Source organism: Solea solea, chromosome 12 (assembly GCF_958295425.1).
Source record: "Solea solea chromosome 12, fSolSol10.1, whole genome shotgun sequence".
NCBI classification, from domain to species: Eukaryota; Metazoa; Chordata; class Actinopteri; order Pleuronectiformes; family Soleidae; genus Solea; species Solea solea.
In genome coordinates this window covers 6,757,764-6,865,444 of record NC_081145.1, presented here as the reverse complement: position 1 = coordinate 6,865,444, position 107,681 = coordinate 6,757,764, and the positions used below count along the sequence as shown (strand labels likewise).

Below are 107,681 nucleotides of genomic sequence, written 5' to 3'. Positions count from 1 at the left end.
TCGCCTTCTCTGCTCAGCCTTTTCACACTGGCTTTTCGTGTTTTACTTAACTGTTGATGTGATGTTTAATTTGTGGATATATAAACATGAAAAATTGATTTTTGCCAGCAGGTGGAAAAACAATCTAAATTTCAAATGTAGATCATTAAATATACCATTTTTTAAAAGGTAACCATTGAGAGAAAGTGCATGGTGTTTGTCTGAACACCCAGAGTCTGTTTTATCAATGACTGCTGTAGAGAGACAGCTCAGTGCTCCACAAACTGAGTTTGGGCCCAGAATTTTTTAATTCTTGCTCTTATTTGGCATGCATTGCTGCCAAACAAGCTTTTATAATATAATGATGTCAGTTTACACTTTTCTATAAATAATTCTTTATAAGATATAACCTTCTCCTGGCTTCTCCTTTTGTACACAGTATGGAAATGAGATGTCTGTCTGTTGTTTCAGCTGCATGAATATCTTTAATAATGTTTTTGATGAGGATGAATGTTGACGTTGCTGCTAAGCATTTGTCACTGAAACACACTGAGAGTCATTCATAAACGATTAAAGAGATGAACTCAAACAGAAGCGAGGGAATCAAACTCTCACACATGACTCTTCACTTGGCAGTTTTCTGGGTTCACACAAATTGTTTATTAAGCAGCTGTTTGAAAGGAATTCAGTGGTTTGTGTAATATTGATCATTTCATTTTAAAAGCAAATTTAAGACCCACATTTTGAGCCTGGCTTTTTTTTATTCATTTATTTGTGCATTATTTTACTCCATTTTACTCCTCAGCACATCTTTTTTATTCTACTACATTTAATCCACTTAAACAGCATGTTATTTATTTTTGAAATAAGTCATGATTATTTTCTCTACTCTTTTACACGTTTTTTTCTTATTTTACAGTTTGTTCTCTAAACTGAACATTTATTGAATTTGTATATTTATTCTTACTGTATATTAATGTTTTTGCCATCATTTTTTGTTTTTTCATGCATTTCTGCTGTTTTCCGTTGCTCATGGCATTTTCTCAATTCTGTTTCTTGTGTTTGATTTTGTTTGTTTAATGTGTTGTTAGTGGAGGGTAGTGTTCTTTCTTTGTAGTAACATTTGTTTGCATTAGTCTCCAAATCTGAATGTCAAATTTAATTTACCACCATCTGTAAAACTCTATGAATAGTATTTGGCTTTTTTAAAAATTGCTAAATAAATCTTATGTTGGACTGAATTTCATTGATGTGAATATGAATTTTGGTGTTCTAAATAAGACATGTCTGCCATCTAGTGTTTGGAATGAGGAGGTGACACATGTGATCGTTCAGAAACACATTCACTCCTGAAACTGTTATTCTGATATTTGTCCTGTGCAGATTTTACTTTTGGATTTAAGAAATTATAGTGGTATTTTTGCTGTAGATCTATGTATGTGTATAACACCAACTATAGATGAGACCATTGAACATAGGTTTCCTCATCCTGTGGCCAAGTGGAAGGGAATAGGGAGAGTAATTGGAGCATTGCTGGTTTGAATCCTGGGTCAAGGACTGGGCTGCCACTGAGCAAGGTAGACCAACACTGATTCCTAGGGGCACATGTGTGCTGGAAAACAAACTATCTCAGTGAAGATATATCTTTGGATTTTGAATTGTGTAACAAAACTTAACTTATTGGGTCAATTAATAGATGGATAAAGGTTTGTTGGAATTAAACAAACAAACAAACAAATGTACAAAAATAATCTAATATGGTTTACTGTATATTTAACTGAGCTCAGACATGGTGGTATTAATAGCAATTGAGAGAGTGTTCTTTGCATTTGAGACAGTTGAATAATGTGCAGGAAATGTTCACAGTAAAGATAAGTTATGGCGCTGAAACAGAAAATATGGTGTGTAGACTTTCAATCTGTGAAGGCGGACAGTCATCCGGGTCATAGTCATCTTCAGTAGTTCAGTAATTCTCTCCCCAGGTTTTCAGGATGGCTGATCTGCAAAAGTGGGCCGTAGTTCGAAAAAAATGGTGTGTCTACATGGGTCTGGGTTCTATTAATAGTAAGAATTGGTGGTAGTAAAATGCTATTTTCCTGATTCACACCCCAGTCCAGTAGATGGCAGTAATGTACATTTAAGTAATTGTAAACAACAAATGTAGAAGAATGAATATTTCCCAACAGCCGTGAAGGCATAGCGGGTGAAGCGGCAGCAGCAGAGGTAGCGGTGACTCCGGTGAGACGGCAGGAGGAGACTGCGCTCTGCCTTCCGTGTTGTCAAAGTTTCACCTTTCACCGCATATTGTTTTCCCCCGAGCCAGAGTTTCCCTCCGTTTTCTCTTTATCTGCGAACAAATAAACAACATTATTTTTGCTTGCATGTCGTCTCACTGAGAACCGGCCCTGTCAACACAGAAACAACTCGGAGTATAGTCAACCGCCTCATCCATGCAGTGGAGTGCTGGGCCAAGGCTCACCGGCCCCGGCTCCAGCCATGTCGGTCAGGAATACATCGGCTGGTGGCGGTGACAGAGTGGGAGGCGGTGAACCGACAGGTAAAAAAAACAAAACAAACAACACACACACGCTTTTCCCCACTGTTCTAATTGGGAGAGCAAGTGTAAAGGCGCCGTGTATATTCACCTTAAAATAGATACGTGCGGTGGTGTTTTTTTCCACTGGTTGTTTTTCACCGGCTTACTGTAACTTTGCGCTATTTCAAAACTAGGTCAGTAGAGCAGTAGAACAAACTCGCCATCTACGGGGTTTATATAACACCGCATGACATCTGTATGTCATACCGTAACTGTATTGTGCAGAATATGTCTTAATCTAAGGTTGTCACGAGTGACATCGTTATTTAACGTGAATTGTGTGTGGGTTGTGTACAGTGTCGTTTGGCTAGTGTTAGCCAATGCGGCTAACCCTGGCGAATGCTAATATAGCAAAAGTAGCACGGCCTGTTTACTGAGGCAAATGTCCCCTCAAAGCGGCAAATGATGTCCCCGTTTACTCAACATCTTATTACGGTTTCGTCATATAGTTTTTAGTGCCAATGAAGCACCCTGGTTCGTGAAATCACCGCTGTCACACTGGGCAAAACAAGCGCCAACGTTTGCTGCAATTTAGGCCTTTAAGTAAATATTCAGTCACTGCTTAACCGTTTATCTGATGTAAAGCTAGGTCAAATCAGAAGTACTGAGTTACCTGTATGTTTGGGAAATGTGTCATCCACCCAAGACCCTCAAACTTTTGTGTGTACCTGTTAATATTTTTCTTTCATTGGTTTCTTATCTATAAGCTTTCCGAAAATGGGACAATAACAATTATTTGGTGTATTGAGAATGGGAGACCTTATCACGATAAAGTTTTCCGGTCATTCATTATTGATTATTGTTGCAATAAAATGTCAGACATTTTCAGGTTATATTTTGTTTGTGAGTGAAAGTTGAGGTAAATCAGTTTATGGTTTATAAATTCTTTATGGACATAAAACCAAACACTCGACGAGCACTCTCCTTGATCAATGTAAGAATAATGTAGTAATACAAAATCAGTAATATATGATTGAATGATGATTTAAAATCCTACTCCTTTCAGACACAGAAACAGATGTATGTTGTCTGACACATTGTGAATGAGTTAAATAGTTTTGTTATTTGTTATTATGTAGTTTCAATGACATGTATATTTCAGATTTGTAATCATAAGGTTAAGACTATGAGATTGGCATAGTTACTTAAGAAAATGTCGTCTCTGTTAGGACTAAATGCCAACACCGCCTGTTTGCTGTTACTTCATTTAAAATGCCCACTGTTCAATATTACTTGGACTCTATAAAGCATCTGTCCAGCACCCGCCCTGAACACACTTTTACAGACGTGTATCGTCAGGAAACTGATGTACAATGTAAATCAGATTACATCTTTTCAATGGTTAGATAAAAACAAGCTTTTACTAGAGGAGATCAGACTTTTCTGTGATGTAAAGGAGTTATTTTCATTTCAAATAGAGTTTAAAAGTTTAGTCAATTATGTCAATAGTCATGCGTCAGAAAATTATGAAAAATGGAGCTAGATCATCGTCAAATCATGCATGAACAATGTGACGATGTGTGTAACATGCACTTGGCATGGAGTCTGTCAAGTGTAGCAGATGCTCATTGAAAGACTGAATGAATGAGCTAGTTAATGAACGCATGAGCTGGACAGAGGGATTGCGGGAGTTGGCAAAGGGTTGTCTGTTTGGCGTGATGTCCAGTAATCTAGTTGTCCTCTTTTTAACCCTGTAATCCAACAGATTTTTATAGTCGGAGTGGGATTATAAATCAGGTTGTTATTAATCTTTTTAGGGCTGCAACTAACAGTTATTTGTTTGGTCCGTAAAGTGTCAGAAAATGAGAAATATTTATAAATGTGGAAACCTGGAAATGATGATGGTCTCAAATGTCTTGTATTGTCGACAAACCAAAATTATTCAGTTTTAGTGATTTTTTTTTTGTTATATGGAGCAAAGAAACCACAAAATATTCACATTTAAGAAGCTGCAAAATCTGAAAGTTCGTTTTAATCATTGAAGAAAAAAAACACCTAACATTTGACGATTAATTTAGTAATCATTTAATAATCAATTAATTGAATAGTCATTGCAGCCCTAGATCTTTTTAATGGCTATGAATGTATTTTGTGAAGCAAAGATACAGAGAGGTGTCACGAATACCATCATTTACCAAGTAAATTTAGTTTGCATTTACACTTGGTATTGGCTGATACCCAGGAGTAAAAAAACTGGGCGTAAAGACATCAGGTCATGACTTGTCATAAGTTTAACAGCAGACAGCAGTCAGATGAACTTAGTGCTAGCTTTAGAGAAACTTGAAAGCAGCCACACTAGAACAACCAGTTATGAGTCTGATCATTGGCTGCAGGTGGGAATTGACAGACAATAGAAGACATCTGGTTGAAAACTTGACTGCTGCATAGTCACAATGTTTTGCAGATCTGAGCTTTTGTGCTTTTAGCTCCTGATTCTCTAACCTTAAAGGTGACAAGACTTTTTGAACGATCTAATATGTAGATTTGCATGGGGCCATTTGAAGAGTGATGTGACAAACACTCAGTCTGAGTTAATGGCTAATCGAGGACACTTTTGTTTTGGCAAACATTCAGTATAGACTGTAGTCCACTGGTTCTTAAAATAATGGTGAAAGAAGCTGATTAGTGAAAGTTTGGCACATTTTATAGCTGATTTCAAGCTGAAACTCTGAACGTAACCTGGACTGGACCAGGTTGTATCTGGTATGCAGCGTAAGTTGCCATGGTTATCTTGTCAGGTTAAATGTGAGCCTGCTTTGTCACAGAAAACATCAGCAAGCCAAACAAATTCACTTATCCAACTCAGTGGTACTCCCCTCTGGTTATGATCAGTCGCAGTTCATCGTTTATGTTGTTGTGCTTGTTTTTCAGAGGATTTGCTGGTTGAGGAAAACCAAAGCAGCTGCATGTCTCTGTCCAGCCTGATGACCGCGTCCTCAGTTGCTGGCTCGTCCATGAGCACAGAGATGCCCCGGAAGCGTAAGGGCAGCATGGACAACCAGTGAGTATGCAGATGATTTGTTTAAAAGCCATGGACTTACATTGATGCTAATTGTTATTGATATTGATTTCTCTTCACAGGGATTCAAGATCTGCTTCCATCCCTGATGTAGATATGGAAGATGACCAAAACGGGTACTGTGCATAGAGCTGTATTGGATTGGTTGATTGAAGTAAATATTTTGTAAAGGGATTAATTGCTTTTGTTGTGTTTATCTTCTTTACAGGTCAGATGGGGATGACCAACATGTTAAAATGAAATGCATCAGGTATCTTTATTATTTTAACATTTTAAGTACTTGTTGATGTTTTATTGTATAATAATACACTACAATTCACAGACAAACAGTAAAATCAAAGCAGGAAACCTTTTTCTGTTAAATGATTTCTGATTTCGTGCCTCTGCAGGGAACCACACAGCCAAATTGAGAAGAGGAGACGGGACAAAATGAACCACCTCATTGACAAACTGTCAGCCATGATCCCGACTTGTAACCCCTTATCCCGAAAGCTGGACAAACTCACTGTTCTCAGAATGGCTGTGCAGCACCTCAAATCTCTCAAAGGTACACAGTGTTTTTCAACTTTAGAAAGATAGTTTACAGTACTGTAATGAATGCAGCAATAGCTGAAATTTGAATAAACAACCCAACAGTTAGCCAATAGTCTGGAGTCCTTTACTTGGGAGTAAAACTATGAAAGCTCATGCTCATGTCCTTTCACTTGCTTACTATGTAAATTGTTCCTTTAATGTATTGATCTGACACTGGAGTCACAATCACTTTATTTTCAGGTTCATCAAGCTCGTTTTCTGAAGCTCACTACAAGCCTTCGTTCATTCCAAATGAGGAGCTCAAACATCTTGTCATTAAGGTAAACATCCCACTGACATTGGTAGTTGACTATTTTACCTTTTAAAAAGAGAGAAGTAATCTGATGAGAAGTTAATGATGACAATTAAAGCCCTAACTTTGACCAGTTGCAAACCTCATAGGCAACCGGCAATTGGCAATGCTTCTGCTTTACTGTGAGTTCTGCTCAGCAGAAACAACACACAAAAAGCTCACCACATTTTTTAAAAGCTTTTTTGTATTCTTGATCCTAACGTTATAAAAATGAAATTCTATGTACATTTTTAAGTTTTTAAAAATTACTTTTTTAAACTTACTGTCAAGTAATGTAATGCACTCATTTCAGTACTGATTTTGAACTGCTTCTGTTTGTTTTTTTGAAATAAAAAAATAAATATAGTAAAAATATATTAATTAATTCACTCAGTGTCCTCTTTGTCTTTGGCTCTTCCTAATCTTGCCCATGTCTTTGTGTTGTACAGGCAGCAGATGGGTTCCTGTTTGTAGTGGGATGTGATCGTGGAAAAATTGTTTTTGTCTCAGAGTCCGTCATGAAGATATTAAATTATAGTCGGGTAACACTTTTACATTTGTTACTGTATCTGCAGAGTCTTTATTTTGGAGGGAAACCCTGGACACACCAGATGGTTTACATTGTCTTGTCTTGGCAGTAATGTTGATTAACTCGAACACGTTTGACATCATGTGCACACTGAAGTACTGATATTTGCATTGTCATTTAAGAGAGTGCATCAGTGTGTCTATGTAAATTACTGTCAAGATGAAATTAAGATAAACCTTTGAACTGTTTTTTTTTTTTTAATTTGAATTAAAGGAACAAGGCGGACAATTGAAACCACCTCATAAGTCATGTAACAAAGTCGGTTTCCTTGAAATTGATTTGCAAATATGGCTGGTATAGTTATTACAAAACTGCTGTCACTGTCATATGGACCCGCAGTGTCAAAGTCAATAACAACTTCAACTGTTTTAAGCGTGTTTTCTCACTTTGAGACCTGTGACTTTTCCTCTCTCTCTCTCTCTCTCACTCTGTCCCTGCGATGGAGCTTTATGGTCCACGGCCAGAACAGCCGATCGTATAAGGAGGAGAATTATCTTATTTAACATCATATGGGCAGAGTTTATGTGTACAACTGTTTGTATTGCAGTCATTTACACCGCACATGTCTGTAATTAGAAAGAATTGTGCAGTGACTCAGCAACAGAGCACCAGGGAAACTAAGGGCTGCTTAATATCACAGATATAAGAAAACAAAATCAACACTGTGACAGCCTTGTATGCTAATGCTGATGGAACACCTTTGTTCCCAATAGTGAGGATATTTAGAAATGGACGTAAAAATTGTCATTCATATATATTCCTCAAGAAAATGGTGAGAAATAACCCATTGCCTCTGTGCTTCATTCCTACTTAATCTGTTCTTCTACTCTATACAGTATCTGGTGTGCTCCGGGGTCAACAGTTCATAGTTGGTGTACTTGTCAGCAGGAAGTACTTTAGATGCAGAATAGAGTTAATATTTCTGTTTTTATCAACATGGGAACGCTATTGCTGTCAGTTTAATGGGCTGTTTCATATTTTACAGGCGGAGCTGATTGGACAGAGTCTGTTTGATTACATTCACCCAAAGGACATGGGAAAAGTGAAGGAGCAGCTGTCAGCCTCTGAATTATACCCTCGTGAACGACTAATAGATGCTAAAAGTAAGTGTGTGTCTCTCTCTCTGTTGGTTTGTTTTTAGGCGACTTAAATCAGCTTAATTTGAAAAGTTTGAAAGTAAGTAGATTGTACCACTTGTAGGTTTGGCCTTTGGTAAAGAAAATGCAGGTCACTACTGGTAAACACTTAGTTGTTTTCCATTAAAATGCTTTGCAAATATTCACATTTGTTCATGTGTTTCCATCTACTGCTGTATTTTCGTCTCCACTCAGTGTTTTTATGTGCACATTAAAAATGAGCACAAAAACAGGCTCACCTAATGACTCTTGGTGTATGCATGTCTTTGTATGTGAGTGAGGGAGAGCCCACTAACACTTGTTTCATGTCCTCAGCCGGTCTGCAGGTCCAGGCTGACCTCCCAGTCGGTGGAGCACGGTTGTGTTCAGGTGCGCGGCGCTCTTTTTTCTGCCGCATGAAGTACAACAAAATTTCTGTAAAAGTGGAGGAGAAAGAGTTCCAGGCCAGCTCCTCCAAAAAGAAAGGTGAGGACATGACACAGCCTATCACTTTTTTGAAAACATATGGTTTGTATAATTTAATGTGTGTAATCTGTGTGTGTCTACAGAGTCACAGAAGTACTGCACAGTTCACTGTACAGGCTACATGCGCAGCTGGCCAACCAGTCAGTTGGGAGCAGAGGGTGAGGGCGAGGCAGAAAAACAGGACAGCTCCCACTTCAGCTGCCTGGTGGCAGTGGGACGTGTTCACTCTCATTCCTCTCCCCAGGTGAACGGAGAGGTCAAAGTTAAATCCACAGAGTTCACCACGCGCTACACCATGGATGGCAAATTCACCTTTGTAGATCAAAGGTAAAACTGAATATGCAGGAGGGAGAGTTTGGTATGTGGTTGAAATGTGTACATGCAGGATCCATTTTTGTGGTCTTCAGCACATAACTTATCATCTGCAGAGCTACAACCATTCTTGGTTACCTTCCCCAAGAGCTGCTAGGGACATCATGCTACGAGTACTTCCATCAAGACGACTTACCACATTTAGCTGATAGACATCGAAAAGGTAAAACATGTTCTTCATCTCGTATTCTCCTAGTGTTCATGTTTTCACATACTATCTTGAATCATTTGTTAGCATTTTTCAGTGTCGGCTAAAGTCTTCTTGAGCTATTTTGTTTTTAATGGCTGATGCATGCAGCATCTACAAACACGTGTAGTGTGAATTTAACCAAGATGCTTAGGCCTAGTTCACACTGGATGCATGGTGTGTGCATTGCTGCTGTGTGGCGCCACTGCGCCATCTTGTTCATGTGTTTCCCCACACCACCAATATGTCTATGTCTTTAGTTTCTGATTTATCCCTGACAGAAACCATCACATGGTTTTTGTTTACTTAGACAGACAGACACCGAGAGGGAATCTGCATATTAGAATTATAATATTCATGTTTTTAATGTAATAAGATTCAGTCTAAACTACTGTGAAAGGTGTCAGTTTTATGTTATCAATATTATCATCACGCTGAAACTTAAAAACTGACAGGTGCAGTATGAACACTCTAATATGTTAACATTAGAAGCGCCATACTTTAAAAACGTGAGCAGTTACACACACACACACCATGTGTCCAGTGTGAACCAGGGGTTAGGGGTTGCTCTCCTTTTACATCTCTTGTTGCTAAGCAACCAAAGCCTTGAAGCTGCTGAGACTGACTAAAGTTGCTGCAGCCTCGTGGAAATACAATCACGTATGAAGAAAAATCAAAACAAAAATGATTTTATCAGCATTTTCCTGATGGGTGGGTGTGGAATTCAAAATAAAAAATAACTTTGCTGTGTCTGGGCAGATCCACTTCTTCAAACCAGATGAAAACACAGAATGTCATTTACTGGGTGCAAGTCTGCAAGTATCTAACATTTTTTTTTTTAATGTTGGTGTGACACAGACACCCCCAGGAAAAATCCATGAACAATAATGTATTTTGCTCCTTCATGGTCATACTGGTGTCCCGTTTTCCTCCATTTACCTCTTAACTTTGTCCTTTTTTTTTTCTTCACAGTGCTGCGGAGTAAAGAGAAAATTGAGACCAACTGTTATAAGTTCAAAACAAAATATGGCTCTTTTGTCACTCTGCAAAGTCAGTGGTTTGGTTTTGTAAATCCCTGGACCAAAGAAGTAGAATACATAGTGTCAACGAATACAGTCATAGCGTGAGTACATGCTTTCATCTGATTGTGCCTAATCGGAATATCTTTATAGCCTTCAAAGAATCCCATTCATCAGTGCTGTTTTTCGTTTTCCTGCATGGTCACAGTCAAGCCAGTCGATCAGGAAACAAGTCTGAACAGTCGAGCAATTCCAAGACTTCTGAGGGTGGGTTCAAGTATAAGAAAAAAATGGATGTAGTGGTGACAGTACAGTTTTCTGTCCTGTTGTGTTTAACTTCATGTTTCTGTTAGAAGATGGTAAGAAGTCCCTTCCAATCATACCAGGCATCTCCACCACACCTGGATCTATGATTTATGCTGGAAGCATTGGGACTCAAATCGCCAATGAGCTGCTGGATTTCAACAGGTCTGTGTCCTCACTTCTTCTTTTTTTTTTTTTTTTTTTAAATCACTACTATTTGTGATTAATCTGCGTCTGTGCTGCTTTTAGGATGAACTCATCACCTTCCAGTGGCAACGTCAGCCCTTTCAGTTTACCACTGGATAAATCTCCACAAATTTACAATCAAACCAGCAACAATGTAAGTTTATGTACATGCATATTTGTACTGGTGTGGTCTGTCCCAGTTTATTGCTTTCCCATTCATAGTCTAAAATATTTTTGAGCACATTAATGTTCCAGCCTCATACCACCATCATAATTGAAGTTAAAACATTGTCCAACTTTCTAACTGAAGATACAAACAGACAGGAGCCATTTTAGCTGGGAACACCACAAGTGAAAGACTGTAGGTTATGAACCAAGAAATAAATTATTAAGTTTTGGTGTTGTGGTGTTCAGAATTTAAGATTTATTTAAGTCAATTGTGAGAAAGAGGAGAAGTCACCATTTTTGTTAATAACAGTTTTAGTGTATGGACAGTGGGAATTTGAGTTGTCCTTTCGCTCACTTACACTTTTAATTTAGGAAATGACAATTCAGTTTTCAAGATTACTGCAAAAATATTACCTGAAAGTGGTGAGATATGTTTGCAAGTAATGCCAAACATTTAACAGAAAATCTCCTCTGATGTGCAGTACCTGATAATTATTTACTACTTGTGTGGTTATTATCTGCAATGATGTTTTAACTAACCCTGCAGACCATGTTGTATTGTTTTTTTTTATTAATAAGAAACACACCTGAAACTGTAATTTTTCAGACGTAAAGTTGAACATTTACAGTTTGGAAATGACTGAAGTTCCTCCAGCGTTTTAAAGGCAAAATTGAACCATGACAGTTTTAGTTCTCTCCTTTTTTCCCCCTGGTGACTCAACTCCTTCCATGCTGCTGCTGCTGCTGCTGCTGGGACTATAATTTTCTCCTCCTTTGGTCTGTAGGTGCCAAATGGAGAGGCAACAGATGTGGAGATGCCAGGAAAGTCCAGCTCAGAGGACGAGCCCCAAGGTGCTGCGTTCTCAGGAGGAGAAACACTGATGGGTATTCTTTCTCATGTTAAATAATGTTCACTGATTCTCAACGGTTTGGACAACGGCAATGTGCACAATTATAAAAAAAAAAAAAAAAAGAAAGGGGAATGATTTAAACAGCAACAAAAAACATTGGTGGTAACATGTAGTTACAATCAGCTGAGATTGGCTGACAAGCTGCTGAAAAAGGTGATTAAGACAATATCCATTGCTATAGTGTTTGTTTGTCATTTTCACCCCTGCGTAAATGTTGACATCACAGACGTGCCAGAAACAAAATGAGTCGCAGAAAAAAGAGCAACTCTGTAGCCCTCGGTGATGTTACAGTGGGAATCATTTAGACCATCCAGTCGATGATATTGAGTAGGAAAAACCTGATCGCAACAAAAGTGTGGAGACTCCCTCAATACTTCCCAACGCCCAATAAACCACCAGCAACACACTAAACAAACCATTTAAGAGGTTTCTTAAAAACAAGCACAAAATGTTGTGATGTGTAGTTCTGTCCTCTTTACACCTCCATCAAGTAGTCTTGTTTTTCCCCTGTCTTCCAGCTCATCTCTCCTCAGGTGAGAATTCCCAGCTGGATTTGGACAGTGTGGTTGGACCAGGCCTAAGTAGTCTGAGCAACGATGAAGCAGCCATGGCAGTGATCATGAGCCTCCTGGAGACAGACACAAACTTGAGCGATGCTGTGGACTTTGAAGAGATGCACTGGTCTTTATAGAATCTGTTCTTGCAGTGTGACATTGTAGCACACTGTAAAATATACTTTTTTTTTTCTTTGGTAAGATGAACTGCTCGAACTCTTACACCACATTTGATTTTTAAGGACTTTATTTATTTGCTACCTATTTCCCCATATAAGCTGTGTAGTCTTCGGACGGCTGCTCTTACACGTTCAAGGTCAGTGACAATTAAGGAAAAAACATATTTCCCTCTTCAGAAGGAGGATTTGCCTCTAAAGCCTTACAGCGGTCCTCCTGCCCTGAAAACACTGTTCCTGACTTCTTTCCTCACATCTACTGTTCATCCTCTGTTTAAATGAAAAGGTTTAAGGTTTTAAAAAACCCAGACAAAGCTCAGATCATGACGATTCGAGGGTTCTGCTCGTTTTTCCCTCACATTGAATCAAAGGTTGGGAGTGACAAAGCATAAAAATGCACTGAAAAGATACATTTTTTTTAATGTCATAGTTTGATTAGGTACTGTATGTTTAATTAAAAATGCAAGAAAGACAACTTGACAACCTGGTCCCCCACAGGATCCAAAACTGTTCTCAGGCAGTGAACCATGTAAAACCACACCTCCATAACCTCTGACTCTGAGAGTCACTCAGTGATGTGCTGCTCAGAGATTTTCCACTTATCTGTATCTGAACATTTACTGCGAAACAATCCAGTAACCTCACTTAAACAAACTGTATATGTGCGCAGCGCTGCAACTGACTATTCTTTTCATGATTGATTAATCCGAACAATAGTTTTGCCATTAATTGATTAGTATTTCCTCTAGAATCTTTTTCAGCTGCTCTGCCACTGCATCAATTAAAAAGGGCCTAATAATTTTTAATTTGCAGCTTTGGGGGCTCACTGGTGTAAGTCACTTGTGACAGTGAGTAAAATTTGAGCAGCTACTAAATGAGTGTAGAGGAGACGGGATCAAATCCTGTGTTCACCAAACCTCAAAATGATGATGTTGTCCACAATCCAAAGATAATAAGTTTTTTCTGTTTAATTTGCTAATTATCCATATTAACGAAATGGGAACTTAAAAGAAACACACTTGTGACTGATTACTTGATCATAAGAAAATGGTTGCTGTTGCTGCCATGTTTAGTAATCTTAATAACAATTTTTTTTTGTGTGCATTTGTTATGTAGCCAACACCATGTCAGGCCATATCTACTTTTGTTTGTATAGGAATAATAATTTCCATATTTACTAAACCCTTAAAAACTGCCCTTGTTTTTAGATCTTAGCATTTAACCCTTTTGGACAGAAAACATCCACCTTCATAAACAAATAAGTGAGAGACATGAACTCTTGGATTTACAGTAGGTCTGAAAGGACACTGAGGCGAAAGGTTTGAGCTGGACAGCCGAGTCATTTCAGGTCGAGTCTGGTGATAGAAGTGAAAACTCAGGGAGCGACGGAAGCTTAAAGCTGCCTCACAGAAACACAGTGAGTGTTGCAGTGTTTCATCCTTCACTCTATGCTTTTGCTTTTCTTTTCGTGTGTCTCCTTGTATACTTACTCTCTGCTTTATATTCTGGAAGGAAAGCCATAAGTGTACCCTTCATGTCATTTTATGCACTGACAGTCTTTGAAAAGACATGTCCATGGTTCATGTGCTTCTCAGAAAGACGGCGTGGTCATGCACCTGCATTCATTTAAAGGGATTATGCTATGCAGAGCTATCATTACATCATTAACAGACTTTAAGGTATGTCTCTTTCTTTCATGTAATTAACACTTATTTCATACCTTTCTTGCAGAAGGCCCACAGTGTACTGCTGACTTGTGAACCGTGCATCCATTCCCGTACTCACAGTTGCACAGTAGCCTCTATGTTAGTGATCATGTGGCAGTAGCGTAGCCTTTATACTTAATGTCAAATTAGTTAAGTTAAATATGTGAAAAGGCACTTAAAAAATTAAAACTGCTGCCATAATTCTGGCCAAATGATAACCAAAAATATGTATGTCTTTAGATATAACTAATATTAAGTTTAAGTCTAATGATTGTAAATCAATTAAGGCTGAGCTGAATTTGATTCAAAACAGTGCAATTAGCAAATTGTGAAGGCTGCATTTTAATTGTTCTATGCCAATTTTTAAAAAATACATAGATTTTAGATTAGAAACAATTCACCTCTTAAGTTCTCATTCTTTTATATAGTATAGGTGTGGTATAGTAGTTCATATTTTGATGGGATTTCATGTACTAAAGTGTTCTAAATGTATTATGGTGATTATTGATCTGAGGACTGAGGACTGACTCGTAATAAGTCATATGGAATAAGACATTACAATAATACAAATTGTAATGTGTCAGAATTAAACAGTTCTTCTCCATCTTTTCTGGGGCATTAAAGTTTGAACATGTGTGTCACCTGCTCGGGTGTGGTGAAATTCACCTCATGCACTTGTGAACCATTTATGATGCATAATAATCACGTTTATTTAGACTGTGCGTCAGCAGCTTCACTCTCAGTCAGCAGTACACGAACCAGTCATGTGACAATATAGCAGTTGTATCACTGTCCACGTGAACAATAATATATGAAACTGAGTAGTTTATAAGCTATGCCATTGTTGAGATTGTCATCAAGGGCCATGTTTTATAGTGATTTCCTTTCTGTGTGTCGATGATTTTTCCCATATAGAATCTCTAGTTTTTAGGATCGTAGACTGTTGGTTTTGGGGTCTTTTCTCTCTGATGCTTGAATTAAGAGGAGTCTGTGGATGAAGGAGCCAAACTCTCCTTCCTGTGTCCGAAGTGCCTTTGGACATTTGTGCTTGGTCACACGATGAACCTGTTGTTGCTTTTAGGGTTTGCGCTGCCCGATAGTGGGACCAGAAATGTGTCGTAGGACTCCCCTGACAAGCTTGTGGAAGCCTGTTTGTGATTGGATTCAGCAGTCGACACCTAACTAAACAACTGGAGCTGTGGTGTTGTGCCATAGACACAGACTGGACCTTTTTAAAAAAAAAAAGAAGCAAAAATGTCAATTTTATACTGTTATTTACGCCCTTGTAGCTGTTATTCCCCCCACATTGTTCTCATTTCAGCTTCAAAATGTCATGTTTTGCTTCTGCCACCATTAAAAACCAAACACTAGACTTTGTAAACTAAAAACCCAACATGTTTTCATTCCATGCCCTGTGTCGAGTCGTGTTGTGTGTAGTTGCATGCTGTTCTTGTATCATTTATTGCTGTTAGTTTAAAAAAAAAAAAAAAAATGTGTTGGCTAAACACGATAAGGACCTGCACAGGAGGAAGGACTTCAACCTTTGAGGCCGATGCATTTAAGAGCATATTACTGCCTCCATTGTATCGCTTCCTGCCATTTTCATGAGTTCATTCTTGTTTTATTTGTGGGTTCTGATGGGGAGAAACACTTACTGTATTTGTTAATTGCATTATTGCTGCTACTTTTAACATGCCTGGCATGTCGACCCAGGTTGTCATGTTGTTAATAAATAGTTTACTAAACCCTCACAAGAACCTTTGGCCATATTTTCAAACTTTTTTCAACACAAAGTTGTCCTTCGTGAGTCTAAATAAGAAGCACCAGACTTCTGTTTATTTTTTCTGATTGTTCAAACCTCTGGGAAGGTTTGAGTAAGTTGTCAATTGTGGTGAAGTGGTTTGTGTAATTAAGACAGAGTGGTACAGTGTAAGCAGGGATTTGTTGTGTATATAAAGTCAGTGGTAAAAGCAGAGCTGTTGCTCTGTTGGGACAGAATGGGCCAAGCTGCTAACCTGCCTTGTAGGAGAGGAGAGACTTATGTTACAGAGCTGTATGAGTGGTTCAGGTAAGGTTTTCATTTGGTTTTCGAGGTTTGTACCTCTGCAGTTAATGATTATTTTCATAATAGCTTAATCTGTCAATTATTTTCTTGATTCATTGAGTACTTGTTTGGTCCAAAACCTGGAAATGATGATGTTCTCAAATGTCTTGTTTTTGTCCACAAACCAAAAATGATTCATTATTAATGATTTCTCTGTTATATGAAGCAAATAAACCAGAACATATTCACATTTAAGAAGCTGAAAAGTCCAAGAAATGTGTTTTAATTATTGTAAAAACACTCAAACCAATAAATCGATTATCAAAATAATCTATAGGTGAATGGTAGAAGCTTTCTCTTACATAGACATAGATATATAAACCTGCAAATCATCTACTTGACCTTTCTTTTGTTTGTTTTTTATTTAGACATTTCCCCTGATTTATCTCTTGACACTTTATATATTATAGAATAATCTTGGTTTTTTAAAAGTGTCCTAATCCATAGTTTATTTACATAACTCCACACTCCTGATCCTTCAGCTTCATGTTGACATGCTGTAGTAAACTGGTTCAAAATCGTTTGGTCTAATTATCCTAACACTCTCATCCCAACATGTGCACAGATAATCCACAGCAGGCCTTGGTTGACCTTAATCTCGCTTTAGAGGGCACATTTCTCCGACCACAAATCTGGCTCATCATCTAAACTGCCTCCATATGTGTTTTTTTGTGTGTGTGATTGATAAATACATTTTTCTTTTGTTTCTAATAAATGTCTTTATTTTGAATCATAGGAAGTTTATTCATGAATGTCCCAGTGGGCTGATCACTCTTCATGAGTTCCAAAGGCATTTCTGTGATGGAACAGTGGGCAGAGAGTCGGCTGAGTATGCAGAACAGATATTCCGCACACTGGACAGTAATGGGGTGAGAAACTGAATGATGACACGTGATCTATGGTGGATGAGTGTGGAGGCAATGCTTCTCACAACCATGCTCATGCGATGTTTTGAAATGGGGTCGCAGGAGCTGATTTAAGTGCCCAAGGTCGCAATTACCTGAAGGACATTTGTAATTAGGATGCTGCACTTTTTAAAGCTCTATTCATGTAGTGTTGTAATTCACATGTCTGTGCTTTACTTTGTTATTTATATTTCTAGCATTTATATTTCTTTCTTTTACTCCACTACATTTCCTGAATAAATTGTTTAATTTTGCTCAAATACATTTCCTTTAAATCTGCGTTACTCCTAACTCCTAACTAAGCGGCCGAAATGCTGTGTTGTATGGGTTAAAACCAATTTGGTCAATATACTGTCTCAGCAGACATACATTGAAAGTTAAAAGTGTGTCTGCTTTAGAGCAACAATAGCAGACAGTGAACAAACATACTATAGGTTAAATATCCACTGATATTTGATACATCTCCTCTTCACTTTCAGCGTCTTTCTTTTAACGCATCTCCACTGCAGACACTCGTTTTTCTTCTCCTCTGGTTGAACATTGTTTGAGAGGAGGTTTTAACATGTTTTCCTTTATCTCTGATGACAAAACGTGGTCAATTGATGTCTTAATATAAAACATATGTCTTACATGTAGCTCCTTTTACAACAAGACACTCCTAAAGATGCACTGAATGTCATGATTTTAATCAGTCATATCAACATGATGGTGCTTTCCCTTTAGGACGGGCTGGTTGATTTCAGGGAGTATGTCATGGCCATCAGTATGCTTATTGAAGGTTCAGCTGTGGAGAAACTGCGGTGGTCATTCAAGCTTTTTGACAAAGACAGAGATGGAGCCATTACCAAGGAGGAAATGCTGGACATCATGCAGGTGTGTGTGTGTGTGTGTCATACATAAACACAAAATCAAGCTCATTATCCTACAGATGCCGCGTCTTTCACGTTAACCCTTGTGGTTCCTTTTGTTCACAGGCTGTTTATAAGATGAGTGTGGCTGCAGCTTTGACCAAACCCAACACACTCACTGCTGAAGAATGTACCAACAGGATATTTGTGAGATTAGATAAAGACAATAACGGTGAAGACATGATTTCCTTTTTTCTGCCCCTGAAATCTTAGTGCAGTGTTTTTACAGCAATGGAACAGAGGATGTCGCACTCCTCTGTTGTTGTTTTCCTCTTCATTATACTGATATAATGCCACAATGTTAAAGACTATTTCTCAGGTGAGCGTAGCAAAAATACTCAATAAGGATAATTGTTTTCTCATATTCCTTTTCTTATATTCAGGAGTGAGAAAAATAATAGAATCAGATTGTAACATTAAGGAAAGGCTACATAAATTAGGGATTTATTTTTTGTGTGGCTGGCAGCAATGAAGAAGGTCTCAGGAAACAAAAATCCATGCTCAAAAAAGCCAAGGTCACAATAAAATATGCTTATAGACAGAAAAATATAACATACAGAACATAGCACATCTAAATTATCATAAGGCAAAGGCAAAAGCAAAACCTCTATGAGTAAATAAATGAATACAATTAAGTATACACAAACTCATATACATCTGTGCACAGTGAGGTATTAAGTTTGTAACTTCAGGTATCTCATTATTATCATCCCATGTCTTATCAAATACATCTCCTCTATCTTTGTCATACAGCCTCAGTCTCTCAAGGTGTAGTGTGTTTTTTCTCCCAGCCACAGTCCATTTTCCACACAAGTAATATCAGTTTTCCCAAATTGTATAGCCTTCTTCTCATATTAGGAAATAAGGTTGTTTTATTGTCAATGTGCTTCCACAACAAAATTTAGTTGGTACACTCAGTGGCAAGGAAAAAACTGAAATTCCAAAAATATTATTATTAACACATCCACTCAACAAGCTGTCATAGTCTCTTCCCCCACCAAAATGGCCAGGTGGCTTCTTATACCCCTCCTAGCTCCACCCTAATTGGACTGGACCATTGTGAAGGTTAAAGTAGGTAAACTCAAACAGACATAACAAATCAATAACCTTAATCCTTTAACAAAAACACATAAAACATCCTTAAGCAAATGTTAAATGACTCTAGGAAAATAAACATGAACTGTTAAGGGAAACCATGATTTGAATGTGTGTGTGTACACACACACCTCTTTTCACCTCACTCTGAGGTCGGTTAACCATCCACAGGTGGCTTTACTTTACTGAGCTTAATTACTCTAGGGAGTGTGGGCAGGTGAAAAGGTAGGAAGGAACCTTTTTTTGTTGTTTTAATTTGAAAAGTTACGATCCTTTGTCACATTATGAAATCTAAAAGTGTTAATTCTACCAGCTAGGAAAGGTCTTAAAGATCATTATTGAGTGAAATATATGAAGTGAGGTAATAAACCACGGCATGTGTAATCTTCTGGAAGGGATTAAAACTCCAGTCTATGACATTTATTTGCAGTAATAGGCAGAAATCGAATATGGTTTGCAAAGGTGTATGATTGCTTTAAAATAAAGATGGTTTGGTTTTCATAGCCTTAGAATTAGCCTATTGCCTCCATGTTTCTACAGCAGCTCAAATGAAGCAACCAGCCTGAGCGTGCATTCTGAGTTGTGAAGCAGAAGAAGTGTCCATAAAAACTTTCAGAAGTGAAAGTTGTTTGAAGGGATACACTTCTTGTCCCCACCTGCCCCTGTGGTGCCACTGTATACACACAAATGCTCTTTTAGTCAGGTCTGATAGTTTTGCTTTACAGAACCCATTTTCAGATCAAGGATGCAGCATATGAATAGTGTGACATCGTTTCAAACAGAGGCTGCAGCTTTAATAATGTCTACTGGCCAAATAAGAGAGTTCTTTCATGTGTACATCTCACAAATTGTAACGCACTGGACCTTTAAAATATTGGTGTGTGTAGAATAAAGACAGAAGTGTAGAATGAAGACAAACTCTTTCTTTCCTTCTTTCACTTCTAATCATTTCTTTCTGAAACTCAATCATTAAAGCACATTCAAATGTTTTTCAATTATGTGAATACTTGCAGGAATTCATATAGGAAGGAAAACATCATGTACAAGACACACAATTACGTTTCTCTCAGCCCCCTACAGTGTAGTTCAGTAAGCAAATACACTATAAAAAAAGTGAAAAGGAGAATAACATTAAAGTAGAAAAATGTTCAGGAATAAATGTGAGGATGTACAATAACAATAAAACAATCTAAACATCTGTGTGAAAAAATCTATGGACATAACCTGTATGCACATGACTTTAGTAGAGTCTGTCCTCTGCTTTTTGTTGTGTCCACAGCCATCATCAGTCTGGAGGAGTTCATAGAAGGAGCTCTGGATGACGACTGGATCAGAGAGATGCTGGAATGTGACCCCAACACTGTGAAGGTGGAGAGGCCCGTGAGGAGGGACAACACTCTGGGGACCCATGGTTGACATGTAGTCCACCATTTTATTCATCGAGAGCAGAGATTTAAAAACCAGCTGATGTCCTCTCTGACATTTCTCCAGGAATAGTTTTAGAAACACAGCTGCACATGCAGTCATTTAGATGTCAACTAAGGTTGCAACAACATTGAAAGCATTAATTCCCAAAGGTTGTTTGTATGTCTACAACATAATTTAGGAAATAAAAATTAATTTTGAAACTAGATTTTAGTGGTGATTATTTTTGTGCTGCAGTTTGGTTCCTTTGTTGGTGTTTTCTTTGCTGCTCTTTACTGCATATATCTTGATAAAATAAACAACACAAAAACTTTGTATAATTGGATAATTTCAGTTGGTCTTGATGCCCAGGTTCTGAATACCTTTGTTATTTAATGCCTGGTACTGTGACACATACAGTTGTTTTGAATGTTTGCCTCAAATTTGTGAAATGTTTCGAATAGTGCACCTGATGTTCCTAATATCAGCTGATTCTATCATCATTTTTATCAAATTGCCAAATTGTTGAATCCTAATTAGAGATTGACCAATTAACCAGGCCACCATTTGTTTGCACTAAAACTTATTTTTTTCATACAAACATTTCACTGACAGTTTTCTGATAACCTGTTACATGTATTTATTAGGTTTGTATATTATATTTTTAATAAAAATGTTAAAGTGCACTGTAGTGTAGCACAAAATGCTGATAATGTAATGCAGTATTTGTTAGATGGCAGGAAAACAGAAAACACATTGGCCAGAAAAGGTGGGCATCGTAAATCAGCTCTGATTTCTCATAGGCCATAGGAAACCCTCGTATCGGTCGACCTCAAGAATATCTTCCACCACTAGGTGTCGCCTTTGCTCGTTTTGAAACTGACACGCTGGCAACTCCCAGACTTTCAAGAAAATGCTGCTTTCCATGTTTCCGTGAAAACACAAAGAGTTGCCTGTGCTTCTGACTAAAACAGGAATGATGTCGGCAAAAGCTGTGTCTGTAGGAGAAGTGGTTACAGTGGACAGCTTTAACTCTGAAAAAACCCAGAAAAGTTAGCCTCTGTTTTTCAGGCGCCTTTTACATTGTTCAGAATTAGTTAGGACAGTGTTGTCCATCAGAAAACTGGTATCTCCTACCATTTCAACGGTACAGTAAACGCATCAGAGCTCCCACTCTAGTGTTCCAGCGGGGCGGGATTTTTCCTGCCGTGACGTCCCAACTTTTTCAGCAACTCTGTCACTTCGACATCATGGCGTAGATGTGGACGTACGGGGGGTTACACTGGTGGGCACCGATAAGTTTACAAACCAAGTACCGTGAAGTTGTTTTAAACTGTGAACGAAACGAACTAACGGGAATATTTTCAGTTATTTGAGCAGTTTGGGTAAGTGACTTCGTCTGTATGGTTTCGCTGTGATTTATTATTTCCACTAATTCGGGTTTTTGTTGGAGTTGCCTGGAAACAAACGGCTGTTGTGGCTCGTGTGGGCGAATGTACACGTAGTTGTGTTTAAGGTTACTTTTACAATGTTCTTTAAACGATGCTGACGGATTAACGGACACCAAAATGCCGTTTCCCTAACGTGATGCATTCAGGGGGGTTAGAGCATCAACACCAAGTCACTGGTAGTTCCATTTCACATTTTCTCACGTTTGTGGACCCTTGCACGATAAGAAAGGGTTTTGTGCAAACGTCGTTGATGTATAGCCACTCTAGACAGTAGTCTTAGTTGTAATGTAATGTTGAAATTTTACAAAAAATACTTTTCCTCATGTCGAGGTTAGAACAGTCGGTCATATTTAAGCGTCTTAAAAAGTTCCTGACGTGAGAAAGTCAGTCTAACATTAGTTTATGACTCTGCTACACACACACACACACACACACGGAGCGAAGTAACTCCCAGTGCCCGAGGACACCACTTTTCTCACTGACTCATTTGCATTCACTCGCGACACTTCAGCTGCTCCAGTGTTGCCTTCAGGTGTCACAGATAGGAACATACGATAATATCGCGAGAAATTGGACAATTGTTCGATTTTATTGCACATCACGTTAGAAAGCTCTCACAATATGTTGATAGTGGAGAATTTCCATTTTTCAGGGTAATTGTGAATGAGGAAAATTGTCAGTATTCCATGTGAATCACTTGAACCCTTTTGCCAGCATGCAGTCCTAGTGTTTTATTTTGGAATGCCACTCCAGTTTGTCCTTATGTTTTAAGATAATGTGCACATGGGATTTGTGCCCATTTTGTTCAAATTTACGGAAATAAACTCAGTGAAGGTAAATTACATATGACAGAAGGCTATGCCAGTTTTGTGATTGGCTATTATTTTGGTACACAAACTCGTCCAATGTCAATAGTATCCACTGTTGACTAGTGAAGTCAATGTTAGAGTGTTTCTGTAATCTGTGAAATTTGATCAGCTGTTGCCCTCCAGTTGACCTGAAAGTAAAGTATTTACTTTCCCTTTTTTCAAATGCTCTCCATAACAACAGTATTGTCTGCAAACCAGACACCACAGCGATTCACCATGTCCACATCCTAGTTTTGGTTTCAGTGCATTCCTCCCTATGTTTTGGAGACGACATGGCAACTCTAGGTGTGGCATTTTAAATGTCTCTTTCTGTGTGATTTAACTCTGGGGGTTTCCTTCACCATGTTAATCATTACTCAGATTTTAGGGAAATCTCTGAGCTGCAGATTGCAGATACTTCAGTCTTTACTGCTGCAAGAAAATGCATGTAATTTACATCAGAAGAATGCAAGTCCAAGTTGGGCTGCAGTCTCTCAAAAAGCAACCGGTTTAATTTTTAACACAACAAATGTAAATTTCCAAATTTAAAACTACAAGGAGTGCAGTAGTGAGCAATATGAAAAGTATTTGTCCTGCTGTCCCCACATAAATTGATTTCACGTTTCTTTGTTATCATACTGACAGAAAAATGTAAATAATATTTTATTCAATTTTATCCCGTGGAAGAAGGGGCTAGTTATTGATTGAAATCTGGACCTCTATACTAATTGTTGGTCAGCACTTTTTTGATACCAATTTCATTGTATCTGCTTGTAATAAAACATAACACATTGCAGTAAAATAGTTTAGTTTTCTTCTCTCATATTTGTGCACTGTAGTTCTGTAGCTCCATCATCCACTTGAGAAATGAGCTCCGTTGTAACTCCCTGATAGCCCACCATGAGCACTTTTAAATCTCAGTCAAACAGCATGCTGCATGCTTATTGGCTCACTGACGCTAATGAGATTATCTCCTCACGAACCAAAATATGATATAGAAAAATGACACCTTATTGACATAAGGTGATACAGAGGAAGTTTGATACCCACAGTCGATACCACAAATCTTTTGAAGTTTCATACCCAGCCCAGTGTAGAAGGAAGCACTTGATTTAAAAACTTTATTTGCTCTTCTCATTATGTGTGTTTACATGGCATCACCCATTGAACTGTGGCCTCATGAGTCTTTACCAAACATAGTGAAAAGGCGGCTTTACAGTCGTATTTTGTTATAATATACACCTCAGTGTTTGGTATTTATAAAATGAGTGTCAGGGTATACTGCCTGCTTTCCCAGGTTTGAAATAGCCACAGGTTATTCCAGAGTGGTGCCACTGCCATGCAGGCAGCTGATGAATGCCTTCACTGTGTCTGCTGCACCAGGGAATCAGTGTACACGCTCAGCCACATTGCTACATTTCATGCACCCTCAAATTTAGAGACTGTTACATTGGCCCAGTCACGGGATTGCATTTTAGCAGACAATTTGCTCATAGTACAATAATAGGCATCTTGTGTTTGACACACCAGTACAACTAGAGTTCATGATGCCTTAAGCAAAGCTTTGTTACCCTTAACCAATCTGTTTCTAGTGCTGCTGAGTAGAGCACCCAGTCTGTGAGGTGAAACAGGATGAGGTATGTGAGCTGGAACTAACCTTTTTTCATGGAAACATTGTGTGTAGGTAAAGACTAGGTCAGGGCATGTATGACTCACAACATGGAAAGTGTCATTATGTGGTGAGACATGGAGCTTGCTCTCCTCATATCCCCTTAAACTGTCACAGATTTAGCTTTATAACCTGGATATAAAAAAGCAACAGTTAAGTGCTGTATGATGTAGTGAAAATTCCTTTCCCCCTAAGCTTTTTTTTTTTTTAACTGGTCTCAGAGAGAGTGAAAGCCAGATCCTTGTAAACATTTTTTCCCTCAGAGACAAGTGGCTCTGAGGCTTCTATTTTGTTTTCTATTTCCTGTGTGTGCAAGAGTGCTCAAGCGTGTCCCTCCAGTGAGGATGGGTTACATCAGTTCTTCCCGCCTGAAGGGACCAAAGCTGATGGATGTGAAAGGCCATTATAGTGGTCTTTCTCTGCGTGTCACCATGGATTTCATGACTGTTTTCACCAAAGGGCAAGATTGCTTTTACAATTTCACTTCTTGTTTTATGTTTGGCAGTAGACTGGCAGGTGTTGCTGCATTTGTTATGCATACTGTAGCTTTGCATTGTTCTCTAGTGACTTTCAGTCAAAATACCCTGATACTATGAACAATACCCTTCTCTGTGTGTCTTACACTCCCTGTAAGTGGTGCTTATAGAAGGAAAGACAGTAAGAGACTTTGTTTTTGAGAATGATGCTTACTTGTAGGGATTTTTGAGATATCTCCTTTTGATGGTTGGAAAAGATTTCCCACTCCTTAATTCTCCTTTAATTCATCAAAAAAATTAAAACAAAATGGCGCTGAAAAGACTACTAAGGAAGTCCAGTGATGGAGAATTGGTTTATTAATAATTTTAAGCATGTCTTGTGTTAGTTCAGGTATAAACATTTTTTTGTACTTTGTTGTGGGTTTTCTTTGTTAATAATCATTAGTTGCAGATCTAAAAATGCACACTATCTAAAATCTTTGTTTAGTAAAGCAGATGATCTGGTGGCCAGAAAACACACTTTTGTTTACATATGACTGGCATACCATGGAGGCATTAGAGGACAACGCACGTCTCTGTAATTAAGTGTTCTTTGTGCTGGGCTGTGTGACCACTGGATCCAGGATGAAGCTACAGAGGAGCTCAGAGTCAGACACACAGTCTGTTTTAGTGACACATGTGCAGCAGGTTTCTGAGCAGCATGTCTGGTCTTGGCCCAACGTGTTTGAAGTATGTTTTGTAAAAGGTGTTTCTGATGCGACACAAAATCTGACTCAGGTGTTTGAGGCCCTGCAGGCTTTCATTCCTTTTTGAGTGATCACAGCACAGACTGTCTGTGTAGATGCCTCCTGTTCAAGAATTCCACTCTTGCATGTGTTATCTGAGTGTTGTGAGTTTTCTGTAGTTGGTCCTCTGCCTGTTTATTCCCTGTGGATCCACTATAGCATGGATAAATAAATCTGGTCACAACAGAGAAGCTTTGTCCTTTATCATCTCCTGAATTAAAAATGCCAGTCTGTTGGGGCAAAGTAAAACCATCTTAAGGGTTCAGCACATTCTCCTCATCACCATTTTTAACTGAAACTTGTTAATAACTAAATCAGTTAGTTGTTTGAACAAATAAGCAGCTGACATTTTTTTTATAATAAATGATTTGTGCTGGCGAACTGTCCAGGGCCTATCGCCCTATGTCAGCCGAGATTGGCACAGCACCCCCCGCGACCCTCTGGTGGAGGATAAAGCGGTAGATGAAGGATGGATGGATAAATGATTTGTCATTATCAAACAAAATCCAAATGATTCCTTAATTTCACGTTTCTTCTAAACCATGGCAATGTAATGCACATCTTTGTCTTTTGTGGGCGTAATCTGATTTAGAGCCGGAAAAATTCATCGGCAGAATTGTAATCTGCAGCTATGTTTCAAATGTATCAATCAATTTAGACATTTTCCAACCAAAGGTGACACTTAATGCATCCAGCTTGTGAACAAATGTGAAGATTTAATCTGGGTTGTTTTATAATTTGCAGACTTAATGTGTTTTGGGTTCATTAATAACAGATCAATGAGTATAATCTTTAGTATTTGCCTCAATCTGAATATCTTTTTATGTAAATAAAGAAAATAATTGAAGGGTTAATTAGTCCTAAAAATAAAATATGGTTCAAATCTTTATTATTTTAGTGAAGAAATATAACACAGACTATAGATTTTCTGATGTCTGATGAGATACCACTGTTGTGCTACTGCTGATACTAAGAATTGCACAGTTCAGTTTTCTGTGGGTGTTACATTTCCTCCTGCTTTTAACACCATCCTGCCTTGTGCAAATAACTGTTAGAATCTGTGCTGTTGTGCCTTTTTTCCCTGAATGTCTTGTCTGCTATTCCCATTTATACAAGTGGGACCCACACTTACTCCAGGGCAGGCAGCCTGAGGGAAGTATTTTTACCCTCATTGAGAAACCACTGAGTAACTTTGGAGTGACTGGTGGCATGCTGGTTCCTCTCATCTCCACACAGCCTACTGTGCACTGTGATGATTCTTACGTTTTAGTGTGCGCTCATTTTACACATAATGGAAAATGTGACCACAGGAATGCTGAAATAACAGTCTGTTATATGGCCTGTGGGTGGTTTCTATAAAGTTTGAAAACGATCTGATGTCCCACTTGTTGGACACTCCCAGGATGGGAGGCAGTGACTAATTAAAGGAAAAGGTGTGTGTGTGTGCCTGTGTACATGTATTTGTTACCTCTTTAGGACCTTTACTGGCATAACCACTGACCTTGTCAGGCCCAGTAGTCCTCACGGACTAAAACCTGGTCCCAGTGATGCAGAACCTTATTTCTGAGTAACTGAATATCTTTCCTTGAATGGTAAATTATTATTAATACAATCATTAAATTTTAAGACCCAGACATGTTTTAATCTTTAGTACATCATTGGTTTCTGAAACACATTTTATTCCAATTGTTGAAATCCTCTCCACACCCAGATGTCATTAATAAATAAAGTTGTCTGGGACAAAAAAAAGAGAAAAAAAATTCTTGAAGAGGGACAGGAAAGATAGCTACAGACACTTTTTTGTTGCAGACCAGTACAACAAATAAGACAAATGTTTTAGAATCCAGTTATGCATTATTGCTTTATAGGGAATATGTCAAAGATCCAAAATATTTGTCAGTAGCGACACATGTGGCTGTAACTGAATTGTGGCCTTATCAATATGCTTACTCTTGTGGGGTCTGCACCAGTGGTGAGCAAGCTGTCTTTTGCTTTTTATGCCTTTGTACCTTGAGTGTTGTGCTGGGAGCCAGTCATTTGTTGGTATTAGTGGACTCCATTCCTATGCAAACTACAACTCTAATGCTACTGTCACATCCTTTTAGATTTTCACTGAAAATCCTTCTCGACTCCAATTCATGCAAGTCAGTCTACAAGCCATTGCAGGCATAAGAGGCAGCTGTGGAAGGTCTCAGTTTTTGATGTTTGTTCATTCTTTGGCATTTATTTTTGAATGCATGAATAATCATATCAACAACCCCTTTTAAGATAGATCAAAGTAAGTGGAGGATCCATGGTCAGGTCAATGTTCAGCATTTACAGGCAACAAAAGAAGTCACATAGCCATTTTGAAATCTCTGTTGAATGGACAACTGGAATGAGAGCACAGATGAAGCTGCTTGTCACACATCATGCTTATGAGTGTGGAACGTCGGTAAGAATGCTGTGCAAAATTGGAAAAGCTGTAGGCAGCAGTACGCTAGCTTTTCAGAGTACACAAGCAAAAGGGAAGAGCAATATATGGCAATATAGGTGAAACCTCGGTGTGTTTCAAACAGGACCAGAGAGACAACTGCATGTGTGATTTTTCGATTTAACACCCATAGAGAAAAGAACTGCTGTGCTGTTTGGGCAGATGTCCAGGACTGGTACAACAAAATGCATCTTCACAGAGTCTCTAACAGGCTTACTAGTGTCCCACTGACAGGATGTTCTCTGTGCCAACATTTTAACATAAATGGCCTGATTGATATTCTGAAATGCATCATACATCAGTCTTACTCTGACAAACACAAGACCTCTGAAGTGATTTCTGTTTTAGTTTCATTGTCTAAACTGCCACATACCCTAAGTGTTTGGATGGAAATCTTTTCCTGCGTACTGCTGAGCTGATGTGTTTTTATACTAGAAACCCATCTTTTTTTATGCATAGAGGGTTATGGAGGATGTACTGCAGTTTGAGTCTAATTCTTGGGTGGAAACCTTCTGTAACAACGTGTTTACCGCTGACCTTACTTAGCCTAAAAAGCTAAACACAACAGGAACTGGTTTGCTGGATTTGTCCTCAGTGCACTACTGAGAGTAACATCTCAAGCGCACACTGACTTGTGTAATTACATAGACTAAACTAGTGCGTCATGCTTTTGGGTTTGTAGTCATAATAAAGATGAGTTAAATTTTTATTCCTCCATTCTGGTTTGTTAACTGTAAATGCACTGCTTCACTCGATTTTAAATATGGTATCCATTTTAAAGGATATTTTTACGAGTAAACAAACAATTTCAGGAATGACTCAAACATATTTTACTTCTCTCCCTTTAGGTTCATCAGTGACTGAAGATGATGTCCGATGCCAGCGACATGTTGGCAGCAGCCCTGGAGCAGATGGATGGCATTATAGCAGGTAAGCCTCTCCTAAAACATTAAGCACCAACATAACATTTGTCGTTTAGTCATGGTGTGATTCTGTTGTTTTCTTAGCTGGGTTAAAGCCTAAACCAAGAAAGTATGTGTTATATATTCTGAAGCAACGATAGCCACGGCCACTGACTGGCTGAGGTTGACTCAACACTGATAACAGATTATCTCGTGTCGTTTTATGGTTCATTTCATAGCTGACATTTTAGATAGTCATCGTGGGATTTCTGGAGGTCTCTTTGTGGCATTTAGCGTTTAATCTGACCTCATGTAGGCCATGTTTCTTTAAGCCACATTCAGTGTCATTAAATTTGTTTAAATACTGATTTGTTTAAATGTATTGTGTATAATTATGTCATTTAGTAACCATAGTCTTGTTATTCATTTACAATAAAAGTGGATAATAATCAGGTTCCTTTTTATGGTGCAAGGAATTTTTACTGTGAGATTTGATCAGTATGTGGACCTCAACCACAAAATGGACTATTTTCTACGTGCTATTAATATCAGGAGTTAAGTGTGTAAAACTTCTTATATAATTAAAAATAATTACTTGGTGAGGTTTGTGTCATTCTTTGCATTTTAGTGCTTTAGTTTTCTTTATTTCTCTCCTGTGTTTTACCTCAGGATCGAAGGCTCTGGACTACTCCAATGGGTTGTTTGACTGCCAGTCGCCCACTTCCCCATTCATGGGCAACCTGCGGGCACTTCACCTTCTGGAAGACCTGAGAAGTGTCCTGGAGATGATGGACACTGAGGAAAGGGAGAATCTGCGCTGCCAGATCCCCGACTCCACAGCTGACAGTCTGGTCGAGTGGCTCAATGGTCACCTGGTGAGAACCTTACGTGTAGAAAATATTTGATAAAAGGAACTAGCAAAGATAAGAAGATTTCTGATTTGTAACACACATTTTCATGTCATATTGAGTTTCATTTCTGTCTTCATTAGAACAGTGTTGTCTCAGGACAGTTCATTGTGGCTGGGAATTGAATATAATATAAGTGTATTGAGACAGAAAATGTACAGAATATGACTCGCATGACTCACAGCCTAAAGGTGAACCCATAAAGGATTGTTTATACAGCTTTAAAAAGTAGTTCTCCTCAGTTCACATTTGACATTGAAAACATTTTTTTTTTTCAACAAGAGGTTTTGTCTGCAATGGTTGCACAGAATGTGCTCCAAACAAGCTTTAGCACATCTGGTTTGCTGCTGATTAGGCTCATTCTGAGTGTTGTATTAAAACTCCATGATTGCACACAACAGGGGCAAACAATCCCGTCTCCCGAGTAGACAAAAACATGTTTGCTAAATAAAAACATGGCTCTCTGGTGTTGTCAATGCCACAGTCGGTGTGCTGTAAGAAACACTTCGTACTCTTGGGAACCAGAGTTGTGTTTGGGAGAGTGATGGGCTGCAGGCCAGATAAATGCCAGAGTTTATGTGTAATGCTGTAACTCAGTCTGTGTGCAGCAGACTCGGTGTACAGCTGACTGCATTCTTAATCTCAGCCATGTAAGGGTTTGTTTGAAGGATTAATATGGGGCATCCAGTCAGTCACACTGAGATCTTTGCCAGACACTGAAACCTTTTATTTAATGAGTGAACTTTAGCACCATTTACCCATGTCTGCACCTATAATAACCTTTTATGACTCTTTGTTCCTGCAGTCCAATGGGCACATCTCTCTGAGTGGTGGTGACCACTATCAAGAAAGACTTACCAGACTAGAATGTGATAAGGAATCCCTGGTGCTTCAGGTATCCATCCAGCATAATCCAAAAATCCAATCTAATTTTTATACCCATGGACCTATTACGTAATGCCTTTGTTTCATGAAGGTGAGTGTGCTGACAGACCAGGTGGAAGCTCAGGGAGAGAAGATTCGTGACCTGGATTTGTGTTTGGACGAGCACAGGGAGAAACTCAACGCCACTGAGGAGATGCTGCAGCAGGTGTGTGTTTGTTTTCTAGGAACAAATTGTTTGCACTAAAGTTCAGGGGGTCGCACTGTAGTGAAAGTTTCGTACATGTACGACAAGGAGCTGGGAAGCTTGAGGTCATCTCATATTAATTTTATTAATTTCTGAGAAAAGAAAACAAAATGTGAGGGTTATATTAAAAAGTTAATTCATTTCAAAGAATACTGTTTAAACATGTTATGAGTTTTTTATTGTGAGGATAAGCACATGTTTAGATATGAGCACCAGTATTACCACAAAGCACTGAGTAGGCCTTAATCTTTATGGAAAATCAGCCCCATCGTCGCCATGCTGCTATAAGACAAACAGCAAGAATACATACAGTCCTTGCCAGTGACCTTTGGAGATGTTATTGTTACCCTCACTTATGTTACTATTGTAAATATCTACCAAATATCTGTTATGTCTGCTCCCTAAAAGGTTGTTTTATAACAGTTGCCATTCTTCATTGTAGGAACTTATGTGCAGAACTGCACTGGAATCCCAGAAGCTTGAACTGATATCTGAACTGTCGAACCTGAAGCTGAAGTTTAATACTATCGACAAGGAGAGAGTGGACTTTGATGACAGATTTAGAGACAGTGAGGTATGTGAGCATAATTCTTAAGGACAGGCATCCTCGTTGTCTCTGTCCAGTTCCATCTTCTCTCATGATACACACACACACATGTTCATTTGCACAGCTATTCTTCTTAGGACTTCTACTCATTTGGACAACTGAAAAAAATCCTAAACCGTTCACCTAACCACAATTCAAATGTTAGCCTTAAACTAAACCAGTTCCGCAGAAATGAGTTCCTGGTCTCCATGAGGACTACTGGACCTGACAGGGTCAGTGTTGGTGACAGAAAAGGTCCTTAAGAGTTTATACATACACACAGACATCAAACACTCAATCTTGTTGTCTGACACCTGTGTGTGAGAGGGACATCTTATTTTACTGTCAGTCTCAAAGCAGCTGTGTTTTCAGTAAAAACAGAGAGAGAAGTATGCCTGCTGTGTTTATTGTTATTTATTATAGATGCTATTTGCGTGATTTAAGTCTACTGCTCTTTGGTCAAAAGCTTTACATCATAAAATTGTCACTCATTACCCTATATAGAATTGTTTTCCAGAGAGTTCTTCTCTTACATGATAATTGAAAACGTTCAAATACATCATCTTATTGTTGGAGCAGTGAAGTGTCTTCTTTTCCCTCTGGCACAACAACTTAATGTCTATGTTTTACTTAACGCAACATAAATCAGTTCTTCACAAGCGGTTTCCTGGAATTGTGTCACTGTTGCTGCTTTGAAGACTTTGCTTTCCTAGAAATGCAGTCCCTTCAAAGATAGATTTGTAGATTAGTTTAAATTTAACTACATATTCTGCTGAAGAAGAAATATTTGTACAAATCTAATGCTTCATGACAAAAGATTTGTTCAGTTTGTTTAATATAACTCCTAACAGTTCAGTACGACTCAAAGGGGTTGCCAAATATTTTATTACCTTTCTCTGACATGGATTTTCTTCTTTTTTTTTTCCAGGATCTGATTCTTGATATTAATGAACTGCGGTACAGATTGACAGATATGGAAAGTGAAAAACTACTGTATGAAAAGAAAGTTAAATCCACAAAGGTGAGTTGTCACAGTGACTCTATGAAAAGCCTTTCAAGAGTATCTTATTCTTTTTTTGGTTGTTTGTCTTCTCCAGCTAAACAAACCACTGAAATGAATTTTATGTGGTTTACCAATTTGTTATTTAATCTCCTCACTAAGATATGGCTTTTCTTTCATATCATGTAAATCCAAATCCTGTTCATGAGAAAAATAAGTCATGCCATCATGTTATCCTTCCTTGATTATTGTAGCTCTTGTGCACATCTGCTGTTCATCAGTATTGGGTCAAAAAGGACATTACATCATCTCATTGTTTCCTGCTGATAACAGCTACCTTCATGGCTCTTAACAAAATAATTAATGAACTGTTTTTGTTCAGAAAGTTTATTGGCTCCTAGTTCGTTTTTATTGATTGTTATGACCTCATTTGATCTGTAAGGATGTTGCTGGTTTTATCTTGAGTCAAACGGACTGTCTGTGTTTTTGAGTTTACACTTTATAGTTCTTTCCTGCATTCCTATTTTCTCTTTCTTCCTTGGGTTGTCTCTCTACTGTAGTCGCTAATGGCCAAGCTTTCTAGCCTGAAAATCAAAATGGGCCAGATGCAGTATGAGAAACAGAGGAAGGAGCACAAACTTCAGGCAATGAAGGTTTGCTTTTCTCAGGGTGACTGTCGTGCTTGCCATATGATTATGGTTTTGACCTCTCCCTTTGGCTCCTGTTCTGTTTTTATGTTTAGAGGAAACCTCCTACTTGGTACAGATCAGCTTTCTTTACCCGTTGAGGCAAATGGTGTCATATGTCACCCTACAGTAAAATGCAGTGTTAAATGTGGTCATATGAAGATATATATCACTTCTTCAGCAATGCACCAGTGCAGTGGTTCACTGTTGTGCTTTACTTCCTTTAACTTTTCCTTTTATCCCTCTTTACTCTCGTGCCTCTAACTATTCTTATCCTCATCTCCGTAATTAATTATCATTTGTTGCCATGCACGATTCCTGCATCAGTGTCTATTGTCATTACCTTTGCTCTCATCTGCCCCAACACAGAGCACAACAGGTGTGGCCTGTGTCTTTGTAGGTCATGTCATCATCTGTGAACCTTGTGTTGTGGTTTGTTGTTTGTAGTGTGGGGGTATGCTGCGGGGGGAGGTGATGTCTGTGAAGGAAATCGCCTCACTGTTGTCTTCTGTTGGACAGGAGGAACTAGCCGTGCTGAGGAGGCAGCTGGAGGGCAAAGATGGAGAGATGAGGAGACTACAGGATGAGACAGGCTTCAAAGCCATGGCCTTGAGCAATGCAGATCCCTCAGACAGAGGTGGGCCAGCCGGTTGAATCGCAAGCCAATCGAAACATAAACATGCATGGCGTTGACTATCATATTCAGCTTTATGTTAAAGCTGCTGTCAATAAAATACTCAAGTCAAAATCAGTGATAAATAGTTCTCTTATTCCGACAGCTGTCACTGATCTAGACTGTACAGATCTGGTATGAACCTCTGTTTTGAATGATCCCGTCCTGTGATCACAAAAACCACATTCTGAGATGGTTTAAGGATGTTTGTGGCCTCATTGTTGAGCTGCGTCTGTCATCAAGATGCAATAGAGACCGCATCCTCAGCAGATGTCCTGACACATAACAGTTTTACAGTATTTTATGCTAATTGGCACCCAGATGTTGATTTATATGTAGTCAGCCCCAAACAGTATTAACACTGATCATCACCATTTATATTTCTAATGGTTATTTCATGTTACAGCAGCGTGAGTAGTGTCACTTTCCCTGTAACTCATGCAGACAAACAAGAAGAGTCACTCATGGAATGACGTGTGCATTTGCATAAAGAACGGGTGAAAGTTGAACAGGGACGTATTCAGAACACTTGTTAATGCCAAGTGTGACCTGTCGTACTTAGCAGTGTCTACATCCAATCAAGTCTTTTAAGCCTGATGTTTATACCAGGTCTGAACGGGGCCCATTCTTCACTCAGTGACATGGGTCTCTCAGTTTCAGGGAGTTAGCCAAATGAGGGTATTGCTGACAGCAGCTTTAATATGATTAAGTGGTAATATCTGTGTATTAGCATTAGGCTAATTCAGAATTTGCAACCAACCAGTTTCTGTTTCATAATTCTTTGTCCCGTTTAGTCTCTCATCCAGATGAAACTCTTAGAAAGAGGCTGAAAGAAAAACGTAAGGGGGGTTTTTATGTTTGTGTTTATCATTGCACTTAATTACTGCACCCATCTCAACTCCCGTTTGCATGAACGAGCATGAGCCATCTGAACTCTGCTTGTCCATTATAACCCACTGGAGTGCCGATAACTGACCACAGAGCACCCACCCTCTGTTAAACTGTTGTTTTTCTGATTTTGCAGAACAAATCCCAAGGTCGTCCAGAGCCCTTATTAGTTTGTTATTTGTGTCCAATCTGGAACAGCAACAGGGAATGTCTGCTTTTCTGTTTTCACTAGGAATGAGGAATGAATTGTGTTTGTCATAACTGTTGAGGCTGCTTACTCATCCTCCTACCTTATGTCCTATAATAATCATCTCTTCCCCTTAATATCTGTCCCTAAACTCCTCTGTACCTTCCACTGCTCACACCAACAACCGATGTGTACCCTGCTAACCTGTAATGTCAGTGTCATGGTCAGTGTTGTGTGACAGTCACTTTGTAAGCAAGTTGTCAACCTTTTTGTGCCTTCATCCATCAGTGACCTTTCACATAAGTGGAACAGTTTCATTTTTCACTGAGTGCACACTCTGTGTCCTCCTTCACTTAACATGTGTTGTGATTTGTTCACACGTGGGCAGTTTCAGTCCACACTCAGCATTAAAAGGCATATTGTGGTGAGCCACTACAGATTAATGAATGGGTAACATCTGTCATTACTGTGCACTAACAAAATAGTAATAGTATGGTAATCAGTAATTAGTTCCTATTACAAATTACCTTACTATTAGTATATATTGTTATATTAAGTATAAGTATATTAAGTGTTACTAATAAATGTATAGGAAATAGAAATGGAAGGAACTTCAGAAAGTTGGTGGAGCCCTGTTGGTTTGTTTTGAATGCAGAGTTTCTGGATACAGACGAGTCCATGACTTTTAGAAGAAAAACATAGAACTTTTTGAAATATTATAAGACTTTTAATGTTGATGGTCGACTGTACACAGAGCCATGCAGCAGAGTGTGTGTTCTGAAAAATGAAAATGCTTTACTAAAGGTGAAATAAATCCTGTCCCTGCTCAGACAAGATTATGGTAAATTATTTTTTGAAAGATTTTTCTAAACAAAGAATGTGATTGTGGTTTTGCTGGAATTTGATGCCAGTAGTATTGCACCCAGTATCATCTGAATGTTTTATATCTTCTGCATATTCAGGCTTATTGTCCATCTCCACATGCGAAAGCTTCATTAGTGCAACAGTATCTAATACGTTTTCTTTCCTGACTAGATGTGGAAGTGCAGAGAATGAAAAAGGCAGTTGAATCTTTGATGGCAGCCAATGAAGAGAAGGTACGTTTGACAAGTTGTGATGAACTCTGTGTGACACCAGGCGACCGACCTTCACACACTGTGCTTTTCATGTCATTTGCAGGATCGTAAGATTGAGGAATTAAAGCAGTCGTTGGTACGGTACAAGAAAGTTCAAGACATGGTGATGTCGGTGCAAGGGAAAAAAGGTGAAACTTCTCCAGATACATGCACCATAGTATGTTACATAACTAAAGGGCTCCCTAAAGCAAGGCCTTTGACTATAGCTTTAGAATAAGCATTTTATATTAAGTTCAGGCAAACAGTTTTAATTTTAATGCAATTATACACTTTTAGACATTTTGTTGTGTGCTATATTCACTATCTGCCACCAAACTGTATTAAATATGACACCCTTAAAAGGATACTCTCATATTTGAAACTGAAGTCGACTGACAAACAACAACCCTTTGTTTGTCAGCTTGTTTTCCTTTGGGTGTATTTGTTTTTCTCCGAGCTGAATGTTTGCTGTTGCAGTGGTTTATGTAACTCTGTTTGTGGGGATGGGTATTGAAATCTATTACTGAACCAATCCCATGTTGTAATTATGAACGACTGTAGGATTGAAGAGCTGCAATGTAAATGTTGAAACATTTTTAATTTAGTATTCTAAACAAGATTGATTAAGAATATTTTACCTCACCAACTTTGTTTCTGGTTCTTCTATTTTGCACTTTTGTAAAAGTCAGTGGTTTCAGTCACACCGTTATTCTCTACTCTCTCTAAAAAAAAACAAAGATAACGAGTACATTGAGAGTCATGGTGATGCGTCTCTCGCATTTTTGTCGACCATCCTTCCACCCACGGAGCCAGAAAAAAACGAAGAAACAGATGTTCATCAGTTGAAAAGGAAAAGCCCAGATGAGGTTTGTATGGCATCATGTGATGTGTCAAAATCATGATCACAAACATCAAAATTGTAGAATATGAAATAGAAGTTATTTACAAAAGTTAGTTATTTTTAGTGGTCTTATTTTCCTACTGTATGATTAATTATCTGTTGCACTTTTTTTGCCCTCAAGCAGCTTCAACGGTCATTAAACTCTAAAGTGGGCTGTGAAATGATATTCAGTTTCTAAAATCTCACACTTTTGAGAGTGTTGAAGGGCTTGATGTGCAATTAGATAACGTCTCATGAAGCATGTCATTCTAGTCCGCTGTGCTCTTACGACACCAGGGAAATTTACTTAAGGTTTAATTTTGGTAATGCACACTTTAAAGTAATTTGCCCTTTGTTTTTTTTTATCATTCTAGCTGGAAATTCTCAATGGAATGAGTTTAAATTCTTCACCTTCACCAAGCTCATCAGACCCAGAACAAGTGTCTGAGTCCACACCAACAGATGTGGAAAGGTAAATGTAGACTGCAGAGCCACATCTAAGCTGATGCTGGACTGTTTTTACTTTACCACTACTTATATTGTATTTTCAAATGAATAATGCAAAGTTATTGTTGTTACTTCAGCAACCACGATACCACAAAGATGAGCAGCCAGGAACATCTGGACAGGAGCAATAATGAAAAGGTAAAATAGTAAAAGTCCTTTATTAAACCAAGTACATCCAGTTAATGGATGTATGTATAAGTTATGCACAAGTGTGGAGTTGTTGCTTAATTCAATTCTCTGTCTCATTAGATTTACCTCAAAGTCCAGCACATAATATATAAACACTGCTGCTGTAGATGAGTATTTGTTTTGTTTTTTAGAATACAAGTGAGGAAGTCAGTAAGCTGAGTGAAAAGCCACCTTTGAACCCATCTGCCACTTTACCTGCCGCCACCACCACCACCACAGATGACGAAGCCTTTGGCTCTAGAAAGGCTCGTTCATCTTTCGGAAAGGGTTTTTTCAAGATCCGTGGGGGCAAGAAAACCGGCAGCTCTCCTAACCTTGGTAAGAGCAGAGCACATAATCCAGCAGCTGAATAAAAAGTCATCTCTGCATGTCAGTGTGCAACTGACTGGCTTGTTAATAGAGTGACATTTTCTTGAAAGTTTTTTCTTCCACCATGGACAGCATTTGATTTTCCACAGCCACACCCATGGAGTGTACTATATGGAGCGTAATTTGCAGCCCACACAACCTGTGGTCCCCAGTTAATTATGGAAGTCTTTTTTTGTGTTGTTGAATGCCCTCCGTCCTGTGTGCGTGTGAACCAATGACATGTATGTGTTTGTTTTCCTTCCACCTTCCCAGTCCTGTTGTTATTACAATCACAATTTCTGTCCTCTTGTCTTATTCTGTTTCTGTTGGACCCTGTCGTGTGTGCTTTGTAACACACATGAAGACCGCAGCCGGAGTGCAAGTGCGCCTATGCTAGGTACAGTATTGACCACAGGTCATTGTAGGGCTGCCGTAGCTTTCAGTGCAAATGGAACTGCTGGTTTTCCCCACATATTTGTTCATCTGTTCCTTTTTTCTTTTAAACTCAATCAGCTGACATCCTCTCACATTTCAGTAGCTGCAGTACTTTAACAACCACACCCTCGTCACTATCCACTGTTGCACAACTGTTGGCTGTCCCAACATCCAGCCAGTGTGTTGTCTATGTTGATTTGCCTGTCTGTCTGCATGTATTTGTTTACACTCTCCCTTCCCCAAACTCAAACCTGTGTTCAACTTGAGATCCACATTATCAACTGAAATGGTTGATTTGGATCTTAAATCCCACACTAAAATACTGAAATAGAACTAATTAGATTTCTTTACTTCTAATGAAATAAAAGGTTATTACATTCTGAAGGCCTTTGCACATCAACGGCATGAAATTGCGAATAATTTGGAGGTGATTTTCGACGAACCCTCACTATTGACATCAAACATGACAGTTAAGCGAATAAAATTTAATAAAAGGGAGGTAAATACATCTTGGATGCTGTCATTTCACTGAATAAAAAGGAGAAAAGAAATCAATGGCTTCGACGAAGAATGAAGAAGAGAGGAGAGCTTACTGTAGGATGTTAGACAGTTTGAGGTGGGTCCAGTTTGTTTGGAAACAGTCCCAGTTGGAAGCGAAACTTAAAAAAAAAAGGCGGGCAAAAAAAAGTTGTGTAGCTCACATTTACTGGATACAGGTCTGAAAAACATGAATGAAACACACGTAAAAAACTTGTCTGAGGTGCAAAGGCCTTGAGTCTGACATTGGTCACGTCTCATGCATGTGCTCGAAGTGATGACGCTCGCTGCTATGACCTCTCCATCTGTCTAGCTCTAGGATTATTGTGTTTTCTGGTCTAATGCAGCAGCTCTGTCTCCACTGCTCTGTGTGTTGTCTGCGTGTGATGCTGATGATGTTCTGTGGGAATGTGTTTGTGTAGCTGAGACAGAACAACAGGGTACCGACCATCTCGATTTGGCCGGGCTGCCGCAGAGGTCAGCAAACAGCGACAGCACCCACACACTTCCTACAACCCCAGAGGGCAGGAAAAAATCCAAGGGAATTATGAAACTCTTTGGGAAGTAAGTAGGAAAAGGAAATGAGAATATTGGCCTCTTGACTTTGAGAAGAATTTATGAATTAACCAATAAAAAAAAAAACATGGTTAACAATTAGAATTCCTCAGGAGTTAAAGGATAGAAGTAAATTATTTCAGCTAGAAATAATTCAAATGATTAATTTACTGTGAATTTTTACATGAGTTGTTTAAGAATGTCATAATATTGAGACTTTAATGGTATTATCTTTAAGGTTGAAAAGAAGTCAGTCTACCACATTCACCCTCGACGATAACCTACCAGAGGGTGAGTTCAAGCGGGGTGGAGTGCGAGCCACAGCAGGACCCAGACTGGGTTGGTCACGTGACCTCCAACAAGTCAGCAAGTAAGTCTGTGCATTCAGCCTGAATAATGACTCAGAATGTGGTTTCTTTGTTTTGAATCTGGTGTGCAATGTAGGTACAGTGCAGAGATTCTCTGACAAGATAACAAACATGGGTTCATTTTTTTTAGTCGTCTTTGTTTCTTTTTTATCCTTTCAAGGATGTGTCTGTGTATCTTTTTTTTTGTTTTTAAAAAGTGTTCTCTTTCCATTGTGTTTGTCTTAGTGATGTTGATGCTCCGTTTGCACGCTGGTCAAAGGATCAGGTGTGTGACTGGCTCCAGGATCAGGGTCTCGGTCTTTATGTGAACATGTCTCGTGTGTGGATCTCCTCTGGACAGACGCTGCTACAGGCCTCACAACAGGACCTGGAGAGGGTGAGATGAAGCACAAGAAATTCATACTTATTCTAAGAAGGCAAAATGTTCAACAAGTAGTCCTTACTTGTTGTCTGTGTGGGTGATTTAGGAGCTTGGCATCAAACACCCGCTGCACAGGAAGAAGCTGCAGCTGGCTATCCAGGCCCTCGGCTCAGAGGAGGAGGAGAATAAGGGAAAGCTGGACTACAACTGGGTGACAAGTGAGTACTCCCTGTCGGTTGATAATGAAGTGATGGATTAAGAGATAATTCAGGTTTTTTAAAGTGTGGTTATATGAAATATTTATATATTACTTGCCCTTATCGCACCATAGTGTCCGTGAACCACCTGAGATCCTGACACACAGTCTCACTGATATCATGGCTGCATGCTGGGAAAGAAGGAAAATTAGATTTCAGCCACCTTACAAAAGGCTCAACTAATAAAACTTAAATTTCAACATTAAGAATATGTTTGCCACTCTTTATTTTGGCTTTTCTGACCAGAAACTGAAACTTCTGAAACTCTCCATACCAACTTCCATCGATAAAATCAGCAATTTTATATGTCCCTGCATACAGGAGTTGCAAATCTGCTGCTACCTCCATCAGTTAGTTCAAATTTGTCATCTTGTGACTTTGAGGTTTTAAATCCTGTGGATAAGTAGGCAGCAGAACACCAGCATCTTTTGTGTTCCCGTGTGTTTTGAAAGGCTGATTTTCTCAATGGACTTTGGTATGGGAGATGAACCGGGTTTTAAACTAACACACATGTATTGTAGATGTGGGCGGGTGTACATTTTATCATGTTACCAGTGGTATTAGATGTCATTCTCCCAGACGGATCCATGGACGACTTTTTTATTGTTTTAATCAGTTTGTCCTAAAATTGTCAACTCCCTTCTCTTCCTTCCAGGGTGGCTTGATGACATTGGTCTTCCTCAGTATAAGACCCAGTTTGATGAGGGCAGAGTGGATGGCCGCATGCTGCATTACATGACAGTGGTGAGTGTTGATAAGATGCTGTGGGTGCGACAACTCTAGTGCCATCTGACATTAGGATTATTACAGAGCTGTAGCTCCAGTGGAGACAGTCTGTTCTCACTCTGTATATTTCTGACAAAGATGAAGCCTCTGGCTCTTTGTCCCTGTGCCGCAGAAACAATGTGACATTTATGTTAATGTTATGTAATGATATACTGAGACACAATTTGATCCTTGCTTGTATTGTTAAGATTTTTACAATGATGTCTTCCTTTGTCCATTAGGATGACCTGCTTTCTCTGAAGGTGGGAAGTGTCCTGCATCACCTCAGTATCAAGAGAGCAATACAAGTGCTTCGACTCAACAACTACGAGCCCAACTGCTTACGTCGTAGGCCATCAGACGAGGTTTTGTAGCACCATATTCTCCTGATATTGCTTGTGATATTCATGATACATGAAGGTGTATGCAAGCATACTCTTACTTATTTCCTTTCCTGTGCTCTCTGTCTGTAGAACAACATTTCTCCAGCAGAAATCTCCCAGTGGACCAACCACAGGGTGATGGAGTGGCTGCGATCGGTGGACCTTGCTGAATATGCCCCCAACCTGAGAGGCAGTGGTGTGCATGGAGGCCTGATGGTGAGGAAGCCATGTGTTTTTGTCTTTTTTGGAAAATACTGTCTCTCCCAAATGCATCCACTCATAATAAATCTCCCCACACCTCAGGTTCTGGAGCCACGGTTCAACGTGGAGACCATGGCGTTGCTGCTGAACATCCCCCCGAACAAGACTCTGTTGCGTCGCCACCTCGGTACACATTTCAACCTGCTCATCGGCTCAGAGGCTCAGCATCTTAAACAGGAGTGTCTTGAAAACCCAGACTACACACTGCTCACTGCCACCACCAAAGTCAAGGTAACACAAGAGGCCTGAGAGAAGGTGTTATTCTTCTAAATCAGGTGAAATTCTATAAAATGTAACTGGAAATGATAAAAACTAAAGTCATGTTTCCATTGAGTGGAACGGTTCGGTACAATATGGGGCTTTTTTGCATTTCCATTAGGAAAAGTACCAAAATAACCAACCCCTACTGTTCCATTCTTTGGAACTCTTTCCCAACTCCACCCATGACAGGGAGTTAATTTGGCGACAAAAAAAATATTACTCCTTTGTGATCAGTGTAAATATCTCATGGAAGTGGAGATAATTCAACACCCACTCTATTCTCATACAAAGCTTGACGTCTTGTTGGGTCTCTGTGTTCTCTCCATGTTCACACCAGCCAAAGAAACTGCCGTTTGGCAGCTTCGGCAGTCTGAGGAAGAAGAGGCAAGACGAGAATGAGGAGTATGTGTGTCCAATGGATGTGGAGATGCCAAAGGGCAGAAGCTTCCAGAAAGGCTTTGAGCTCCAAATCTACGAGGACGAACTTGACAGACTCCAACAGGTGAGTGAAACATAAGTTTGGCCTTTCTGACTTTGAGCCGCATAATTCAAATCATTAAGAATGGATTTTGATTACATTTTCTGTGAATATGGGTTATGAGTTAAGAAAAAATAATATATACACAACTATGTTACTGTGTAGTTTGGTCCTATGTTTGGGAATGGTTCAGGGTGTATTGACTCTTTGGGAAACTGTATCCTTTGTGGAGAATTGATCGGTGTGTGCTCCCTGTAGGTTTTATTACACACCGTTTGCTTTTTCACATTCAGTAAAAGCATAGATAGATAGATCGTTTCTGTTATCAACTGTGTGATAAGACGCTTCTCTTCTCACAGATGGAGGACTCTGAGGGAACTGTGAGACAGATTGGAGCTTTCTCTGAGGGCATTCAAAACCTGACGGTGAGAATCTTCTCACTCATTCATATCACATATTATAATTGGACATGAAGCTCATATTTCTCTCCCCCCCCCCGTTTACCAGAGCATGCTGAAAGATGACGAGTTCTTCAAAGAGATTTCAAATTCACCCAACCCCAGTGTAACAGATGAGGATTCCAACGCATGAGACTATCGGGCACCTTGAGACCTGGTCCTGCTGTGAATGAAACTCTGTGCCAACCCTGACCACCAGACACGTTTCAACTCCACCCCCCCGAGAACACTCCACATTTCTTTTTAGTGTTACATTCAAAGATATGAGCCAAAAGTATTAGTGTCTTTCTAGTTTCTGTTTTGAACCATGGTGTCGTGACAGCCTACAGTCCAGTAGCCACTATTCCTCCTGAACTTTGTCTCATTACCGTCGTCGGATGACAGAGGAAACACTTGGGGCAACACCACTGTTTGCCTGCCAGCTGGTTTCTGGAGATCATTTTGAACTGGGTTATGAACTGGCATCTTTTTTATGACAGAACTGAAGTGTCAGCCAGCAGAAAGATGACATCTAGAATATGCCGACATAGATTTAATATATATCTTCGAAATTGATTTCTGACTGTAGAAATATTGGGAAAATGAGATGAACTTGATAGAAAGCAATATGCTGAGTGGACGTCCCTGTTTTTAGTGTAAAGTAATAAGTGAGACAGCTGCTATGTTTTCTACAGAACTAAAGCCTGCTAATTCATTGATGTGTCTTATATCGTATCCTATTCTGGAGACTTACCAGGTTTTCACTACTCATCAGTAATACTCTGCATGCATTTGCACCAATACATATCATACAGTACAAAACCTAAAGAATATCATTGCATGGTATTGAAATCCAACACAATTATACAGTATATGAGTGTCTTATTTTGTTAGAACCATGGATTGATTTTAATGGAAACCTGATAACTTGCAGGTATTTTTGGAAATAGATTTGTTGCATTTTCACATTTGTGATTCAAGATAATGATGTAATGATCTTGTGGCCATACCTAAGATGATAAAGTGTGTTCTCCTTTTTTTTTATTATTATTTTTTATGTTTAGGACCAATAAAGTAATTTAAATCACTTGGGCGTTTTTTTTTATGGAAAAGTTGCTAAATTCCCCTCAATTCTGAATGAAAGAGCAAACATTTGTCATTAAAAACATGGCCATTAAAGACATTAAAGCAACATGTCTGTGAACAAGTGTGAATTCTTTGCTATACACAGGAATAAAACCAATTAATGACAGTTGGTATCATAGCTGAGCATAACATAAAACAACTGTTTGTTTGAAAGGGTTTTGGATGATGTAAGTAATATTTGAGTCTACACTCTTTTTTTTTCCTCTTAAAAAACGCATCAAAGCCAAAGAGGAACATTCAAAGTACCACACGAGAATAATGTTCTTCCTTTCTATGTCTGTGTAAAGATGTGTGTAAATGTCTATAATCCATCTGTGTTGTCAGGTCTTCAGTGTAGGTGTTTCAGAGATTAAATTAAAGCTCCAGAGTTAAACATCTGTTGTCAAAACACTGCTTAGGACCAACTCCACGCCTTTTCTGAACGGACGACTGTAGCTCCATATTCCAACGCTCATCTTTCTGTATCTCACTACATGACTCATGTTTCAGAGCGCCATGGTTAATTCCTTAACCTTAAGTTCCCTCCATCACTTGTGACATACGATGCAACAGTTTGTGTCACCACAGACATGAAAACAAACCACCACTGTATTGACAAATGGAGTCCATGATGGTTTGACATTTTTAATTATTGAAAAGTTACACACTTTAATGATGAACTGAATGGTAAGTGTATAAAACGTTGGAAAATGGTCAAATAGAGCTGAAACGATTAATCGATTACTAAATTAATCGACAACTATTTTGATAATCGATTAATTAGTTTAAAGCTTTTTTCATGATTAAAACAAGATTTCCAATTGTTTAAGCTTCTTAAATTTTAATATTTTCTTGATTTCTTTGCTCTGTATAACAACGAAATCATTAAAAGTGTATCATTTTGGTTTGTGGACAAAACAAGGCATTTAAGTTTATCATTTCACCGAACATCATCATTTCACTGATCAACATTCAAGGTTTTCTTATATTTTATGGACCAAACGATTAATCGAGAAAATAATCGACAGATCCTAAGATTAATCGATTATGAAAATAATTATTAGTTGCAGCTCTATGGTCAAATTAAGTTATTTTTGGCTTTAAGGAATAATGTTTTACTAAGAAAAATACAAACATCCAATATTTTCTTATTTTTTTAGGATGCAGTTGCAATCTCATATCTTCTACTGAAGATGCACATTCAATACAATTAAAAAGTTTAAAATCATACAGTCTTGTGTGATACTACAGTATCACCAAGTTGTGATACTTCTACAGCTGTGTCGTGGAGAGCAGTCTGACCAACTGCATCAGCGCGTGGTACGGCAGCACTACGGCCATGGACCGCAAACGCCTGCAGAGAGTGGTAAAGACAGCTGAGAGGATCACCAGGTCCCCACTGCCCTCTCTGCACAGCATCTATCACCGCAGAGTCCACAGGAGAGCTGCCACCATCATAAAGGACAGCACCCACCCACAACATGGACTGTTTACACTCCTGCCCTCAGGACGGAGGTACAGGAGTGCCAAATGCAGGACCACACGTCTAAGGAACTCTTTTTACCCCACTGCCATCAGAATCCTTAACAGCTGAACAGGACTACAATAATCTTGTCACCTGGTTACACTGTCACTTAATCTGTTACCGTCACTTTAAACCTGACACATGTCACTTTAAATCTGTTAAATCTGTTTGCACAGCATCAAATTGCACAACCAGTGTTCACTTTATGTACAGTTCTTCTTCTTGTATATATGCATACGTTTACACTTATTTCATGCATATATATATTTAGTTTTTTTTGGTAATATTTATATTTATATTTTCCTTATGTATATTTATACTATTTTACAAAAGCATTTCTTTTCTACTTTATGCTGGTGTTTTTGAGTGGACAGCAAAGTAAGAATTTCATTGTACAGGGAAACGTGTTTCTTTACTGTGCATATGACAATAAACACTTTGAATCTTTGAATCTTGAATCTTGTGTAAAAAAGTTAAAAAGCAGCCGTCACATAAAAAAGCAGTGATCACTGTGTCTCTGCAGAAATGCATCGAATTAAGTGGATACAAAGCGCCCCCTGGTGGCTTTACAACTGAAATGAAAGATTTGGCCCATGCGCAGTTAAGGGTCATTGTCCAAGAGTCTGGTGGAGACAAACACCCACAGTTCTGTGCTGGAGTCTGAGGGAGTGGGAGCTCACAACTATCATGGCTGTGACGTATGTATTTCAATTTTTGACTCTTAACATTAGTCTGAAATGTAAATTAACTCCCTGAGAAAGTTTAACTACTACACTGTTTGTAAAACTAAAAATTAAAAATGTTTAATGTGTCTGATGAACAGGTTTTGTGGAGTCCTTGTTCTTCTTGCAGTGTCCCTCTGTGGACTGAATGCATCAAGGTAATGAAGCCTTTAAAGATGAACTCACGTCTTTATAAGTGACTGACAGTTACTGAGACGATTGTGTTTATTTGACTCCATAACAGACCAGCTGTAAATCAGGAACTCTCCACTCTTTTCAATGAGCTGTGGCAGTTGGACGTGAACCGGATGAGACCTGGCATCGATTACAACATATCTGTTCAGGTACAGGGGAGCAGGAGTCCACTCTTATTCACACAAACGCGTGACGTGTGTTTGTTTATTGTTGTTACACAGATGTGCTTCTGTGTTTGAACATACAGGGCAGAGCCAACTTTGTCAGCCCGGGCAACCATGTTGTCCAGGATCACGCCTCACTGCCTCTGTTCTCCAGCGTCGATGAGAACAAATTAAAGAACTTGACCACCGCCACCTGTAAGTGTCTCACACTCACTGAGCGTTTCATGAAGCAGGTCCCGTGTCTCGGCTTCACTGCAGTAAATGTCATGTTGTGTCTGCAGCTTTCATGAAACTCCTGGACAACTATGAGTTCTCCACAGGCGTGGCAGAGCGAGTCACAGCAGAGGAGCAGACTGAGACTAATCTCTTCCTGGACGCTGTCTTACAGACAGAGGTCATGAAGGTGAATACTGACATGTTACAACTGCACCTCGTGCCTTACACCTGATTGTTGCCTTTGTGCTCCTCAGATCAGACAAATGATCGATTCTAAAGTTGTTTTGTTCACCACCAGCTGTTGCCGCTTGTCATATTCCTCCATTTTGAGGCTACGACTGATCTACAGTGTGGGAGTTTTGTATGAATGCATGTTAAAGGAGTGAGAGAAACATCTGCCTGCAGCTGTGGAATGTTGTGTTGGCCTCTGCAGTCTCCCTATGGAGGATCCCTGGAAAAATGTGGACATGCAGTTTATGTCCTTGTAAGAATTAGAAGCGTTGGATTAGACGACAGTTGGACACTCAAGCAAGAGCCTTATTGTGAGCCAACTATCCCACTAATAATTCACCTCAACATGCTGATATTTAGTACAATAGAAAGTGGATATTTGCCACCAAGTATCCAGAGGTTGTTTTAAAATGACCTCTCTAGATGTCTCTGCAGCAGATCACCTGCTCAGTGATCCACATATTTGATATGGTAGAGCTTTTTTTAACATGGCAAGCCCTTTCTGACACAACCCTCCCATTTATCCAGGCTTGGGACTGGCACTAGGAATACACAGAACGTGTTCCTCCTGTAGCTGGGCTCAATTTAGAGTGTCCAATTAACCAAAACAATGGGGGAGGAATTGGGATTGAGTACCTTGCTCAGAGGTTCCCCAGCCCCTGACCTTTAGGAATCCATCAAGTTTCCAGTTACTAGACCATGTCGTCCATTTGAAAACCAAACATATGATCATCATCTGCAAGTCCAAGGAAGTCAAACTGTGCAAAAATGTTTAAAAAAAAAAAAAAAGTTCAGTACACTGAACAGGAAAAAAAAAACTGTACTTTTTTTTCCTACTTCTAATAAACTATTTCAATTTTAAAACCCAGGCATTTTAAATTTAAAAGCTAGAGCTGATACGAGATTCATTTATCCAAATATCAGTCACTTCCTCGAGTAATCTTAGTATTAGTTTTCACATTTTAATATGTTGCTCCATCTGTTAGTAAACCTTATTACAAGGCATCTCATAATATAATACACATTATATGAAGGAAAGTATATTTTTATTATGGATTTTTTTGACAGACAATCTTGAGCTGGACATCTTGACGAATCAATTTGATTACAATTATGTTGCGACTTGATTTGATGCAGTTTTCTAATGCACATGCCTACTTTATCAGTCGATAAGCAGTCAGACACATTTTCTTCAAATGAAATTTAAATGTTCCATCCACAAAAAACGTTTCAACAACTCAACACAATCACTAGAAAAAGTTGACTTAAATGTCTTTGTAAAAAAATAAAAAAATAGTAAAGATGAACAGTGAAGACGTCCGACTGTGTTGTGAGACTGTCCTGCACCACTGCTCAGTTGCTGTGAATGTGATTTCTCCACAGCGCACTCACAGGTACCTGGTGAGCAAAGGCAAGTCCAGCTCAAACTTGAGGCTGTTTAAGAATCAACTCCACTTGATCTGGTTCCACCTCTACCACCGACAGAGGAACACAGGGTGAGATACTGAAACAGCCATCGTAATGCCGTTTTCGTCAGGCATCAGACCAAGCACTGCAGAAGCTTGGGAGAATGTGTTTCTGCTGAATCTCCGAACAATTCTGCCCGCAGAAGAGCAGGCCTATACTTCTAAAGGTTATCTGACATCAACATCATCCTATACGTCACATTTGCCCATTTTAGGTATTCCATCTTAGTATAGAAGCCACCTAGAGATATGAATGAATGGTCCCCCTGTCTCCTATTGTCTAGGTGCCACGTCTCAGTATATACAAGGACAGCTGCTCAAAGAATATCGTACATGTGAACCCAGACTCCATCCCATCCTGAGGAGCCTTCTGCTCCTCAATGCCATGAAGTGTACATCTTAAAACATATTTGAGACAGATTGTAGCTGTGTTAATGTGTTCATTTAAGTCAGATACTTCAGTAACATTACCCATGTTTTAGGTTCACGTTGACGTGTGTGAGCAGAAAGCAAACCGGGTTATTTTTTGGAATTATTTTATTGAAACAATTACTGTTATTCATCAATTACTGTATGTCATCCATAATTAATCGTCAACTATTGATTGTTTTCAGCTTTAAATAAATCATTAAAGCTGAATAAGTTTGGTTTATGGACAAAAGACATTTGAGAACATGATGAGGTTTGAAAAACAAACAGTTTCTGACATTTTATGGCACAAACGATTACTCGATTAATCAAGAAAATTATAGATTGTTATGAAATCACTCGTTAGTTGCAGCCCTAATATGCATGTGTTTCAAACACTCACCAGCCCAGACTCCTGTGGATTTGAGCACGTCTTTGTTGGAGAAACAAAATCTGGGACAGAAATCATCGGTTTTCACAACTGGATCCAGTTCTACCTGCAAGAAAAGAACAGCCACTTGGACTACAAGGGATTCAAAGCCAGGATGAATGACTTGGTAAGTTTTGAAATTCATTATAATTATCTCATGTACCAGGGCTACCCTGAAATTAAAAAAATGTTTATGTTGGTGAGCTTAAGGCAAATTTCCACCTTGGTGGGCAATACATTTCTGTTTTGTTCTATTATTAGGAAGAAAATGTCTTAAACTCAATCTGTTGGTTTAAAATCCCCTTGTTTGTCTACAGCCAGATCAGGACGACCATGTTCTGAGCCTCCAGTTCAGCTGGCACGGTTTGGTGAAGCCTGTTGGAAGCGCCTTCATTGGGACAAGCCCTGAGTTTGAGATGGCGCTCTTCACCGTCGTCTTCCTCATGAACACAGAGAGGAGCACCACAGTGCTGGTCAACATCGACCAGTGTCAGATGGAGCTGGTGGTCATCAGACACGGCCGCGCCCTAGGCACAGCGTATCCCAAACTGCTCAGCAGCAACAGCAGACATGTTAGACAGCACTCGCACTGAAGTGACACATGTTTCCTGTTTGACTGGTTTGGTTAATCCAGTGTTAACCAAACCAGTGTTAACCAATGTGTTTCTGCTCGTACATTTACTGCCATAAAGTGAAAATATCAATAAAACGACAAATGTTAACATTTTGTCTTTACTATCGTCAGCAAATAAAATATCTTAGGCATCTGGTAATGTTCATGAAAGTGATTCTCAAGAAATGCTGTTTGATTTGTCCCTTCAATGCTACTGTAGAACAACAGTGCAACATGCTGATAATTTAGGTATTACGGTTGATTGTGAGGTTATTTTAAGGTAGTTTTACAGGAAGACTAAGACAAAAAGGAGTCTAGGCTAATGAGGCTCAGTATCTTTCTGCAATTGTTCACATCTTTTCACATATGAGCACTTTTCCCATTCCTGTTCATGTTTCTTCTCATAGATATTACAAACTTCACATTCGCTCACAGCACCACCGTAATCTGTCCTCCCTCATCTATCCCACCCGCTCCACACACCCAACACCTCATCACAGCCTGTGGAACTACCAATCAGCTACCCGCAAGACTGAGTTCATCTCTGGCTTTGCTACCGATCAATGTCCGGACTGGCAGTGGATCTGATGGACACGTCTGCTCATCAACCCCAACTGGGCTTTCACTCTTTACCCACTGCCACATTTTTCTTCACGGTCGAGCTAAGCCTTGACCTAATTTTCAACAGAAACCGCTCCACCTCCAACCTCACTGTAACTCCACTTCATGTCTCTGATCACTTCTTCCTCTATACTGTCCTCTCTTGACTCTGTCCTCTTACTTCACAGTGGGTTTGTAAGTCCTCCCCAGCCCCATGGTTGTCTGACTTGTGCCAAGAGCCACAAACCCCCAAAAAACTTCAATCTTCCAACCTCTTTTCCCCAGTCCAAAACACAGGTAGCAGAACGGATCTCTGCTTGTCTGACATGTCTGACCATCCCTTCAAACTCAATCTTGACCAGACAGAGTTTCTTTAATTCAATTCAATTTTATTTGTATAGCGCCAAATCATAACATACATTATCTCAAGGCACTGTACATAAACATCAAGGAGAGCAGAGAAACCCAACAGTTTACACAATGAGCAAGCACTAGGCATCAGTGGAGAGAAAAAACTCCCTCTTAACAGGAAGAAATCTCTGACAGAACCAGGCTCAGAGATGTGCGGTCATCTGCCTCGACCGGTTTGGGTGGAAGGAAAATGGGGACAGCGGAGAGGTGGGGGACAGAAAGGGGGGAGAGAAAGGACAAGAGGGAGATGAGGTAGAGACAGAAGAGAGAGAGACCAGGAGCAGATACACAACAACTGTATCAAGTTACAAGTTTATACAGTCAATGATTACATGTTTATAGCAATACAATGTAATTTATAAAGCAGCAGCAAAGTGTGCATTTGGACTATCTGGGTATCTCATAGGACTACTGGAATTAAGCTAAGTATCACTTCTGTAGGTCTTTCTTATTTGGTTGCTATTTCATCAATTGCTATTGTATCTAGCTGGGTTTCTTGACTTTTGACTTGTCTGTTTAGTTAAGGTGAAAGTTTGTTGTTCATATTTTGTCTGCTAGGTCAAAGAAAAAGTTGTTATTGTTGTTGTTTTGACAGTTTCTATTGAGCCATTACCATCACCAGGTGTGAAGTTTCACTGGCTACAGGGGAGTGGCCAACACAGCTGTAACCAATCTGCACCTAATCAGTTGTCTTTTAAAAAGCAGCACTGACTTTGAAGCGGCAGCTTCAGCGGCAGACTCTTCAGACGAAGACTCAGGAAGACAAAGACGTCTAAACCGGAGTCTCAGGAAGACAAAAACAAAGGAGTCTAAACCGGAGTCTCAGGAAGACAAAGACAAAGGAGTCTAAACCGGAGTCTAACAAGGAGGCTAACAAGGCTAAGTACCTGTCTGCAAGTGTTTTCTACCTTTCACATATGTGCCTTTTTTCCATTCCTGTTCATGTCTCTTCTCATAGATACTACAAACCTCACAATCACTCACATCATCACCGTAACCTGTCCTCACTTATCTATCCCACCCGCTCCACACACATCCAACACCTTGTTTCAGGGGGCCTGTGGAACTGCCAGTCAGCTACACGCAAGACTGAGTTCATCTCTGGCTTTGCTACTGAGCAATGCCTGGACTTCCTTGCTCTCACTGAGACTTGGATAACACCCTCCAACACAGCCACCCCTGCAGCTCTCTCCTCCGCCCACTCCTTCTCCCACACACCCAGATCCACTGGAAGAGGTGGTGGGACAGGTCTGCTCATCAACCCCAACTGGACTTTCACTCTTTACCCACTGCCACACTTCTCTTCACAGTCGTTTGAATTTCATGCTGTAACTGTAACTCACCCAGTAAAACTCATCATTGTTGTCATCTACCTTCCACCAGGCCCATTGGGACACTTCTTGGAGGAACTAGATGTCCTCTCAAATATCCCAGAAAATGGCCCACCACTTGTTCTTCTTGGTGACTTCAACATCCAGTCAGAGAAGTCATCCGATCTACTTCTTCTACTTTCGTCTCTTTCTCTCTCTCACTTGCTCCTTCTCCACCAACTCACAAAGCTGGCAACCACCTTGACCTCATCTTCACCAGAAACTGCTCCACCTCCAACCTCAAGGTAACTCCACTTCATGTCTCTGATCATTTCTTCATTTCCTACTCTCTCCCACTCTCCCAATCTGATAGTCTCATCTCATCAGATACTGCATTTGTCCGTCGTAATATTCGCTCTCTCTCCTCTCTCCTCAACTGTTCTATCAGCACTTCCTTCAGCTGACTCCTTCTCCCTCATGCATCCCAACTCTGCCACTGACACCTTCCCCTCTACTGTCCTCCTCTCTTGACTCTCTCTGTCCTCTTACTTCACGGCGGGTTCATAAGTCCTCCCCAGCCCCGTGGTTGTCTGACTCAGTGCGTGCTGAGAGAGCCACGATACGGGCAGCAGAAAGGAAATGGAGGAAATCAAAACACCCTGATGACCTGCTTTCCTATCATTCTCTTCTTTCCACCTTCACTGCCTCTATCTCTTCAGCCAAACAATCTTTCTATCAGACTAAAATTCAATCCTCTTTCTCCAATCCCAAAAAACTTTTCTCGATCTTCTTTAACCTCCTTGAACCCCCCACTCCCCCTCCTCCTTCCTCCCTTATACCAATTCACTTTGTCAACTACTTCACAAAAAAGTAGATGACATTCGCTCTTCTTTCTCAACCCCACCTCCTGATCTCACCACTCTACCAACAACAAATTCAACTCCTCCTCTATCCTCTTTCACCCCTCCATCTCATGATCAAGTTCTTTCCCTAATAACCTCTGCCCGCCCCACCTCCTGCCCCCTTGACCCTATCCCCTCTCACCTTCAGTCAATTGCTTCTGATCTTCTTCCTTTCCTCACCCACCTCATTAACACATCTCTATCATCTGGTTGCTTTCCAGACTCTCTTAAAGAGGCCAGAGTGACCCCCCTCCTTAAAAAACCCACCCTTGACCCGTCTGAAGTAAATAACTACAGACCTGTCTCTCTTCTTCCTTTTCTCTCCAAAACTCTGGAGCGTGCTATCTTTAATCGACTCTCCTCCTACCTTCACCGGAACAACCTTCTTGATCCTCTTCAGTCTGGTTTTAAAGCAGGTCACTCGACCGAAACTGCACTTCTTGCTGTCACTGAGCAACTCCACACTGCCAGGGCTGCCTCTCTCTCCTCTGTACTCATCCTCTTGGACCTTTCTGCAGCGTTTGACACAGTTAACCACCAGATCCTTACTTCCTCCCTTCAAAAACTAGATGTCTCAGGCTCTGCACTTACCCTACTCTCGTCCTATCTTCAAAACCGAACATACAGAGTATCCTGGAGAGGATCCGTGTCGGAACCCTGTCCTCTAGCTACTGGGGTCCCTCAGGGTTCTGTCTTGGGCCCTCTCCTCTTCTCTCTATACACCAACTCTCTTGGTTCTGTTATTCTCTCTCATGGTTTTTCCTATCACAGCTACGCCGATGACACCCAACTCATTCTCTCTTTTCCAAGCTCCGACACATGTAGTAGAACGGATCTCCGCCTGTCTGACCGACATCTCTCAGTGGATGTCTGACCATCACCTGAAACTCAATCTCGACAAGACTGAGTTTCTTTTTCTCCCAGGAAAGGGCTCTCCCACCACTGACCTGACCATCACCCTCGACAACTCTTTGGTAAGTCCTTCTCATACCGCAAGGAACCTGGGTGTGACACTTGATGACCATCTCTCCCTCACTGCCAACATTGCTGCAACAGCTCGATCTTGCAGATACATGTTGTACAACATCAGAAGGATACGGCCTCTCCTAACCCAGAAGGCGGCACAGGTTCTGGTCCAGGCTCTTGTCATCTCACGCTTGGATTACTGCAACTCCCTCCTGGCTGGTCTCCCTGCATGTGCCATACGACCTCTGCAACTGATCCAGAATGCAGCAGCTCGACTGGTCTTCAACTTACCAAAATTCTCCCACACTACACCGCTCCTCCGCTCCCTTCACTGGCTTCCTGTAGCTGCACGCATCCGCTTCAAGACTCTAGTGCTTGCGTTCCATGCTACAAACGGATCCGGTCCAGCCTACATCCAGGACATGATCAAAACCTACACCCCAGCCCGCCCACTCCGCATCGGCAAACCGGCTTGCTCCCCCCTCACTGAGAGGATCGCAGAGGCATCCGCAGAACTCAAGACTGTTCACTGTCCTAGCTCCCAAATGGTGGAACGAGCTCCCCATCAACATCAGGACAGCGGAAAGCCTCCACATCTTCCGCCACCGACTAAAAACACATTTCTTCCGGCTCTACCTTGACTAAGACGACGAAAAATATATATATATATATATATATATATATATAGCACTTATGACTAGCACTTCATAGTTTGGCTTACTTGAAGCTCTTACTTCTATTAGATCTTATTTGTACCCAAATGTTTAAATGCACTTATTGTAAGTCACTTTGGATAAAAGCGTCTGCTAAATGACATGTAATGTAATGTAATGTTGATAAAAATTATACTAAGATCGACTCTTAATTATAGCACAATAATGATATGTATGATATGGATAGCCTCGAAAACTGGATCTTGATCCTGCAACCTGCAAGATGAGAATACAGAGAGAAAGAGAGAGGGAAGGAAGGAAAGACAAACTAGGGAGAGAAAGAGACAAGGTTAATGACATATAAAAAGTCATATTCGTACCCTGAGTGTGAGAGAGTGAATGTGCGTGCACCACAGGAAAATCCCTCAGCAGTATAGGTCTATAGCAGCATAACTAAGAGATGGTCCAGGTTTCCCTGAACCAGCTCTAACTATAAGCTTTATCAAAAAGGTAAGTTTTAAGTCTAACTTTAAATACAGAGAGAGGCTCCGCCTCCCGAACTGTCATTGGAAGCTGGTTCCACAGGAGAGGAGCCTGGTAACTGAAGGCTCTGCCTCCCATTCTGCTCTTACAGACTCTGGGAACCACAAGTAAACCTGTATTTTGTGACCCAAGTGGTCTGTTAGGGTGATAAGGTAAGGTCTTTCAGGTATGAAGGGGCCTGACCATTAAGTGCTTTGTACGTGAGGAGGAGGATTTTAAATTTAATTCTAAACTGTACAGGGAGCCAGTGCAGAGAAGCTAACACTCTAGTTCCTGTCAGAACTCGTGCTGCAGCATTTTGAATTAACTGAAGGGTTCCAACAGACTTGTTGGAGCATCCTGATAATAAGGAGTTACAGTAATCTAATCTAGATGTAACAAAAGCATGAACTAGTTTTTCAGCGTCCTGTAAGGACAGAATGTTTTTAATTTTCATAATGTTCCGCAGGCGGAAGAAGGCTGTTCTGGAAATTAGTTTTATGTGTGAATCAAATGACATTTCCTGGTCAAAAGTAACTCCAGGGTTCTTCACAGTGGAACTGGAAGCCATGGTGATGTCATCTAAAGTGACAATGTGATCAGAAAGTTTTTCTCTGAGGTGTTTAGGGCCGAGTATAATGACCTCAGTTTTTTCTGAGTTTAAAAGTAGAAAGTTACAGGTCATCCAGGACTTAATGTCTCTGAGACATTCCTGGAGTTGAACAACCTGATTTATTTCATCCGGCCTCATTGATATATATAGCTGTGTCATTTGCATAACAATGAAAGTGTATGTTGTGCTTTCTAATATTCCCTAAAGGAAGCATATATATAAGGTAAAAAGTATAGGCCAAAGCACTGAGCCTTGTGGAACTCCACAATCAACTTTGTTTGTAGTGAGGCTTTATCATTAACATGAACAAACTGGAATCTATCAGATAAGTATGATTTAAACCAGCAGAGGGCAGCACCTGTGATACCAAGAGTCTGCTCCAATCTCTGCAGTAGAATATTATGATCAATGGTGTCAAATGCAGCACTAACATCTAACAGGACAAGTAAAGAGACTAGACCATTATCTGAAGCCAAGAGAAGGTCGTTACTAACTTTAACTAGTGCTGTTTCTGTGCTATGGTTTAATCTAAAACCTGACTGAAAATCTTCAAACAGGCCATTAATGCGCAAATATTCACATAATTGATTAGCAACTGCCTTTTCTAAGATTTTAGAAACAAAGGGAAGATTAGATATAGGTCGGTAATTAGCTAAAATATCTGGGTCAAGGGTCTCTTTTTTGAGAAGGGGTTTAATATCTGCTATTTTAAACGTTTGGGGCACATATCTAGTTAATAAGGATAGATTAATTTGAGTTATTATAGCGCTGTTAATTAAAGGAAACACATCCAACAGTTTGGTGGGGATAGGATCTAACTGACAGGTTGATGGTTTGGATGATGAAACTAATGTTAACTCAGGGAGATCTATAGGGGAGAAACTGTCTAACTGTGCACCTGGTGCTTCTAAACCTCTTGTGCTAGAAGATGAGTCAGTCCCAATATGAGGGAGGAGATAATCAATTTTTTCTCTAATTGATATTTTATTCACAAAAAAGTTCATAAAGTCATCACTGCTCAGTGTTAAAGGAATAGATGGTTCAGTGGAGCTGTGGCTCTGCGTCAGCCTGGCTACAGTGCTGAAAAGAAATCTATGATTATTCTTATTTTCTTCAATTAAAGAAGAATAATAATAGGCAGCTCTAGCTTTGTGTAGGGCTTTTTGTAAGCTACAAAACCATCCTTCCATGCTATATAAAATTCCTCTAGGTTACTGGAACACCATTTTCTTTCTAATCTACGTAACGTCTCTTTAAGAGCGCGAGTATTGGAGTTAAACCATGGTGCTCGTCTCTGATTCACCACTTTCTTTTTCAGAGGGGCAACGCCTTCTAAGGAGTACGCAGTGAGGCCGCTGTACTATCAACAAGGTTATCTATGAGGGCAGGAGTAAATCACAAAAGGTACCTTCAGATGTACTGACATGGCACCGAGTTAAAGGTTGCACTGTCTCTTTGAATGTATTATTATTATCAGACAGGCACCGGCTGTAGCTGTATTTTTTATTTATGTTATTATAATTCTTGTACAATTAAATGTGAGTAAATAATGATCAGTAAGGAGAGGGTGTTGAGGAAATATGTTTAAGTTATCAATACCATAAGTTAAAAGATCGAGGGTGTGACTAAGGCAATGTGTTGGTTTATTAACGTGTTGAATAGAGCTGCAACTAATGATTATTGTCATAATGGATTATTTTCTTGATTAATAGATTGGTCCATAAAATATCAGAAAACCTTAAAAAATGTTGATCTGTGCTCGTCAAACCAGGAAATGATGATGTTCTCAAATGCCTTGTTTTGTCCACAAACCAAAATGATACACTTTCAATGATTTCTTTGTTATCCAGAGCAAAGAAATTAAGAAAATATTCACATTTAAGAAGCTTTAACAATTGGAAATCTTGTTTTAATCATGAAAAAAGTTTCAAACAGATTAATCGATTATCAAAATAGTTGTCGATTAATTTAGTAAACGATTAATCGTTTCAGCTCTAGTGTTGAATAAAACCAATTGATTCCAACAGAGAGTTAAATGCGCAGCTAAGACTATCACAGTCAACATCTACATGGATGTTGAAATCCCCTACATTTATGATTTTATTTGTCTTAAGCACCAACTCAGATAAGAAGTCAGAGAACTCCGATAGGAACTCTGAATAAGGTGCAGGTGGACGATAAACTGTGACTATCATAATTGGTTTCTGTGATTTCCAAATAGGATGAGATAGATTAAGAATAAGGCTTTCAAATGAAGAATATCCTGGTTTGGGTTTGGGATTGATTAATAATCTAGTATTAAAAATGGCTGCTCCACCTCCTCGGCCTGAGCTTCTAGGAATATGGGTATTAGCATGAGTGGGTGGAGTTGACTCATTTAGACTAACGTAATCTTCTTCATGTAACCAAGTTTCAGTTACACAGAATAAAATCAATACAATTGTCAGAAATGAGATTATTTATTAAAACAGATTTTGAGGAGAGTGACCTTATATTTAATAGTCCACATTTAAAAGTGGTATTATAATAAAATGAAAATAAATTTAAATTTAAAACCCAGCTTTGCTAAATAAGTAGCTATATTATATTATTTACATAAGTTATAAGTACACAACATATTGAAACATATTGCACATGTACATAGCAGCAGTATGAATTTAAATATGTGTGTGTGGAGGGTGTGTGTGAATGGGTTGAGTGTGTGTGCGTGTGTGTGTTTGTGTGTGTGTGGGGGGGGGGGGGGGGTATGAATGGGCCTGAGGTAAGAAGCTCGTCCTCAGCCTCTCTGTTTTGGCCATGCAGGAGTGGAGACGTTTGCTAGACGGCAGCCACTGGAACAGTCTGTTAAATGGGTGGTGAGTGTCCTTTATGATCCTCCTGGCTCTGCTGGTGCAGCGCCTCGTGTAGATCTCCTGCAGAGTGGGCAGTGCTGTCCTGGTGGAGCGTTCAGCACAGCGGATCACTCTGTGGAGAGCTGTCCTGTCCCTGGCAATGCAACTGCCGTACCATGCAGTGATGCTGCCAGTGAGCACAGTGTAAAAGGTTCTCTGCAGCACTGAGGAGATCTTGAATTTCCTCAGCCATCTGAGGTGGCACAGGCGCTGCCTTGCTCTCTTTACCGGGGTGGAGATGTGTGTGGTCCAGGTTAGGTCCTCGGAGATGTGGACACCGAGGTACCTGTAGCTGCTAACTCTCTCCACCAGGGTCCCATAGATCCTGAGGGGGGTGTGATGGCTCCTTTGCTTCTCCCTCCTGAAATCCACAACTATCTCCTTGGTCTTAGAGACGTTCAGGTCCAGGTTGTTTTTCTGGCACCATGTCGACAGAGCATCCACCTCCTCCAGATGGGCCATCTCCCTGTTGTTCGAGATCAGGCCAACCACCACCGTGTCGTCCACAAATTTCATGATGATGTTGGAGGGGTGAGTGGCTCTGCAGTCATGGGTGTAGAGAGAGTAGAGCAGAGGGCTCAGGACGCAGCCTTGGGGGGCTCCGATGCTGAGAGTGCGTGGGATGGAGGTGTGGTTCCCTATCCTCACCACCTGTGGTCTGTCCGTCAGGAATCTCTGGACCCAGAAGCAGAGTGAGGAGTTCAGCCCCAGGTCCTTGAGCTTTGACACCAGTCTGTGGGGAACTATGGTGTTGAATGCGGAGCTGTAGTCGATGAACAGCAGCCGCACATAGTTCCCCTTTCCGCTGTCCAGGTGGGTGAGGATGGAGTGGTGGACGTGGGTGATGGCATCATCAGTGCTCCTATTAGGGCGATAGGCGAACTGAAGAGGGTCAAGTGAGCTGGGCAGTGAAGCGCAGATGAAGTCCTTGATCAGTCTTTCAAAGCACTTCATCACCACGGAGGTGAGTGCTACTGGGCGGTAAATCATTGTTGCAGGCAGGACTGGGCTTCTTTGGAACAGGGATCATGGTGGACCTCTTGAAGCAGGCAGAGACAACGGAGTGAGCCAGGGACAGGTTGAAAATAGGTGAAGACAGGGGCTAGCTGCCCAGCACCCGGCCGGGATGCCGTCAGGGCCGGCAGCCTTCCTGCTGTTCACGCGCCTCAGAGCTCCCCTCAGGTCATGCTCTGAGACGGACAGTGCGTGGTAATCACCAGTGTTTAAGCTGGGCTCCTCCGCGTTATTGCTAGCTGCGACGCTAGAGGTCTCGAAGAGTGCGAAAAAGGAGTTCAATTCCTCTGCTAGCGAAGGATCCACAGCAGCCGATAATTCTTTACGTCCTCTATAGTCCGTGATATTCCGAAGTCCCTGCCACATACGCCTGGTGTACTGATCACCCAGCGAGCAGGAACATGAAAGGACTGAGATATTCCTCGGATCACACCAGTTATTTGTCATGAAGCACACGCCTCCCCCCCTTGCTTTTACCAGATTCCTTGGTCCTGTCCATGGCGAAACACGGAGAAAGTATCTGCAGGAACAATGGCGTGGTCTGGCACAGCCATGACTCCGTGAAACAAAGAACATTGTAGTCCCTTATGTCCCTTTGGTAGCGTACACGGGCCCTGATCTCGTCCAGCTTGTTGTCCAGGGACTGGACATTAGCCAGCAGGATACTGGGCAGCGGTGGACGGTGTGCACTAGCACTCTGTTGCGTATTCCAGCCCTTTTCCCCCGATGTTTTTTCCTGCATTTCCGCGGAGGTGAGGGTCCATTGTTTGGGGCCGCGTCCCATAGGATCTCCTTTGGCGAGGTAAATTTACAGTTATCTGTAGCCAGCAGATAAGATAAAACTCTATGTCGCCTGCTCTGGCCACGGGAAAACACCTGACTGTGGTCGCTGGCGTCGCTATTTTCACGTTCCTCAGGATGGAGTCACCAATTACCAGAGTTGGTTTCTCAGTCTGTGTGGTGCTGAAAGGGGAAAACTTGTTTGAGGTGCAAACAGGTTGGTGGTGGACAGGACTCTTAGGCTTAACACTATGCCTCTTATTGTGAACAGTCACCCAGCTTCCCTGTTTGTCTCCCGGCTTCACGGGAACTGCTGAGGGAGCTAATGCTATGTGGTCCGCACCGACTACAGGGGACTGGCTAACTGATTTAGCTTCTATGGTGCGGAGCCGAGTTTCTACCTCACTAAGCCTTGCCTCCACCGTAGTACTTTTATCGCTAAAGGAGGCAGAGGAGTAGCTTAACATATGGCACATAACACAGGAGAGAGCAGGAGAGGGAGAGAGAGAAGCCATCGCTGCTAAGCTAACTCGTTACGCTATCAAAGAAAGAAACACCGTACATGAATGATAGTTTGAGCAAAAGTAGTGGGTGAAAGTATTAGTCAATTCAATAAAACGAGTGTTTGTTCAGTTAATTGATCGTTACAGTAGGTAGAAAACCACAGAGAAAGCAGGAGACACAGCGTAACACCAGTGGAAGCACAGGAAGTGACACAATACACAATAAGGATCTCACACCACTGCCAATCTCAGTGGCCCATTCTTCAGTAATGTCCGTTTACCCATTGTTCCTGCGTTTCAAACCAATTGTAAATGTCTAACTAAATATTTATACATAGACACACTCTGTTCAGCCGTTACAGATACAGAAGCTTTGTGAGCTGGTGTTGGGGTTTTCTGGGACGAAGACTTTGTGTGCCACTGCCCAGCTGTGTGGTGCTACGGATACGGATCGAGTTCCCTGACACTGAAGGTATTTGTGGGGTTCAGACCGGCCCTCGACTGAACCTCCTTTTGGTCCGGCTTTTCAAACTGTGCAGAGAGATCTTCAGTGATGGACATTTTCAGAACCGCATCTGTGTATGGACCAGGCTTAGGCTTTTGAACTGTTAACTCTTTGGACCATGAACTGTGCCCATTCAACTCTAGGGACCAATGGACTTTGGTCTTTTCACTGACCCCTGGCATATGGACTGTGCCATTCAGAACCCGAACTGTTGACAGCCGTGAACACTGGCAGACCACACTGGCATCTAGGCCCTTCGGTTGCTCTGAATCCTGCAACTGGCATCCCAGCCTTTCTGACCAAAAAGGGGGACTGTTGGGGACCGAGATGTCTACCTGTAATCCATTGTTCTTCATGGGTAAGGCCTATATGCAATTCAGAAACCTGATTTGAGTTTTAAACAAAGTCTCAATCCACCATGTGGGACACTCTTGGTTTTACGACTGAGGGGGGGTGACTGATGATCAACTCAGCCCAACTGATGAATCAGAAATAAGCACATGTGATGAGGAATCTGAGTTTGATTCCAAAAAATAAATGTTTCTCATGTTTCAGGCAACAAATCAAAACAGAAACAGCAGTTAGACTTGACACAAATCCTCAACGTTAAACCATTTAAAATAAATAACTTGCGCTTTCATTTTGCCTTTGTTAAAATGCTAGTTGCATTTTCATCTGCTCAAATTGTTCAGCTTCATTTTGAGTCGTTTAACCCTGCTTCAGCAGCAGAACCAGAGAACCCTGTTCACACACTTTAGACACACTTTCTGATTTAGCCTCATATTTATCCAGAAGAACCTACATGCTTCATACAATCCAGTAACCACAGTTTGTATGATAGCATATTTTGTTGCCTGTTGTTACTATTAACACCAAACTGACAAGCAATTTGCTCTAAATCTGCTTTGCCCGAAAGAGTTGATTCCCCTGTTGCACCCATCCAACACAAATGAGATGAATTTGATGGTCAATGTATCAAGTGCTGCAGTTACAGCTAAAAGTACCAGGACAGCAGAGTCTCCAGAGTCAGAAAAAGCACTGATCTTTTAACCGTGCTATGACAAAATTAAAAAAAACAAACTGACCAGATTTTAATTACTAAAGAGTCATTAAAATCCAAGTAAGATTGTAGTTGCCCATATACAATTTTCTCTAAAACCTTGTACACAAAGGAAGCTTAGAAACCAAGCCAAGTTAAACAGTGGAGACATTGTTTCAACAGGTAAAAAGGGCTGAGAGCTTTAATGTTTTAAGTATGTCAAATTCCAATGAAAATACCCCAATGTTTTTTTTTTTTGTTTTTTTTTTTAAAAGTGGCAGGGGATTATTGTATTGTCACCCAATAAATCTACTAAGAGTAGACAAATGAAAAATAAAATAAAAAGTGAGCGTCACAAAAGAGTGTGGCCGACAACGAAAACATTTTTCAAGACATCAAAAAAACATTTCTTGTAGTGACACGTGCCACGTATCGAGGCTTCGAAGCGTGTGCCGAGTAGGTAGGGGAGGGGGCGTTTCCGCAATGCGTGTATCGAGGCTTGCTTCATTTAGGGGAGGGGCCAAAAATGATGACGTCCGAAGCCTCGCTGCCCGGCTGTACCACGTGATTGCTTCGGAAATGGAAGACCAGCTCATCAGGCAACTCCCAGCTCGGGAGAAACTTCATATTTTGCAGTCGATGAGCATCATGTCCCTTGCTACACTCCTGGACCCCCGATTTAAAGTGATTGTATTTTTCAGTCAAACAAAAGCCACTGAAGCTATTAAGCGACTGACCTCAGAGTGTGCTATCATTCTAAGGGCACAACAAAGCAGAGAGGAAATCCCCCAGGCTTCTACCTCTCATGATGTCACTGGAGGTAATCTATTATTTTACATTTTGACATCAGTTATTCCTATGACAACACTTACTAACATGATCTGTGGTTTCCTCTTAGGTAGCAAACTGTGGCATCGTTTAGACACCAGCGTCATGGAGGCAAGGAAGTCTCAAAATGTCACTGCAGATGCCACTGTGGAGGTCCAGCGGTACCTTTCAGAGCCAAATATAGGAAGACTGGTAAACCCTCTGGAGTACTGGGAGAGGCAAAAACTGCTCTACCCAAACTTATACAAACTTGCACTTGCCTTTTTGTGCACGCCGGCATCTTCTGTGACTTGTGAAAGGGTCTTCTCCAAGGCCGGAGAGATTGTGTCAAAGAAAAGAAATTGTTTAAAACCAACAACTGTTGAGAAATGATTGTTTCTGAATAAAAATGAATGACATTTCCCCTGTCCTGTACATCATTGTCCAAGTTACACAAGCATAATCTGTGCCCTTTTCCTAGTTCCACAAGCACTTTCACTGTCCTCTGCCCGATTACGCCCATGCCATTTTCAGAAAAACATTGCGCAACCTGCCAAATTATGATATTACCATTTTGGGAAGATTTACACACACACACAGAATACATTCAAAACATTTATTAAACACATATGTACAGAAATTATTTGGTCATACATTTTTTGTAATTCATAGTCATTTCTAACAAACACAAAAATCAATGCATCACACATTATGTGGTTCAGATTCAGCTGCCTGTGATTATACACTTGGCCAGTAGGTGGTTTTGTGTGCACATGAAGCTTCGAGAAATTAACCCTTTCTCGAACCAATTGGCTCAAGTGGTTCAATGCCTCATGAGGCTTCATCTCACCATCACTAACTTTTTGTTCCCTTTTCCCACATAAACGAGAAGGACAACTGATGGTGTTGACCCTCCTGTTGCACCCACCTAACTGAGCTCATGACCACAAACCTCCTCCCTATATAGCAGCTGATTATCATTAGCTCACAGCTGAGTGAACACCTCACAGGTGCCTCCAATGACTCCTGATGAGCAGGGTGAATGGTGGCCTAGTTTTAGTCTCTGTAACAGTGAGGCGCAGCTTTTAAAATAATTTTGTTAACTAAAATGTTTAACAACTTCATGAACCAGCTAAAGCTATCAATGTATTTTAGTGACAAACAGTATCCTCCTCTGTTTTTAATTTTTTTTCCACACACAAAATGCCTTAATGCATATCTAAAAAATACAACAAAATGGTAAGAGAAGCCTGAAATAAATATATATCCCCTATAACTTCTACATGGAGTGATGGAATTTCAAACACATAGTGATTGTGCATCACTTGAACATAATAGAAGCTTATATTTTCTGGCAAATAGCCTGAAATAATGTGCTTTTCCTTATAACATGTTTTTCAAGGTCTTGTCTGTTAAAATGTAACAGACAAAACATCCATCCATCCATTACCGCTTTATCCTCCACCAGAGGGTCACGGGGGGTGCTGTGCCAATCTCAGCTACATAGGGCAATAGGCGGGGTACACCCTGGACAGTTCGCCAGTCCATCGCAGGGAACACACACATAGAGACAATTTTGGACTGTGGGAGGAAGCCAGAGAACCCAGAGAAAACCCACACACACACAGGGAGAACATGCAAACTCCATGCAGAAAGGCCCTTGTTCTAACCGGTGCTCGAACCCGGGTCTTCTTGCTGCGAAAGCAAGAGCGCTAAGCATCAAAAATGCATCCAAAGATGATGATGATGTATTTTATTTAGATAGCACTTTTAACAAATGCTCAAAGACACTTTGCATCAAAAATTTCATTTACATGAGTAACTAAATACAAGTTAAATTCTTCCGTAACTTCGTAACTGCACAAACGTACAGTATCTAGCTGTTGTACTAAAACATTGAATTCTTATAGACAAGCTTCATTTTGGGAAGCAAGGGAAAGAAAGATACAGAAACAAATATTTGACTTCAGTCAAGAATATTGCTGGACACAATGTGCAATTGATGTTGATGAACATTATATGGTTTTGGATTTGTGGTCTTTTAAGGAAAAAGGTGTAATGGATAGACTGAAACTAGGCCACGGTTCACCCTGTTCATCAGGAGCCATTGGAGACACCTGTGAGGTGTTTGCTCAGCTGTAAGCTGATGATAGTCAGCTGGGTTATATAGGGAGGACGTTTGTGTTGGTGAGCTCAGTGGGTTGGTTGCAACAGGAGGGTCAACACCATCACTTTCTAATTTATGTGGGGATAAGGAACAAGAGTGTTTTTCTGTCTTTCCAGACCATGATTCTTCTTTGTATTTCAAGTTTTAATTTTCATTTGTTTATTTTTTTGGAAGGCAGTAAGGATGAATAATCCATGCCACCTTTTAGACCAAAGCCTGTTTTATTTTCATTGGGAGTTGACCTATTGTACATATTGTACATTATACCTCTCCCAGACCCCTTTACCTTTGAAATGCTTGTAAAGGGCCATTGCAAACGCTAACATGCAGCCAAAAGGTGATTTGGGCTTCCACCTCCCCATCGCAATTGGCTATCTTTACGTTAGGCTTGTTTCTAAGCTTTGTATGTACAATGTTAGAGAAAATTGAGTATGGGCAACTTCAATTGTACTTGAATTTAAATGACTAGTGGTGGGCAAGTTAAGCCTTATGAAGCACTGAGGCTTTCCTAACAATTGTATCAAAAGATTCAAAGCTTCAACCCTTCAGTGATGGTGACATCTGGTGGACAACTAAAGCCATAATAACCTCCCAAGAGCCTGACTTATTCACAGAAGTAGACAGGTTATTTGTATTCATAGGTGTTTAATTATTTAGAAGTATAGTATTTTTTCCACTGTGGCAGGCTACAAATAATTGTATATTCGAGACCCATTTAAAATGAAAAATCAAATTCACTAATGGAAACAGAATGTAGGCCATAAACTGCATTATACCTTATTTGGTTGTATAAGCTCAAAATGATCCCAAACTTTTGAATGCTGCTTATTGCTTGTACTCCCCATAACAATCACTCTCCAAATCTCTTCTCACTCTTCCCAAATCTCCTCACAACCTCATTTTGAGGAGTAATGTTGCATGTTTATAGCTTGTAAAGCGCCAAACCACTCAAGCTGTCATTGGCTCACAGTGCATTGAAACACACTGACAGACTATGAGCCAATGAAACGCTTCGAAACATTTTGAAGCACTAAGTGCTTCGGTCACATGACGCTGATGTTTTGATACAAGCTCCGACACAGCGTTTCGAATGACAGTTTAGAAAAGTTTGTTTGATTTTTAAATTGCATCATGACACAGAAACGGCATCATTTTAAGAGATTTAACTTAACTGACTCTGGAAACTCTGCTGTCCTGGTACTTTTGGCTTTAACTGCAGCATTTACCTCTGTGGGTTTGAAAACACTGAAATGTAATTATACTTGGGACATTTTCTGTCCATCTTGTCCAGTACTCTTCAGCAACAGCCCCTCAAGGCTGTGGGGGCACAAGGCTCTGTTTTAGGCTTCTCTTTTCCCCTTTACATGCTGCCTTTGGGATCACTCTAAATGTTTTGCTGATTCAGATCCACATTCTCCTAACTAGCAATGACTCAATTAAATCCTCAAAGAATTGTCACCAAGATATTTAATAATGATGCACCGTATTCTGATGTCTCTAATATGAATTTCACCAGCAGAGGAAGATTGTAATTCATTATCCCTTGCCGGCACCATATTCTGATTGCTGTCTATAGGTGTGATACAAGCAACAGCATATTCAACACTAGAGGGTACAGCAGTGCCATTTTCAGACGCAACATTGCAAGCCAAAACCCCTATGGATCTGTATGAGGATGTTCCACATGCACAACATTATTATATCCATTATCGACACTAAGATCAGCATGTCGACGGCTATGTCCATGTTATGCTGCTGCAGGTGAGAGCGATATCAATGCTTACATTGGCCGTAAAAGGCATCCATGATTTCTGAGTAATACTCAGACTCAAGGTAATGGAGGACTAGGTCATCAATCTGCATGGTGGCCACTGTCTGTTTCAGCAGTTTTACCTTAATGGTTGTGGTATGGCAACACAACCATTAATGAGGGCTTCAGCAACCACCAGTTCCCCGCTCGCTCTACCTGTGTTCTTAATGGACATGGTACCGTGGCAGGTTTGTTCAGGTACAGAGGCCCAAAGCCTGCACATAATTAGTAACATCCCTCAAAGGGGTTGCTGGGGCACACCCAGTGAATGTCTTTGGTTTGAGCACATGTTTAGGATTCGGAATCAGGTACAGCAAGAGGTCTTCATCATGGAAGGCAAGGACTGCTGGTGTTTTGGAGGAGGAAGAAGGCTGTTCTGGAAATTAGTTTTGTGTTAATCAAATGACATTTCCTGGTCAAAAGTAACTCCAAGGTTCCTCACAGTGGAACTGGAAGCCATGGTGATGTCATCTAAAGTGACAATGTGATCAGAAAGTTTTTCTCTGAGGTGATTAGGGCCGAGTATAATCAGTTTTTTTCTGAGTTCAAAAGTAGAAAGTTACAGGTCATCCAGGACTTAATGTCTCTGAGACATTCCTGGAGTTGAACAACCTGATTTATTTATAAAAAGACACTTAGGTACCATCACTGTGACATACTACACAGGCACAATCTTCTATCTTTTGAAAATGTTTTGATTTTTGTCAAACGTATGCACAGTCTACAAAATCCTAAGAGGCTTGGCTCCCACCTGTCTGCAAAGGTTTGTTACTGTGGCTCTGTAAGGTCCACTAGAAGAGCATCTGTACACAGCTGCACTGTACCCTTTCGCTACTCAGCATTTGGACAGGCATCCTTTTCTGTTAAAGCTGTCACACAATGGAACACCATTCCAGATAATCTAAAAAAACTGTGACCTGCTTGGTGGGTTTAAAGCTAAAATAAACACCTAAAACTGTCACAACAATGCACCTGTGAGGGGCACTTCCTACATTGCTGTATGTTCTTACTTGTTGCGTAATGTTATCTGTGCTGTATTTATTTGTCCTTCTACATGACATTACCTGCTGAGTGATATTTGATTTATCTGTGTTGTATTTATCTTTAGGTAGGGACTGCAGATGTAAATTAGCCCAAGGCTAACTCTGGTGTAATGCATCAAATGGTGACATTTATGTTTTTAATTGCAAATGGTCCCTTGAAATAAAATCCAATCAATTTCATCCGGCCTCATTCATAAATGTAGCTGTGTTTTCTGCATAACAATGAAAGTGTATGTTGTGCTTTCTAATGTTCCCTAGAGGAAGCATATATAAGGTAAAAAGTATAGGCCCAAGCACTGAGCCTTGTGGAACTCCACAATCAACTTTTTTTTGTAGTGAGGCTTTATCATGAACAAACTGGAATCTATCAGATAAGTATGATTTAAACTAGCAGAAGGCAGCACCAAGAGTCTGCTCCAATCTCTGCAGTAAAATATTATGATCAATGGTGTCAAATGTGGCACTAAGATCTAACAGGACAAGTAAATTAACTAGACCATTATTTACTAACTTTAACTAGTGCTGTTTCTGTGCTATGGTTTAATCTAAAACCTGACTGAAAATCATCAAACAGGCCATTAATGCGCAAATATTCACATAATTGACTAGCAACTGCCTTTTCTAAGATTTTAGAAACAAAGGGAAGATTAGATATAGGTCGGTAATTAGCTAAAATATCTGGGTCAAAGGTCGCTTTTTTGAGAAGGTTTAATATCTGCTATTAAACGTATGGGGCACATATCCAGTTAATAAGGATAGATTAATTTGAGTCAATAGAGCTGTTAAAGGAAATGCATCTTTAAACAGTTTGATGGCTTGGATGATGAAACTAATGTTAACTCGGGGAGATCTATAGGGGAGAAACTGTCTAACTGCTTCTAAAGCTCTTGTGCTAAAAGATGAGTCAGTCCCAATATGAGGGAGGAGATACTTTTTTTTTCTCTAATATTTTATTCACAAAAAAGTTCATGAAGTCATCACTGTTCAGTGGAGCTGTGGCTCTGTGTCAGCCTGGCTAGAGTGCTGAAAAGAATAGATTCTTATTTTCTTCAATTAAAGAAGAATAATAGGCAGCTCTAGCTTTGTGTAGTGCTTTTTTGTAAGCTACAAAACCATCTTTCCAGGCTATATAAAATTCCTCTAGGTTACTGGAACACCATTTTCTTTCTAATCTACGTAACGCCTGTTTAAGAGCACGAGTATTGGCGTTAAACCATGGTGCTCGTCTCATCTGATTCATCACTTTCTTTTTTTAGAGGGGCAACACAATCTAATGTAGTATGCAGTAAGGCCTCTGTACTATCAACAAGGTTTTGTATGAGGGTGGGAGTAAAATCACAAAAGGTACTGACATATGGCACTGAGTTAAATAAAGGTTGCACTGTCTCTTTGAATGTATTATTAGACAGGCACCGGCTGTAGCTGTATTTCTTTATGTTATTGTACAATTAAATATGAGTAAATAATGATCAGTAAGGAGAGGGTTTTGAGGAACTACGTTTAAGTTATCAATACCATAAATTAAAACAAGATCGAGGGTGTGACTAAGGCAATGTGTTGGTTTATTAACGTGTTGAATAAAACCAATTGATTCCAACAGCGAGTTAAATGCGCAGCTAAGACTATCACGGTCAACATCTACATGGATGTTGAAATCCCCTACAATTATGATTTTATCTGTCTTAAGCACTAACTCAGATAAGAACTCAGATAGGAACTCTCAATAAGGTGCAGGTTGACGACAAAGGGGGCAGCCTGTGGCCAAGTGGAAAGGGAACTTAGCTTGTAACCGGAAGGTCGCCGGTTCAAGTCCCCACCAGGTCGAAAGGGCTGGGGTACCCCTGAGCAAGGTACCCAACCCCCATTGCTCCCCGGGCGCTACTCAGTGTGGCAGCCCACTGCTCCTAATTGTAGGATGGGTCAAATGCAGAGAATAATTTCCCCTAAGGGGGATTAATAAAGATAAATTAAACTGACTATCATAATTGGTTTCGGTGATTTCCAACTAGGATGAGATGGAATAAGGCTTTCAAATGACAAATATCCTGGTTTGGGATTGATTAATAATCATGTAACCAAGTTTCAGTTACACAGAATAAATCAATACAATTGTCAGAAATTAGATAATTTATTAAAACAGATTTTGAGAGTATATTTAATAGTCCACATTTAAAAGTGGTGTTATTTGACTCTTTTATTGTTGGTATTAATCTTTATTAAGTTAGAATGTCTAACACCTTCTGTTTTATTTACTTTAGTAAGGGATAGACAGTCTCTATGGGGTTTTTAATTGGTGACTACTCAAAGAAGCATGAAAGACTGCAACTCTGTGTCCTGGTCTCAACTCTGGATTGTCATGGGTTTCTAATAAAATGTCCTAAGCTGCTAGATAAGACGCCGTCTCTCCTCATGAGACCAGGTTTCCCCCCAGAAGGTTTGCCAGTTTTCTGGACACCACCTTGGCAGCCAGCAATTAAATGACGACATGCGGCTATACATGTCGTCACTGGTTACATTGGGCAAAGGACCAGAGAAGATTATGTTGTCTGACATAGATTGTGCGTACCTACACACAGACACAACATTAACTTTTGTGACCTCCGATTGGTGTAATCGGGTGTCATTACTGCTGACGTGAATAATAACTTTACTGAATTTACGATTATCTGTAGCTAGCAGTTTCAGATAAGACTCTGGCCCTGGGGAAAACACCTGACTGTGGTCGCTGGCGTCGCTATTTTCACGTTCCTCAGGATGGAGTCACCAATTACCAGAGTTGGTTTCTCAGTCTGTGTGGTGCTGAGAGGGGAAAACTTGTTTGAGCACCAACAGGTTGGTGGTGGACAGGACTCTTAGGCTTAACACTACGCCTCTTATTGTGGACAGTCACCCAGCTGCCCTGTTTGTCTCCGGCTGCTGATGGAGCTAATGCTATGTGGTCCGCACCGACTACAGGGGACTGGCTAAATGATTTAGCTTCTACGGTGCAGAGCCGAGTTTCTACCTCACTAAGCCTTGCCTCCACCCTAGCCAGTAAGCTACAAACTAAAGTACTACTCAAGTGTGATGTACTCCTATCGCCCATTTCTCACCCAAACATGAAATTCTACCAAACTTATTTTTCTCCTACTACCAGGCATGGTGTAAGGTTGAATCTCATCAGGCGCTCGTCTTTTCTGTATAGCAAAAACCATATGGGAGTTTCAGTGTTGCCATATAACAGCAGCCTGTCCACCCATGCGGCAAGAATAAACCAATACCACCAAATGAACCTTGAAATTACCGATCGTTACATTTCCAGGCAGAGTCTGACTTCGTACAGAGTTCTAAGCTGTTTTATGATTTGAAGCTTGAAAAGTCGCTGTATACGTGTCATAAACAGTTCTGTAATTGCGTTTACCAAAATGCATCAGTCATTCTGATATTCCCATAAACTTCCCAGGGCCCCTGTAAGTATTATTTAAACAAAAACAAGTGTGGGCTCTAACAGGTTTCACCTCTATTGCATCAGGAACCACTGTTATGTCTTCCCATTGATCACAAAAATTTATATATGGTAAATCCTTCAACCAGGAACACTCATATCTAGGCTTGTTTATCAATAAATATGTATATAATAAAGTCATGTTATCATTACTGATTGCTGCTGGTACAACAGCCATGATAATGTGTAAGATTGGCATTTAGGAGACTATGGCTCCGGGGCTGATTTTCTTAATTGATCTTACAGAATGGGTCAACTGCTGGAACCAACCCGAGTTGCCGTTCTAGAACTGTTAATTAGAAGTGGTGCACTTGTACTCTCTTTAAACCTGAAGAGGTGGGTTCTAGTTTTGCCTGTCCAGTTTTAAACTGAGGAGTTGATGTCAGGATTGTCACTTGCCCTGTTCAAGGATCTTTGGCTTTACAGTAATGCGTTCATCTATTACCAGAGTCACAACTTTAGTTCCATAGAGTGACTCCACCCGCACACCTTGGTCTCTCTGAATCTCAAGTTGGGGAGCATAGTAAACAATAGTCCCCTTGATCTTGCTGGACCGTTAGTATAAGAAGGCTACAGTCTACTTCAATCTCCTGCCTCCTACGATCACTAAGCAGCACATGCTACTTTTTTGAGGATGTTTTTGATAAGTCAATGAGCTGACCATGAGGGTCTTCCCACAAGGTGTCCCCAGCTAACATTCCACACTGACATGGAAGCTGAACTGGTTTTCCCACTGTCACTTCAACTCTAGTCTTCATAACGCTTTGGTCTGGTCTTTGTCAAACTGGTATTGGGCTCCTTGATCTGACTAGATGTTCAGGTTCTTCTGAGACATACTGTACATGTCACCCAATCCTCTTTCTTGCCGTCTGAGTGGTCGTCACTGTCACCCTCAGGAGCATGCACACAATCATCATGATTGTCCATGCCATGGTCAGCCTCTCCTTCGGACTCTTGATCCTGTTCATGACACCAAATTGGCGTTTGTCAGGCTATGGCGATGAGTTGATGGTATAGAAAGAAACTCTGACACAGGACTTGCACCAAACAAAGGGATTTTATTTGGTTACAAGTCAGGCATCAAACCAAGCTCTGCAGCAGCTCGGGAAAATGTGTTCCTGCCGAATCTCCAAAAAATTCTGCCCCAGAAGAGCAAAACTAACCCTATATAGATTATCTAGCATAATCATTATAAGCATCACATGTTCCATGTGAAAGAAATTCTAGAGCCATCAGTGTTGAGTAAATCATGTCTTTACTGCATGCATAAAGGAGAGACACTGTCACCAAGACGGTCTAAAATGTTCTCTGCCTTTCCTCCAGAAAGCTTCACCATTTATACAGTAACATCACAGTTACAACAAACACAATACCCAATGTTTATGACCAACAGATGTCACTGTTAAAATAATTTAGATCGGAGTCAGCTCAAGGGTCCAAACAAGGGTTTAATCTTGTACAAGAGGAGCATTCACAAAGCAACTCACAGGCCTGTTACAAAGTGAAGACTCACTGTCTTGGAGGAAACACATGGTATTTATCTGTCTCTGTAGGTATGTTATCACCCTGCCATAAGGTGAAGTCTCACCTTGTAGGAAGTGATAACATTGCCTAAAACAGTTCAAATCAAACAGTTACATTGAACATTTCTCTTCACGTAGTACATGAGGTACATAATTTCCATCACATATCCCTCCTGTCTATGCTGATTTCCAGCATAATTATAACAAATGTTGTGGAGTGTGAGAGCGAAAACCGGGCAGTTCAAAACATTCTAATTATCCATTTTCCTTCTAGTGTGAAAGAAATTCTGGAGTCATCAGTGTTCAGTGAATCATATCTTTACTTAATGCATAAAGGAGAGACCCTGTCACCAAGAAGGTCTAAATGTTCTCTCCCGTTTCTCAAGAAAGCTCTACCATTTATACAGAAACAACAAAGTAAAACAAGAACAGACACCAGAAATAACGTTTATGACCCCATTAGATTTTACCTAATGTTTACGACGACTAACAGATACCATTATGTGGAACCCCTACGTTGACCCTTCCTTATCATACACTTTCCCCAGCCTCCATTCACAGCTTGACTGTTAGTAGATAGTTATCTTAACCACTACAGGAAACAGAGGAAAGACTGGTCATTTGACACAAAGTGTCAACATGGTCTGGACTCGTTAACTAACTTTTTCTACGACTACACACTGCAAACATATGTATGAGTTAACTATTCACTCTCAGAATATCTCGAGGAGAAATAAAACACACAAAAAAGCAAACCAAAACAATTCTATTCACATTATCTCTCCATCTGAATCACTCTCACTATACGGGTTACCTGGGGCCCATTCTGAAATGTGACACACATTTGATTAACAATCCATACTTTGTTCACAAGGTATTTTCACATACAATGGTGTTCTGTCACCTCAAAGTACTCCCCCTATCCACCTATACACAAACGCTCGCATACAAGTGAGTGCACAAGTACAACAACAAAAAGTTTTACCAAACACAATTAGCACAGGGATACACACATGAACAATCATTGCACCCCAGGGACCAAATTGTTCATTTAACCATCTATTGAAACTAAAACCTGCTGATTCAGAGGGACCAAATGAGTCACTGATCTTCTCCAGTGCTGTAATCACACTAGTGATGTTATCTGAGTTATCAGGGATTACTGTAACACATGAGTCACCTGTTAAATATAAAGTCAGACAAAGACCTCCAGTTTTTGCCAAAATATAATCAAGAACCATTTCGTGTTTTAACAGAGTTAACCTTTGTCATTTGCCGCTAAATATCGGAAGCCTTTTATAGTTTCATTAGCAAAACCAGACATTGAATATGTAATGTTGTCAATATGGTCAGCCAGAAATGTAACCCCATACCAAGGCAATAATCCAATACCCCATTTTTCTCCTAACGAAATACGCCAATGATATGATGAGAGGGTGGAAAACTGTGCCATCTCTCCTTTATGAACGTGCATAGAGTTTGAATTTTGATTCAGAGTTATTGGGAATATTGCTAAATTAGCAATAGTTCAGTTAACAAAATAACACCCAGACCATTTTGGTGGTAAAAACAAGAATGCCTCATTACCACAAAGCCAATAAAAATTTCCAATAGGAGGTATACCTTTATGTGCAGGAGCATGAAGACATTTATTGACTAGCACAGTTTCTTTATTTCTAAATGTTATTTTAATGGGACGAACTTAACTCGATTAGTGGTTAAACTAATAACAGGGTTTGAACAATTTGAGATTCCCATGAACTGACCTGTGCCGTTTGAACATAAACAAACAGAATGTGAGAGGTTAGGAATCTCAGTTGGTTCAGCATAAGTGGAATTTGAAGGGAAAGATTGTGGAACCATGTTCTCACAAAACCAATCTACACAAGATAAATACATATTTGCCTGATATATCGTATGACTACAGACTTTCTTTCTCGCCGTATACCATGCATGGTGAGAAGCCTTACACGATTTCCGACTTGTAGTATCCATATGGGGACAATCAGCGTAATATTGCACTAAACTAATGACAGGATCTAAACAAGGACAATGTCTCACCTCCAGCTGGAACAAAGAATGCCAGTTAGCTGGAGGACTCTGAACAATTAGTACAGTAGTGTTTGAGCCGTACACCTTGTTTTTCATCCATCCGATGAAAGAATACCAACTATTTTTTTGGTTAGAATTATCAAGCAATTCATTTGCGTTGAAATTCCATGGTTTACAATCAGTGTGTTCAAAAAGTTGTCTAATTTTTCTGTGACAGTGAGTTTTTTGTCCATGTCTTCAGGGATCTCTTGATCCTGCATGGGTGACACACCCACGCCACTTCTGCCCTCAGTGTCTTTGTGCTCCCTCGATGTTGACAGTCTTTCTTCATTCCTCGGTGGAAGAATAGGTGTCAAAGTATCAGTGTAAATGACGTCAGTTTGACTGGTGAATGTATGTGTGGTTGTTGATGTTATATGCTGACTTTTGAAGTCCATTTGTCGCAGGGTATCATTTTTCTGATGTCCAGGCCATTGGACTGCCATGCCTGTGTTGATGATCCCAATGAAGAAAACTGCTAGCAAGGCTTTGCAGCATTTTCCTCGATTCATTTCCCGTTGTTGTTCTGTTGGATAAGGCATTTCAAGGAAAGGGTTTACAATGGGTCGCATGGATCCAGGTATCCCTCTCAGCTATCCGGACGGCAGTTGGAGTTGTCAGCAGCACTTGGAATGGTTCTGACCACCGGGGTTGATGCCAATGCTTCCGTCTGAAACCCTAACCAGTCTCCGGGCCGGATGTGGTGTAGTTCAGCTACTGCAGGGTCAGGAAGGGCTGCTTTCACCTTAGGGAAGATAAGCTTGAGAACATGGTTAAGTGCACAACAATATCTTAACATGTCATCATCGATCCCTAACAGAGTTAGACTGTTTTGAGGATAAGGAGTATTCGTCATTCGCATAGGACGCCCAGTAAGAATCTCATAAGGAGATAATCCAGTCGTTTTATGTGGGCGTCCTCTCATGAACATGAGAGCGAGGGGTAGAATTTCAACCCATGGCAACTTTGTTTCAGCCATTAATTTTGTTAATTTTATCTTCAGGGTCTGATTAGCTCTTTCTACCGCACCTCCACTAGCTGGATGATATGCACAGTGTGTTTTTAGGTTAATCTGAAGGCTTTCTGATAGACTTTGAATGACACTATTCACAAAATGAGTACCATTGTCGCTAGTCAATTTGGACGGCAAACCCCAACGTGGTATTACTTCCTTCAAGAGTGATTTTGCCACTGAAACGGCCGTTGCATGCCTATAAGGGAAACATTCAATCCATTTTGAAAACATGTCAACAATTACAAGGCAGTACTTGTACCCCTTGCATGGAGTGAGCTCAATAAAGTCCATCATCAAATGTTCGAATGGACCTTGAGGTTTCGGATGTGCAGATAGAGACATTTGCACACCTCTGCCAACATTATTAGTGGCACAAATTACACATTTTTTACAAAAGTCTTCAGCAAATGTTGAAAACCCTGGCGCATACCATAGTTTATTTACAGTAGCTAACATCCCTCCTTTTGACACATGGTCAGGACCATGGGTCAACTTTGCTAGAAATGGGAATATAGATTTTGGAAGAACTGGAAGACCGTTTATGTCTACCCAGACTTAAGATGGGAGTTTTGTGCACCCTTTTTTCTTCCAGAATGCTTTCTCCCCAGCATCAGCTCCTGTTTGAAGCAAAGAGACATCATTGAGGGAAAAAAGATCATCCTGGACAGTCAGGGGCATTTGCAAAATTGGGGAGGCAGGACAAAGAGCAGCTCTCTTAGCAGCTGCATCGGCTGTTGCATTTCCCTATGACACTGGGTCGTTAGAACCAGTGTGGGCTCTGCATTTGCATACTGCTACAGAGACAAGCAGGAGTAATGCAGACAAAAGGTTGAGGATGAGTGGTCTGTGAGCAATCGGTTTTCCTGTAGACGTAAAGAAACCACGGTTTTTCCACAAAGTGTGGAAGTTATGGCATACATTGAAAGCATATTGTGAATCTGTGTATACTGTAATATTCTGTACCGCTCCTAGGATGAAAGCACGGGTCAATGCAAATAACTCTGCTGCCTGAGCAGACAGGTTATTAGGCAGTCTGGCACTTTCAACTATAACTTGTTCAGTACATACAGCATAGGAAACACAAGAGGAACCATCAGCTGGATTCCTCATGGCACAACCATCTACAAAAAAACCAGAATCAGCGTTAGACAGTGGTGTATCAAACAATGCATCCCGTGGTTTTGACACAATGTCAACAACCTCCAATCAAGGATGTGGTTCTCCATCTTCAGCTGTAGGAAGCAGAGTTGCGGGGTTAAGAACAGTACATCTTTTCATAGTAACATGTGACATATTTAGTAAAACATTCTGCCAATGCAGTAGTCGTGCTGGAGTTAAATGAGCCGTTTTAGCCTGTAGGATTAAAGAATGGACAGCATGCGGGACATGCACAATCAAGGGACACATAGCCACAATATCTGCTGTGGCTAAAACTGCTTCTGTAGCAGCGGCTACAGCCCTTAAACATGTTACCATTGCTCTTTCTGTAGTATAGAGACGCTTTGAATAGTACCCAATTGGTCTTTGTTTGTCACCATGGGACTGAGTGAGGACTGCTGACATAAATCCATTGCATTCCGAAACTAAAAGGTTTTGTTGGGTCTGGAAGTCCTAAACAAGGTGAGCTAGATAGTGCTTGTTTTATGTCAGTGAAAGCTGTCTCTGCCTCTGGAGTCCAAGTCAACAAGTCAGTCATGGCCAAATGTTTTCCCCCATGTGTGATGTCATACATGGGTTGGGAGATCTCCGCAAAATTTCTAATCCATGGACGACAATAACCTGATAAGCCCAAAAAGGACATAATTTGTTTTTTGTAAGTGGTTTTGGAACTTCCGGAGTGATTATATGGCCAAGATACCGCACTGATTTTGAGACAAGCTGCAGCTTGTCTTTTGACACCTTGTGACCATTATCTGTCAGAAAACAAAGTAGAGACACTGTATCTTTTCTACAATCCTCCCTTGTGGGTGAACATACAAGTAGGTCGTCGACGTACTGTACAAGTGTACTCCCACATGGTGGTTGCCAATGTGACAGGTTTTCTGCCACAGTCATTGCGAACAAAGTGGGACTGGAGGAGAAACCCTGTGGCATCCGCGTCCATGTATACCTTTTACCATTAAAAGTAAAAGCAAACCAGAACTGAATCAGGGTGAACAGGGATACTGAAATACACATTTGCTAAGTCTATTACAGAAAACCAACAAGACTCTGATGGAACCTGTGACATTAGTGTTGTAACATTTGGCACAGTTGGGGCTGGATGTTGCACAGCATCATTAATGGCTCTGAGATCCTGAACTGGTCTCCACCCCCCATTAGGTTTTTTTGACAGGCAGAATGGGGGAGTTGCATGGTGAATGAGGACATTCCACGATGGCACCTTGTTTTATGAGAGACTGAATGACAGGATCTATGCCTTCAACAGATTCTGGACTAAGTGGATATAGCCTTTTACAAGGTCTGAAAACAGATTTTGGCTGAACAGTAACAGGAATTGCACCTTTTATATTTCCAAAATCAAATTTACTTTTAGCCCACAATTTGTCAGGTACTGTTGAAACCAATGCTTCCTCTTCAGTGGTTAAAGTCATAAGTGTAACTTCATTCGTATATGTGTGGATCTTTCGATCGACTGCTACTCTAATGTTCACAGGATAAGATGTGATCTTCATTGATGGAGAGTAACGACGATCATTTGATCTAGTTTGTCAGTCTGACGCTTGTATAGCTACTTTAACCCAGAGAGCCATTTCTGTCCATGTGACATCTTTTTTTGTGTCACTGGAATGTGAGGGACAGACCCAGGTATTGACTTTATCTATACCTATTACATCATTATCCCCTTCCACATTCCAGGTATCTTCATAGGTGTAATCTTTCGTTTTTGGGAAGAAATGTGACACACACTGCAGATGCTCAGGTGTCTCTGTAACCTGTGGTATCATGAACAGTTTATCTATATCCTTAAAATTTAGAAGGTCCCAAGAATATTGATAATCACTCCCAGGAACATAGACATGATATAGACCAGCTGTGGCACATGTTACTTTGATTCCTGTAGCATCACAATGTGCGTCATGAGTACACATAAGGTCGCATGCTAACAAATTAACAGGACATACATCAGAGAGAAGGAATTGATGTTCACCTCTATAATCTCCAAAACATACAGTCAGTGGTTCAGACAATGGCTCAAAACCTGGAACACCTGAAGCTCCTATTGTCTTTAGGAATTTATTTGTTTTGGGTGCCTCAGAGTAATTTTGATTGGATTACAGAGACCTGTGCTCCTGAGTCTACAAGGAATGTCACATTAATACCTTGTACATTTAGAATCAACATAGGGGGTGTTTTAGAGTCTTGTGTTAAATGTACTTATTGTTGATATGTGACAACTGGGGGGTGGAGTGGCTCAGTGGTTAAGACCAGTACCCTGTGTGCGAAAGACATCATGGTCGCAAGTTCGACTCCACCCAATTCCATTGTAAGTCGCTTTGGATAAAAGCGCTGCTAAATGACATGTAATGTCAGAGTGGTTTTTAGAATATAAACCATTCCTCAACTAGACCGCTGTCAGATTTCTTGACAAAAAGATTTAATTTTTAAAGGGTTTACATTTTCAATGATAGATTAATATTCTCACCTATATTTAAAAGTAAAGTTATTTGTTTAAATGGAGTAAGATTAAATATATTTACTTTACAAAAGGCGAGAAGTCAATTCTGGCAGATCAAACAATGAGGTGTGAATTCCTGTCTACCTACAGCTTCTGTGGCGAGTACAAAATTACAGATTTAGGGAAATTTTAAATTCACATTACATACACACATCCGATGGGGGGAAAGGTATCAGCCCCCAACTCACTAGGACAGGGATGTTCGAGTGTAGAAATAGACACAATCGGTTTTCAAGTCTGCAGTGGGAAAACAGTGAAATTCTTCACTAGTATTCCACAAAAAGGTGTCACACTAAAAATAAATTTCACAATCTCCCTGTAGCCATTATCTATTTGCTTAGACGCAATGATTTAAAATCCATCGCTGAGAGAGAATGTACTTTGGAGAACATCCAAAGACTTCGATCAGAAGAGATCAAAAACATTAGAGCACAAATTGATGCATTCCATTATGAAAAAGTAAATTGGGAAAGACAAAGCAATGGATGCAGAACTTAAGCGGTTAAAACAAAAAATAAATTTAGAAAAGCTCTACACTTGCCAACTAGAAGATTACTGTGGCGAGGCTGGCTTTCCTGTAGCAGCTGCCATTAGCTTTAAAAGCCTAGAGAACCACAATCAGGAGGACAGTGAAGATGAGGACATTACTCTCATTTCCAGGTGCCCTGTAACTCAGGATGTCACAGACAATGAGATAGGACCTACAACCTCCACACCCATGGCAAAGAGGTAGCTCTCACACTCAGTCGGGGCAATTATAGCCCCCAACGCGCCAACACCAAACCCGAATGGACACTCGTCTCAAAACAGGCACAATTCCCAGGAAATCTGTTAAACCAGTCATGTCAAAGTCAAATACACGGGGGGCCAAAATAAAAAAAAAAAATGGTTCAATGTTTATTAAAACTCGCAATTATTGCACATATTTAACCAATAACACAGCCTATATTGCACTTAACATAAATAAAATCAGTTGCAATATTTTCTCAAGGCTCTTTCAGTAACAAATTGAAAACGTTTTTTCTTAACAGGTAAACAGCAAATCTGATCTACTTCTTTTACTTTCCTCTCTTACTTGCTCCTTCTCCACCAACTCACAAAGCTAGCAACCACCTTGACCTCATTTTTCACCAGAAACTGCTCCACCTCCGACCTCAAGGTAACTCCACTTCATGTCTCTGATCATTTCTTCATATATATTTAAAAATAGACCGGACCTCTTCTGGACACCTTATTTATTCACTTTTTACTACACTCTTTAAATTATTGTTCTTGTTGTCCAAGCTCCCAAATGGTTGAACGAGCTCCCCATCAACATCCGGACAGCGGAAAGACACCACATCTTCCGGCAACGACTAAAAACACACTTCTTCCGACTCTACCTTGACTAAGACGGCAACAAAAAAAAAAAAACTTGATTATACATCGCACTTGATAGTTTGGCTTACTTGAAGCTATTACTCCGAGCTTTTATTTGTACCCAAATGTTTAAATGCACTTATAAGTCGCTTTGGATAAAAGCGTCTGCTAAATGACATGTAATGGATGTCGAGGATGTGTACATATTCACATTCATGACGATCGGAATGCTCTCCTTGGGATGTGGTGTGTATTGTGTGAACTACACTAAGATGATGTGTGATGATTGATCTAACTGACATGACCGAAATAAACAAACATACATTTGTTAGGGTATTGATGTTTCTGCCGTTATCTTTACGATAGGTGATGTTGTGCCCAGCATTCCTCTGCTACCATCCGGGTTGATTAACTACTGTTAAATGCCACTATATAGCTGTTTGTGTATAAAAGTCTTCTAGATAAACACTTTTATAAGGAATTTTTTTCAACAACATTCAGCCAGTAAGTCCTTTTCAGAGCTACTACTCTCAAAAGTATGGACATATTGTCCTGTGTATCAATATACATCCATTTGGAAATCTACCACTTGGCCCTCTATGTCAGGCGAGTATGGAAGGCTGGATAAGCTTATGACGGGTAAGATTCCGCCTCAAAACTCGGGATCATCATAAGGCAGGCACAATCATGATTACTCAGCCTCAGCCCTGATGAGCAGCTCTGGCTCACACACAATGTTGTGTCTGTAGTCTGGACACAGCAGAGTGGACACTGTCTACAGCTGCCGCATCAGCTGAGGGAGGGAGCCACAACAATCACGGAGGTGTATTCCCTGGGGAGGTAGTATGGGCACATTGCCACAGCCAGAAGTTCCATGTCCAGGCTACACAGATGCTCCTTCTCACAAACATGTGTGATTCAAGATGGCGCCAAGGATGGTTGCCTTGGTGTGTTGGTGCGCGTCTTAACTCTGTTTTTGCAATGGTAACCAGAGCTCTTTCACCAGAGAAAAGCTCATGATCAGGGTAACACCAAAGGATTTATTTCCTATTTTTCTTCTCCCTACACTGGAAATTTTGGACATTCTGGTCAAAGGTGTGCTCACCCTTGCTCACGCAGTGAAACGCCGGAGGAGAGGGAAACGGGCTGGTGCGCCTTCGCGGATTACGCATACCGTTACCGGGAATATTTCTCTTTAACGTGCGCTCACTGTCCAACAGTCTGGAGGAATTACAACGGCTGTTGGGGAACAACGGGGACTGCTGTTTTGTGCTTCACGGGGACGTGGCTGTGTGGATTAATACCGGACTCTGCGCTGCAGCTGGCAGGCTTCCAACTCTACAGAGCGGACAGAGACACGGAACTTTCCGGCAAAACAAAAGATGGAGGCATCTGTTTTTACATCAACAGTGGTAGGTGCAATGACGTGACAGTGATCTAGCAGCACTGTTCTGCTGACCTGCAATCTTTCATTAACTAAAGGCCTTTTTATTCACCCCGGGAGTTTGCGTCATTCATTCTGGTCGGTGTTTACATCCCGCCGCATGTTCGCCGATCAGATACTGTGTGTGGAGCGGACCAACCCGGACTCTTTAGTTATTGTCCTTGGTGACTTTAACAAAGGAAATCTCACTCACAAACTCCCTAAATACAGACAGTTTATTAAATGCCCGACCAGAGGAGAACATTCTGGATCACTGTTACACCAGTCAGGGATGCTTATCACGCTGTAACCCGTGCTGCACTGGGACACTCTGACCATGTCATGGTCAGCCTGATTCCTGCTTACAGGCAGAAACTAAAACTCTGAAAACCTGTAGTGAGAACATCAAGGAGGTGGACCAGTGAGGCTGTGGAGGATCTCCAGGCGTGTTTGGGCTCTACTGACTGAGATGTGTTCAGGACTGCTACCAACAGTCTGGATGAGTACACAATGGCTGTGACGTCATACATCGGCTTCTGTGAGGACTGTTGTGTTCCATCACACACCAGGGTGAGTTACAACAATGACAAACCCTGGTTCACAGCCAAACTCAGAAGGTTAAGGTTGGATAAGGAAGAGGGATTCAGGAGTGGAGACAAAGACAGATTTAAAAGGAGGCGAAGGACAAGTTTAGCAAGGCAGTGAAAGAGGCTGAACGACTGTACTCTGAGAAGCTCCAACATCAATTCTCAGCCAACGACTCTGCGTCTGTCTGGAAAGGGCTCAGGCAGATCACCAACTACAAGCCTAAAGCCCTCCACTCCATCAATGACCAATGGTTCATTGCATGACCACTTAAACCAAGATAGCTAATGTTGTTGTTCCGGTGGGGTGGCTCAGTGGTTAAGACCGGTACCCCTGTCTCTCTGTGCAGAGACATCATGGTCACAAGTTCAACTCCACCCCTGGCATTTTGTACTCAATTCCCTTGTAAATCGCTTTGGATAAAAGCGTCTGCTAAATGACATGTAATGCTGTAGAGAGGGATCCACCCATAATATAACCGGTTATGAGCTACCCATCAAATTTTCAATCTCACGACCTGGTACCAAATCGCAGACACCATATGCTCAAAGGCAGTGTAGTGAAGAATCAGGTGATAAAATGGGATATATGACATTAACACTGAGACCTTGTTTACTTCCCACACATGTTGTCATGAAACTTCCAGCTATATCCTCTGCACTTGTAACACCCTGAAGCCTTTCTCACAGAATGATTCCAAGCTCATCAGCGTCCAGTCTCCATGGATACTCGGACACCATTCAGGTGTCACACACGCAGTGGTGTGTTACCAGTGAAATTAACTCTTTTTCCAATGGGGGTTTGACTTGTCCAGCAAATCACAATTTCTGCCTGGAAGTCACTGAGGACTTTTCCATGGGACATCTCTCCCTGGTGGGAGGACACTTTCAATGAAGAGGGCACCCAGGCACTTTCAGACACCATGAATCTGGTCGAACAAACCATTCTAAACACAGATTATCATCTCTCCCAAGCCCAGGTGCAGGCCAACCTGGCCAAGAAGACAGTGGAAATCCTGTCCAGTTCATCCACACCGTCTGCCCTGGCACTCAGCCCCCTACAACTGCCAGATCTGCAAAGACTATCGTTTTGTTCCAGGTGGCTCTCAGGGGCCAAAGGGGGGAAACTAAGACAGACCGCACCCTGGAGACAATAGGTTTTCCACAGACGAAACGTCATCACTCTATGTATATTCTGCTTTTTGATTATCTGTAAATTAATCAATCAACTAGGTTCAAACCGTATCAGTTGGGCAGTCCCATCACTCTGAAGTATAATGGTCTCAGTGCAGGAAGTAGACAAGTCAAGGTGGCTCAATTGTCATGTGAAAAGACCCCATGGTGATTAAAAAGTCCTCAGGCAGAAATAGCATTCCTGAGTAAATTTCAATGGATATGTAAAAGTGTCTGTGTTCTGGTTGGATATAAGGGATAGGGCTCCCATTCACCAGGGAGTTTGTCTGCTTATCAGAAGCTCCCACACATTAACTGTGTGTCACAACTTGCTGGCTGTATTTTCTACTATTGGACATTTCAATAAACTGGTATGCTAACCCTCCTGCTAACGTATTTTCGTTGCCAGTTTTCACTGTTGTGTTCTGTGCAATGACAATAAAAGGAAGTCTAAGTCTTTTCTAAAATTGCCTTGTTGAGACTTGTTTTAAATAGATAAGAATCTGATTTGAATAGAAAAGATTGAGTATCATGTCCCGTAAACTCTTGAGTTACATTTCTGACCTGACCTGAATACTTCAACCCAGGCATTAGGGCTAATCTTCCATGTGGAAAAAGGTCATTGAGTGCTTTTTATAATATAAACCACCTCTGAACTAGACAGATGTCAGACTTCTTGACAACAGGATTTAATTCTTAAAAGGGTTTACATGTTCAATGATTGGTTAACTTTAATTCCCAACAATATTTAAAACTAAAGCTAATTGTTGTTAGAAAAGAGTCAGATTAAATAAATATTTACTTTACTTTATTTTGGAAAACCTCTTCCTAATGCCAGAATATCCATTAGGGAGCGATTGTTACTTGGTGGTAGATATTTCCCCTACAGTAGAACAGTGCACAACATGCTGATAATTTAGAAAGTACGGGTTGATTGAGGTTATTTATTGAAGTAGTTTTACAGGAAGACAAAGACAAAAAGGAGTCTATGCAGAGTCTATGTGGCTTAAATTCATAGCCCCATGGGGCTCCGCCCATTCCCCTGCCCAATTACATATGGGCAAAAACACCAGTTTACAGTTTTTACAAATTGTTTTGCCTTATTTTACCATCTAACATCAATGTCATGTTTGCATGTACTCTAACTTTTAAAAAGGGTTTCAGAGCATTTGTGTAGCCCACAGATGTTACAAATATAGATGTAAATGTAGACCTCCAAATTTTAATCCGTCACAAAGATGTACATTTGGAACACATTGAGTGAGCTAGATAAAGGATATCAGTGTCTCTACCCAAGTAAGAATGTCATTTAAGGAGATCAATGTAAATAGATAAGAATTTGGAATCCATATACTGTACATAAAGTTCAAGTACCAAATTTGGTGAAAACATTTCAGAGACTGTTGAGTCAATGTCATAAGTCTGAGAGCGTTCAACACTGTTGAGACACAGCTGCTAAAAGGGACTGTTTCATGTCACATCAATTTTGTTAAAAACAAAAACACATTGCTTGGGTTTTCAGGCCATCCAACACCTCTTGTGACTAAAAGCCCTGAAGAATGCCGTCACAAACCCCTCTCCAGATGACTGATCAATTCAGCCCAACTGATGAATCAGAAATAAGCACATGTAATGAGGAACTTAAGTATGATGATCAACCAGAATCAAATCTCTTCAATGTCTAGTGAAGAGTTGAGGAGAAAGTGCCAAAAGCTATGAAAGCCCTTTAGGACACAGAGTGAACGTCAGACTTGACATTTTCGCGTCAGGGGATGATGAGCCACCATCATATCAAAAGCAGAAGTACAGAAAGAGGTTGATTTCATATCCAAATCCGTGAATAGGGAAATTGCACACAAGGGTCTGGAAATCTACATTCACCCGACTTCAAAGTGCTCGTTGGTGATTAAAGACTAAACCCCCTTTAAACTTTTGAGGATGACGACAAACACCCGCTAAGAACATGCCAGCAACCCCAGCCATGGTAATAAAAGCACAGAATCCTGCCTCCTAACATAGCAGTTATAATATTGTAAATCTAATGCAAGGTGTGTTAACATGTATGTGGTTAAACTGTGGCACACTGCTGTTCTGAGGAAAATCTAAATCTTTTAATCTGTTGACTCGACTTGGTTGCGACTTGACACAGAAATCCTCAACTTCCAACCATTTCAAATGAATAACTAGCGCTTTCATTTTGCCTTTGTTAAAATGCTAGTTGAATTCTCATCTACTCAAATTGTTCAACTTCATTATGAGTCGTTTTAACCCTGCTTCAGCAGCAGAACCAGAGAACCCTGTTCACACACTTTAGACACACTTTCTGATTTAGCCTCATTTATCCAGAAGAACCTACATGCTTCATACAATCCAGTAACCACAGTTTGTATGATAGCATATTTGTTGCCTGCTGTTACTATTACACCAAACTGACAAGCAATTTGCTCTAAATCTGCTTTGCCCTAAAGAGGTGATTCCCCTGTTGCACCCATCCAACACAAATGAGATGGATTTGATGGTCAATGTATCAAATGATGCAGTTAAAGCTAAAAGTACCAGGACAGCAGAGTCTCCAGAGTCAGAAGCACTGATCTTTTAACCATGCTATGACAAAATTAATTAAAAAAAAAAAAACAATCTGAAACTTTTCTAAAGAGTCATTAAAATCCAAGATTGTAGTTTGCCATATACAATTTTCTCTAAAACTTCGTACACAAAGGAAGCTTAGAAACCAAGCCAAGTTAAAGAACAGTGGAGATGTTTCAACAGGTGAAAGGGGCTGAGAGAGTTTTGGCAAGTATGGCAAACTAAACAGTGGCAGGAGGTTATTGTATTGGCACCCAATAAATCTACTAAGAGTAGACGAATGAAAATTAAATTGAAAAAGGGAGCATCACGAAAGAGTGTGGCTGACCATGAAAAAAACATTTCTTGTTCCCTTTTCCCACATAATCAAGAAGGACAACTTATGGTGTTGACTCTCCTGTTGCACCCATCTAATTAAGCTCACCACCACAAACCTCCTCCCTATATAGCAGCTGATTATCATCAGCTCACAGCTGAGTGAAAACCTCACAGGTGCCTCCAATGACTTCTGATGAGCAGGGTGAATGGTGGCCTGGTTTCTGTTCTCTGTAACAGTGAGGCGCAGCTTTTAAAATAATTGTGTTAACTAAAATGTTTAACAATTTCAAACAATGTATTTTAGTGATGAACAGTATCATCTTCTGTTTTTCATCTTTTGTCCACACACAAAATGCATAATGCCTTAATGCATATCTAAAAAAGAGTATATATCATCATGGAGTGATGGAATTTCAAACACACAGTCATTGTGCATCTCCTGAGCATAATAGAAGGGTATATTTTCTGGCAAACAGCCTGAAATAATATGCTTTTCCTTATAACATGTTTTTGAAGGTCTTGTCTTTTAAAATTTAACAGACAAAACATCAAAAATGTAATTTCTATATTTTACAACTGTCCAAAGATGATGATGACAATGTATTTTATTTATATAGCACATTTTACACTTTACATCAAAAATGCCATTGACATGAGTAAATAAATAAATTCATGTATACAAGTTAAATTCTACCATATGGTAACTGCACAAACTTACAGTATCTAGCTGTAGTACTGAACAGTTCACCCTGTTCATCAGGAGCCATTGGATACACCTGTGAGGTGTTTGCTCAGCTGTAAGCTGATGATAATCAGCTGGGTTATATAGGGAGGATGTTTGTGGTGGTGAGCTCAGTGGGTTGGTTGCAACAGGAGGGTCAACACCATCAGTTGCCCTTCTAATTTATGTGGGAAAAGGGAACAAGAAATGTATTTTACATGGTCAGCCACACTCATGGTCAGCCCCTTTCACCTGTTGAAACAACATCTACACTGTTCTTTAACTTGGCTTGGTTTCTAAGTTTCCTTTGTGTACAAAGTTTTAGAGAAAATTGTATATGGGAAACTGCAATCTTGGATTTTAATGACTCTTTAGAAAAATTTCAGTCTGTTTTTTCTAATTTTGTCATAGCATAGTTAAAAGATCAGTGCTTCTTCTGACTTTGGAGACTCTGCTGTCCTGGTACTTTTAGCTTTAACTGCATCATTTGATACGTTGACCATCAAATCCATCTCATTTGTGTTGGATGGGTGCAACAGGGGAATCACCTCCTTTTAGGGCAAAGCAGATTTAGAGCAAATTGCTTGTCAAAAACTTAAGGTCAGGGTTCAATATCATGGTCGATGTCAAAGTCTCAACGATACTCACTGATACAGGTTGGTCAGTGGGTAAATATACATCCGACAGTCCGTCAGAGGAAAGCAGGCTGAATAGAGAATCACTTGGATCCTCAGGCGGTTCATCAGTGAGTTTGTCATATCTGGCATAAACATCATCACTTGGAAGGTCTCCCCTAAATCAAGAGAGATGTATACCTTTACGTCTAGGATTGTGGACAAGTCCTTTAAGTGTGGCACATAAATCCAATGCACAACCTATAGACACTTTCATCTGAAAAACGCACATCAGTCAAATGTACACACCATCATATCATCCACCCTTGGTCTGACATCTTGCCTCTGGTTTGTGATGTTCAAACCACAGTATTGGAAACACAATGATCAATGCCAGGAACGCAAAACAAACCAGAGTTCCTCTTATACCACAGTCTTCAAAAGATGCCATGGCATGCGCTGCCAAGGATGTTGTTTGGGTTCTATCAGTGAGTCGACGTTGGTTACACCGTGTGGGTGTAACTCATCAGTATTCTCTTGTACTTATGTCAGTGTGAGCAGCGTTGGCGTACACTCACCCTGTGTTCAACGGCACTGACAGTGCTCTTATCTTTTAGGGTCTTTGATGAAGGGTCGTCGCAGTGCGGTATGATGCGTGAGAAGAATATAAGAGACACTTTTCTGGCGTGCACGTTTTTTTTACGACCGGCTTAATTTATGACGTGTGTGTGACGTGCATGAGCCTTTGTGGCGGGAAAAGATGATCTCTTTGATAATGGGCGCGGAAGTGTTATAAGGCGCATATGGTTTCATTAAGGGGGGCGTAATCAAGGATGTAAGGGGTGTTAAATGAGTTGATGAAAGCAAAGTTTAGGTTGTCTTTAACACCTCACAGTCTCAGGGGAATGCATGGGAACTTTATTTGTCACGTAGGGACACAATATGGTTCTGATGCAGAAGTTTTATTTTCTTAATCTTTAATTTTTATTCAAGAAGTTAAAGTAATGCGAGGAAAAGTGAAATATCTGTGTTTAGTATTACTTAAAAAGTAAACGGTATTTATTTTCTCACAAAGCCAAACAAGTTCTCATTTAAATGCCTTTTCATTAGTTTCTTTACTTTTATTCTGTTTCTAAATGTCTGATTCTTTTTTTTTTTTCAACAACTAACACATTTTTGTGCTAGTAATGGTTTGAATGGGGCTAGATTTATTTTCTCACGGGGTACTCCCCCCACGAGTGACGAGTGTTAAGAGGCGTGGGTATTTCCTATATAAACAAGCATTTTTGTCACTGTCAGTATCGCACTACCACATTCGTTGAGAACCTGCTTGCTGCTGGTACACCGTTGAACACCCGCAAGACAACTATTTAAATGACAGACGTTTTTTCATCCTGAAAATTCAACCTCGAGGATCGTCTGCTGCTTCTACACATGGCTAATACAGGTATCCATTTTGGTGACTTTACTCCAAAACGTCACATAAATATTGACGATGCTCAGTTGCTAATGGCTCCTAAAAAGAAAAGAGTGTCTCCCCAGTTACCCATTTTCTGGATCAAAAAGCCTGGTTTCCTATGTACGAGTGGGATGTACAAGACTATAGGGTTTCAGGATACTTCAAGAAAGTGTGTGCCTTTACACAAGAGAAGCTGATGAAATGTTTCTACAAGAAGTAACTCCGCACATCTGTTTTTTTTTTGCCAAGGACTGGGACTATTTCAGAAACAAAATCTGTAAAGACTCAAAAGGTGTGTACTAAATGGGATGGATCTAAGTATGGAGAAACCTACCGTGTAGAGATAGATTTGGAAGTCTATGATCCTGAATCGTACATATTTTTCAGACAGTGTATGGACAACACTGTTGTTCGCAATGCCCGAAAGGGTACTCCACATGAAGACAAGCCCTATCCCCTCACTTGTAAAGAATGGTTTTCCAACGGATTTCTAGTGCAGTGGAGCGAATGGGAGAAAACGTTAGACATTTTTGAACGCATTGATACTTTGTTCAGATGGTACAAAGTTTACAAGTCCTACAACACCCTCAAGATGATGATGTACACTGTGAATAATACACAACATATGTACAGGTGATTTGTTATTTAATAAGCAAGTAACTAAGAGTAATACAAATCATCGCCAGGATGACAGCAAGGACAACTCATGGGTGCTGAGTTGGGTAAAAGAAACCTAACATTTCTGACTCTTGAAGAGGACTCCTAAGGTTGTCTGCAATGAAATGCAACTTAATCTTGACGGTTTGGGTGTGTGACATCAGCAGCATACGGCTCGTTGTCCATTGGTGAGAATCACTGGGGGGTCAACCCCCCCAGGGGAGACCTTAAAGCCCACGGGCAGCCGTCACCTCCTCCCTTCCAACCTGACATCGTCGCCGTTAAAGGAGGTCACAAGCCCCTGAAAATTGTTCATTCTTGCTGGCCGAGCTGAAGATTTTTCCTGTCCGTTTTTGTTGAGTTTGAGGATCCTGTGAATAACTCCCCTTGAGAGTTATTCCAACTTTACCTGCAGAAGAGGAAGTGGCATTTGAGCATACTCCTAAAACGGTCGACCAGCTGTCCCTGTCGTATGCTGCGCTCCACACAGCTACCCAGACGCCCCCTGAGACGTCTGCTCTGTCTCTCCCTCATCTCCACTGATGTTCGAATCGGACGTTCACCACGGAGCGGGAGCCCCACGTTTGCCCCAGAAGACAACCCCATAGTAAGAGGATGTATGTCTGGGAAGACAAGTTTATCCCAGTGATTATTATAGGAACGGGTAGTGCACACCTGATAATTTCACTGTGTTTTATTTATTATTATTTTCTTGGTGTTTTTCTTTTCATATTACCGTGCGCATGTTCCACGCACGGCTGTAAATCACCTGTGTTAAAATCAGTGAGATCGCGACTAGCAAACTGTTTATATAACTCAGGTGTCTGTCTGATTAATGTTAACGTGCGTCACGCACACGCTGTGAAATATAGTTGTGATTGTAGTAAGTTCAGTATAGATCGCGACTAGCGAGCTGAATATATTGACTGCAAGTTTGCTTCTGTGTTTAACGGCGGTGCCGCCCGCACAACTGCTTGTAAATATTGTATGTCCATCGCTTCGTGCGGAGCGCGATCACACGGCGGGATAGAAGATTTTACTCGATCTGTAAAACTACAGAGTAACTGGACAAACTCCAGTTAAACTGTATGATCGAGGGAAATCTCTATTTCCCGTGTGTCTCCTCCTTCATATCTTCTCCCTCTTCTCTCTTGCTGATGATCTGTGTGATCCTTATCCCCCTGTTTTTATTTTGATCACCCTGTTTCTTCAACACGGGAAATCTCCGTTGTTACAATCGCAGTTTAAGTCGAATCGATCAGATAAACCGCGTGATCAACAGGAGATTTACGATCAGCCACGTCCCGTTACTTCACTCCCCTTTAAATTTCCCCCGTCACTGCTGACTCCATTTCCTCCCTCACCCCTCCTTTCACTCGGCTCCAGCCAGTGGGAGGCGAGAGCTGACAGTCGGAGTCTGAGCACAGGCGTCATGACGTTGCCTCGCGGTAATAGCGAGTGACACAATTGTACGTGACGTTGCGGTCACTTTGGGTAACCTGGAAGTGGAGGAGCGTTACCGGGACAACCGTCGCGTAGTTGACCCCTCCACTACTTCCTCCTTCCCCTCGTTTACCTTTTAGTTTCGTTTGTTCACTTCCTGGTTGCCACCGGCTACCAGGGAGGGACACGGCCCCCCCCTTTTCTTTATACACACTCTCACGTTTATACACGTCCCCCTGCTGCGCACATTCAAGCACGTTATCAATGGTAGTTTAGATTAGAAGATTAATTTTTATTTTGTTATTTTTCTTTATTAACTTTTCTAAAGTACTTGCTTTCTGTCTTTTGTGTGTGTAACAAGGGTAATTGAAAGAAGCCAGTGTACGACCTCACACCTTACCTTCCTAAATTTTACCTTTATTAACTGATAGTCGAGAGCCATCTCAAGGTCTTTAAGTGACAGTCCTTACTGGACCCGTCATTCTCCTCTGTGAGAGGAGTGGTGCCCCGTTTTATTGATCATTTTTAAGAAAATTTATAAAATTAATTCATATTTACATTTTCTCACCAATTACATCGTTGAACCCCAACAGTTTTGTAGAGGATATAGTTTGTAGCGATCATGTATCCCTTATCAAAAATGGTAATGTCAGATTAGAGGTTCGTTTTAGAAATCCCTTACAACGGACAATAAATCTAATGTTACTCTTCATACTCATCAATTCTGGAAATCTCTGCACACAGACAAGTTCTGGCGGACTCCTTTTAGAACCCCAATATGAATACAATAGAACTCACAGAAACTCTTGATAAATTGTTTAAACAAAGTGTCTTTTTTAGGGGTGTTTGCTAGCGATCAACTCCCTAAATTACCTAATAAACAAAGACCTATAGCGCTAGTGATAAATACAGATCCCTCTTACAGAAGTGGGCAACATTGGCTGTCTATATACACTGACAAGTTAGGCCTAGGATCATTCTTTGATAGTTTTGGCAACCCTCCTACATACGCACATTTTCCTGAATCAATTGATATATTTCTGAAAAACAATAGTACAACTATTAAACATTCATCCAGACAGGTGCAGGATGTTTGTGGACAACATTGTGTTTTCTTTCTTTATCACATGGATAAAGTACGAACTTACGATCAAGTGATGAGGAAAATATAGCAATGATGTTATGGTTTGTAAATTTGTGTAAAAGAAAAAGTGGTTATGCCTGTGTACAATGTGTTTAAAAGTAAAACTATGTTTACGATGTCTTCACAATTATTGAAATAAAACATTCTGAGCACAAGATTACTGTTTATCATTTTATTTAAAACACATAAAGCAATTACATTATAATTACAAAAATCTATCCAATCTGTTAAACGTGCTGAGGGGGATGAAAAAGGACTTGTTTCAACATGTAACCCGGTTAAGAATCCTTACTAAAATAAATAATAAGGAATTCATGGTTTAAAAAAAAAGGTTCATATTTGGTTAAAAGTGTATTAAAAATGTAAAAGAAATAGTTCACAAAGGTTAAAATAGTTTGATAAAAGAGTATAAGATTGAAATGACACAAATGTACGTGGTTTACAAGATGGCGCTGCACGAGCAGCTGCTGCTTACAACGGCTCTCCCTTCTTTCTTACTTTTCCTCGTTTTTCCTCCTTTTTTCTGGCGTGTTTCACGCTTTTTCTTTAAAATGGTCAAATCCTGCTGCCACCACGCGCACAATGAGACCACTTTTATTACTTTTGCATTTTGTTTAATGCTCTTCTCGGCGCTTTTGGGAACTCCGTCGGCAGACACGCTCAGCGGATCCGTTGTTTACACAAAGGATCAGCTGTTGGTGTTGCGCAACACCGCTCTCTCTCAACGCGGAATGGACGATTCCAACGGTTTTAAAGAGGAAGAGACAGGGCTGCAGAGCGGGTCGGAGGAAACAGGAGAGGAAACGTAGGTTCTGTCCTTTTATCCCATCTATCATCATGGGAAATGTCCGCTCCCTCGTGAACAAAACGGACGAGCTCGCGGCGCTGACCCGGCACCAGAGGGACTTCAGGGAGAGCAGCCTGCTGTGCTTCACGGAGACCTGGCTGACGGAGATGACACCGGACTCGGTCGTTTCCCTGGAGGGGTTTAAGACGGTACGTGCGGACCGGAATGTGGCTGGGAAGAGGAGAGGCGGAGGAGTGGCGGTGTTTATTAACGAGAGATGGTGCGACCCCGCGCACGTCTCCATCAAAGGACATTGAGTTTGTTGCGGTGGGCATCCGCCCGTATTACATCCCGAGGGAGTTCTCACATGTGATTGTGTATACAGTCTACATCCCTCCCTCAGCCGATGCAGCATGTGAGAGGCTGCACAGCTCAGTGTCAGCACTGCAAACTGAACACCCAAACTCTCTCCTGCTCATAAATGGTGATTTCAACCATGCCTCGCTTTCCCCCTTTTTCCCCACGTTCACACAGTACGTGAAGTGCCACACCCGGGAGAACAAGACGCTGGACCTCTTATATGCAAATATAAAGGGTGCGTACACCTCCGCCCCCCTCCCCCCTCCCGGCCGCTCTGATCACAACCTGATACGTCTGCGACCTGAATACACACCCGTGGTGAGGAGGCAGCCCGCACACAAAAGAACTGTAATGATGTGGAATGAAGAAGCCAAGGAGAGATTGAGAGACTGCTTCGAGACAACAATCTGGGAGACTTTCTCTGATGGAGATAACATCGACGGCTTCAATGACTGTTTCACACATTATATAAAATTCTGTGAGGAGAACGTCGCACCAACCTGCAGGGTGCGGTGCTTTGCCAACACCAAGCCATGGGTGACCCCTCAACTTCAAGTTCTGCTGAACAAGAAGAAGAGGGTGTTTGCTTCAGGGAGCAGAGAGGAGCTGAAAAAAGTCCAGCGGGAGCTCAAGCAGGCGATCAGGAAGGCTAAGGACGTCTACAAGAGGAAACTGGAGGAGCAGATGGGACAGAGCAAAGGGAGGGATGTGTGGAGAGGCCTGAAGAACATCACAGGTCATGGACAGAGTGGAGCCAGAGTCACAGCAGGGGGGGACCAGCGATGGGCCACTGAACTGAATCAATACTTCAACCGATTCGATCAGGGCCCCCCTCCACCTCTGCCCCCCACTCCTCACACGCCTGCTGTCCAGCGGCTACAGCCACCATCCACCAACCGTCCTCACCTCCAAAACACCTCACTCCAACTGAGGTGGCCATCTGCAGCATCGGGGCTCCTCAGGGGACGGTGCTCTCACCGTTCCTCTTCTCCCTCTACACCTCAGACTACACCTACAACTCCAGCAGCTGTCACCTCCAGAAGTTCTCCGATGACTCAGCTATTGTTGGCTGCGTGTCTGAGGGGGACGAGCTGGAGTACAGGTCGGTCATCAAAAACTTTGTGGACTGGTGTGAGAGCAACTTCTTGTGCTTGAACACCGGAAAGACGAGGGAGATGGTGATCGACTTCCGGAGAAAGACCCCACCACACCCACCGGTGAGCATCCAGGGCTCGGACAACTTTAAGTACTGTGAGCACAGAACATATAATACACATAGTTACACTTTCTCAAAAACACCCTAGTCGCACGAACATGACTTTAACTGAACTTGTTCACATATACTTGTTGAAGCAGTCACACACACACACCCTCACAAATGACCTTGGGTAGGTCACGCACCCACACACATCCTCACAAACGGCCTTGGGTACCATGCACCACTCTCCCTAACTTCTGCCTCCTGTTTTTCATGCTACATTGACGCACACACAAATAAGGCGGCGACTCACCTAAAGACTATATAGGATAACACCCCTAGACATGAGCAGACTCTTCTTGTACACGACATTGATACATGTACTGTACTTGAACTATTCTCCGCACTTTGCAAACTGCGCAATAAATCTGTATAATTCTTACTCCGTCTTCTCCTGGTCCTCCTTTCACCGCATCAACGGACTCGGACAAAAGGCAAACGGCTGTTTGACCTCAACAGTACCTGGGTGTTCACCTCAATAACAAACTGAACTGGACCACTCACATCGACGCCCTCTACAAAAAGGGTCAAAGTCGCCTCCACCTCCTTAGGAGACTGAGGTCCTTCGGAGTGTGCAGACCTCTACTCCGCACTTTCTTTGACTCTGTGGTGGCCTCTGCCATCCACTATGCTGTGGTTTGCTGGGGAGCGGGCAGCACGGACCGGGACAGGAAGAAACTGAACAGGCTGGTCAGGAGGGCCGGCTCTGTCCTGGGCCTCCATCATGGAGAACACACTCCACCCACTGCACCTGACTGTGGAGGGGCTTGGCAGCTCCTTCAGCGGCAGGCTCCGGCACCCTCAGTGTAGGACAGAGCGCTACCGAAAGTCCTTCATCCCCACTGCTGTTCGGATATTTAACTCCTATTAAATGTCCACTCACTTTCCCTGATAATACTCTATATTAGAGTGTAATTTTATCTTTTTATCTTTTGGTAATTTGTCTTACTATTGTATTGTATTGTATTGTATTTTTATTTTATCTTATTCTATATTTTTATTCTTATTTTTACTTTTATTCTATTCTCACCTTTCTTAACTGAGCTGTTGTGAATGTGTTTCCCCCCTGGGGGAGGAATAAAGTCATTCAATTAATATTTTATTTTATTTTGAAGAAATTCGTAGAGAGAGAGGGACGACGGCGTGAGGGCACAACGGAGATGTATGGTGCGAGTGTTACCTTTTTTATAAATTTAATCATTCAAGTGTGTAGTTTTCAGTGTCTAAGAGTGTCTGCTCGGCACTCACGGACATTGGAGCACAGTTCAAGAAGTTTCAACGCGGGACTTCTGGCGAAGCTGCATAGTTTTAGCTTAGCCCAGCTACTGAGCTAACTCGAGCGTGTTGTTAGCATTCACTATCAAAGCGAACATATTTAGCCGCGAGGAGTTAAACCAGCTTCTGATATCGGCTGTGCCTTGTGGTTTCAACGTGGGAGCATAAGGATTCGGCATCGGACGCGGGCAGTGTGTGTGTGTGTGTGTGTGTGTGTGTGTGTGTGTGTGTGTGTGAGACTCGTCGTCGTTGGACAACGTCCCGGGCTGCGAGGGTGGCTCCATCTCTGTTCACCGGTTTGTCTTCAGTCTACCTGTAGTGTCGTCTGCTTGGAGGTAACACTTTTCCTGGATCATTCGGAGCAGTTGGATTTCCGCGCACTCAGAAGTCACCATATCAGGCCTGCAACGAGGTTATTTTGTTTGCCGGCTGTGTGTATGTGTGTGAGCCCACTGTTTTGTTTAAGTTTATTAATGAAAGTTACTGAAATCTGAATATTTAGGGGTTTGAATGTAATTTGATTAATCTGAAAGTATTTTTGCATACCTGCAGTTGAAGTGTTTTGTTCAAATACATTTAAAACCTGAATTAAATAATTGATAATAATAATTGTAAAAATAATTGTTTATTTTTCCTAACAAAAGTCTTGTGATAATTCTACGGTGATAAGTCACCGTAGTTCACGTTTAGATAAAACATTTTATTCAAAGTTCTATGGCAAAAAGGTAAATTAATCTAAATGTATCAGTTGAGTGTGTATTAACAAACGAAATCCAAATAACTTACTTTAGGGTTAAAAATCAGGGTTAAAATATGGTAAATGAACCCAGAAGCCTGCCCTTAGTATAAGGTCTATTGAGGGGAGTGCTACAAACATGTATTCTTGTAATGCTCGCGGGCGAAACAGATGGCTTTCTCTTAAGCTCTTCAATCTTTCTCCTGACTTGTTGATTCAGTACAACTGATAAAGGAACATTCAGTAAAGCCAATGACTGTAAGTATTCACTCCAACCTATAGGTCGTTGATTGTCGGGCACATTGTGAGCAGCCGTTACGCTTTTTATCAAATCAAACACATGAGAACCTTCCACTACACTACCGTTAAAAACAAATTCTCCTTGTCTAGTCCAAAAAGGTTTTGAGGCCATCATTTTATCCAAAATGTGTTGAGCTTTTTTCTTGCTGTTTTTTGGGATGTTTCTTAAAATTTCAGACTCGCATTTGAAAATAGCTGCCTTTTTTCTGGGAACACGACGTCACAAAATGTCCCGGCTGATTTTGCGATCTCTTCTGCCACAATAAAACTGGCCTTGACTGCAGCCTCGCTTTGTGATTAGGCTTTTGTGAACAAAGCCTGCCGGGACTGAAGATTTTTTTTAACTCTTCTACCTTCTGTAGCCTTTGTTCTATGTTCATATTCTTGTATTTGTCTTTCGTTGAAGTTTCATAGTGCCTTAAGTTATACTCTTTCATAACAGACACACAGGCTTTCCTCTTACTTTAGTGAACATGTATTTTGCCGTCTACCTTTCTTTTTGCCATTTTGGGGGAGAGGGAGATGAAAATTGACTGCGATGTTCAGTCCTCCACTGACTGTGCTGCTGCTCATGAAGAGAAGACGCGGGATCGCGCTTGCTTGCAGGCACTCGGTACGCGCCAATGCACTCGCAGTGCATCTTGGGATTTGTAGTATTATGGTGCTGCGGGCACATAATACTGCGGGCCGGTTTTAATATCATCCCGCGGGCCAGAGATAACTCATTCACGGGCCGGCTCATGCTGTTATGGCACCGATGAAGATGTTTATGTTTTTGCCGATTGTGTTTCAAGTGCCACATGATCAGATACAAATGAAAACTGTCTAACATCGTATTGATCACTAAACATGTAGCGGGCAAATTGTTCAGGATCCATCATCAATTGGCATTTAGCCTGATTTTCACGCATTGAAAAACAACCCCATAAAAGAATTAAGCAGCAATTTGTTGATGCTTCGCACGGCTTTGTTGACAGTGATTTTTTTTCAGGATTGAGCTGTATCCCCTCTTTCTCATAATAATCCTGAATGTATTTTGCTTTAGATTCTTCATCTTTGGCAAAACTAGGGTAACCTGATGCCTCCTCAGCAAAATGCCACACCTCATCAATTTTGGATACAATGGAAGCCTTTTCCACTGCTTTTTGCAGCTCGAGACTGACCCATGTTCCTGAAAGAGACCTCTCGGAACGATTGCATTCGACAGACTGGTTTTCAATCTTGGTGCAGGTGCGACACAAAGGGAACATTAGTTTATTGTTGCATTGATATGGAAGTACTGGATGATACAATCCCTGGGGTGGTGTCACAGTGCATTTTATCAATCCAAAGTATTTGTCAATAGATTAAAAATCGCGGAAGATTATTTCAGGGTGACCAATGGGGTAACTTTTATGGGCCTGCACGGTAGGGTATAATGAAGTAAAGTCGTAATGTATTTTTACGACCTCCAAACAGCTTTCCGCGGGTCGAGTCTTTCAGGTGCGTTGTAATTTTTCAGAAAGGCCTTTAGCCTTTGGTCTGATGTTTTGGCCAGTTCCCACTCGCAATTTGTGTGTCTGTCTAAGACTAAGTAGTTTCTCTTTAAACTGTCTGAAGAACACCAAATGCTATGTTACAGCGTTTTTATGTCCGGGGGTGTAGCACTTTGGACATGCATGCCAGAAACATCCTGCAAACTGGTATGCAGTGCGCACACCATCCCTTTCACAAAAACCATCAACATGGTACAGGCCAAATTGTTCCTCTCCATGATTCAGGGCATGCCGAATTTCTATATTGCTTTTGAAGCCTTCAAATTCGAGCCACTGTATGGATGCATGCACCATCATGCGTTAATGCTAGTGTGTCAGGGGTTAGAAATTGTGTTTTAAACACAGCCATGCAACATGAAGCAAGTGTCGTGCACTCAAAGGGGTCCAAATTTGTACACAAGGAATGCCTCACGATAGATGATGCAAGCTTTGCGTAAAACATCGTTGATCCCATAGGACCGTAGCTCAAACTGGAAATCTAAATTCTCATGACACACTATTGTACCACTGTAAGAACTCTATCCCTTTTTCTGACATGTTGTCATACCCGTAATACTGGGGGTTGGGGTATGGCCCTACATAGTCAGCATTCTCAGATGTGTTGAACAGGTGTGGGAAGTAGCCTTTTTTGGCGTTTTCGATAAACACATTGGAAGAAAGCTTAAAGAATCAAGCCGTCATACATAAGACTTTACTTCCACGCATGGTTAATCTAGGGGTGATACCTCGTTTGGTAAAATAATCCAAAAGTATGTAGTTGTCAAACCCTGAGTGCAATTTTCGAAATCAATCGTGCATACAAAATTGGCCTTGTGTTCTCTGCTGTTTCAAAGTCATAAAACACATATGTTTGTGGTTCCGATTGTTTTTGAGGTTGAATGAAGCACTTATGCACCGTGTCTGAATTCAGTGCATTAGCATCCACCTTTTTGGCATTTATGGCTCGTGTTTGACTGGCGACTCACGGTGTACAGTCTTCACAATATTTGGTTCTATCACAAGTCCTGAATTTTTTGCAACGTTCAATTGCTTCTTTATGTTTTTTAAAGCAAAACTCAGAATTTAGACATCTCCTAAGGATACTTTGTGATTTGAATTAAACCCCACTCCTGTGTGAATTTGTTGTGCCTGTTTTTGAATTTCATCCTCGGCTCTCTGTGGGTACATGTGGTACGCTAAACACATGGAAAAACACAAATTATTGTCTGTGTTTGTTGGATTGTAAAGACAAGCCTGCTTCTTATTGATTATTTGATCATACGCCACATTCCTAATTTACACTGTGACTACAAATTCAAAACTATCGTCTGAGAGTAGTCAGTCATTGCTTTGCTCGATTTTGTTGAGGTTTCAGCATTGTAATCATCAGGTGTTTAATATCGCACACACATCGGTGGACCTCTCAGTATTATGTTTAAAACACCGTCTGGTGCCGCAAGGTTTGTGGAAAAATTGACATCTGTTTGTCTTAAAGTTAACATTGCATTTCTTAAATCCCCCATTCTGATGCTCCTCAAATCTATACGCTGTCTAATTTCAAGACTCTTTTCCTCTCCGTTATGTTGAAATCGCGCGACCCTCTCGCCCTTTTTATACGATCAGCCAATTCATCACTGGAGTGTTCGGGGGTCTGAGTGCGAGTTGTGTTGTCCTCGTTGCGTTGTATCACCACCCGTTTGAGGAGATTGCAAATCATTCAATAAATTCTGAGGCATCTCTTTAGTATACCCATATTTTGCAAAACATCAAGAATCTCAGCCGGGGTCATTTCAAAGTGTTGATTCCATTTTCTTTGAATTGTTTTTCAATATCAGACCAGCTTTTGCGGGGAGACGTCTCATTTTCACTAACATATTCATCATCGCCTACCGTATTTTGATTTGCTTGTACATTTGTGACATGATTAAACAATACAAATGAAATAACAAAATCAGACGGTTTCAAATGTTAATAAACGTGTTAAGATTTATTGAATTTATCCAATCCCGTTTTAGTATTTGTAGATATTTACGGACGTTAATTATTTTTGAATTTCTAAAGTTTTTTTTTGGTTAAATAATTGCTCTGATTATTCTTCAACACACTACAGTTACAGACATCAACCCCAGCAATGAAATGTCAGAACTCTTACTGGGTGGTAGTTTGGAGAATTCATATTCATCCCAACTGTGAATTTGCAAATCTGTCCAGTCCAGTAAGCCCGAGAGATCTTCAGCTTCAGAATTTGGTTTGAGAAGAGAATGGCCTGGGATTATCAGCTCTACCACCTCTCTCAATGCCGGGGTGGATGGCACAGCGACACTTGTTGGAGTGTCCGAGATCACAATCGGGGGTTCACACGTAGCTGCTCCGACTTTCTCTGGGGTTTTTGCAGATCTTTCTCGTCTTGGGGCCTTTTTTGGAAAATACTATATAACCCTGTATAATACAGAAGTTAAAATTTGTAACCAAACCCCTGTTTAAACTAACATTTTAGATACGGAATACTGACCGTGTTTCCCAGGAGTTTTGGCGGGAGATTTTCGTTGGCAAGGACCATTTTTTGGGTTTTGCTGATGATAGCCCCAGTATTTCTTTAAACAAAACGTCATCACTTTGTTGATTTAGATTGGAAACTAAATCATTACATGGGGGCCTGGATAGTACAATCAGTACCTACGAAGACCTAAGAAGCGGGGTCTCTTTCTTGAACCGTTGTGAGGAGATTCCCAGGTCAATGCTGTTTTAAAACACTTGTATTTAGAAAGAAAAATAAACTTGATAAATAGGAGAATGTTTTTAAAAGAAAAAGGACAAAACAGTTTTGTTGAAAACTCACCAGAAACAAGGGCCATTTTTCAAAGAATGTAGCTGTGTAACAGCAGTCTGCGGATCGCAACGATATACATATAGGAAATAACCCCGCCTACCACATGTCGTCATTCGTGGGGATTATCCCTCTTTTGTAAAGGAAATAAAAGTTTAACACCTTTTTATCCTCATCTTATTCCCGCATACGAATATCCTTGTTAGGAACTAACTTTGTTCATTGATTCTGTGATTTTCTTTTTTCCTTACCTGTATATGACACATGTTTAAAAGTAGACTAAAAAACTAGTGACACTCCAGTGCTTTAAATGACAACTTATTTTGCTTTGAGAAAATAAGTCCATTCAAAAAGTTACTTAGAAAGATGCTATGCTAGCTGTTGAAAACCAAGGAAGAATGGTATTTTACCCCTTTTCTATTTAGAAACAGAATAAGAGTAAACATCTAATGAAAATAACCCCTACATCAAACTAAATTGTATCCCCTGTGACAAATAAAGTTCCCTTACCTTCCCCTGAGACAGTGAGGTGTTAAAGACAACTAAACTTTGCTTTCATCAATTCATTTAACACCCCTTACATCCTTGATTACTCCCCCCTTAATGAAACCTAACCATTTCCACTGGACGCGGAACGGCAGCGGCCCAGTAACCGTTGCAAATCGCTTCCATTCTAATCAATGTGAGCATTCCCACCGGCCGCGCTGCGGCGCGGATCAGCAGCGCCGCGCCGCGCCGCAGCGCTATCGATAGGAATCTCTGAACCTCGTAAATTTCAACGAAGCAGATCGCACAAGACAGGAAGTCCGACACAGTATCAAAGTAAAACACAACACGCAGGTCACAACTTCACCTCAACGTTACGTCATAACCGGTGCTCCCAGGTCAACAGTCATTTGATCCGAGGGTCTCGGAGACAATGGACGACGAGAAATATAAAATCCTTTATGACACCACAGATCCTTATTATAAGGACAATGTCAGAAAGGACAAAGCCTGGTTTTTAATTGCAGGAGTTTTGGGAGTGGATGGTGAGTATAAAGTCCTGCTAAGATGATAAAAATGTGATTCTAAAAACTTTACAGAAAGTACTTTAAGTACTGTACCTGCAAACTGTTTAATTATTAATTAATATAGTACATGACATATTTCTTGCCTTGTCCTGATCAGTGCAAAGTTACTGGACATTTTAATGACTTTAAAATATTATATATATAGAAATACTTGACCGAATAACTTTTAACCATTTATTTTTATTTTATCCTTTATGTAAAGGAGAAATACATAGATAATTTGTGTTTAAGGTGTTTACACATATGTAATACTTTTATAACTAGGTTACCTATTGAAAATGTAACTTCCCAGTGTTAAATACTATTGAAACAGTCAACAGAGGGGGAAGGGAATCAACTTCAGTCTCTACCTCTCCTATGCTAATGTGATTGCTGGCAGAGTGGCACTGCAGGGGTTGTAGTTCACACTACACTTTGTGAGGGAGTTGAAAAGAATACAAGAGCAGGCTAATTTTTAAACGTTTTATTTACAATGAATGATGCCCTCTTTAGAGGAATACAACAATAACAAACCACAAGATCACCCACTTATTTATACATCCACACTTTTAAAACGAACATTTCACACCATCCTGTCCTGCCAAGACACACTGCCTTGTGGGGAGTTGAAATAGGTGTAGAAGAGCTCCCTCACTTGACAGGCCTCTCTTGAGGCCCTGTTTCCTCCCATGTTGCGTACTGGGGGTAGGTTTCTGGCCGTTTGCTCAGCCTCCTCCAGCAACCTCAAATTCTCTGTCGGGGCAAGCAGGAAATTGTGTAGAATGCAGGTAGCTACAATGAGGGTGTCAACATGCTGTGGGTGCAGGTTGATCCTGCGATGCAGCACTCTCCACCTGGAGGAAAGAATGCCAAAAGCATTCTCAACCACCATCCTTGTAATTGAAAATTCTCTTTTGGTGCGTGAGGTTCTGCCCAGGGTATGGTCTCATCAGGTATGATTTTAGTGGGAAGGCTGCATCACCCACCATGACATGTGGCACATCACCCAAGTGAGCAGCGCCACTTGGGTGTATCACAACCCCCTAGATCTCTGGCTCCGTCTACCTCAGCATCTACCTCTCGGTCCCGTAGCCCCAGGGAGAGAACATCAACACCGGCTCCCCGGGAAACCAGAAGGGGCCAAAGACAAGACACAGACATTGGGGAGCGGCTGATGCCTGTGCCAAAACCTCATATGCCTGATGGAGAGCTGGATGAGGCATACCATTTTGCCTTGAGCATTGTGCCAATGTTGCACAGGCTGAATAAGGACAGTCGGCAACAGGCAAAAATTGAGATCCTGTCCCTTCTGCACAACCTTGAAAGAGGGCAGGCTCAACCTTCACCTTTACCTCCCCCCGCTCTGGAACAAAGACCTCACCCACACTTTGAACCTAATCCCCCTCCTCAAAGAGCATCGTTGCCTCGCCCCACTCCAGAACATTCTGCCACTTTTAGGCCAATAAACAACCCCCCACAAACCCTGCAGTCTGACTGGGTCGATCAGACCGCTACGGGGCCATACTACACAAACATATAGTATGTGAATAAAAGCTAATAGTTTGTTATTTTTGTAACTATTTTAAGCTTTTTAATTTTTTTATTGTAAGATCTTTTATCTTTTGATATTTTTGCAAACAGTCACTTTGTATACTTTTTATTTATGTTAACATTTTTATTTGAGTATTTAAGTATTAAACACATTTTTCTTCATCTTGTGGTCTGTGATTTCATTTGTTTGTGGTTTACCTTATTGCTACAGCCAGTCTCTGCTTAGGTTCTATGGCAGCTCTGTAGTTGGTGCTTTGCCTGGTCACTTCAGGGCCGATGAGGAACAGAAGTTCATCCATTTGCTCAGCACTCATCCTGAAATACTGGTGGTGGCGTTGGCTGTCCAGCCTCAGTTCAGCCACCAGATTGTGAAAATCTCCTTGTCTTCTTTGTTGGTTGAGAGGATGAACCCAAAATCTGCTCCTTCTCCCTCTACCCCTCCTTTGTAGTCCTTGAAGTAGGAGAACTAATGCAACTGTTCTTCTGCTTACAGGCACTGTATGTGAACAATACACATTATAGTAATTATAACATGAGTAATATAGTAATATATCATTTTGAAGAATGAAACGTATTGTTTTATAAACAAAATAAAGAAAAAAGGCACACATCATTAATCCGTGTCTTGTTATTCATAGCTGGACTTTTAACAGTATTAACTATGTTATTACATTGTCAATACTGCACAGACAATCAGGACATAATGAAACTACATAAAACGAGGCAACTAGAGAAACTGACTAGCAAACTTACCCATGGTAGAAGCACAATATCGAAAATAGATGGCCAGATCAACAGTTCGTCCACGCCGGAGAATGAAAGAAGCTGTGTTGTTGTTTCCTTTATACACACAGTCTATCGCGGGATCTCGTGTCCGTTCGAGATTAGCGCGCGATCTTCCATGAATACCGCTGGCTCCCAAGGCTCCGCGCCGCTGCCGTAACGTGCCCCGTGGGGATTGACGTTTGGGAGAGGACGAAGCAGAACCGCGCCCCGGCCGTTCCGCGTCCAGTGGAAATCTTATAACACTTCCGTGCCCATTTTCAAAGATCATCTTTTCCTGCCACAAAGGCTCATGTACGTCACACACGTCAAATCAATCGGTATAAAAACGTGCACGCCAGAAAAGTGTCTCTTATATTCTTCTTGCGTGCACCGAAAGGGTGAGAGCTGATCTTTTTGCAGTGTGTGGCGTGGATCCAGGTAGCTCTTTCAGCTATCTTTACTGCCATGTGTGTTGTGAGCAATACCTGGAATGGTCCTTGCCAACGTTTGTTTCCAGATTTGATGATGAATAATATTTTTCATATTTGGAAAGTTATGTTGAATCACGGTCAACAGTGTCATTTGATTTATTTCAGTTAGCCTGCATATATTTTAGGACAGGCAAATGCAATCCAGTTCATTACTACTTGATTATGGGTTAAAAATGTACACTACATTCACTATTGGAGCAGGCCCTGAGCTGAGTGGAAAACCTTGGGCTGCAAGGGTATGTTGCAAACAATTAAAACAGCTTTGGCAATTATTTTTGAGGGGATATTGGGTTAAGACCCTGTATAATTTCAGTCCTATGGTGAAGAAATGTGTTTTTGCTTGTAGTTACGGGAGGAAGTTTGCTCACTTCACCAAGGAAGGCAGAGCAACACTCCAAGACAACCCAGGATCAGCA

At 40.7% G+C, this 107,681-nt stretch overlaps 5 protein-coding genes across 9 annotated transcripts; all 5 read left to right on the top strand.

The window, feature by feature from the left end:
• Nucleotides 1-2,174: 2,174 nt before the first annotated feature.
• bmal2 (basic helix-loop-helix ARNT like 2) lies at nt 2,175-12,855 on the top strand. 2 transcript variants are annotated; one of them, XM_058645264.1, is made up of 17 exons: nt 2,175-2,536; nt 5,447-5,576; nt 5,657-5,710; nt 5,803-5,844; nt 5,984-6,141; nt 6,369-6,448; nt 6,909-7,001; nt 8,034-8,151; nt 8,500-8,649; nt 8,733-8,976; nt 9,078-9,184; nt 10,181-10,331; nt 10,436-10,494; nt 10,584-10,695; nt 10,780-10,870; nt 11,670-11,769; nt 12,314-12,855. In XM_058645264.1, exons 1-17 carry the CDS (start codon nt 2,476-2,478, stop codon nt 12,484-12,486), a joined length of 1,923 nt encoding a protein of 640 aa, XP_058501247.1. In that variant the 5' UTR covers nt 2,175-2,475; the 3' UTR covers nt 12,487-12,855. The 2 variants fall into 2 exon arrangements, with proteins under 2 accessions (XP_058501247.1, XP_058501246.1); XM_058645263.1 differs by having other exon boundaries at nt 10,581-10,695.
• A 2,895-nt stretch (nt 12,856-15,750) lies between these two features.
• On the top strand, nt 15,751-20,844 carry si:ch211-245j22.3 (uncharacterized protein LOC563798 homolog). The gene is made up of 5 exons (XM_058645265.1): nt 15,751-16,299; nt 17,072-17,204; nt 17,964-18,113; nt 18,215-18,320; nt 20,523-20,844. The coding sequence occupies exons 1-5, from the start codon at nt 16,229-16,231 to the stop codon at nt 20,657-20,659; spliced, it is 597 nt and encodes a 198-aa protein (XP_058501248.1). The 5' UTR covers nt 15,751-16,228; the 3' UTR covers nt 20,660-20,844.
• Nucleotides 20,845-21,875: 1,031 nt separating this feature from the next.
• ppfibp1b (PPFIA binding protein 1b) lies at nt 21,876-44,532 on the top strand. 4 transcript variants are annotated; one of them, XM_058645020.1, is made up of 27 exons: nt 21,876-22,032; nt 29,198-29,279; nt 29,921-30,126; nt 30,965-31,054; nt 31,136-31,249; nt 31,731-31,862; nt 32,803-32,895; nt 34,080-34,197; nt 35,028-35,072; nt 36,344-36,405; nt 36,488-36,572; nt 37,162-37,289; nt 37,678-37,775; nt 37,888-37,948; nt 38,131-38,317; nt 38,712-38,744; nt 39,742-39,883; nt 40,113-40,244; nt 40,468-40,618; nt 40,710-40,821; nt 41,516-41,604; nt 41,868-41,990; nt 42,099-42,224; nt 42,312-42,500; nt 42,868-43,032; nt 43,368-43,433; nt 43,516-44,532. In XM_058645020.1, the coding sequence occupies exons 2-27, from the start codon at nt 29,216-29,218 to the stop codon at nt 43,597-43,599; spliced, it is 2,895 nt and encodes a 964-aa protein (XP_058501003.1). In that variant the 5' UTR covers nt 21,876-22,032; nt 29,198-29,215; the 3' UTR covers nt 43,600-44,532. The 4 variants fall into 4 exon arrangements, with proteins under 4 accessions (XP_058501003.1, XP_058501005.1, XP_058501004.1 ...); XM_058645022.1 differs by lacking the exon at nt 35,028-35,072; XM_058645021.1 differs by lacking the exon at nt 38,712-38,744.
• A 2,185-nt stretch (nt 44,533-46,717) lies between these two features.
• Nucleotides 46,718-50,649, top strand: endouc (endonuclease, polyU-specific C). The gene is made up of 8 exons (XM_058645025.1): nt 46,718-46,793; nt 46,919-46,975; nt 47,062-47,161; nt 47,260-47,371; nt 47,458-47,579; nt 49,007-49,119; nt 49,904-50,054; nt 50,245-50,649. The coding sequence occupies exons 1-8, from the start codon at nt 46,783-46,785 to the stop codon at nt 50,518-50,520; spliced, it is 942 nt and encodes a 313-aa protein (XP_058501008.1). The 5' UTR covers nt 46,718-46,782; the 3' UTR covers nt 50,521-50,649.
• Nucleotides 50,650-53,127: 2,478 nt separating this feature from the next.
• LOC131469971 (uncharacterized) lies at nt 53,128-55,608 on the top strand. Its single transcript, XM_058645449.1, has 3 exons — nt 53,128-53,166; nt 54,574-55,269; nt 55,601-55,608. Exons 2-3 carry the CDS (start codon nt 54,630-54,632, stop codon nt 55,606-55,608), a joined length of 648 nt encoding a protein of 215 aa, XP_058501432.1. The 5' UTR covers nt 53,128-53,166; nt 54,574-54,629.
• The last annotated feature ends 52,073 nt before the right edge of the window (nt 55,609-107,681 follow it).

Coding starts and splice junctions, on each gene's coding strand:
- bmal2 (XM_058645263.1), top strand. CDS start 2,476: ATGTCGGTCAGGAATACATCGGCTGGTGGCGGTGACAGAGTGGGAGGC. Junction 5,845..5,983: donor GTTAAAATGAAATGCATCAG/GTATCTTTATTA, acceptor GTGCCTCTGCAG/GGAACCACACAGCCAAATTG. Junction 7,002..8,033: donor AGATATTAAATTATAGTCGG/GTAACACTTTTA, acceptor CATATTTTACAG/GCGGAGCTGATTGGACAGAG.
- si:ch211-245j22.3 (XM_058645265.1), top strand. CDS start 16,229: ATGGGCCAAGCTGCTAACCTGCCTTGTAGGAGAGGAGAGACTTATGTT. Junction 17,205..17,963: donor GCACACTGGACAGTAATGGG/GTGAGAAACTGA, acceptor CTTTCCCTTTAG/GACGGGCTGGTTGATTTCAG. Junction 18,321..20,522: donor ATTAGATAAAGACAATAACG/GTGAAGACATGA, acceptor TTGTGTCCACAG/CCATCATCAGTCTGGAGGAG.
- ppfibp1b (XM_058645020.1), top strand. CDS start 29,216: ATGATGTCCGATGCCAGCGACATGTTGGCAGCAGCCCTGGAGCAGATG. Junction 31,863..32,802: donor ACAGATTTAGAGACAGTGAG/GTATGTGAGCAT, acceptor TTTTTTTTCCAG/GATCTGATTCTTGATATTAA. Junction 35,073..36,343: donor AAAGAGGCTGAAAGAAAAAC/GTAAGGGGGGTT, acceptor TTTCCTGACTAG/ATGTGGAAGTGCAGAGAATG.
- endouc (XM_058645025.1), top strand. Junction 47,372..47,457: donor GAACTTGACCACCGCCACCT/GTAAGTGTCTCA, acceptor TTGTGTCTGCAG/CTTTCATGAAACTCCTGGAC. Junction 47,580..49,006: donor TACAGACAGAGGTCATGAAG/GTGAATACTGAC, acceptor ATTTCTCCACAG/CGCACTCACAGGTACCTGGT.
- LOC131469971 (XM_058645449.1), top strand. CDS start 54,630: ATGTCTGACCATCACCTGAAACTCAATCTCGACAAGACTGAGTTTCTT.